A 140,247-nucleotide genomic window follows, 5' to 3' on the forward strand; every position below is an offset into this window, starting at 1 on the left:
AATATTATAGAGAAAATTATCATTTTACCCTTACCACCGTTATTTTTAACTGACTATGGGTAGGTATTTAGTGTTTCCATAGTTAAAAGATGGAAACTTGAGATTACAACATACCTTGGGTGGGAAATAGTCGTTTGGCCAAATAAAAATATTAAAAAAATGAAAGTTTATCATATTTATCTTTTTAATTTAAAAATATAATAATTTTTCTCTATCCAATATTTAAAAAATAATTATTTTTTATAGAATTTTTTTTTCATTCTCTTGAATTGTCAGTATTATCTTTCTTATTATCTTGATCTTAATTTTTTACAAAGACGGCATGGGAAAGGGACAAAAAAGACCAAAAAAAGAGAGAACACCGATAACTAAAACAAAGATGGTCATTAAAAATGAACAATAAAAAAAAAATCATTTTTTAAATTTTAAATAAAGAATAATTGTTATATTTTTAAAATAAAAGAAAAAATATGATTATTTTTTTAATATTTTTAATTAAATGATATTTTTACTTTTAATTTAAACAGTAAATTTTGATAGAAGGGTAAGATTTTAGATTTTTTAAACTTAATGATAGAATTTTGATAATTCAACAAACCTTGGGTGTGTGGTGTGCGGCCCGTAGGTAGGTGTGATGTTTGGGAAGTGGGGGATATGTCCTCTGGGCCTAGTGGAATTGGTCAAAAAGTAGCCAAGCAAGACTCATATCATATCTAAAAACTCAAAATGGTTTGTTTTAAATAAATAATCTTTTATTTAAAAATAAATTATTTAAAATATTATTAAATCTAAATAATTATTGACAAACTATAATAAATTTTAATTTATAAAAATAATTGTTGTGTTTTGTTAAAATTAATAATTATTTTATTTAAATAATTGTTGAATATAATTATTTTAAAATAATTTTTATGTTATTTATTATATTTATTAAAAATAAAATTATTTTTAAAAAAATTAATAAATAAAAATATAATCATATTTAAATTAAAATTATCTTAATAATATTTTAACGTCTATTATGGTAATCTTGGTAATAAAAATATCTTTTATTTTATTAATCATATCATGATTGATAATTGAATATTACTAAAATATTTTATTACTTACAATTTAAACAAAATAATGTAAGTAATAAAATATAGATTATCAGAATAATTTTTATCTACCCTCTCATAAGAGTAGTCGTATACGTATCTATTGTGAATATACAAATTCGTATTTATATATGATATATGTCATCATATGATTGAATATTATTTTATTTTTAATTCAAAATCATCAGTCACTTAATAACACACATAAAATATATACTCATTTATATACTTATAATAGATTTGTATAATTTTATTGTATATGTAATTTTATCCCCATTACTTTTTTTGCCAAAATTTTAAACATGTGCACATTAGTAACACAATCTTGTTTGCAACAGATTCTAGGTATTTCTGTTTCAATAAAATTATATGTATTTATTTTAAATACATAAATAAATATATATTATTAAATAATGAAAAAATTTTAAATTAAAGATAAATTAATATTTAATTATATAATAATATATTTTATATATATATAAAATAGATATACATTTTTTTTTTGTCTCAGCGGATTTTCCGGCTTTGTTCTTGTTCATTTCTGCTCTGAAGACGGGCCTATCTTAGCCCATAGTTATACAGGCTATCTTCTTGGGGCTGCGACTATTTGATCTCCGATTCTGGGCCGACCTGCTGTTTCTCCTCATTCAATGCCAACAAATTTACCAAATTTGAAAAAAGAAAAGAAAAAAGGTCAGTGAGAAAAGGGACAAATCAGAAAATGACCTTAATCTTTTTATTTTTCTGGGCTGGATGAACTTTCATTGTAGCAGTTGCACATTTTGCGTCTTAAATTGTCATGTTGACTGTTAAGAGTCGAGGAGATAAGGATTATTAATTTGGCCAACCCAAACCCATACTTTTAAAATTTCAAAAATTTAAACACCTATTTTTTTATTAAATTTAATGGTTATTATCAGGGATAAAATAGTTAATTACAAAAAATTTGAAAAAAACTAAAATTTATCTCATTCTCTCTCCCTTAATTTAAAAAAATAATAATTTTACTTTACTAAAACTTTGAAAAGTTCTATTTTTCCTTTTAGGATTTGATTTTTTTCAAGCCACCACTTTTAGGAGACGTCTTGAGGAGGGTGGTCGGCCGGCCTTTCTACTATTTTCCTTTGGAAAACCACTAAAAATCTAATTGAAAGACATTACACAGATCTATGCGTGCGTCGAACAATGCACAAGCATGAGCGTCATTTCTATTAAATTTTCGATGGTTTCCACATTGGTAAACCGTCGAGGAAGGAGATAGTTGGAAGGTGCCAAAGACATCACTGAAAGTGGTGGCTTGGAAAAAATCAAATCAAAAAGAGGGAGAATACAACTTTTCAAAGTTTGGGTGGGGTGAGGAGAAAAAAAGATAAATTTTAGTTTTTTCAAAATTTTGTATAAATAACAATTTTACTCTTGATAATAATTATCAAATTTAACATAATAGTGAATATTTAAGTTTTTGAGACTTCACAGATATAAGTTTGAGTATACACTAAACCTTGGGTGGAAATAAGTCTTTTGACCTATTAATTTTCAAATTCCTTTCCCCATTGCTATCAACACGGTTTGTAATTGTTTTCAACAAAACAACACATGACAATAATTTGTACATAATTTATGTACATAAATAATATATTATTATATTATTAGATATTATTTTATTTTTAATTTAAATTTATTTAATCATATAATAATAAATTATTTATATTTTTACATTATATATAAAAAATATGTATATATACATTTATTTTTATATATATTTATTTAATTATTTATATTTTGCTCTATTAAGTGTTAAATGTCACTAATTATTGAGTGGTGGATTATGTTTTTTTTATATATAAAATCTTATTTTTTATCCCTTAAATTACTATGTGAGAGTTTATTATTTGTTATATTAATTAAAAAATTTATATTTTTATTATAAAAAATTAATAAATAAAAATAAAATTATAACAAAATTAATATTAATATAAACAAGTTTTAATACCGAAAGTGAAAGGATAATCTTATTAGCCCTAAATTATTTTCTATATTGATAATAAAAATATTATCAAAATCTTTGTATTGGAGTAATATTATCAAAATATTATTTGCCCAATTGATAATAATAGTATTATTCAAAATATTATTATATTAGCCCAAAATCTTTGTATTGGAAAAGTTCTAAAAATAAAAAAACCAAATAAGGTAATTTTTGTAATAAAAAATAGATTATCATGGGCCGTTTGATTTCAGGGATTTAAAAATTACTTTGATAATCTATCTTTTTTTACTTATATTACATTGTTTAGTTTATTAGTAATAAAAGATTGCAATATTATCAATGCTGACATGATAAGTAATATAAACGATAATTTAATTACCATATTCACTTTAAGTATTAAAAAATTATATAGGTAATCTTGATTTTATTATAATTATATTATTATTTATTAATTTTTGTTACAAAAATAAATTTATTTTTAATTAATATAACAAATAATATAAAAATATTTAAAAATAATTATATTTAAGGGTATTTAAGTAAAATAATTTACAAGTATTCTTTCATTACCTTTAACCAAACTAATAATTATTTATACTTATCAAAATTTATCAAATATAATAATCATTTATACTCAGTAATTTTCTAAATAATCTATCTTCAAGATAATCTCTTTATTTTAGTAATAAAACATTACTCAAACCAAACACCCATTTAGAGTAATTTTTTATGAGCTTCAACCAAACACCCTCTTGGTATTATTGCTATTCATAATATTTAAAATAATAAAATTATATGTACTTATTTTGAGTATATAAATGAATATATACTTATATGTATTATCATATAATTATATATTATTTTATTTTTAATATAAAATTATCAAATCATATAATAATATATAAAATATATATCTATTTATGTACGTAAAATATGTATATTATTAGTTTAGAAAATATTTTATCTCAAATGAAATGATAACTCATTCTAAACTTAAAATCCGACAATATTCTAATTCCATATAAAATTGTCACAGAACAAAGAGATTTTAACACGTACTATACGGTCGACAAAAGAGGAGGATTGGATTAGAAAGAGATTGAAGAGTAATTACGTTTCGCACCCAATGTTTGGCTTTAAAACCCTTTTTTACGCAAAGTAATATAAATAACACTTTTTTTAATCTAAAATCAAGTATAAATAATATTTTCTCACTTAAAATTAAATTCGGTTAAGAAATAAAATTATTATTTTCTTTCATTAATTCACTTTTTAAATTTATTATATAATCATAAATTAATAAAAATTAAAAATAATATTTTAAATATTTAAATGATATAGAGAATCGCTTATTTATCTTTCTTTTTGCCATCACACAAACATTTTCTCTTCCTAACATTTTAAAAAAATAGGATCTTATTTAAAAATTTTAAAGGGTTATTAGAAGATAAAAAAAAATTGAGGGTTTTTTGGAAAAATTTAAGGTATTAATCTATCCCAATAGTCTCAAAATTGACAGTTACACCCAAACAATTAAACAAAATACAATAAATTATAAGTATAAATATTATATTATAACTGTTGAAATTATATAATAGTTAAATAATATATAGGGTTTGAATAGATCTCAGAGATTGATTTATGAACTTGTAAATATTTTTAAGAATTAAATTGTCATATTTAAAATGTTTGAATTTGTTAGAAAATTGTTGTTTGACATAATTTGATTTTGGGTGGAAAATGCTATTTTTGCTAACTAGAGGTGGAAAAGTGTTTAGCCGAACCTTGGGTGGGAAAATCATTTGTTCAAATAAATATGGAAAGGGAATAGGTCAGATGGTAAAATTGAAATAATTTTTAAACGTAAGTGACGCTGAGTTTGCCCTAAACTCGTAAAACCTCTTATATAAAAGGCCGTCTCCGCTCAATGTATCTTACAATATCTCTTCACCTCAGAACAAAGCTCCACCTTCAACATCCGTCTCTCGTTTTCTCTTTCTCTTATCATCTCAAGGTATAATCTCCACCTCTTTCGATTTCTTTGGCTTAGTTTTGTACTGATCCTTTTATTTTTATTCAACGATTGAATTCTGTAATCAGCTTTTTTCTGGTTCGATATTGTTGATGCGAGGTAGTTTTCTATGATCGGAGGTGGATTTCGTTTTTTTGGAGATGAATCTCGTGTGCTTATTCTAGAAATATTTAGATCCGTGTTTTTTTTTTTAAATTCTATGTAAAAAAAAATTGAATGTTTGTATTGGATAGGAATCTGATTGATTTATGTTATGCAGTTTTGCTTTTTTAATATTCTGATTTGGATGATCATGTTCAGATTATTTTGCGTCTGCGATAGTTAATTATTTCGATTACTTAAGATGCATAGATTTCACTTTTTGACAGGTTGGTCGGCTAGACTAGGTTATTTATGATGTGTTGATACATTAAAATTATTTTATATTTTGTTAAGATCAAACAAATTAGAAACTATCGATGATTAGTTTTTGTTCTTTGCCGAATTTGATTACTTGATGGAAAGGGGACTGATGCTTAGATCCATATCTGTTCTAGTTTAGAGTTGTATTTGATAATTAAACTATATGATTTAAGTTTTTTTTGCTACTCATAATGATTGGAGGACAGAGTACTCAACATGTATTGTTGAATAATAATGTTTATATTGTCTATGTTGTTTGACATTTTGAATCCCAGTTATCTTAATCTCAAGATTTTAGCTTTTCATGATTTAATTTTTCATTCCATAGAACAATGAAAATTTATGTTTGAAAGCTATTCGGTTTCAAAATTTAAACGGATTAAGTGTTGTGAACAGCTTTGTAATTCTCTCTCTCTTTTTTTTTCCCTGTTTCCTAATAGAAGAGTTTTTTGGTCCAAATCTATTGCTTTTTGACCTGGTGGTATAAGTTGCTTGGGTTGGGGAAGAAGTTTAATCTGTATTTTTTCTGCTACATGTAAAATATCAATCTGTCATGCAACATTAATTGCATATCACTTACTTTCAAGTTGTTATTGTTTTCCCATAAGAACATTACTAAATTTATCATGATGCAACTTTAACGTTTGTACATGAAATTAGATATTTGTTATTTTTTTATTTCCAAACTCTGGTTGAATATTGATATTAATTTACATGCTTCATTAACTGTGTGCGATGCCTAGTACTGTCATTTCGGCTATTATTACTAATGAAACTTATTATCTATATTGCTTGCTTTCAGGAAGTTGGCAGTGTAGTCTGCTGAGTTGAAGCTCCGACAAAGTGGAGGGTGTCAAGTTTGAAACTTATTTTATGTCTGAACGGGCCTCTCTCTTTTTGACATCAATTGGGTTGCTTGGTGAATATTGTCCTTCATCTAGAAAAAAGAACAGATATCCATCTTTCGAAGTTGGCTGCATGCATCTTGAGTTAGCTGAGGCAAATAATACACACCGTTCTGGTTGCCAATTTATGCGACCTTTTCCAATTGCTGGGAGCTTGCTTGGTAAAGGAGGATTTCACACCAAAAGAGGAGCTGCTGCGATCTTTTGCCCTTTCTGATTAATTTGACTCATTTCACTTAAACAATTGAATTAAAATGGCTTTGCAAAACATTGGTGCTTCGAACAGTGATGATGCCTTTTATAGGTATAAGATGCCAAAAATGATCACCAAGATTGAAGGAAGAGGTAATGGCATCAAGACCAATGTGGTTAACATGGTTGAGATTGCTAAGGCCTTGGCCAGACCTGCATCGTACACTACTAAATATTTTGGGAATGAGCTTGGGGCGCAGTCCAAATTTGATGAGAAGACTGGAATTTCACTTGTTAATGGAGCCCATGATACTGCTAAGCTTGCTGGGCTTCTTGAGAATTTTATTAAGAAATATGTGCAGTGTTATGGATGTGGTAACCCAGAGACTGAGATAGTTATTACTAAGACGCAGATGGTCCAACTGAAATGTGCTGCTTGTGGGTTTGTCTCAGATGTGGATATGAGGGACAAGCTTACAACATTTATTATCAAGAACCCCCCGGAGCAAAAGAAATCTTCGAAGGACAAGAAAGCAATGAGGAGAGCTGAGAAGGAACGGCTCAAGGAGGGTGAGGCTGCAGATGAGGAGATGAAGAAGCTTAAAAAGGAAACAGGAAAGAAAAAGGGTTCTTCTGCTGGTTCAAAGGATTTTGCTGCCAAAGGTGCCTCAACCAAGAAGAAATCCCAAGCATCTGATGAGGATCACTCCCCCCCTCGCAGCCAGGATGATGAGAATGAGCAAGCAGCTACTGATGACGATGATGACGATGTTCAGTGGCAAACAGATACTTCATTGGAGGCAGCTAAGCAGCGTATCCAGGAGCAGTTGAGTGCTGTTACTGCAGATATGGTTATGCTTTCTACCAGTGAAGACAAGAATAAGTCAGTTAAGAAGTCACCAGAGCGTGAGAAGAAGGGGCATGAGAATGGAACTAATGGTACTAATACCCATGAAAGCCTTGTCAATGAGATAAAGGAATGGCTGAAGAAGGGCTCTTCTAATAGCCAACTTAAAACATTTCTGAGTACACTCACTGGAACTCCACAAGAAGTCATGGATGCTTTATTTGCAGCTCTCTTTGACGGTGTTGAAAAAGGATTTGCCAAGGAGGCATTGAGAAAGAAGAACTACCTGGCTGTTGCAACCCAAGAGGAGGGATCCCAGACAGTTCTCCTGAACTCCATTGAGTGTTTCTTTGGAAAGGCAGGCCCTGATGTGGTGAAGGATGTAGCATTGGTTCTCAAAGTGCTGTATGATAATGATGTGTTGGAAGAGGAGTTTATCCTAGAGTGGTACCAGCAGGGTGTGAGTGGTGGGAATAAAAATTCTTTGGTTTGGAAGAATTTGAAGCCATTTATCGAGTGGCTTCAGAGTGCGGAGTCAGAATCCGAAGAGGATTGATTATGTAAGTGAAACTTCCTTGCTGCTGTGTAAATGTGCTTTGTCATGGTGTGAAAATAACAATTGGGGGCATGGATCAGAGTCTTGTTCCTACTGGTTATTATATATTGCTATGTTTTCATTATCATTGTATGTTGTCTAGTTTATTGAGTTCAGTCGGAGTCTGTTTCTGTTTGAGTGGGATTATCTGTTTGGATCGAGGTGAATTGTTTTTGTTATTTTGGTTTCTTTCTTTTCGTATGAAGTGTCGTTTCGAACGTTCTTTGCCATGGAAACTATAATGATGTGGTGGCGTCTTTATTCCTTCGAAAACCAACTTCTGAATTTACTGAATCTAAATACAATTGCCAATAGCGTCTAGTGTTTTGACTTCTGAGAGAGTGCCGCGCCTTCACCACTACCAATATAGTGCCATCATTACGAGCTTTGGTTCCCAGAACCTTTTTCTCCTTGTGAACTAAGTTGTCATTGATGACAACTCTGGTTGCGACAAAGAAATGGTGACTTAATCAAATGAAGCAGTTGTTGATGACTACTGAATTTGTGACGAAGAAATGATGAGTCAATCAGGTGAAAGAGTTGTTAATGACTATTCAATTCGTAATGGACAAAGGGTGGTGCGGTCGAAGCTTGTGAAGACAGAGAGGGAAAATATGGTAATATAGGATAGAAATGAATTGAGCATTGGATCGGTGGGTTGGATTATTAAAGAAAGGGAGGTGGTGGGACAAGAGGAAGAAGAGAATACAGCTGAAAGTAAAGAAAAATAATAGAGTTTTTATATAAGTTAGATATTTAAAGTTTTTTTTTTATAATTAATTTTGTTAATTTGGGTGATTATATAATAATTTAACTTTAAACAAGTGTGATTTAAGATTTAAAAAAAGTATTTCTATAATAAATTTGGATTTAAATTGAAAAAGTGTCTTTGATGTAATGATATGGTGAAAAAGTGTTGATTCTTATGAAAAATATAATTTGGTCTCAAATAGATACGGCCACAGGACTTATTACCACTCAAAAATATTGAAAACCCAAACTCGTATCTTTATAAACTTTTAAAAAATTTAAATATTTATTTATAAATAAATTTTTATTAAAAATTTTAATTATAGTTAAGATAAAATTATTATTTATTAAAAAAATTAAAAAATCGAAGTTTTATTATTTTTTTTAAGTTTAAAAGATTCACAATTTTTTTTTTATCCAAAGTTTAAAAAGTGACAAATATCTTTTAGGGTTTTTTTCACTTTCCTTCAGCACCGATTTACTATTTTTGGTTGTCGGCCATCTTCCCTCTCTCTCCGATCTCTCTCCTTTCTCTTTTCAACTGTTTTAGGAAAGGTGGACAGAGAGGGATAAGGCAAGATAGAGAACAACTGATTGGTGGAGACAATGAATCAATGCCAAAGAGAAGTAGAAAAATTATAAATTTTTTTTAAATTTGAAAAAAAAAAATTATAAATTTTTTAATTTTGTTAAAATTTTAATTTTTTAATAAATAATAATTTTATTTTTAACTATAATTAAAATTTTTAACAAGAACTTATTTCTAAATAAATATTTAAAATTTTGAAAATTTAAAAAATTTAAAATTTAAAAATTAAAAAAATATGAGTTTGAATTTTTCACCTGATCAACTTGGGTGGGCAGAAATCTTTTGACCAATAGATAAATAAAAGCATCGGCGTAGGCATAAAAGATGTGGGCAAAGAATGGGACACTGCAGACTTGGTAAAATAGTAGAGCCCCTGCATTTTGACATTTGTCAGCAATAATGGACTTTGACCTAATAATTTGAAGACAAAGACTGATGTTGTCTCACACATACATACCCTTTACGTTACCTGCACATTTTCCTGCTTCATTAATTATCCTTTTTCTTTTTCTTTCTCCCTTCCGTCCTCCTGGCCTCTTCCTTAAAACCATCTTTAAATATTAAAAAATTTCATCCAAATAAGATTATTCTTTTTCTTAAATCAAATAAATTATATTAAATAAATAAAATTTAAATTTAATAATTAATTTAATAATTATTATACTAAATAATTTAAAATTTTTATCTTAATCCGAAAACCTCTTTAATCTTTTTAAAGATTCTATCGTTAAACTAATTTATGAGGTTTTCACCTGAAATTTATTAATATTTTGCCCTTTGATCTTTGTTCCTTGCACCCAATGACGTCACCCCTTCAAAATTATCATTTATTTATAAATAATATTATATACCTGAATAAAAAGAATATATTTATAAATAAATATTGATATATTATTATATAATTAAATAATTTTAAATTAATAATAAAATAATATTTTAATATGTTATTATTTATATACAAATTTATATTTATTAGTCAAAATAAAAATTAATTATAAAACTAATAATAAGATTATGTGTATAATTTTTGTATCAATAATAACATATTATCATGTAATTAAATAATTTAAAATTAAAGATAAAATAATATATAATCATATGATAATCTATCGTTATTTATAAAAGTTATATATATTATTTTATTATAAAACTAATTTATTTGAAGGTTGTGATAATAATTATCAATAAATATATCATTAATAAATCTTAATATTCTGTTATTTACAGTTAGGAATCCTGTCCAGTTTCTTATCGAGGCTGAAAAATCTTCATTAAAAAAAAAACTGTAATTAATTTTTTAAAATAAAATAAAATTTTACAACAGGTGGTGTGGTGTTGAACTTTGATATGGTAGTTTCACAAAGTCGTGGTGGGTAAAACCGTAATTTGAGGACTTCATTGCCGGTTCTCCGACCCTAACACGTCTCACTGCTTTCCTCAGACACTCCGCTCACTCTCGTACTCACAGTCACACTCATTCCGTAACCAACCGTATTCTCTAGACTTCCCCACCAAGAGAGAAAAAGACATAGACATCCACTCACAGACTCACTCACACAACACAATGTCATGTTAAAAACCTAATTAACCATTTAATTACACACACTCTCTCTAAAAAAAATAGTAATAATTTCTGTTAACAAATGCCGTCTCAGCAACCGTCGTCCACCTCTCAATCCCGGGCTTGCCCCGTCGACCCGCGAATCTGGCGCGCTTGTGCTGGCTCCTCCGTTCAAATCCCCTCCCCAAACTCTAGGGTTTACTACTTCCCCCAAGGCCACGTGGAGCAAACGTGTCCTTCCGTCACTGTCCCTCTCGCCAAGCCTGTCATTCCTTGTACCGTCTCTCACGTCGAGTTTCTCGGCGATCCTCTCACCGACCAGGTCTTTGCTAAAGTTCTTCTCAAACCTGTGGATTCGTTCGATTCTTCATCTTCTGGAAAATTCTTTTACCAGCAGCAACAGCACAATGAGAATGCGATTTTTCCGTTCGCCAAGGTTTTAACGCCGTCAGATGCGAATAACGGCGGTGGTTTTTCCGTCCCGAGGTTTTGTGCTGACTCGATTTTCCCGCCACTTAACTACCAAGCAGATCCTCCCGTGCAGACGTTGTCTATTACGGATATTCAAGGAACCGTTTGGGAGTTTCGCCACATTTATCGTGGGACGCCGAGACGGCATTTGTTAACGACTGGATGGAGCAAGTTCGTGAACCGGAAGAAACTAATTGCTGGAGATTCTGTTGTTTTTATGAGAGAAACGAGAGGGAAAATGTATGTAGGGATCAGGCGATCGATGAGGCACGGGAACAATGGAGAAGTGGCCAGGTGGAGGGAGCATATTGGAATGAAGCCAGAGGCGGTGGTGGAGGCAGTGGAGAGGGCGGCGATGGGGTTTCCGTTTGAGGTGATGTATTATCCGAGGGCCGGATGGGCAGATTTTATAGTGAGGGTGGAGATGGTAGATGTGGCAATGAGGGTGTTTTGGACGGCAGGGATGAGAGTTAAGATGGCGGTGGAGACTGAGGATTTGTCTCGATTGACGTGGGTTCAGGGCACGGTTATGGCGATTTCTGTGCCCGATAATGGCCAGTGGTGTGGCTCACCGTGGCGAATGCTTGAGGTACGAAAGATTGTTTATGGTTTGGACTTTGGAGTATATCTAGTTGTTTTATTGAGGTTACAGTATTGTGATCCTTGAAATGAAAAGAGGTGTTTTCTTATATGCGGTTAGCTCTTTTTCCGAAGTGGATTTTTCTTTTACATTCTCTATGAGGCTTATATTATGTCTTTCCTTGGTCTCTTTATTAATATGTGTACAGTTCTTTCACTTTCCTGAAAAATAAAATTAATATCCCTGTAGGTTTCAATCTTCTCTAAATTTCTGTTGCTATGAGAAAAGGGGAATGAATTTGTTTTGGTTGTTATATATCATGTGGCAGTCTATATTGTTTATAATGAGTTTTGGTTAGGCACGAGGCAGTATAGGGTAACAGTTTGGCTGGTCTTACTTTTTTAACCTTTCTTTTAGTTGCTTCCTTGTTCTTCTGGCTATTGATTGGATTTTGATCTTTGGATGACTTTTTAGAAGGCAATTTCCAAATTTAAGTAAGATATAATACCATTTATACTGTCATTTTGCTAAGCACACGCAGAATCATATCAGACATTTTGCACATGCAAAATCCTAAATAGGTAATCAGTAGTTCTGCTCTTCTTCAACATCACAACTAAATCAAAAGTAGTGCTGTTAATGGTTGAAATGAAAATATTATTAAGTTTGCAAAGTTTTCCTTTCTCATCTATTTAATATTATTAATCTTTAAGTGTAGAAATGCTTTCTGTTTGTGTGAAGGCATAAGTATTGACTTAATGTGTGAGTATCATTTGACTTGAACTTGCCCTACAAGTGTTGTTGCTTGTAAGTTGTATCATGGTTTATATAAATGCTTATATTTTGCCTACTAACTTTCCTCTAAAGACTTCATTCTGCAGCTATACCGGCTTGAGTTTTTATCACATTGATCTGGGGAAAATTGGATCTGTTTATCCGTATATGTTGGGTTTCATAGTTGCATTGGCATTATGGGATATTGATTAATATAGAGTTCTGAGATGATTGAGATAATATCTTTTTTTCTTTAAGCTTTGAAATGTTTTTACCCCATAATTATGTTGTAGGTTACATGGGATGAACCTGAAATTCTGCATTGCTCAAAGAGAGTAAGTCCTTGGCAAATCGAATTTGTTTCACCCACTCGACCACTTCATGCAACAATTCCTCCAGCAAAGAGATCAAAATTTCCTCAGAATTCTGTGTCAGTGACTGATGGAGAGGAAGAAATTTTCTTTCCACTGACAGGATTAACTAATTCAGCAATGGAGCACACAAATCCTTCATTGGTGAATTATAACACTTTTCCTGTTGGCATGCAGGGAGCCAGGCAAAATCCTTTTAGTGCTTTTAGTTTATCTAACTTCATAAGTGAGAATACTCCTCAAGTTTGCATTGATAGTATGCCAAAGTTGCAACGTGTTTCTACTGAATTGAACATTGGAAGTTCACAGTCTGACAACCTATCACCAGATAGCCATGGTAGTGTGCATTCCTATGGTACTGAACTTCTTGGAAACCAGGGCTGTAACTTGACAAAAGTTGGTATTGGCTCATTTCAGTTGTTTGGTAAGATCATACATATGAATCAGCCTGTTGGAAGTGGTTTGGATGATGTTGCTTGCTTGGAGGATGATGGCAGTAAAGGGTCCAATGTAACTGAAGGTCTGGATAAGCAAATGAATCTTCCCTTGACTTACACAGAACTGCTCAACAGGTCTTTGACTTTGGAGCGACTCAGCAGTTGAAGCTGAAGCTTGCTCTTTGTGAAATAATAGTTGTGTTGCATTTTGACAAGTAGCTGTACAGGTATGCTCTTATCTGAATACTGTGTACTATGCTGAACCACGAAACCAATCATCAGATGTTAGTTACTGACTAATGGTACACGAAGTTTCAATGTTTACCAAAATTTGATCATGCTTTTTTATGCATAGTGGATTACTATCACTTAATTTATCATGCTTGTTGTATATGTTCTTTTCATCATGCAATTTCTCTATTATTTGAATGTGTGTTTGAAACAGACAATTAATCTGATATGTGTGCTGGTGGTACTGGTAAAATTACTTGAAAGAGATTGAGATTGTTGTGTGTGTGTGTGTGTGTTTTTTTTTTTTTTTTGGGTGAAATGATGATTACAAAAACTTAAGTTCACATTATTATCGTGCAGTAGGCTAATATTAATCATATATGAGACTAACTGATGGCACAATTTATGGTATTTGGACTTATGGAAATTTCTTGAGATTCGGTGATACTAAACCTTCTGCCTTCTTGGGAGGAGACCTTAAATTGACTTTTCTATGCATGCCTACTCAGAGCTGTAGTACATGTGGGGCTTTTGTGAAATTTTAGTTAAGTCAGTTCATGATCTTGTCATCCATGAATCTGAATGAGTGACAATAAATGGTGGAGCAGAAAATTTGAATGGGCTAAGGATTTATAGGGTATTGTTTTCTGAACCGATTTTCTGTTTAGAAATCAAAAACAGTTGAATAACATATTAGAAGATATATTTGAGAATCAGGATATGAAAAGTACCAAATACATTCCCCAAAAGCTAGTATTAAAATCCAAAACATTAGAAAGAGGTTTTTGGTGTTTCTGAAAAGGAGGATCTAGGAACCATAGAAATCATTCTCCATAAATTAGTGTTGACATTTCTTGAATAACAAAATTCAAGTTTTTGTTTCTATTCAAAAGAAAAAACTTAACCAACCAAAGATACATTTATTCTCTTTTTCACTAGTTTACTGCAATTAGGAGAGTGGTATAATTTGAACTATCATCTGAATGACATTCTCTGTTGAATTCCATGCAGGTACTTCAGCAGGGAGGGAAGACGATATCTTAGACCTTGGTAGATATTAGTTAGTGTAATGTAGTTGTCAGATGTGTCAAAAACTTGGTAACTGATTTAGACTTTTAGTTTGTGTAATGTTGGAACCAGAAGTTGGTAAATAACGTTTAGTTCAATGTTTTGAATGCATTTATTTGATTCTGGATTAATCAGTTTTGGTTTTACACTAAAACGCGATGGAGATTGGAGTGAGCTGCTGCATTTGGGCAGCTTGTGCAGTTGTGCTCCAAAGAAAAAATAAATAAAACAAAGAATTGCCTCGTCTTGACATTGGTATGTATTCCCCAGTCACCATCCTTGCTTAAATAGACTTTGCCAAACTGTTGACTAAGTGAATGCCATATTGGCCGGCTCATAATAAAGATCTTGCACATTTTTAGTACTTTTGTAATTTGATTTATAGTGAGGTACTGTAGAAAGCCTAGAAGAAACACTTTGAATTTGAATTGAAGGTGTTCATGGGACAATAGTAATAAAAGTATGTGCATATTTTTTAAGTATATAATTGGATACAATAGATATATTATTATGTGATTGAGTGATAATCTTTTAACATTTGTTTAGCTAAAAATTACCACCTCGGTTCCTTTGTGTTACACATACTTGGTTTTTATCATTCGCGATTGAAAATTCGCGATTGAAAATACACATCGTACTTATAAATTATAAATTCAACAATTCAACATATTCAACAACAATGCGCAATCATTATATAAATAAAATTTAAAGTTAATGTTCATATAAATATGTTGATGTAAGAGACTTTCTTAATTTCAAATTCTAAACTCGAAATTTGAGTAAAAGACGGAAAAATAAACTGTTTTCTAAGTTTTAAAGGTTGATTATAATGTTAGTTGATGAAAAACATTAGAATTTTTTTTATAAAGAATAAAATTATGTGTACTTAGTTGTGAGTATCTAATTAAATATTTAGATGATACATTATCATTTGATTAAATGTTAATTACATGATGATATATTATTTAAATATCTAATTAAATACTAATATGTGATGATATATTATCCGAGTTCTTATAGTTTTATTGTTTTACAAAATGGGTAATGGTTGTTGTAATTAAATTTAGATTTTAGTTATCATATGACCTTATAAATTTGGAAAATAATGTACACCCCACTTAATTGGGCATTTTAATTAATTACCCTTTCGGAAATCCAGTCCAGGGAACAATAGGGTATGATTGAAGTTGGTAATCTGAGTGAGAGAAGTCTCTGACTCTGTAGAGAGCCATCAAATCAATCCAATGGCTATCTTTTTCTCTAACTACTCCTCCTTGGCTTCTCTTCCTCCTCGCCTTTCTACTTTCTTCTCTCCGTCTTCTTCAAAACCCTTCAAAACCACGCTAGCTTTTCAGTCTCCTCATCACAAACCTCTCTTCAAACCCATTGTAGGGTTTCCTCCTATCGCCAACGCTAGACCTTCCTTCAACACTTTCTTCACGGTGAGATTTTCTTTTTCCCTTTTATTAATTTCCTAGTTCTTGTATTATGTGTTCTCATAATTGAAATGATATTATTTTATTTTACCTTGTTAATTTTGTTAGCTTTGGGCACTTAGAGATTTGATAAGAATCAAACGAACCTTTCTCAATAACAGATTTATTAATGTTTGAGGTGTTAGAAACTTTCTGTTTCCCAACAAATTATTTGAGATCATTGACTAGACTCAATCGCGGTTCTGCATAGATAAATGGCAAGGAGGGTTTTCAAAATGAAGCAGAAGTATCTGGAAATGAAGCGGGCCAGAGACATCTATCCGATGTGAAGAAGCTTATCGAGGCCTACAAGGGGGCCATTTTTAACGGGGATGAGAAGATTATGTCTGATGTTGAAGCTAGAATATGTATGATAGAAAGTGCCAAGAATGAATTGTTACAAAAAGTTTCATTTCTATTGGCTGAGATAACCTCAGGGAAGGAGAAATATGTCCGGCTGCAAGCTGATTTTGATAATTTTAGGAAAAGAAGTGAGAAGAGAGGTCGACAGTAAGGTCCGATGCTCAAGGAGAAGTGATCGAGAGCCTTTTACTTATGGTGGACAGTTTTGAGAGTGCCAAGCAAAAAATAAAGCCAGAAACAGAAAAAGAAAAAAGGATAGACACTAGTTATCAGGGTATATACAAACAATTTGTTGAGATCATGAGAAGCATGCAAGTGGCTGCAGTACCAACAGTAGGAAAGCCTTTTGATCCCTCGGTAAGTGGAACTTATATACTGCTTTACTTTCTTCTTCTGTTATTATTTTTAGGGGTTGTTTGCATGCTCCTTGTTCATGTTGGCAAGATGATGAAAACATTTTTATTAAGTAATTTAGATAATATGAAGAACAATTCTCATTTCTGCCATATTTTTGTATAATGTTGTCAAATTTTGTGGAAAGATACGATGCTGTATATTCCAGAGTGAGGAATTGAAGTTAATAGAGAGATAGTTCTAGTTCTTGAATTACAAATTTAAAGAAGGTTACATTTGACTACTTTCCAAACCTTTGTATCATTAAAATTTTGCTTCTGAGTAAGACAGACTGATTGATGGTAGCCATCATATGGCATCAGAAATTTTGCTTGCATTCGTAGTGACATTCCCCTTGCTTTTGCTGGTCATACATTGTCATCAACTCTGTGATGGAGGTTCTAATTTTTCCTTATGGAAAAATGTTAATAAGGGAAACAGTTCATGTTACTGACATTGAAGATCTCATTTAATTGAAAAAGAAGATTCATTCAAGTTATCTAGAACTGGGTTCAGTCTGACAGAATTCATTAAGTTATGGGTCTTGCTGTCTGCAGTTTTAGTCATTAACTTATGAATTTTTATGCTTCTTGTTCCTCCCGTTCCATCTCTTAATTTTTCTCTCAAACCACTTGGTTTTATAATTTAGCTGCACGAAGCAATTGCAAGGGTGGAATCTAAGGAGTTCAAGGAAGGGATTATAGTTCAAGAAGTCCACCGTGGGTTTCTTATTGGGAATCGACTTCTCAGGCCAGCAACAGTTAAAGTTTCTGCTGGACCTGGTCGAAAGAAAGCCTCTGTGCCTTCTCAGAAATCTGCTGGGCAACCTGCTGCAGCTGCCAGCAGAGATGAAAAATAGTTTTTGTTTCACAAGATTTAGTTTTCTAAGGGAGATTTCTTCGCAGCCAAGAATTGAAGCTTTTGTTGGTTCAATATTTTTTCTTCTATATATGCTGTCTGCAGATGAAGATGTAATTTCTTAGTCCTAAACAAAGTTGTATAACATCTTACTATACTGAATTTACCTATGAACATTCCACACTAATCGATATTTCAAATGCTCAAAATTTTGATTGTCAACCATCGTCTGTATTCAATTACACCTTTTATTGTGGATGAAAATAAAAAAAATTTACTGTACTGATTAAAATTTCATCGTATTTAATTAAAAATACAAAATTCATAATTAAAAGATCAACAGGGGATAATGCCCCATAAATATAAATTTACCACAGAAAGTTCCCATGTAATTTTAATGACAGACTGCCTGTTTGCCATTACTAGCTAGACAAACTAATATTACATTAAGCATATTTAAAATATATATATAACTTTATTATAATTTCCAAATGTTTAATTCATATGTACATCTCCTACCTCAGCAAAGCATAAATCTTGCCAGAGGTGAGAAGTACCACACATCCCATTTCTGTGTGGCCTCTAAAAGGCTAGTGCAGGCAACAGCTGCGAATTGCCACAACATCAACGCTGAAACCAACACTCAGATATTGAACCAGGGTGATCATGGAACTACCACCGCCCCGCTTCTTTCATAACTACTACCAACACTGTCAAAGAAAATCACAAATCTGTACAAGTGAATGATCTCTCATCTTTAAACCTCTTGAATACTCTGAAGTTGATTGCACTGTTGTTATCACACATTTGCTAACAATGGTGCTTCCTTATCCCTCGAAACATACAAGATTCAAGAAAGCTGATCTCCTGCTGATCCTGGGACAGTCTTTCCTGCATCAACGATCAATAACATCATTGGATTCCATCATTAAGAAACATAATGTAACATACTCACTACACTTTCTGATTTCTGATGAATTGTGAAAAGCCACACTGTAATTCGTAAATCATTTCTGTACATTATTCAAAAGAAAGATGCTGAAATAAAATTTGGGAGAGCCTCCAAGAAATTTTTAGTGAAAGAAACCATAGGTGATTCAACACTCTCACTTATGGTGATGGTGACCATCACTCTTATCACTAATGAAGTCATTTGGACGGAAAAATTGGCTTCATCTTTATGATTGCTACATTTTCAGCCTTTTCAAATATTGCAAGACACCCAAAACTCCCAAAACAAACATGTCAGAGTATGAACATGAAAGAAGATTCAACAGTTGCCCCCATACAAACTATAAACACATCCAATCCACATCAAAGAAAACACAAAAGAAGAATTAACAAAACTGCAATCCACTTGGAAATATAGATTAACTATATAAGTATTTTTTAATATGTTCTTCCGTCAACTTGGTCTTCCAAGATTACACAACCATGAATACAAGTGCAAGATTATCAGGGCAAGTTCACTGCAAATAACCTAAACATATATTTCAAGTAATATCTTCACATATTCAGATCCTGAATAGATATGCAGGGATGAATCAGTTAATTTCTAAGCCACTGGACTAATTAGGAAACCTTTAGTTTGCAATCTGTAATTTCTTCTTTTCATATTCCTTCCTTTACCTTATAGAATCCTAACCATTCTAACCACAAAAACGCTTTGCCTAACAACTATCACGGTTGAAAAGTTTTGAGCATTTCATATATATCTTCATCAGTTTCATCAATGCCAATAAAATATATAGCCCTCGTATGCAAAGGTTCTATCACTAGAAAGGCTACAGCTTCATATCATGGGTATCAATCCAAAAATTAAAGATTTGTTGTGTGATGGCGTAAATTGATAATGCAATCTTAGTCACAATTTTCAACTAAATGAAATTGACCAATGCTAGTACTTTTTTCCAATGATAAAAAAAAAGAAAAGTAACCATAAAAATTAAAACCCTGATCCTGCATATAAGAGCCCAGAATTCCCCGCAAAAATTTCAAATTAGACAAAAAATTAAGAATCTATATTGATAAGTGAAACCACTCAGTTCAGCCCTTAAAAGGTAGAATCTATGGGTAGCGTTTATTTTTCTTAAATAAGTAAAAAAAGCATGAAGATTAAGAATAGAAGAATAAACATTACCGGAATTTATGTCATCGATGGTGTTATAGAATTTAGAGAATCTTCTACGGCTCGTGGGCTTGGGTTCGATACGTTTCTGTCGCAAACCAAATATATCTTGAATCAGAGGCACGTGAACCAGAATTAACTTCCATGCCAAAAACCACCCTGAAATCAATCAAAATTTTCAAAAGCATAAACAAAAGAAAGAACACCCGGATAAATCGCATGAGAAGAAGAAAATTAATTTACCGAGAAGAATGAAGGATAAAACGAAAGAAATAGCGAGAATCGGACGTAGAAGAAATAAATTTAGGCGACTCCACAGCTCAGCGGAGTTGGGTAAAGAAGAAGACGATGACTCCATTGACAAGCTTGCTACCCCAACTCAACTAACCCAAACCGAGAGCCAATTTACTCGGGGGCAGTCTGCGTCTATTCGTAAAATTGGCCAAGTTGGGCTTGGGTAGTTCTTGGGCTTTTATCAAACCAAGTGTTGGGCCTTGGACTGACGGGAAATCTTTTGGAAACATTATCTTTGGAATAAAATTATAAGCGTAAATAAACAAACAAACTAATCAGTTGTAAATAAGTTTTAGGGGTAAATTTGGTAAATGCACTATTTTTAAAATGTATAATAATGTCAAAACAGTTTTTTCTCTCTCTCTCTCTCTCTCCCTTTCTTCTTGTCTTCAAATAAGTTTTTGATTGGTTTATAGCGAATTTCTTTTGTGAAGGCGAAAATTTTAAGGAAGCAAATAAGTTTGGATGGATTTGTACAATGAGATTTGATTGATTGAATTGGATGTGGTTGAGTAGATTCCGGAAGCTCAAATCAAGTTAGCTTCTGTTTGATCTAACAGGGGAGGGGAATGTGGCCGGTCAAGTTGGCTAAGTTAATTACTATTTGCACTTAAACTTTTGAAAAGTGTGTTTGCCCCCTATACCTTTGAGAAAAATGACAATTTGATCCATTTTTAGTATTATAGGAAGATCCGAAATTTAAGATATTATGACATTTTGGTTCATGATCTAAACACCTAATTCCAAATAGGTTAAATGATCGAAAACAAATTTTTTAGAGAGTTTTTACGTGTATAAAATTTTACTTTTGTCTTTTTCTACTTTGATCCTTTTTTAAATGCAATGGGTAATTTGTTGTAATTTAAGCTCACATAAAAGTAAAAACATTAGTAAATATGTTTAGAGACATATTAATTTGTTATCATAAAAATAAGAGTATAACAATTTTTTGTATAAATAAATTTAAATTGAATTAAGTCTAAACAAAGGTATGTTCAAGCTTAATTTAAACCATAAAGTCCTGCTCAAATTGATAGTGAGTCACTCGAAAAATTGCTAAAAAACTTCAAAGAAAAAGAAGAAACACCATAAAAAAAAAGGATTAAAACTATAGTAAAAAGTGAAAAACCGATAAAAAAGATAAATCAATAAAAAATTTTCTGTTTAACTAGAGGTGTCAAAGGGGTTGGGTCGACCTATGACACGACCCAAGTCCTTTCATTTTAGCTTGGGTCGAGCAAGCATGACCTAACCATGTCACAGGTCTGACCTTTTTTAGGACCACAGGCTAGCCAAGGTGACACAATACTATGCCTAAAATATTAAAAAAATTAATAATAATTATAATATTAAAAAATTATAAATTTTTATAAGAAATGAAAATTTTATACTTATAAAAATTAGTTGAGTTCTTTTAATTAATTTCACATATGTAAGATAACTAAAATTTAAGTTTGATTAAAACATGACAGTGATCATTTATTTATAGTGAGTGAAAAAAGTGAGTATCTGTAATCTTTTATATGTGAAACACTTTTGTAAGAGTGTAAACTGTAAAAGTGTCTCACATCTAAAAGAATACAATCTTTCACTTTCTTTATCCACTATAAATAAAGGTTAAACAAATAGTAAGTTTTAACTAAACTCAAGTTTTTAATCCTATATTATTAAGATTGATTATGAGAATTTAACTCATCTATTATAAATAAGTTTATTTTCTTTTTAATCATAATTCAATTTTCATATGGAGCACGAACACGAAAAAGAGGAAATTCAGATGAAAATGCTACTAAGGCTCCTCATTAAAGTAGACAGAGAGTGATTGTGGCTAGGGTTTTATGTATGTGTTATCTCTTTAATCACAAACACACGCTTTAATTTATGTGTAGATATCCAAGCACGACTAGAAGTCCAATCATGCACGACGCTCCTCAACATGCATGATTGATGTATGGCATGCACAACCGGTATACATTGGAGCACTTGCATAACTGACACCGCATGTGTGTGCCAGCTAGCAAGACATTTTATTCATGGTGCCTATTTAGTAAAGGTTCCAAAGCCTGCCTATTAAGGGTCTGACCCTATATATAAGATTGTGTCATGGGCCTAATAATTTTTATGAGTTAGTCTAGTCTAAAGGCCTACTGCTATATGGGTCTTGGCCTGGCACGACCCTGTCTATGTGCAACTATCCCAATTCAAATGTGGCTCATTCAAACAAAACACTAAGTCAAACACAAACTCGGTCAGCAATACAAGAAGAATTGGGCTCTTTCTCTGGCCAGAAACTACGGCCAATCTTTTACGGGCCCTCGACCCATGAAACATAAACTACAAAATAGAAGAAAAGTGGTTACGCTGAACCTAGCTGCTTTTGTAGTCCAGATAAACTTAACATTCCTTCCTCCTCTATACCTCCTATCTCATCCACCACGTTTACTTGACCAGGAACAATCCAAGAGTGACCGGCACTTTCCAGTCATCACATCTACCACGCAGCCAAATTCTCATCCAGGTTCATCCTCCCATCTACCCTTGCCTGTAAAACCTTCACTCCCGCACCTAAAATTCTAATTTAACTATTTTTTAACTATTTCTTCTTTCATAAAAAGAAATTAACATTTGCGAAGGGTTTCGAATTTCACTTTGGCAATTTTCATGGAAGCTTCTGCTTCTGTTTCTCCATCATCTGTTCACCGACCATCAATTCGTTACTTCCGCTGTAGCTGTAGACGCTATTGTCGTTGTCTCTGTTGCTTCTACACTTACCCTTGAAATTCTCGTATTTTGTTTCAAATTCATCGAGTTTTAGATTCATTTTAGGGTTTATTATGGATTTATCACAGCATACACAATCGAGCCTCTCTTTAAGCTTTCATTCACACGCATCATGTCCATCGCCACCGCAACGGCCTTCCTCGCAGACGCCTATCATCGATGACTCAATTTCTCTGCAACTTGATTCAAGTTACAGGAATTCATCGAATACGATTCCTTCAAAACCGTTGCAACTACTCGAGGATAAACCGGACAAATTAAACTTAGAAAATAATGGAGAAGATTACGAGAAAGAAGATGAGCAAGTAGAAGAGTTCAGCATCTTAGGTCACCCGATGTGCCTAAAACGACAAAGAGATGGCCACTCTTTGGCATTTGCGAAGCGACTGGAAGTTGAGCCCGGGCTCGAATCGCGTCGAGCCTGGGTTCGGAGCTGGGGAAATCAGACGCTGGCCGTGGCGGATCCCGAGATTCACGAAATCATGGAAAAGGAGAAAAAGCGACAATTTAAGGGAATTGAGTTAATAGCTTCCGAGAATTTTGTGTGCCGTGCTGTGATGGAAGCGCTTGGAAGCCATTTAACTAATAAGTACTCGGAAGGATTGCCTGGAGCTAGGTACTACACAGGTAATCAACACATTGATCAGATAGAAAGTCTTTGTATTGAACGCGCTTTAAAAGCGTTTAATCTTGATGGTGAAAAATGGGGAGTTAATGTTCAGCCATATTCATGTACCTCTGCTAATTTCGCCGTTTATACCGGTCTCCTTTTACCAGGAGAAAGAATTATGGGTCTAGATTCACCATCAGGAGGCCATTTGAGTCATGGTTATTATACTCCGGGAGGGAAAAAGGTTTCGGCTGCTTCTATATTTTTTGAGAGTTTTCCATATAAAGTGAATCCACAAACTGGTTTGATTGATTATGATAAACTGGAGGAGAAGGCCATGGATTATAGGCCCAAGATTTTGATTTGTGGTGGGAGTTCATATCCAAGAGAGTGGGACTATGGGAGGTTTAGGCAGATTGCGGATAAGTGTGGCGCTGTTCTGATGTGTGATATGGCTCATATAAGTGGGCTCGTGGCAGCTAAGGTGTGGATTAATTTCTATTGTCAAATTCTTTTATTTCTTGTGAGAGGAACTTTGGAATTGTATGGTTTATCAGATACACCTACAAAAAATATATTACAAACAGCATATAATTTCAATCTATGGTCACTGTAGAAATAAATTTGTTTAGAGTATTTCCATTATTTTCTGTCATTGTTGTTCATGCTGCTGTTAGGTAGTTGTACATGCATAGAATTAATGATATTGATTGTTTATGTATTAGAGTTATATTTAAGAAGATTGAAAGAAGTTTCTTTCATGGATTGGTTGCTACTGACATCAATTGAACAGATATACCTCCAACATGCTTCTTGTGAAAAAACTGCTAATAATGTGAACATTTGTCCGCTGCTATCATCTGTTTTATCCACATTAACTTGAACTTTCAATGCGGTGTATTTTAAATGAGTCGCATCACTATATAAAGAGGGCTCATCATTTGATTCATTTTTTATTTTAAACATCTTTTCAACATTTTCCAAGATAGAATATGATGCTGCTTGCAAGAGATAAGGATACACATCCTCCCGTGTCTAGTTGCATTTTTTGGGGGATGAAAATTGTCTAAGTTTGCTGTTATGATCTTATGATCTCCTAGAAGTGAAATTTTCATGGATAATGGGATTTCATATCACAAAATGTTTGAAGTTTTGGGTCCTTAGATACACTACAAGTCATGCTTAAATCTGGAATGAGTTTTTCATCAGTTTTTCTCAAAAGCCATGTTGCTCAAATTTCTTTTGAGTGGTTATTGTAGATAACAGGTGAATAAGTTCTATCATAATTTCCAATTTTGATATTTTTGTTTGTAATGCTTTGATATATTTAGTACTTAGGTTTTGTTGCATCCCTTGGAGAATTGGTTATATCCTTAACTATCTTTTTGGAACATATGATAGCTGCACTTTAATAACAATAACCATTCATATTGAAACATACTCTGGCCATGATAATTTTGTGTTATGTGACCCATCTCTTTAATTAGAAAATAAAAACCTCTTATAAACTTTCCAAAAGTAGATTTCAATTATGACCTTAGAAATTTACTACTTTAGCTTGTGAATGTTGATTGTGCTTTAAAATACTACAATGGTGTTTACTATGGGTGATGTGCCTTTTCCATTGCATGTGTCCTTTTCTGTTTTTTTTTTTTTTTTCCATCTCATCCTTTGAAATTCATAAAAGAATAGGCATTCTAGTGTAAAAAAAAATCCTTTGTTCCGGTTAAATTGGGAAAAATATTTGTGTACTTACTATGTTCTGCTGTTCTATTCTACAGGAATTGGCTAGTCCATTTGACTATTGTGATATAGTTACCTCAACAACTCACAAAAGTCTCCGGGGTCCCCGGGGAGGCATCATTTTCTATAGGAGAGGCAAAAAATCCAGGAAGCAAGGCATGCCTCTTGGTCACGGTGATAGTAATAACCATTATGATTTTGAGGAGAGGATAAACTTTGCTGTCCATCCATCATTGCAAGGGGGTCCTCACAATAATCACATTGCTGCTCTTGCCATAGCCTTGAAACAAGTGGCAACTCCAGAGTATAAAGCATATATGCAGCAGGTGAGGAAAAATGCCCAGGCCCTAGCATCTGCTTTATTGAGAAGAAAATGCAAATTGGTGACTGGGGGCACCGACAACCATTTGTTGCTTTGGGATCTGACTACTCGAGGCTTAAGAGGTATTCTAATTTGAATCTTTTGTCTGTTCTGAAAATACTTTTTAAGTTAATTTGCCTTTTGCAAGAAAATTGATGTTTGTATCTCAAAACTTTGTTACAGCATGTTTATGTATGGATCTATTTATATTGGTTTAATAATTAGAGCATTGTGTTAGTTCCTCGTCGCTGATGATTAATACTTAACTAACACTACTTTCAATGAGAGTTTCTCATATTTTCTCTGCTAATCAGTTTCAGTTGTTAAAGCAACTATCGTTGCTGCTCAATTTTTTCGGAAGTTAGAAAATTCTTGTTTAAATAAACCAATTAAGTGATTAATTTGTAAATATGCTATGATCTTTTTTGAAAATTTTGGCCAGATACTTTAATCTAAAGTACAGGACATGCCAGCTATTTCCACGAGTCCTTAACTAATGTCTAGTACTCTGATAAAAACACATGAGCTTTAATAGTGTCCTTTTCTCAGGTTTTGTTTTGTGTAATACAAACTTTCATGATTGTGTGAGGAAACTCTTTTTCCAGAGTATTAAGGGTGAAAGCACTATATTATTTTTATGTTATGCAACATGTACCTGTGGGTTATTTCAGAATTACAAGACCCCAGTTGCTCAGGATAGTCTGACTTGTCTAGTTAGTGTTTTAGTTGTATGCATACAACTTTGTTCAAGAAATTTGACATGATTGACCGAATCTTCTAGAATGGAGGAGAGCATTTTCTAACTGGAAGATCGCACTGCTGATTAACTTTTTTTGCTTTTTTTTTTTTTTTAAATTTGATGGGATTTGTTAAAATTCTGTGGCAGTTGAATTATAAAAGGGCATATGGGGTTTCATGTATTATATGAAATTAACCTGGATGCTCGTCAACATTTTAATTAGATAGTAGTTTGATAGTCAGAGACATTTATGTTTAATTTCAGTGATGGATTGGAATTTGGCTCAAGTGTATATGTCTGTCTCCAGTTTGAGCCAAATTTGGCTTAATGTGTTGGAACTTCAGAATTTGTTGTTATTAATTGTTTTGCTGCAATTGCATTTTAGAAAATTGAGAAATTTAGGGTTGAGCTGCTCTCAAGAAAAAAAAATGGTTGAAGTTGTATTCTTTTGGTGTACCATTGCAATAGTTTTCCTTTTTGATTTTGTATCTGACTCTACGACACTTTTAAAGTTGTAGGCACGTTAGTGTAGCTTTTTGCTTTATAGTACAAATCAAACTGTTAGAAATGGAAACCTTTGAAGCAACGGGCTTTAAAGTGTTTTACCATAATGAATAATGATTGTTAAGAACATTCTCTGAAGTACATCTCTTTAAAAGTGTAGGTCATTTATATGGTTAACGATGTTTGAAGTTGTTCATTCATACGTTCATTTTCATATTTTTATCAATATCAATAAGAAAAATTCCCTTTTTTTCACTAACTGAAATTTGTGTGATCATTACTTTTTTTTTCTTTAGGCAAGAACTATGAGAAAGTCTGTGAGATGTGCCACATTACACTTAATAAAAGTGCTATATTTGGTGAGAATGGCGCTGTATGTCCTGGAGGAGTTAGAATTGGTAAGTTGAATCATTTCATGCATTTGCAATTCTAATATCTTCTTTCTGCCAGCTTCATGAAAGGTCAGTATTATTTTCAATGTCTGGTATCTTTTATTATGATTTATTGGTGGGCTGTGGGCAAGTCAGCCTTAGAAACCCTGTACATGCATGCATACGTACATACATACAGAGAGAGAGAGAGAGAGAGAGAGAGAGAGCAATACATATACAATACTCCAGTGATTATATACTTTGTTATTTTCTCTGTTATAATTTAATTTAAAAGTGACTGATTCTGATATCTTGACATGCCCAAATGTTACCTGACAGTTTCTCATCATTTCTTGTCTAAATTTTCCTTTCTTTGTGCTTTTCCAGGTACACCTGCCATGACTTCAAGAGGTTGTGTCGAATCTGATTTTGAGACAATTGCCTACTTCCTTCTCCGGGCAGTTGAAATAACCAGTTCTGTGCAGAGGGAACATGGAAAATTGCAGAAAGGATTCATTGAGGGTCTTCACAACAATAAGGATATTGTTGAGCTGCGAAATCGAGTTGAGGCATTTGCTTCCCAGTTTGCAATGCCAGGATTTGATATCATTTGAATGTGTAAATTATGCAGCCTGCATGCATTAAATACATCTTTCGTGATGCTAGTGTGGCTTACCCCCACATCTCACGCATTTTGTGTCCTGCTGCATGGTAACTTTCTCACTTAGCATCTTCCATGTCTTTCCATTAATTACCTGTAAATTATATAGAGAGGTCATCATGTTTTTGCACATGTTCCCAAAAGTTTACAAGTATTACTTCCCAAAGTGCTGAATAGATTGTTTTTTCGCATTCCTTTTCTAATGTGGTCTTGTAGGTACAACCTAAGTAGTTGTAAATGTAAAACATGCGAATTCCTTTCCCTGCCACTTCTCTCTGATAAACTGTTTTTGTTACATGGCCTACTGAATTTGTAGTCTTCTGGGATCCATTTTGTATCTTGTTAATGACCATAATACCGTAGTTAGTTGACGACCACATAGAAATAAGTAATATTAACAAACTTATTTATATAATTTAATGTGATAATATTTAATTAAGTAATTTTAAAATAAGAGAAAAAGTAAATAATCATATTATTTAATTGAGTTGTCATTCAGTTTGTACAATTTATATGTATGGTTTTATTCATTAAAATTGTTAGAAAGCGTGATTTATGTTGACAATGTCTATGCTTGGCGTGTGGTTGAACAGGTCATAATTTTGAAACATTGTTTTGTTACCAAATCCTAATACCTGCACAGCTAGCTTTTAAAAAATTATGTACTAGTTGTTATGTGTTGCTGTTTTTCTGTGTTCCTTGTTATTTTATCGTTTAGTTTATTTGAGCATTCTCGTCTGGCGCCCTTGAAGGAAGGCAAGTCATGAATTTCCGGCCAGGGACAAAAAATATGAGATTTGGTTAGAAATGAGAAAGTGACCTCCCTTGATTTTCTCTCTCTTTATCTCTGTATTTTTTAATATTTTCAGAGACTCCAAAAGTGGGGCGATGAAGAAATTGGCAACAGAGAAATTATAATGAAAAGGAGAAAGAGGGACACTGAAGGGACATGTCAGGTAGCGTTATTTTGTTAGAAGCTTTCATCATCGACTCCATTGCTTTCATTTTAAACCGAATCAGACAAAAGCTTCCTAAGCCTCCCTTTTCCATCATTTTTTCACAACATGAATCATTAGTTATTTACTATTAACAACTAGAAAGCACACACCCTCCCTCCCTCCCTCCCTGTCTAAATAGATTTAGAGGGATACCCAAATCCATAACCCACTACTAAGCCAGCTTCAAAAATTAAATTACATAAAATTATGCTAAAAAATATGTTTGCCCGCATGAAAATTAGTCTAAACTTGTGTTCATAGTTTTCCTCTGCTTCATATTTCATGATATTTCCGTGGAAGTTATGGGGTTTTAGAGAAAAACTATTCTTTAACGCTTCAACATAGAAAGAAACCATGAGAAATTTAAAAAATAAAAATAAAAAAGATGAAGAGATGGGTTAAAGGTACAACCACCCCAACAACCGATTTCTCTACCTAGTAATAATATATAATTTTTCTTCAGTTTTTTTTTTTCTTTTTCGGCTCAAGTATTCTAGTCTCTAGCTCTACCTATGACTGCAAAAGTCCAAAAGCTTCTTCCTGCCTTCAACAATCTCATCAAAGAAATCATCAAGCTGTCCAACAATATTCTCAGCACCAGATCTCAATACCCCAAAACATCCCTTCAAATTCTCCATTTTTTCCCTTATCCCCACCTCTGTTTCCCAATCCACCGCCACTCCTCCTCCATGTCCATGCCCATGCCCTCCACTCCTCTCTAATTCTGCTCGCAGGTCTTCCAACGCTGTCTTTGACCTTCTAAATTCATACAATAACACCCCCGGCCTTCCATCCATTTGGCTTATCTCTGCCGCCACTCTTTGCTGCAATCTTGTCGTCGAGATCATAAACGCCGACCCAAAAAACAAACACCCTTCATATCCTCCTCCTCCGCCAACACCTCCGCTTGACTCCGGCCAACAATACACAAATCCGTACACCAAGATCATCAGCAGCAATGAACTCACGTTTCTCATTGCGTATAATACTCCTCTAAAACCATTGAATCCATTAAGTTTTGATTCGATTGACACCTTCTCATCAAACCTTAACGAAAGTGGTTGGATTCTCGTTTCCATTAAAGCTCTGTTCTCTTCTTCCAACCCCACTGCCTCTCTTCTACACCCTGAAATAGCCCGGATCACCTGCTCCATGTTTACTTATTTCAATTCCCGTTAGTTTCATTTATATGAAAAAAGAAAATTAGTAAAGTAGTTTAAGTATGGTGAACCTGTCTGGAGAGTTGTGGGCTAAGGTGACGATGATTGTCGAGAGATGAAGTGATGTTTAAGCCAGCGGAGTAATAATTTTCCATTCCTGAAATTCCCGATTTGAGAACGTGACAAGCCTCCCAAAGCTTGGAGCTTTCATCCATGTATTCATCTAGCCATTTTTCACCAACGGGTAACTGCAGTTTCTGCACGAGGAGAGTCAGTTGAGAATGAAATGATCTGAGAAGAGAAAGAGCTCGTTGAAGGAACTGGATGGACATGAAGTTGTTCGCGAGATAAATACGTTCAAGATCATCTATCCCACGAGTTAGAGAAGAGTAGAAACCGTTCACAGAGGAAGGATCCATGATAGTAAAAGAATAAGAAAAAAAAAGTGGAAAAATGAAAGAAAGTAGGAGGGAGGGAGAGAGGGGAGATCGAGAAAGCAGAGAAGAGGTGTTATATATATATAAATATATATATATATATATATATTATTAATATGAAAAAAAAATAGGGGGATATTAAAAAAATAAGAAAAGAAACATAATAAATAGAATGAAGTAGAAGAAGAGAGGGAATATCTTAGAAGCTCAGGTTTCTAAGGTTGAAAAAGATTGTTGGGGCAATGATGGGTGTTTCCTATAGAGGGGAAAGGATTATTAGTAATATGCCATTTTCATTGTTCAATGGGCAGAAAGGAAAAAACAAAACTGTTTATAGTTTAATCATCCTTACTTAATCTTATTTAATTTTCTAATTAATCATTTTTTAACTTTTTATCAAGGGGGAAATATTTGATGACCATGCATGAGGTTGCTTCTTTTTTTTTTTAAATTAAAATCTATACTCTTTTTTTAAAGTGTTTATTGTATAGTGAGACAAATAGAGCAAATGGGTTTGTTAAAGAGTAATAATAGAGTTGGGTATTTGATTATGAAGAAAAAAAAAATAGAAGTTTGACTGGGATTCTGATTCTTAAAAACTTGCAATTCTTGTATCGAGTGGCTTCTCTCTTCTTGCTTCTTCCCCTTTTTTCTTCCTCGAGCAACTGACTTTGCTTCCTCTTTGAATTTATATTATTATTGAAGAATGTGGTATACTTGTTTTGATTTTTTCAAGAAGGGCAATAGGAATAATGAGGTTCCTTGTATTATGTATTCATGTCCTTCTTCTATGCAAAACCAGTCTTTTGAGGCAATACAGAAATACAGTGCTATGGTTTAAGGACCCATTAAACGGCGGTGGATTAATGTATTATTGATGATAAAATTGAACAATTGGGTTTCTAATGATTGATCAAGGGCAAAGGCATGGGTTGGTGTCTTTATTGAGAATTAATTTTGATTAAAATTTGTGGATGGGGAAGGGGGACCATGAAATCTTGTTTATTGGGTTTAATTGATAAAATTTGTTAAGAGTTGCTCGTGGGTTTTTGGAGAATGGGACATCTTATCTTAGAGTATTTTGGTCTTTTAAGATTTCATTGTAAAGTGAACAAGAAAGAAGACCTAAGCTAAGCTCCCACCCATCTTCAATCTCGTTTATAAATACTATAATATATGATAGTCCCATCTATTTCTTTTTTAATTTTTATTTTTAATTAAATTATGCATATATATATTTTTATACATATATATATATATATAGATAATTTGTTATCATATAATTAAAAATTTTTAAATTAAAAATAAATTAACACTCAATCATATAATAACATATCAACTATGTATTTAAATTGTATATAAAAAACGAATATACATAATATTACACTTTTTATTTTATTTCAAATAATAAAAAAACAATTGAAGCCCAAATATTTCACTTGTTTTGTAAAATCCCAATTGAAGTAAAACTTGTCAAATATTCATTTCTTGGTGTAAAAATTCCCTAAGAAAGGGGTCCATAATAAAATAGATGGCTAGATTTAAGAGGTTACATCCCTATCATAATCCCATCATGAAATTAATTTTACCCTTAAAAGGAGAATGTTTCATTTTCTTCTTAATGGTCTTAGATGGATACAACTAGAAGGTCCATAGCCTCTAAGAAATGAAAATGATACAATAAAAAAGAACATTTTTTTTCATTTATAAATTTCTCCCAAAATCTAAAATAAAATAAGAAATTTGATCAAGTCATGGTTGATACTTGGCATTGGCAAGTTGGCTATGAAATTTGTTCCAAATTTAATTAGGGATTTAAAGGGACCACTAACACTTGTTTTCAATCTATTAAGGAATTCCTAAAAAGCCTACTTTGTTTTTAAGACCAACTGATTTGCCAAATCTCCCATGAATTTATTCAATGTCACTATAAAATAATTGAAGTTGGTCCACTCTCATTAATTTTTTCAATTACAAATGAACCAAAATGTAAGCAAGAACCCATATCTAGAAATAAGAATCAAATCTTTTTTGAAGTAGTATTCTTTTTCTCTGAGATTTTGTAAATGGGTATAACGATAACTATGGTAGATTCGAATTGAACTAAATTAAACTTGTCTAAACTTAAGTTCAACTTGTTTTAATAGCGCTAAACTCAAGCTCGTCAAACACGTTTCAAAGGTATTTGAGTTTGACTCGTTTGAGAGGAGTTAAACTTAAATTCGAGCTTTAAATTTGGTTTGATAAGAAAACAACATTATTTTGATATATATTGATCAAAATGATATTGTTTTAGTTTATTCGTACTAAATTTTTTTAGGTTGAGAGTTTTATTCATCGAACACTTCTAAAATTCAAACTCAAACTCATTTTAGACACATTAGAGTCAAAATCGAACTCAAATAAGTTTGGTTGAAATCCAACCCCAATGATAATACTTTAAACAATGAGAAAATTGTAACGGCATGGAGCCTTCTTTGGTTGAATGAGATACAGAAACAAAGAGTACTTAAAATGAACAATTAGTTGGAGAGGGCATCATTGTTTTTCTGCAAATGCAATTTGAATTTGTTCTGCTTCTTCTTCTTAAAAGGGGAAACAGAAAAAAGAAGCAACGAACGTCAGGTAAAAGTGTCAAATACCTGCAAATTTTAGGACAACTGGCAGCTGGGAAGCCAAACAACTGGATCATAATCATATATGCTCAGCCTTATAGAGTTCAAATTTTCTTTTCTTCTGGCCATCTAATTACGCCAATATTTGCTCTAAGTCACTGATTTGGAGAACAATAAACACAAAATTAGAGTGTTGGGTATCCGAGTAATGATTTAAACTTGAATTGTGAGTGAATGAGATGGTTTAATTGAAAAAAAAACTCACTCATAATGTGTTAACTTTCTTGTAAGAAGCACCCAAAAAAAATTTGAGTAGTTTTTTTCTCTTTTATCAGTTAACTATCATTTGGAGGCGTTTAACAATAATTGTGTTGTTAATCACTAGATTTGAGATTTTACCATCAATCTTGGGATTTTAGTTTGACCTTAAAGGAACGATTGAACTTAAGTAAGGTTTCTTCTCTTACGAATCATGATCAAGAGCCTTGAAATTCAATGGGTTTATTCAAGCCAGTGCTTGAGAAATGGCAGGAGTAGGCTGTAGTTTATGATATGATGCCAAAGACTGAACCATTTTCAAATATTTGAACAAAACTTCATTACCACATTACAAATTGATAAGGAAAGGCGGTCAACCAATAAGCACAGTTTCTTTATATAAAGAAACAAGGGAGGGCAACTTTAAATGATGATCTGAAAAGAAACGAGTATCATATTTAAGGCCATATATACCTTATTCTTTGGGTCTACTGATAACCCATTTCTTATTTTTTGACTAGCACTGATTGATGATGGATGGAAGAAGAACAAGGGTCCTTTCTTTTTTGCCTCAACAAGGCAAAACCCACTTCAGGATTCCTTCCCACTATAGGTCCCTTTAAATCCTTTTCTAATTTCTCCGCCCCTAAAAGAGGGAGCCTTCTAATTCAACCCAACCCTTTCAACTAAACATTTATAGTAATGTATGTAACTACTAGTACTAAGTGGCTTTGAAATTTTGTATTGCGTCACTTTTTCATGATTATGATTTTGATTTTATAAAGTTTTTTCTTCAAACCCAATTGGGCTAAGTCCTTACTTCACTCACCATGTGCCCAAGTGGGACATGCCACATGTTGTAAATTTAATGGTGGCCTTAAGGGGTTTGAAGATGATGGGATCTTGGCTAGGCAAAATAAATGTTGACAGCTGACATGTTTGTGGATTGCGACCTAGAGTGCTATGCCGTAACAACTTTACATTGGTTCTCTTTGAAGAACCACTTTCGTCTTCAAACAAATTTCCATGTAAAACGTTTGTCCTTTGAGAACAGAAGACAAATCCCATCAAAATTTTCAATTAAATTAGAGACCTAAACAACTTCTTCTAAGTGGTCCAACAACCCCCCATCATGGAACAACTTTTCAACGTGTAAAGTGTTAATTTAACTTAAGAGGAAACTCGTGTTAAGTTGTCCTCTTCTACTTTAATGTTTAAACAAAGGAAAAAAATGCCTTTTACTTTAGATTTGGTTATCCTTTGAAAAAATAAAAATCTGAATTGGAATCAAAACCGAAATCGTTTAAAAAATTCAAGACCTAAAATTTGTATGGACAAGTTTTCATTCAAATCTTATCTGATTATGTTTAATTTCAATTTCGAGATTTTACTAATTAGATATCCATTTTTAAAACGAACACAAACTCAAATCAAATTTGGTTTAGGAAATGATCAATGAACATCAACATCAACTCTCTGTTTAATCATTTCTAAATTCAAACTTCCATGATTTTTTTTTTTACCCCGTCAAATATGAACCAGAAACTTTGAGCCTCTTCAAAAATTATTAAATGCTTCCAACATTGAAGATTCTGTTCTGGCCAGAAAATACTGTATCTGTACATCTCTCAACTTTGGATGATTTTTCAAGACCAACTTTAAATTTTCCTCAATCAAATGGAGGTAAGGGTGGTGAATTTGTAATGTTGTGATCAGCTCCATGCATTTTCCTAGGCAAAAAAAAAAAAGGGTATTTGGCTGGGTACCCAATTAAATACCTTTGGTATGGTTCTGGATTTTATAGTTGGGTTAGTTTTGGTTTTTTACCATGATTGAATCGAAATCGACCGGTTCCACATTTTCAAATTTGAAACTGATTTAAATATTGATTCTAAATAGTAAATGAAATATTAAATACTCAACAATTTCGATTCCTCCCAATTTCTTTGCTCAACCCTTGAGTTCAATTGACGTAACTTTATATATGATTAAATGGTATTTTGATTCAAACTCATAACTTTATATACGAAGACAAGTAACAAAGTTTTAAAATTGATAAGATTTTTAATATTGAACAAAAAAAATTTATAAATTATAAAATGCAAAAATATTTTTTAAATTTGATATAAAATTAGGATTGTGGCAAAGACAAATTAATCATCAAGACAAATAAAAAATTATATTCACAATACTATATGAACGGAATATAACCTCGTTTCAGATAAAAATGTACCATAAGAATTTCAAAGAATGCTAAATGAAACTTTTACTCAACAAATTTAATAATATACATAAATGATATTTTAATATATTTATCCGACATAGATCAACATTTCAACCACTTTAGAATATTCATTAATAATATTATTAAACATAATAGATTGGTTGTCTCAAAATCTAAAATTTGTCTTTTCCAGGCAAAAAAAGGTTTTAAGAACTTTCCTATGATGTAACCACGATACCTATCAAAATATTTTGAAAATAAATTTTTATATAAAAAAAGAAAAAACCCAATTATAGATATTTTTAGAAAGTCTTAATTATGTCATAAATTTATCTTAAATTAAACCAATTATGTAAAGTATCCTATGATAGGTTAAAGAAAATTCCAAAGTATTGGACAAAAACCCTTAATACTCTTTGGTATTCCTTTTGAAGGTTTTGGAAAACAAACATAAGTGTTCAAGTTTTCAATATTTGCAATTCAAATTTCAATATTCAAACAATATTTTCAATGTTATTCATTTGTTTTTCTCCATACTCACATCTATCATGCTAACATGATATTAGGTAATTATGAACAATATTATTTACACCCAATTTTAAATATTTAATTGAATATTTAAAATTAGAAAAACTCAAAATTGGGTATATATAATTTAAAAAAAAGAACACCTTTATGACTTCAAAAAGAATAGCTATTATTGACCGTAAAAGTTAACAAAACTTGTAAAGTATTAAAACTTTCAAAATAAAATCTGGGTTCAAGCTTTTACTTCGCTTATGAAACTTTGAATTATTTAATGTAGTGATTGTAGATCCAATCATTATATCTTGAATTTATCTATCCAACAAATAATAAATACGAACGAAGTCTCTAATTATCAAAAAAAAAAAAAAAAATTGACATTGGGCTACTAGCTATAAATTCTTTGCAGGCCAATCCATCATCTCTAGCCCATTTGAAATATTTGTAACATTTACGATCAAGTATTTTTGCTGAATGACAAGATGTGAAGATCCTACATGATTAAATAAAATTAGTATACTTTATGTACTTGAGGATGATTTGTACAATTGTACATATTAGTTTTGTAGAGATGGGATGGGATGGGATGTGCCAATTTCATATTATTGATTGGTACGGATAATTATGATGAATTGCGATCAAAAGAAGTAGAGAATTATATTGTGTTGGATTAGGCCCAACATAAAAGCTTCAAAGAAAAGAAAAGCGATTGAAAAGCCTGACTAGGATTCGACAGCTAATGAGTCTGATTCAAAGCTCATGCAAAAAAGTTCAGGGTATTTTTATATAATTATAAATTACAAAATATATAAATAAAAATATTTATATGTATTATTATACAATTAATTATTATTTTATTTTTAATTTAAAATAACTTAATTACGTAATAATTTATCGGGGTAATACTTTTTTTCCCTAAGAAATACTAACGAAGTTAAACCTCTTTGAGTTAACTTAGAGAAGACTGACGTTAATGTTGAAGTTGGACCGTTTAGCATAGATGTAGAGGGTAACACTAAGGTAGAGGTTAAGTCTCTAAATGTCATAGGTGTACTTGGTTTAGACACAACAAGAAATGTTGAAGATTGTGTAAATTGCAAGTTAAAGGCACCAAATTGTGATTGTTTGTTTCAAGCGTGGTGATAAATGAAGGATGTTTCTATAGATGAAACGGAATGTGAAGAGACAGTGTCCATTAATTTGAGTGTTGATGATATCAAATGTCCTTCCCAGCTAGCTATGGTGTAATTTGATCAATATATAAAAGGACAATATTATATGCACAAAATTTGTACATTGAAATATTATATAAATTGAGACGACAGTTATTTAATGGTGATAATGTGACAATATTGATATATGATAAATGAAAAAAATATCATCGTATCACTGTTACATCAGTCTGTATAATTTTTTTGTGCAAATAATATTACGATATATAAATCTATAAACATTGAACGCCATAGTAGTGTCAAGAAGATGATTAATGAACCATCCAACACAACACTTTCACAAAATAACTTTTTACCTTGCCTGTATTCCAAGGCAAAAATTTTAGTCTGATTTCTAATAATGAAACTACCACTCCTGCTTGCTCTTCTCATTTTCTCTTACCTTCTTGGAGAATGGTAACTTCTACCCCCCAAAAAAAAAAACTCATATAATTAGTCATTAAAAGTTTTTCTTTTTTAGTAAAAAATATAAGTTGGTGTAAACAATAATGTCGGCAAAAAAAAATGTATATATATATACATCAACTAAAAATGATAAAATAAGATATCTAATTGGTGTAAAACCTTAGTCAAATTAGGTTATTGGTGTAAAGTTTGTCGATTGATATTAAAAATTATATCAACTAGAAAATTTATGTCAACAACAATAAAATTAGCGTAATCTTCGTATTTTTGCATCAAAACACAACCAAAATACTTTAAAATACAACTTATTCCACAAATCTTGAACACATGATCTTCAACGAATAAACGTAAAAATTGAAAATGCAACCCAAATGTAAACATTTTCCATAAACGACACAACCTTACATTTTACAAATTAAAAACAATATTTACACATTACTTTGCATAATCTACTTATGAAAACGTAAGAAACAAAGAAGAAAAATAAACAAACCTTCTTGTCCATTTTATTGCTGTTGATTCTCTTCAATAACATGACATAGATGATTTTGACTAGAATTTATTTCCAAGACACAATGCTGCTAAAAGAAAAACCTCAAAATGGAGATGATTTTTACACTTTTGTAACGGATTAATATTGTTTTTTATTATTATTAATTTTTTAAAACCCCAAAAAGGATTCACAACCCCGTTTAGTAAGAAAAATCACGCCCCGTAGGGCTCGAACCCACAATCGCCTTATTCATTAGAAGTTGAACGCCTTATCCATTAGGCCTTGGGTGCTTCCCGTCACGTTTCAACAGTTGAAAAAATAAATGGTTTTATTAATTAAAGAATTAAGAATATTCACTTCCAACGAGTACCGAAAGTATCAAGGCTTCTTCTTTCACTCGTAAATATTTTGGTATTGCCGTAGAATTTAATCCAGTTCCGTAGAAAATTTTGTTCTGAATTTTAAAAGGGAAAAATTGAGCCACAAGCTTGCCCAATGAATGAAATTATATCAAATTTAGAGGTGCAATGCAATAAATAACAGGGACAACTGTTGTACGAATATTTCTAAACGCTTAAGTAGAAGAACAAACATTTGCTTCGAAGTTCGGAACCCCTGTAAGGCCTGCTTATAACACCATATTAACTTGACAGTGGAGATTCAGAGAAACAAAATGAGTTCGAGGGCACACAACACAAAAGACCCAGCATCAAACTCAAACTTGCCTCACAGTGTTCTTGAGAGGCTTTCCATTATACTGTTTCCAAAGTGGCCAAATCATTATGCTACAAACAGTCTATCATACATTAATTCAATAAATTATTGCTATCTCCCGGCCAGTCCCCACCGTAAGACTCCATCTTTTACTAGTAAAAGTTATAAAGGGGAAATCATCGTGAAAAGTGAGAACATCCTAAAGGAATTTTCATTAGTAGACGACATACATAGGACAGCAGCTTCATAAAGCTTTTTACTTCAACTATTTCAAAATGATATGGTCCAATGGTAAAGTGAAAAAAAGGAACAAAATCCTAAGAACTTTAAACCCAATGACCATCTGCAAAGTATTACATATTCAGGTAACTATTGATTTCCCTGATTCATTACAAATTATTACATGTTCCCATCAGCATGGCACAGTGCAAAAGTTCTTCATCCTTGTGAAATGTTGGCATAAGGGAAAACCGTGATGTTGGCAGTACCTATACATGTTAAAAGTCAATTATGAGTTGCTCGCCATAATCTGTGATTTTCATTGTCTAATATTAGCATGCCTACAGTCTCATGGCATTAAGAGCTTTTTATTTACATAAGGTGGTCTACTCCTGACGATATTCTAATATATTATTACGTAATATATGAAAAGCTCTAGTTCGTGCAGAGAGTATCAATTAAAAATCCTCTTTGATACAAAGTATCAAATGCAGCTATCTACAAATACTTATAAAGAAGTTTCTATGAATAGAACATTCATGACACATATAAGGCAGGGACCTGGTTGACAATGTGATGCAGTAATTTATTTTAGGCCAAAGGACTTGTTCCCACCCTAAGGTATAATGAAATCTCAAAGTATTATTTTTAAATTTTTAAAAATTCAAACACCTACCCATAAACAAATTTTTGTTAAAATTTTCAGTTAGGGTTAAGAGTAAAATTGTCATTTTAATAATAATATTAAAAATATATATACTTCATTATTATTTCCCTCTAGATTTTAAAAACTAACCATTTCATCCCTATCCAAAGTTTCCTAACTTTAAAAAATCATATTCCCCCCCCCTCCAAATCTAGGATTTCCATATTTTTTCAATTTTAACCGACTTTTAAAAATTGCAGTTTCCCCCCTTTTGAACTTTAGTTTCTAACGTCCTCTTCGTCCATTTCCGACATCCTCTTTCACCCAAGCCAAACCGACGTCATCCTTGTCTTGCTTGAGCTATCCACCAACGATGGGAAAATACCGTGCAACGAAGAGACATTGTTGCATCGAAGTTGTCTGTGCAACAAAGAGATTTTCGTCTCTTCATTACATAGTATCTTCTCATCGTCAATATCGTTGGTGGATAGAGCATTAAAGCAAAGTTGATGTTGGCTTAACTTGACTCAAACGAAAGAGGACACCAAAGATAGATGGAGAGCACATCGAAAACTAAAGTTCAAGAAGAGGGTGAAATTGTAGTTTTAAAAGTTACGAGGGGCAACTAAATTTGAAAACATATAAAAACCCTACGTTTGGGGGGAAATGTGATTTTTTTAAAATTGGTAAAGTTTGGACAGGAGTGAAATGATTAGTTTTTAAAACCTAGGAGAGAAATATAATAAATTATATATATTTTTAATATTATTATTAAAATATCAATTTTACCCTTAACTCTAATTAAAATTTTAATAAAAATTTACTCATGAGTAGACATTTAGGTTTTCGAAAGTTAAAGAGAGTCATTTTGGGGTTTCACTATACCTTGGGTGGGAACAAGTCTTTTGGCCTTTATTTTATCATGAAGACATTTTTTACACTCACAGAGCCACAGTCCAATATTTTATACACACTCCAATATATTATACACTCTTAAGTTGATAATATTTGAGGTGGATCCAAACCAAACCCAAGACCAACTCAAGTTCAACTTGGATCCATAATATCCAATTCAAACTCTAACTCATTTGAGTTAGAGTTTCAGTATTGTCAGAATGTTTCAAATAATTATCGACAGGGTGCATAATATCATCAACAAAGTGAATAATATCATTGAAAAAACAAATGAGTTAAATTTGAACTAAACTGAACTAAAGCCCCAGCTCACATTCAACTTGTTAGAGCAGAACAATGGCCGGATAAGCTTAAATTATCCCCTAGATTATAGTAATAAATTTTTTTCCTATAATTGCTCAATAATTCATACTTATTCTTAAAATGGCTTTTTGTGAGAAGACTTACTTTTCTTGGGTCAAACTAATAATACAGGGCAGCTCATGCATGGGCTTTTTTCCTTTTCCCTTCCAAATCTAGTTAGTTTACCTTCAATGTGTCCACTTTGAATATCATTTAATTTGACAGGGTTAATTCAAAACAGTACCTAATTAGCCATCATGTCATTGCAACTCTACCTTTTAGAAGAAATGCAGTCAACATATTTGCACCAATTGCAATATTCCTCCAAGTACCGCTGCAAGGGATCCATGAGCCCTGCATGCAAACAAAAGCTCTTCTTACAATGTCACGCTGAGAAAAATACAGCACAGAAGCATGAAACCAAGTAGACATTATAAGACCTTCAGGAGGGATCAATGCACCAATTAGTAAGATTAATTAAGAATACATGATTTGGGTGGTGGCGGAGGAAGAGAAGGCAAGGATCTTTTCAGTGTAAACATTTCAGTCCTGTATGAGCCCAGAAAGCATAGCTCCAAGTAATCCAAATAATGTGTCAAAGGAACCAACTTCTGGGCTATTTTTCATGAAGAGTGTGGCGGCCAAGCTTCCAAAAGAAGCAGAGAGTATATAGATGATGCCTGTCCCCACTGTGGACCAGAACAAGAAAAAAATGCAGGCACAAATAGCTTTCAGAATCTAATCGTAACCCTATAACATCATGCAATAATTAAGCTTAATTAAAATTATAGCTCATAAAATAGCAAAGTAGTTACATAGTCCAAACACTTGCTCTAAAGGAATTCCCACAAAGATGACACTACTGAGATTGATGATTAGATGAATGACCCCAGCATGCAACTCTGTGCATGTGAACAGACGCCAAGTATGGCAATACTCTTCCAAACAATTCTACAAGAGAGCTCCCATCTCATCAAGCCTGTGAGAACATATTAATAATTTTATCAATGATTATAATACATCACACTATTTCATTTTCAGAGTGCTTAACAAACACTAGACGTTCAAACTAATACATCAGACTACGAAATCTCAAAAGCTTCGTAGCAGAACTCTGTTCTGTGCCCAGAAGATAGATGAAGCTTTTCGTCTGTTTAATGGCACAATAACAACTCAAGCCATTGCTCAAAAGCTCAAATATAAAAAATAAATAAACAAGTTAGATTTAGTTCTCAGAAATATATCAACTTGGCCGAGTCCGTAAGATTGGGACTAAAGCTAGAAATGCGGAAAGCATCAGAAAGTCAACTCTGGTATATACTCGCATTAAAAAATAAATAAGGCCTAAGGCAAAAATTTTGGTAATGGGCTACAGAACTAGAGAAAATTGATGAATGATTGGAAATAGACAGGTTCAATGCACAAATGAAGAATTTACCATTCTTTCCCTCAAAATTCCTCAACAAAATGAAGGGATTGACAGTCTAAACACAAATTTGAGGAATCACCGACGATGATCACAAAATAGGATTCTGAAAACCCAAAAAAACCCAGGAATCTAGCCAAATCGTTAACTGAGCCAGCAGGTTATTTCATTTCGCTTTTACTATCATTACCTATCTCACTAATAGTAATTCAATTAAAGATAAATTCAACAATAAATTTTCAAGAATTGGCATCCCAACTAGGCAAAACCTCATCTAGACTAGAGCACTAAGGAAAACTAATTCAAATATTTCGCATGCAATAAAAACTATAACTAAGAGCCAACACACCACCTCTCGAATTCTGTTGTTATAAAAGCCAAATCACAAGAAACTTAAATTTAACCGAACGAAGCACAACAAGGTTCTCATTACACACAAAACAAACTCGCATGAAGAGAGAAAAAATTACAGACACAGAGAAGCAGGGGACTGAGTAAAGGATTCTCAGAGAGTGGCTGAAACAACAGGCTTCCTGGCGCTTCGTGTGCGCAGTCACCGTGAGAGTTTCACCGGAAATCATTAGCAACCATGGTAGCATTGCCAATGAAGGAACGGACATGGAGGATGACGAAGACGGAGATGATCCACGTGCCGCGTCCTAGCTTTTTGATAGGGAGAAGAGGTGAAGTGGAGATGAGGGTGGGTATGGCGTCTTGATGTCGAGGTGGCTTTGGAATTTTGCAGCCAGACCAGAGTGTCTCTCATTGTTGGGATTGCTTGTGAGAGACGTTTTTCATCTTCTTTGGATTTTATAGCCGTTGTTGACAGTGGTCGTCTTCGTGGGTAAAATAACCCGCGAGTGGCAAGCAGAATTGGCGGGAAATTTTAGTTTTATTATTTATAATAGGTTTGTATGGGCACATTTAACAAAGTGGATCCGTGGCGCAATGGTAGCGCGTCTGACTCCAGATCAGAAGGTTGCGTGTTCGATTCACGTCGGGTTCAATCCCCCTTTTTCAAACCAACAAAATTTGACAATTACCAACATTAATTTGAAAAATATAAGCTAATCTCTCTAAGTCTGGAAGCAATTGCTAGGTACAGTTTTTTCTTTTCTTTCTTTCTTTTTTTTTTTTTTAATTTGGTTATAATAAATGTGTATAAGAATGTTTCTGAAATGTTTTGTACAATAGAAAGTGGTGAATTAGTATCTGCGGCGTCATCTACTTTGCTTCATCGTCGTCTGTATCAATCTCAAGGCCCTCTGCAGCTAAAAGCTGACGGATGACCCTTTTCTTTTCCTCCTCTGCTTTCTTTCTCATCAAATCCCTTTTCTTCAACACAAGTGTATGCCGCTTCAATGTATTGGTAAAATACTCCCTAGATGCCTTTTGCTCTTTAGCCAAAATTCTTCTTTCTTCGTCAGGGTCAATCTGAAATTTCATCAAAACATACAAATTTCTGACGTATTAGCACAGAAATGCAGAGATAACAAGGGGCTAGATAGCTTCATTTGTTTTGGGAATAACTGATATGACTAGAAGAACTTGATTGCGTTCATAATTGTAACAGCAATAACCATTGAAATAAGTTGAGGTAATAGTAACAACAATGGATATAAATGTAGTAATGTTGAGGTAGAGGATTAGTAATGGGATAGTAGATATTACAGTTCAAAATTAACACTTAACTAAGAACACATGAACCCCTAAGAGCTAAGGCATTCATGATCCTCAGATTCTTAAGAGAGGAAGTATGTATGGGAAAATAGATATTATGGTTCAGATAGATGTTATCCACTAGAAATAAATAACTCAAAAAAATTATATAAACAGATAACAGTGGACATAAGAAACGAAAAAAGAACAAGATTTACTCTAGGTATAACATTTTATAATAAAAGGCAAAAATAATTAGAGTCAAACAGCTGGAAGATAATTAGGGAGCTCTTGATATCATAAAACCATTTGAGAATATTCATATTACTTCATACCTTTGAACGAGAAAGACGGCGTGCACGTAGATTTAGCTGGAGCTGCTGCTGCTCAGCCCAAGCTGAAATTGCCATGTCACCCCGCTGATCAAAAGCTTTTCGCTTTTTTATAAGCCATTCCATCCATGCTTGGGATGCCTAGCAGCAAAGAAACATGAAAATGCCATTGACTAAAGGATAAAGTTAAAAAGTACATAATTACTAGCAAGAAGAAAAGACTTAAATAAGTAAAGAAAACCCATACATTCTTTAGCACAGCCAGAATGTAACCAGAAACTGTTCATTCATTTGAACTCTAACAGAAACCAATTCTCTTAAACTTGTAAAATGGAAAATTTACATAGAGAAAGTATTAATTGTAAGCTATCTAATACAGAAAATTAATATGTACGTAAGAATGTTACCTTCATAGGATTGACCCGGTTATCCAAATCATATTGCCTCCGTTTTTCCTCATCTATGAGCAACTCATAAGCTGCTTGAATCTTAATGAATCTAGCTTCAGCTGTTTCTCCTTCCTCAAGGGTCCCTCTACCATCATATACTTTAAAAAAGGAAAAACATAGAGTAAATTAGTTCAAAGTCGAGAAACAGACGCAAAATACGAAGCAGGTGCCTCACCCACCTAAATTATGATTTCCTCATTTGTCTATCATAAAGGTTTGACATGAAAATTTACATTTGTGAAGTGTATAGGTCAAAAGGAAGGAACAAACCATCTGGATGATAGTATTTCGCCAAGCGCCTGTATGCAACCTTTATCTGCTCTTCATCAGCATCCCTTTGTAACTCTGCACTTAAAATTTTAAAAAAAGAATGCTACAATAACATTAACCACTCATTAACAAATAAATAAAACAACTAAAATTACAGAGTCAAATCAAGGATAAAACATCTCACTCAATCCCTCAATGTTTAAAAAAATGCTATTTCTTCCATCAAATGCTATGTAAAATAAAAAAATAGTAAAGCTGCCTCGACTATAAGCAACTAAATAGCAGAAGATAAGCATCCTGTGTTTCAATTTAACTAAAGAAAATTACTACCGAGGGTCTCGTAGGGAGATTTTTGGTCCGCCCAATTGGAGGCACTAACAACAGTTTTTCTCTGAGTTACGCGAATCCACGACTCGGTTCGATTCAAATCTCTGAAGCCAAACCAAGGTGAAAGTCTAGGTTTACAGCTAGGGTTCTGAAATGAAACCCTAATTACCGAGCGAGCCTGGTCCCTAAAACTCATAAGGGAAGTGAACACCGTATAAGGCCTACATATTATTCTCAAATTGCCGCTCATCTTTGTTTTTCAGCTCAACCGAGTCAAATCCAAGAACAAAATTAGGGTTTTTGTTTTAATTTTTTTTGGAAATTAAGGTGGAAGACGTGAAAGAAGTGAAAAGCTTATGATAATGAGTCTTTTGAATCCGATGACTGAATCTCAGTTTTTTTGGTATTTTTGTTTTTTTAATAAAATAAATTTCATTTTCAGCTTCTCTTGTTTGTTGTATTGAAATTGAATAAATGTATTTTTTCGTAATTTTAAGGGAGAAGGACTATTTCCCACCCAACTTTTGATGCATTCTCAAAATATCACACACGCAGATGAAAATTCAGTTTTCCCACCCATGAGCCGTTAATGTGGATGGTTTCTGTTTGCATAAGGGTAAAATGTACATTTTACCCTTGTTAGATGAAATGACAAAAATACCCCTCTATAAAATTCATCCCAAAATTGATGTGAGGGTTTTCATTCAACCCCCTTAGGTTTTAGAAACTAACATTTCACCTTACCTAAAGTTTTTAAACTTTGAAAACTAACATTTTCACCCCCAAACCTAGGGTTTCCAAATTTTTCAAAAAAACAGCCGCCCTCCATAACTTTCAAAACTAGCAGTTTCACCCCTATTCTTCAACTTCATCTCCCGACGTCGTCTCCGGCGTAGTCACCTGCCTCCTCCTTCTCCTGGTGCGACGGCTGTGGTGGTCGAAGAAGGAAGAGACGGAGATCTCCTTCTCCTGGTGCACGGTGCGACGAAGAGACGGAGATCTCTTCGTCGCACAATGCGACGAAGAGACAGAGATCTCTTCGTCGCACCACCATGCGACGAAGAGGTCTCTCTTCGTCGCTCCACCCAGACGACTCTTCGTCGTCCTTCGTCGCTCGTCGCGTCATCCATACGCTACGACGAAGGACGACGAAGTGTCGTCCTTCGTCTGTTCTTCCAGATCTGGACGACGCTTCGTCGTCCAGATCTGGGCGACGAAGGGTCGTCCTTTGTAGTCGAAGATCTCCCATCGATCAATTGCAGCGGCCGTCGGTGGTGGCCGGAGAAGGAAGCAAACCCTAGGGGGTGAAATTAAACTTTTCAAACTTTGAGGATGGGTTAATTACTTTTTAAAACTGAAGGGGGAAACGGTAAAATTTTAAAGTTTTAATGTTTTAAATAGTAAATAACGATTTTGCCCCTGTTCCTAACTGAAAAAATGGACGGCAGTTTGGTCATGGGTGGGAAAACTGGATTTTCATCTGACATGGGTGACATTTTGAAAACGCATCAAAAGTTGGGTGGGAAATAGTCCTTCTCCCTAATTTTAACCCGCGAAATTTGTGGACATTTAAGCTTGCCGCGATCACATATGGATGTGTGATATTACCATTCTGCCCATCTTTTATGAATTAATGACCCCTGAAACTTCTAATTGAAGATAGTGAGATTCAATTTCATTGTATTTTTTATTTTTTTTTGCAAAAAGATTATTTTTCACACAAGGTTTAATGTAAACTCAATTTTTTATTTACTAACTATTAAAAATCTAAATATTTATTCGTTTGTTAAATTTTGTTATTATTGTGAAAAATAAAATTGTTATTTATTAAAATATTTAAAAAAAAACTAAAAATTTAGTATATTTTTCTTTCTAGATTTAAAAATCAACATTTTCTCCTAGGGTATTTCAACCACCACTGTAATGATAAGAGACAACGATCGTTGCATTCTTTCTCCCTTTTGACTTCTCTCTCCATCCTAGTCCATCCCTAGATATTACTAACCAACGAATCTCTCTATCTCAAGCAAAGAAGAGGTTTCTCTTCTCCATCCCAACGAAAACAATGATTCATCTTTATTAGAGATGAAAACCAAACTTCTTCATCGATCGACTAAACCAATTGGTGATGGTCTAGGATAGACCAGAATGAAGGGAAAAGTTTGGAGGCAAAGAGAATGCAACAGTTATCAATAGTGGTAGTTAGGAAAACCCTAGAGAAAAATATTAATTTTTCTAACTTTGGATGAAGAGAAATTTGTTAGATTTTTTGAATTTGGGGGGAATGTGATAAACTTTTAGTCTTTTAAAGATATTTTGATAAATGAAAATTTTACTCTTGACAGTAATAACAAAATTTAACAAACAGATAGATATTTAGGTTTTCCATAATTGGCGGGTAAGAGGTTGGGTTTCCATAATTTGACCTTTTTTTTTTCTAAAATAATTTGCATAAACAATATTATACTACCCATTTTGAGTATATAAATAAATATATATTTGATATGTGTCATCATACGATTAAATGTTATTATATTTTTAATTCAAAATCACTCAATCTCTTAATAACACACATCCAATATATATTTATTAATATATTTAAAATAAATATATATAATTTTATTAATATATTTTCCACCTACTTTAGCAACCCTTGTACCCAACTAATGGAAATTAATTAAAGAGCGAATTACTATTCTTGAATATTTATATAAATAGACGAAAATGTGGTATATCATTACTCTGATTAAATAACAATTTATCAAAAAAATTATAAATTTTTTATCCATTCAAAAAATATAATTATCCCTCTTTTACTACTATTATTTTTGTATTGTTGTCAACCGGTTGTTCAAGTTTTTATAATTATATAATTGAACCCACTCATTGTTGTCACGCTTTTCAAACTTGTTCGTAACTTTTTGACACTACCACTTTGCTCATCTTTCTTCACTGGAAAATTATCATTTGAATGACTGTAAAAATAGGCTTTTCAAACTGTAATGTTGGAAAATTTATATCATCAAAGTTTGGGTGAAAAATAGTCACTCAGCGTTACCCAAATAACCAAATTTTTAGAGGATTATACAAAAGTAATTTTCAAATCCATTGTTATACCTTCCAAGCCAACATATTAAAGTTAGACAAAATTAACCGTTTATATTATATACTGACTTTTGATTCTCATTTGATCTGTTTCAAAACTTGTGTGTTGTGCATATACAGTATTGTTATCACACATAGAGCTGAATTTGAATCGAGCCAGTTCGAACTCGAGCTTGAGCTGGAAACGAGCCAACCTTAGCCGAGCTCGATCGAGTTCAAGTTACTCGTCAAATTTTCTAATTAAAATTTTTGATACAAAACGATATCGTTTTGATCAATATGTATTAAAACGACGTCGTTTTGATAACGAAAAATGAACCAAATTGAATTCGAGTTGAACTTGAGCTGGCCTTAGTCGAGCTTGAGTTCAAGCTTGACTCGGCTAGAATCCATCCCTAGTCGCACATACCAATCAACTTGTCATATATCTTGATGATTTGAAGAGATTTTTATGCACAAAATAGTCATTTAACGTTAATCAAATAACCAATTTTTAAAAGATTATACAAAAATAATTCTCAAATCAATTGTTATATTAAAGCCAACATATTAAAGTTAGACAAAATTAACTTGTTATATTATAGACTGACTTTTGATTCAATTCGATTTGTTTCAAAACTTGTATACTGTTCACATACGTCCACACATTCCAATCACCTTGTTGTAGATCTCCATGATTTGAAGATATTTTTATGCGCAAAAATGGGAAAAAGGTATTCATCTTTTTATTGCTTACGAGTATAGATATTTATTCAATAAAACTAGGTATATCCATTACAAATACATAAATATGTATACACTTATATATGTTATTATATGATTAGATAATTTTGAATTAATAATAAAATAATATACAATCATGTAATGAGATATATAAATGTACACATATTTATTTGTGTATCTAAAATGGGTATGTATAATATAACTCATATTTATTTGTGTTTGTAATTATACTTAACAGAGATATGAGCAAACAAGGAAGGTTGCAAGCCCTTGAAGTAGTAGAGAATTAGATTATCTTGGTTTAGGGTAAAATGGTTGAATTTTATGTATGAATGCCTCTTTGGTAATTATTCAAATAAAAAGGCTATTATTTTAGTAAATTTATGTAAGGATTATTTCAAACTAAGACTAGGTGGGAGGGGATAGCGAAAAATCTATCATCTACTTGCGTCACCCTGGCTTCTTATAGAGATTTTTTTAAATCTCCGATCCTACTTATTTTGGAAAATCCCCTCTATGTGCCAGACACAGACCGAAAATTAAAGGGACAATTGCCCTGTCCAATATGATGCATCATGTATATGAGAGATGTACATAGCGTAATATCTCATATAAGTAACAAAACCACACGCCAGCCAATTAGCTCAGTTGGTCAGAGCATAGTGCTAATAACTTAATGCACACTTGTCGCAGGTTCGAGACCTGCATGGGCCAGCTTAATGTTTTTTATTTTTAAATTTCATGAAAAAGAGTAACTTAATGCACTCTAGAAATGATTGGAATTACATAAACTAAACCATTTTTATACAGTACCACCAATCCTCATAAACATTATTACAAGTCTCCAATTCAAATCAAACTTTTTAATGATATATACTACACATGCCCATCAACTTCATTACCTAATTTTCTACTTGATGTGCGCAGCAGTAAAATTCATACATATTTACACCTGTTCATATATTTGAGGCAGCTGCTATGAGAAAGAAAATACAGACAGATCATATTGTAGTCATGAAACAAAAGTTGCTGGCATCTACTTCTTTTTCAGCTGACACTGAAACTTCTGATAAAGAATACATTCTAGACATATATGATCCTTTTCCAGGTCATACACTTGTAGACTAGGCAGGTTCACGAGGACGAGCTGCCCAAAGTGAACTCAGAGCACGAAGACGGTGAAAATATTCTCCCAATGCAAGCAAAGCTCGAGCTGCTTGGCGGGTTGTTAGGATCCGGGACATTTGCTGCATAGTCTGTTGTCGAAGATGATCTGCCTGTTCCAAGGAAGTGTAAAACATGACAGAAAATGAGAGATATATTTGCCTTAGTTAAATAGTAAATTTAACAGCTAAGGATCTATGATGGACTTCTAGACCTCGTAGAGCATTTGGTAGCTGATAGTATCTTGGTCAAACAAGAGGGTCTGAAAGTTTCATGGCAATAATACTGTACCTGGTTAACAAAGCTCTCTAGAGCTTCCAAATTCTCCACTGCATCAGCCATCTGAGACTGGTAGCCCCCCATACTCATTTGGTCGGCTGCTATGGTCTGGGCCAGAGTTTGTTGGAGTTTATCTATTCCTTGCGAAAGAGCATCTTCAGCTTGCTGAGAAGATTGAAGAAGGTTACTCACACATTGCACCTGCTGTTCAGTCAAGGGCTCAAGTTGTACCAGGAGAATCTGTAAAATCAAAATCTGCAGTTTCACAATTCATGCGCTGATAGTTGCAATATCACTTCACAAAATCATGATGAATGAAGTGGTCAATAGTTGATGCCTGAAGGCAGCACTATGTGTATTATGCATAAAGTGAATGGTCTCAGCCGGAAACAGAGCAACTAGTACATTTTTGAACAGAGAATTGAATGTAAAAATTGAATGAACAAGTCTAATGCTCAATGGGTTGAAGATGTGGGCTCATATAAAACTGGATCAAACAATTCCCTAAAAGCCACAACAAGCTGCATATTGAAAAAATGTGCTTAATCAAATAAAACCATTCATCAAACTAAAGTTAAACTACATCTTACATTTAGAAGCTCTGATGGGCGGAATCCTCCGATCCATTGGAAAAAGCGTTCCGTTGATGTTCTCCACATACCAGAAATCAAATAGAAGACGTCAGCCTTGGCAGCATCAACTTTCATGCGGAAAAGATTATAATAATGGTTCAAGCTACAATCTACAAGAATTCGGAGTTCAACGTCAGTTATATGAGCTTGCATTGCATTCCTGAGTTCACAGATCTGTCTATTTTGCTCTTCAACCCAGTGTCCATACTCCATCTCAAATGCAGCAATCCCTGCCACATGCACAAATACAGTATTTAAAAGAGAAGAAGATATGTATAGGCAGATGATGTTTAACTTAAAATAGCTCAGAGAGAAACACTCTATGCTAAATAGGTAATTCTAATCATGCAACTAGAAAATCAAAGGTTATGTGGTTTGCAGGAAAAACACAAGAGAAAGGTTTTGTGAATACAGACAAAGGGAGATTTTTCTCCTTATTATAAGAGCAACTTGATTCAAAGGATTCACAAAAACACTAGAATCTGGATAGAACCAAACCAAACAAATTAGACACAGGGTACTTCAGTATCAGCAAGTGATGTTCACATCTTTAAAAATTTTAACTTATGGACTGTGTATTAAAAGATGTCAAACAGAAATGTTCAAGAAAAAGAAGCGATACAGATATCTAAGATAAAACATTCAGTATTTTAGTTTTGATATATTATTGGAATATCCTTCATTTCTTTGATGCTTTTATGTTGTCTTGACGATGCTGCACGAATGTAAGTCTAGACTCAGATACAGACAATGAAGTTCAAGGACTAAATCAATTGAATGATGGCGATTGTCAGCATATAAATGCACAAACCTGGATTTACACTTTGAGACAACCCTAAGTGACTGCCATCTGATCCAGCACCTATGAACACACCCTGCAAGGAAGCATTCATTGATCCATTAAGTAGATAATAAATATAGTATTCCATCACTACAGATTTGTTTTGACAAAAAGGAAAATTAATTTTAAAAAGGGAATTTTTTTTCCCAGACCTGGTGTCTAGTTTTCTCCAGTTCCTGCTCCAACTGTGCCAATTTCAAACGGCTTGATTCTAGTTGTTGTACATAGGCCTATCAAATGAAAATCATATATTACCTTTCATATAGTAGTTTATAACCTCCATCAGTATAGATTTATATGGAAATGTATTTTCTTCTACCTTTTTCCGCAAACGACTTTTCCGGGCAGCTTCACGATTTTGTGCCAATCGTCTCAGTACCTGTAAGTAGGAATATGTTTTAACATCATTGGCATTACCGTTGTAAAAAAGTTAAGCAAAGGTATAGTTGTCTTCACCAGAAACCAAATCATAGGGTAGTACACCAACAATAATATATGTTCTTGATTCAGATAGAGGGGAAGAGAAGAGAGAAAGCGTATCATGGAATTTATAATCACCTTTTCAGAAGGTTTATTAGCTTCTTGATCACTTCTGGAAGGCTCCATTGAGTCATGTGAAACATATTCAGACTACAGAAGTTAAACCGGAATTATGAGCCCAGTGAGGCGAAAGAAATGTAAGATCCAGTAACTTAGGAAGAAAATTTCATGAATGTTTACCTTGTTGTCTAGCCTCACATCCACCTCCGCAATTGTGGATGAACCAGTATTTGGGCTGGCATCACCTTGGAAGGTGTCTCCCCACATGTTGATCTGGTGGAATGGTTCATAAACGCTCATCCTTCTCAAGGTGGCAAGCTGAGCTGATGGAGAACTCATACTCTAATAAACAACAGAAACAAAATGAGATGTCAAACAACAAAACTAAACAAATTTATTGACTGAGATTCAATAACCCTGAAACAGAGTTTATTTTCGTTCCATGCCAATTATTGACTATCATAGATTATTTCCAATCAACGTTTATGTGCAATGCAAGATCTAAAGAAAATATTCTATGCACAACGTGGCTAAGCACCAAGAGGTGATCTTCTTGCTACTTATGCATGATTTTACCAAAATGGTGAATTTCCCAAATGTATTGTGATATTTGTCAAGCACACAGAAAGGTCAGTTAGCATGCTTCTGAACTTCTAGCCACTAAACCCATATTATAAGCTCTCCATGTATTTTCCCTAAATCTTCTATACCATCTGAAGAAATACTGCCAAAGCTGGGGAAACAAACAACTACCAAAGTGTCCTTTATCTTTACAAAATTAGTGAAACTCAGTAATCTGCTCCCCTTAGGAATTGAAGATCAATATCCAATATGAGTGGTCCTCTACCAGTTGAAAGTCTGCTGCTTTTATCTGCAAACTCCTAAAGTTTTGCCTATGTTTCCCAGTTCCCACCACAGGTCATGAAGATCAGAGCTCATAAGCAAGGTGGAACAAGATTATATACTAACTAATCATGTAAATTTGCAACTTCAAACACTTCAACCAAACCAAATATCTCCAGTTAAGCTTGCGTGTATGAGTATACAGTCAGTGACAGTGAAAAATTTTTAAAAAAAAAAAGCCAAATTGAATCAGAAAATCCAATTATTGCAATCAAGATATGTTCAAACTTCAGTAGCTTACCAGACTTAGACTGGGGTTGCCTCTTACCACATGCTTTAAGACTAAAATGGCGCCAAAAACCACAGGTTCACTGAACCACAGGAGCAACTAATTAGTAAGAACTTCCTCCATAATTAAAAGATTCAAGCAAATGAAAGGAATCTATTAGAAGAACTCAATAAACTATGAAAGCACAAATAAAAAGTAAATGAACATGAAGAAACCAGCAGACTCACTATCAAACCATCTTCAAAATCTCAATCTCTCTTCAGTCAAGAAACCCAACCATAACACTTGAAGCCCTATTTATAATACCAATCAGGAATAAAAATAAATTAAATAATATTATATAATAAAAAATTAATTAACTTAACCTGTCTTTCATCATTTTATTGAACGCTACAGTCAAATGTTAACGTCCTAGTGTTCCACTTAAAAGTAAACACAACTTTGAAATTATGCGCACTCATCCACCTCATCTCCACTTTAACCTACGCACTCCATATCCCCCTTAAACTACGCCCACCTTACGTCCTCACCTTACGTCATTTCCCGGCAAAATTGTTCTTCTGGTTTTGCTTCAGAATCTCGTAGTCCTACGTGGGAGCATCTCATTGGTTGATGTCTCAGTTGCATGGTTAGTGAGTGGGCCAATTGCGTGCTAAATCATTATTATAAAAATTTTAAAAATAAATAAATCCATTGATTGTTACAATCAAATCCTAATAAATTAACCTGTGATAGATTGAATTATTTGGTTCTTAATTGAATTAAAAATAATACTTAAATATTTAATTAAATATCCATGTAATATTTTATTATATTTTTAAATATTATTAGTTAAAATATTACAAAACATAATTTATAGCATTCTATAATATATAATGAATATATTATGATATAATATTATAAAATATAAAATAATATGTATCATAAAATATATTAAATTAATATAATATGATAAATATATTATACAATATGATATATATTATTCATAAAATTTATATATATTTTTTAAAAAAATATGATATAACAAAAATATATATAATAATTTTAAATTTTTATAATATTTTTTAAAATAATAATATATTAATTAAATAGTTTTATTATTTATTTTTAAAATTATATAATATAATATTAAATATATAATATTAAAAATCAAATTTTTAATATATGATATATCTATATTGCAAAGTAGATATACATGTAACAATTTTTTTAAAACTCCTTTAAAGAAATTAAATTTTGGGAAGATAAATCGGGACACAAGTGGGCCACTGTGAAAATAATTACACGTAAGCGTTTTTGTCAGAATCTGAGAAGAAGTTGAACATGGGCGCGTGTGATGTGTCTCCCTCATTGGTGGAGAATAGAATCAATCCATTTGCTTTTCTCTCGCGTGAACAAAAAACTACCTTCACACGCGTGTAAAGAGATGTCATATCCAAGAATTAATTTTAACCACAAATATCGGAATTTTATATTTTATTTTCGGGAATTGAGTATTTAAAATTAAATAAAAAATAAATTATACGAATTTATTTATTAAATACATACATATATATATATATAAATATATATATATATATATATATATATAAATATATATATAATAATTAAAATATTATATGTGTGGAGTGAAAATATGTTGCATACCAAAATGACAAACAAATTGACGTGAGAAGCTCTTGATATAACCCTGGCCCTTCCAGATTTAGATGGACAGGGAGAAAGATTGGCAACTTTGCTCGTAAAAGAGGAAGCGGTATTGCTGGAGATCATAGAAGGAAGGAGAGTGTCCAACGTAAAAGAAAATAGCAACAAAATAATGAAAAAAAAAAATTAAGTAGATAAGGTTCAAATCCTTTAGCCAAAAGGGGACTGATAATGTCAATTAAATCTCCATTATTCATGCAATTGCGTGTCCTCTTGCCCTTTTGCATAAAGTTATAACTTTTAATCAATATATAAATATGCATATAAAGTTATATATATTTTATAAATTTGTAAGTATCTAATATTAGAGATGAAAATTTGGCATATGAAATCGGATCTTCGACCCGCTTCTCTTTGAATGAGGAAGGAATTCTTGAATAAAAATGAGAATATGAACATGAATGATTAAATTTTTTGTAATATGAAACGGGAAGAGATAAAAACGAATATAAATATATTTCTAACATGTTTTTTCTTTCTCGTATATATTGAATTATCCTTAAAAGTTTTAAATTATTATAAATATATATTTATATTTAATAAATATTCAATTGTTTTTCTCGTAAAAATAAGAGAGAGAAAAATGTAGGAAATTTTTTCCATAAAGATAGAGATTTTCCGTTGTTCTCGTATCGGAGGCAGAAAAAATTTTCTCTACAAAGATAGAGACAAATATTAGAATTAAAATATTCGATCTCTATCCAATCTATTATCATCTTTATCTAGTATGATCTGCCTTATTGAATAACCTTTTAAGATCATATCAAGATAATCACTCACTCGGTTAAGTAATTTGTGGGATAAGTTTTTGTACATATGAAAATGGGTCTCGGATTGTAATGGCTTTATACTTGGTAATCAAGAAATAACAAGGAAATGGTGTGTCACCGGGCATGATGAGGATAAAGAAAGTTAAAGAAGAAAAGGGCATGCGTGAAGCACTGGTTGGTTGATTAATTTGTGAGCCCTTTTTCAGTGTACATGGCGTGGTCTCCCACCGAGAAGAGATGGGTGGTGGTGGTTGGTTGGTGTCATTATCTTAATTAATTGTATTCTAATCATCATTATCACCTACACTAATTTAGTACAAATTGATCTCTTCCATTAATCAATATCCTAATCAGGATGTGAGAAGTAGAGCTAATCTCTTCTTTTTCTTCTGGAATCCCATGGGGTATATTTCCTAATATCCCAACCAAGATGTAAAAACCAAATCAAATGATAGCTGAAGAATGAATAAATTTCCGAATGGGGTGAAGAAGGCGAAGACGCCTTAACTAATTAATAAATAATAAAATTATATATATACAATAATATATTATTATATGATTGAATATTATTTTATTTTTAATCTAAAATAATTTAATCATTTATACATATTATCTGTACACATAATATTTTTATTAATAAAAAGAGGGGGGGTTCAAGTAGGCAAGGCTATCTCATTCTTTTTGGTTTTGTCTCTTGCTATATCTAAGACATAATATTATTTAATACTTAGCGGCTCAATTGGATCTTCTCTTAGCTTTTACATTTCCTTTTTTCTATATATATATATATATATATATATATATATATATATATATATATATATATATATATATGTCAAGCAAAAGATTAAAGGATCTACACCCAGTTCATGTAAATAAAAAGTGCCCCTCAAAGTGTTGCACCTCATGCATCAACCTTAGGATACCTTCCTTATTATGTTCTCTTGTTTACTTTAATATAAACGCATTAATCCTTTATCTTCCTAGTATAATAAAAGTGTATGAAAATTTCAAATTAAGGGATGATCTATAAATAAAATTTTATATATATATATATATATATATATATAATTCAGATATACAGATAGTATAGTATCATATGATTAGATAATTTTACTTAAAAATAAAATAATATTTAATTATATGATATCGTATCATCTATATATATAAATTATGTATAAAATATTTATATAATATTATTTATATATATATGTGTGTGTACGTGCGCGCGCACTTTAAAAGGGTTGTACACACGGAGGACTGTAATCTAATTCTATGCTAAAATTGGTGGGTTGAGAGAAGGGAGGAGCGTGCGCCATTGTAATTGCTTGAGTTCCTTGATTTTTAGAAAAAGTAGCTTGATATTTTAAAATTAAAGTGGGAAAAGCCACTTCGGAATTGGATGACCATTTTGACACAAATGGAAGGATTCCATTTTGACATAATTAAAATTATTAAATTAAATTGATCAAGTAAAAAGTAATTAAAATAACGTTATTTTAATTAATTCATATTAAAAAATTTTAAATTCATATGTTAAAAAATTTAATTTTAAAATATCGTTGAAAAAGATATAAAGTATTTCACTTTTATGTTAGAATCTTTTATTATCACCCAAACTATCCTAAAGACTGATTTTTATTTCTTATTTCTTAATTATGTTATGGAGATGTTTATATTTAACCATAATGTTTGTTCTTTTTATGCGTAATACTATGTATATATTATATATATATATTTTAATATATAATTTAGATACACAAATAATATGTCATCATTTAATTAGATGTTACTTTATTTTTAATTCAAAATTATTTAATTATATGATGACACATAATTTATGTACCCTAATTGTGTATAAAAAATGTGTATTATAGTTTAATTGTTTATTATTATTATTATTATTATTATTATAAGCTTATGGAAATATTGTAAAATTAATTTGAAAGTTGCAGGTCTAGTGCTCCATTTTCATTCTATAAATCCCGCCAAAGTAGCCAGGAAAGTCGGTTAGGTAGTTAAACAGGGCAACTGAAACTCTTTTAGCTCTAAAAATAGGATCCTTTTCGACCAATCAAACCCAGCCACGTCATCTCTAACGAGTTCTTCGATCTTTCTGGCGGCTCACATTTCGCACTTGAAATTTCTTTCATCAATTTTTAGCTACTCTTTTTCACTCTCTACTCACTCGCCCTCCTTCATTAATCCAGACTTCACCACACTTCAATGTGAAATCTGGTTGCCTATCATGGCTTTTTCTTCCATTTTCCTCTTGAATGCCACTCCATGAATCTTGGTAAAGTTAGTTTATTAATTGTTTATGATTGATCCCTAATCAAATTCTTAGAAATCTACAGAATTTATTCATGAATTTAGTGTTTGGTGAGTGGATATATGATCATACAGCTATGGTGTCTCCAAAGGGGTCTCAGTTTCCACCGCTGGCTACACAGGGTTCTGTTTATAATCTCTCATTTGATGAGGTTCAGAGCCAGCTGGGAAACATAGGCAAGCCTTTCAACTCCATGAATTTGAATGAGTTAGTAAGAAATGTGGTTTCTGTTGATGAAGGTAATCATCATCCCCATCATCATCTGCTCTCGCAAAACCCTCCTTCTTCTTCTTCTTCATCATCATCTCCGCCCGCCTCATACTTGCTTGGAAATTTTAAATTCAATGGAAAATTGAGCAAGAAAATCATTGACGAAGTGAATGATAACAGTAATAACCAAGGGGTGATGCATCTCGAAGAAACAACACTAGAAGATTTCCTATTTCGCGCTGGTGTTATTAATAATCACCATCAGCAGCCACCAATGGCGATTGATCCGATGGTTGTGATGTCGCCACAGCAGGCTGATTGGATGCAATTTCAATTGCATCAGCAGCAGCAGCAGCAACAACAACAACAACAACAGATGAGTGTAATGGACGCAAATTTTAATGTCTCTGAATCGGGGTACGAGAATCCTTCAGTTGTGGATATGGGATACTCAGAGAATCATCATCAAATGGCCATGAGTATGACAATGCCAGTGGCTGCAATACCTGCAACGCCGTCGGATTCAAAGACGGCGGGTGAGAAGAAGCGAGAAGAAATGATGGAGAAGAGTATTGAGAGGAGACAGAAGAGAATGATCAAGAACCGTGAGTCTGCGGCAAGGTCCAGGGCACGGAAACAGGTAACATGTTGACAGGGTAATTTGTGTTTCCATCTCTTATTTTTTAATTCAAAATTACTCAATCACCAGATACATCACTACCCTGTCGCTTAGTTAATATGTGTTTTGGGTTGTTGACTAAAGGCTTATACCAATCAATTGGAGCTTGAAGTGTTTCGGTTGAGAAAGACAAATAGCTGGCTTAAAAGGCAAAAGGTAAAATATTTGACCACTAACTGTATATATCCAACTTTGAGTACCCAATTAGGTTTTTTAAAGGATTCTCCTGTTCTATGTTGATTTTGCAGGATGTGGAAATGTTGCTGTCGTCCCCTCCAACCCCCAAGCCCAAGTATCAATTGCGACGGACCAGCTCAATTTAATTCCTGAATCTGTTTATATTTGCACTTAGATATTTTCTCGTTAGAAGTTATTTTGTTTATTCATTCAGTAGATGAAAAAAATTGTCATAAATTTGAGCTTCCATTTTGTTTTGGACAGAATTCATTTGTAGATGAGTGAAAAGTTTTGGTATGAATTTGAGCTTCTTGACTTTGAAAGGTCAAAAGACTTATGCCCAACCAAGGTTTGTTGAAATCTGAAAGTGGTGTGCAGTAAATATAGTATTACCAGTTATTAAAATTAATAGAATTAATTAATTTTAAGATTAAAACTATTATTTAACCCTCGTATATTATAAATAATAAAGTTTTACCTTATTTTCTTACTTAATTTACAAAATTAATAATTTTTTTGATTAAAATTTGAAAAGTTATATTTTTTTTATAAAGTTTTATTTTTAATTAATTTTCTTTGACGGTTTGATTGTGATTTTTCATTCTTTGCCATCGGTGTTACATCCCTCCCCACCTCTCCACCCTTTCGATCCAACACCTGTTTTCGTCTTTGACGGATGATTTTGAAACCCTGGGTGGAAGTAAATCTTTTTGCCATTTTGAAACCTTTTTGGATGCTGAATGTCAGACTTAATCAGCCGTTTTTTGCTAGACTTCTTAACTGTACAAATTAAGGTTAGTGACTGCAAAACAAATTTAACATTGCTAATAATTCTAGTTTTATCAGAACTAAGCTTTTGAAAAACAATGGTATTTCTTTCTTTCCACAGGAAGTAAGCTGCAACTGATAAACTTAAGACGTTTTTGCTAGGTGCAGAATTAGAGGGTGAAGTAATGGTGCTTTTCTTGGTCTGAGAAGAAAGACGAAGATTGCTTACTGAAAACTCTTAAATTGTTTTTAAAAATAATATATGAATTGTTTCAAAGCAAATTATATTTTAGTTTTGAAAAAAATATTTATTAATAAAAAAATTTTCATATCTCCGAACCATGAATCGCTTTGTTTTTAAGTGTAGAACGATGGTGGAAATTCTCTTTGTACTGCTAGTGGGCATTGTCAAAGCTAGAAAGCCGATCATAAAGAGCCATTTATTGAAATTAGTGTTAGACCTGCTCTTAGCTAACTCGGGTTTAAAATCCAACTAAATTTGGTTTAATTTAATTTAAATTTATTTAATTTTAACATAAATTAAGTTTAAATTAAAATATTTAAATTATTTTAAAATCAAACCGGATATAAATTAAAAAGAAATAAACTCAATTTGAATTATGAGTTAAATAAATAATTTAATTCAATTTAAATATGACTCGTAACTTAATTCAAATTTTATTAAATAATTTTTAAATAACAATATTTTATCAATAAATCAAAAATTTAAACTATAAATTTAAACAATATATATAAACCATAAATTTAAATCATAAATTTCAATTAAATTTAAATTAAATTCAAATCAAATTATTTTTATTTAAACTAAATTCAAATAACCTATAATATTAATTCAATAAATTTAAATCAAATTATTTTTTATTTAAATTAAATTTAAATTACTTATCATTTAAACTTAACTCGGTCGTAATAACCCTTATTAAAAGTGATATATCTTATTAAAAGATGCCAATTAACATGTCTTTTCTTTCTCCTTTTTTTCTAAATATCAAGTCACGATAAAAGTATCCTAAAGGATGAAGCATCCTAAAGAATAATGGATTTTTTATTATTATATATAAAACGAAAATTCTATACCTATATATTGTTATATATATCTACTCCAGTAAAAGTATAAGTATAATTTTTACTCATAAATTTATATACAAATAATAATATATTATTACGTAATTAGATATTAATTTATTTTTAATTTTTAAGTATACGATTTTGTGATGATACGTAATTATTTATACGTAAAATTATATACAAAAGTTATGTATGCAGCATTACTCTATCTACATATATATTCACATATACACACTTATTGCTCAGATATATACATGAGGCTACATGTTAATTCTAAAAGGTTCCGACTGGCCTCTGCTCTGGTAAGTGCATCTTCTGCAAGCCTGGTGTGACCTAAACCACAAATGAGCTTTTCATCAGTCAAGGGATACACAGAGAGACCCCAAAAGAAAAAACCGAAAAAAAAAAGGATTAACAAATCACTAGAACCCTATATGCGGAAAAAATCCGTTAAAAACAACAAAACTGGCATGATAACACATTTAACACCTACTATTCATATGGACATGACGACATTTATCAGCCACATAGCTTGAGGCAATACACATAGACATTGAGTTACAAGACACTGTTTGAGGCTGCAACTACATATTGATTCTACATAGCCAACTAGATTCAATGGCATGAGTGAGTCTGCATGTAGATTCCAACCACACGAAAATGAAAGGTCGCAGAAACCAATGAGACTGATTTTCTAGGACAACTTTGAAATAAATCAAGGTTGATTCATACATTATCCAATTAAAATAGCAGGTGATAGTCCTCTACTGCCCCCAAGTTGGCAAAAAGGAAAAGTTTTCATGTGATTACTTACAAAATGTTGGACAACTGATGGGGCACCAGATCATTTCTTTTTGGCATCAATAAACATGGCTCGAGTCCAATGCTCAACATCCTCAGTCTGTGATGGTGGAGGAGGAAACGTAGGACGCTCGACAAAATCCCATCCATCAATAAGGCTTTCGTTTTTTCCAATATCTGACATCTCAGTTGAAAAAAGAAAACTTGCCGCCAAACTTGGGAGATTGTTATCACTAAAGTTTTTCTGTTAGACAAAACAAGCACACAAAAATCAAGAAGTCTTCCAGGAATGCAATGCTTTTAAAACTAATGTCATATTATCCCCCTTATTAAAAAGAAAAATCTTATTATCCTACCCATCCTAGTTATACAAAAGATTGGTGAAACAAAAATAGCATTGAAAAGAAATGAACTTCTGCACCAAATCCAAAACACAGACTGATTTAGCCATGCCACTAAATATACTGGCACAATAAGAGACACTATAATGCAAAGTTGATTTCTTTCAAAAAATTTCATCTAGTTGCCACCAAATAATAATAAAAAATACAAAGCAGAAGGCAAAAAATACAAAAAGAAAAGAAATAAAAAAGAAAGGGGGATTTGGGTTCACACACAAAAGAGTTCTATCCTTGACCTAACAAAGCACTTAAGTAAATTAGCTCAAATTTCAAATTTAGTTAAAAACCAAACTCATACAGTTATGGGCAACATATGTGCACTCTCCAGTGAAGTGGTCGATGAAGCAGCAGAATTCATATTCCACACAGACTTGTTTAGTTGTTGAACTGGTTTACATGACCTGAAAATCAAAAGATAGTGTCATGCACAAAAGCATCACAAATCACATGAATCAGTACTATTTTACAAAATAGAAAAAACTAATATAATTATCTATTATCCATGACATTGTCATAAAGTTCTGATGGACCCTAATACAGATGCAGGCCAAAAGATAAGAGTCCCCAACATATTAACCATTCTGAAGATGGTAACGAAGACCTTGGATGAGTTCTGAAGCAAAGGCACTTTCAGATTGGCTTGAGAAACAAGAAGAAACCAGTGCAAACAGTGAAAGAAGCACACCATATTTGACTGTTCAATCTCAACTGTTTTTAACAGATTGAGCACAAGGTAGAGTCATGCTTAGGCAAACATATTCAAGCTCTAGTTTGCCATAAGTAAGAAGGTGGCATCTTCTTAGAACATTTCTTTAAACAAAAGTCCATTTCTGTAAAAGAACTCACTGGAAAAACTAACAGCTCACTGCAAAACCGTTAGGTCAAGGATTTATATTTCACGGAAGAAGAAAAATCATGTGCAAAATGGAGGCACGAATGGCAGCATGAGAGACAAGACACTTGGCAGTCTCAAGCTGAAGCAAGTGGTGCAACCTCAGTGGGTGGATCTCCCAGTAACTGAAAGGAATTGTAGCAGCATGGGAGAGGCAGGGATGGCTGGAAACAACAAAAAGAATGTGGAGTGCATGGAAGCAGCAGACAAGTTTTCAGAAAAGAAAAAAGAGGAAGTAGGGAGAGTCTAGGCCTCTCGAATAGCCTAGGGGAATTGCTGTTATTTTCATTTTTTAATTTGTATTTCCATTGGATTGATGTTGGCTTTGTAAGGGAATAGATAGAAGATATTTGTAACCAGTCTTGTTGCTCTTTTATTCCAGAAATGAAGGAGATAACTTTACTTGTCTTTGTTATCCGTTGATTACTATTTCATTGCTTATTTTGGTTAGCTGCGAATTATTTGTTGATTGGAGAACTGATTGGAATTTGAGACAGTAGAGTAGTGATAGAAACTTGCTATTTTATCGTGGTGTTTGGATTACAAACACTGTTACACCAGTGACTATTCAAGGAAGCCGATTGTTTAGGGGAGGTGTTGCCGGATTTGCCCCAGGTACCTAACAAAAACTTTCCAGCTTGGGAATTGAAAGACTGAAAATGCAAATGAAACTGTTGAGTAAAACTATAAATTCATTGCAGCAAGATGCACGGCCCAAGGCAATAAAAAAACTAGCATTAGCCTTGTTCCAGTGGCTAATTCTGTAATAAAATACCCAACAGAACTTCAAAGTAGCATCCAAAGAATACTAAATTAACTTTCGTCTTCATTTTGTCCAAATGTTAAAACTAGCTTGCTGTTGTTCTTAAAATTTGCACAAGGTAGAATTCAGACATGGCACTGGATCATAAATCACATATACTAAGGGAAAGACAAAATAAGAAAGAAAGTGGAAAGTGTACCTTGAACAAGCCATTTTCAATGAAGAAACAGATTGAATTTCCTTAGATGAAGATAGTGTTGCCAATAACTTCGCAAATGCTCCAAAAGTAGATGCTTCAGGGGGAGCATCTATACATAGTGAGTTATAACAGTAAACTGTTATACATGCTACACTTTTCTTAAGAAGAGAAATCCCTTTCTGTAAGTCCTTGTGTGTTTCAACAGAATGTGGAAATGCAGCAGACAAATTGAAGCTACTATTTCTAGAACAATCCAGGCTGGGCCTTTTCTCAGATTCCATTGAGGCAACACCAAAATTACTTGAGCTTTTATCCCATACTTCTCCACTAGTAGAACAGTAATTTTGGCGTGGAATAAAAAGGGGATATTCATTGCTGCACAGAACAAAATATATTCAGTCCTACAATCTAATAAAACAATGCAACCTCATCAAATTAAATTCCCAGCCAATATACCTTCGAGAGGATGGGCGTGCATTCCAATAGGAATCCCTTTGCCATATTCTTGAGCAAGAACCCTGAGGAGAATTTACAATATAAATATAAAAGACACTAAACAGAGAAAGATACATCGAATCCAGCACATCTTTTTTTTTATTGAGTTTGTAGAAGTGTTTCAATAAGAACATGGTTTCTAGTAACAATGGCAAAAAATTCAAACATCTAACAATTTTCCTGAAAAAAAATCTTGCAAATTACTTATAAGATGCTCTCATGAAATTCTTATAGCATGCTCTAGAGAAGCTCATGAGTTATTGCCTTCAACAAAACTATCAAAAAAGAATATTTCTTGGTAAAGTCACTATGTAATCATACTGCACTTCTACTTGCACTGAACAATTAGTCAGTTCAAACGAGGTGCATAAGTACTCACCGCAAAACCTGAGTTATGAAGGGCAGGAACAGCCAAATTCTGAACAACAAGATTTAGAAGTTGCACCATATATCTGTTCTCCAGTGACAAAGACTATTGGTTAGTAATCAAACAGAAGAACATCCAAGCTAATTAACCAATAAATACATAACTATAGTTTAACAATTTAAATAATACACTGCCAAGAAGCTATATATGATTGAATCTCAGCAGGACAATCTAATTACCAGTACTCCATAAACACTGATTATTTTGCTTATTCAATTTGAAATGAAGGTTCAAGCACAAAATTGTATGCATGCATCAGCAGGAGAGTCTAATTACAAATTTTCCAGTTACACCAAACTTGTTTTTCTTATTTATATGGATATGAAGGGACAAGCACGACATTTAGATGTATGCATGTACTTGTGCATCTACATACATTGTCCTAACAGAAGTGATAAGAGGTTACCCCAAAGAGATAGCTAGCTCTTCAGATGGAACAGAGTGTGGATCAACTCCTCTTGGTAATCGAGCACAGCAAATCTGATCATATTGAACACTGTAACCATCTCTTACTTCTGAATCTTTAGTCACCTGAAGAGAAAAAAACTAATTTATCTTATTTGGAAGCACCAAAAAAATCACCTAGAAGGCCATTTAGATGTAACAACTAATCTTATCTTAACAGTCACTAGAAGGTATCACAACTCAGTCACATATTTAAAGCCCTTACCCGACGTTGTGGGAACAATTTGCATATCTGTTTTATAACCACAGACTGTTTATGCAGAAGTTCAGAGAGGATTGCCACCTGCAAATCTGATAAGAGTTAGGCAATAAATGTGCATTTGAGTGAAAAAATAGCATTCTATATGATCTACAAGAGGAAGAGAACAATGGCGATACAAACATATGGCTATAGTAGTAGAACTTGCCAGACAAACAAAAGCTCCAACAAACATGCAATTAAAAGTTAGAGCACAAAATAAATATCAGCATATCAATGAAACTAGGATGATAGCCTTACATGCCCCAAACTCTGAGCTAAAATAAGGTCAGGATACAACTTCTGTAGTTGCTCTGCACGATTCTTATCCAGCTGCAGAGTCAGAATGATACATAAATCATCTGAAAACCTGATAATTAATGAAACTAAAATGAAATCAAGGACAAAACTGATACCATAGAATAGGTCGATTCAAGGACATCATATTTAGCCTTCAAATCATACGATCTCTTCTCAATCTTTGACTTCACTGCAAGAAATTAAAGTAAATCAATTTTTGAATCGAATGTCAATGGAGCATAATAAATTAGGAGTTGCCAAACAATCAACCAACCTTGAGCGAGTTGCTCCTTACTGCGTCGTAGCTTCTCTCTCAAATTCACAAGCTTCTCATTCTGACGCAGTCTCCAATTCATTTGATCATCCACTTTCCCCTGATGAAAAATAGAAAAAAAAAAAAAAAAGCCGCTAAGGCCATAACCATGCTGTCTTAATAAAAACCATATGAAAACTGCACGCAAAGCACGAACCAAACCTTTGCCACAAGAACCTCAGTCAATCTCGAATACAATGCATCCCGACGACTCTTCAGTGATTTGAACAAAGTGTTGCACTCGTTCAATCTACACATTACATAATATGCATTGTTTTACACCAGCAGCAAGCAAACCAAAATCAATTAAAACATGTAAAATAAGCTTAAACATTAAGGAATTAACAGAAATACTTGTAATTGACACAAACTGCACAAATAGAAGCACGGTTAGAATTCTCGCATATGGCGCAATTACTACTTCTCTTGCTCATCCTCGAATTTCCTCTTCAGGAAATCAACGGGCAATTTATGTGTTTAATTGAAGGAACTGAATCTCCTAAAGAGAGAAAATTGGCCAGAAATTGAAATCGACGAGGGATGATTATCGAAGATTCCTTGGATGTATATACAATTAGATCCGGTTTACGTGAAACTTTTCTGCTCTCGTAATACAAGGAATAGATTATGTGGTTTTTTTATTTGTTCTTTTAACTCTTTATCGTCAATGAATTTGAATTTACGGATTGCCAAAACTGAATCACTTCTAAATTTTGATAAAATTGTTGGGTAGCCGGAAAATTTTCAATTCGCACTTTTGCAGTACCGCACGTTGTTTATCTTTATTTTTGTTTCCTTAAACGACATGTCTTAGCCATAATATATAATAGGACTTGTCGTCGTTCAGTAACTCTCATCGACTTTACATTTCCGTTTCCCGACTCAATTCTTAAAACCAACGACTTGTCATCTTCTTTAAAAGCCCGTATATGACTTGTCAGACTTATATCATTGAACTGATCTAGTTCCTCTCCAAATTTATGCCTTCGTAAAGAAAATATATGTTCTGATCTTGCAAATCACCTTCGTATTATTGGGTAATATTTTATTTTTAAAATGGATAGATTAATAGATTATTTAAAAAATAATTAGATATAAATTATTATATTTGATAAAATTTAATAAAAAAAGATAAATACAAATAATTATTATATTCGATTAGAAATAATAAAATAATACTAGTATATTATTTTACTTAAATACCTTTACATATAATTATATTAATTAAAAATAAAATTATTTTTATTCTAAAAAATTAATAAATAAAGATATAATTATAATAAGGTCAGAGGACTATTTCCCACCCAAGTTTGATGTTTTCTCAAGTTTTCACCCTTTAACTATGAAAACACTAAACACCCACCCATGACCGGTTAGATTTAACAAAACCCTAACGGTGGTAAGGGTAAAATCGTCATTTTTGTTATAATATTAAAAATAAACTAAAATAAAATCTAATTTTGCCCCTCTAAACTTTAAAAACTAAAATTTTCCCTCAGCTAAGTTTTAAAAAATGGCAGTTTCACCCTAAGGTTTGGTTTTGAAATCTCTAGCGATCGTTCCGGCTCCATTGCCGACGACCTCTCCCTCCCGAAGCAGTCTCTCCTTCCGGTGAATGCTTTCCTCCCATGATCGAGCCTCCAAATGGGTACTCGCGAGTCGTCCGTGATTTCTTTTCTACTCAACATCAAACTTATAAAACACGTAATACAAATTTTACATGTTGTTTCTTGATATGAAATGAACTCAAAATCATCCTAAAATTAAAAAAAATTTTGTGTTGAAAAAAATTTAAAGAATTTGTGCACTAGGCATTTTATTATAGATATTAATGTCATATTCAATGTTAAAATTCTTCAATATATATATATATATATATAAAAAAAGCATTTTTATATTTTAAGATAGATTTTTGTTTCTCCACGAACAGAGTACTTAAACAAAAAAATATTGAAAATTACAAAATAAATAAACAAAAGAAAAATAATAAGAAAGCAATATTAGCGGGTAACTTGTACATGGATCAATATAAAAATTTGATTTTTTTTTTAAAAACATTCATTATAAAAATTTGAACTAAAACCTTATTTATTATATTTGAATATATATAATTAAATTTAACATATTTTAATATTAAATAAATTAAATTATATATTAAATAATATAAAAATTTAACTTTATTTTTAAATAATTAAATGTCTGACCATCAATCAAAATTGAATTAGATTGTCCCCTCCAGTGGATGGATATTCACCGGAGTTATAAAAACATTACCATCTACATAAATTCGTTGACTCTGGAATTAATTAATATTTTTTAAGAAAATGATATAATAGGGGGGTCACTGATATTGAAAGTTGCTTTGTTCATCTTAAAAAAGAAGTGGGAGATAAACTATGTCATCAAAAGTGAAATTTGGAATATAAACATAGAATTATTAGCAATATTTTTAAAAATATATTAAATATTAGTTTGAAAACAAATAGTGAATCTATTAAAAGAGACATGTTATATATATTGCTGAATTAAATTATATAATGCATAAAATATTTCAAGGTATGATGAACTGAAGAATGAGTTATGTGTTATGTGTGACATTTATCCAAAGTGTACATTGAGACTAAGTGTCATGGGTCTCATAATATTTCAAGGTAAAACTCTTATTTTACTATGATAGTGGTAAAAATCAAATATATCTACACTTTTATGTTTTGTATTAGTTGGGTGCTCATTCTTTTTCATGTAGGCCAAAAGACTTATTCCCCCCTACCCCACCCCCACCCCCCCCCCCCCCCCCCCCCCCCCCCAAAGTTTGGTGAAATCTTAAATTTATACAATCAACTTTAAAAAATTCACATTTATGTTACAATTCATTATTAAAGTTAAGGATAAATCGACCAAATGCATAAATCTACACAAATCAGTTAATGCACAGATCTGTGTAATGCATAAATTTGTGCGTCATATAGCTTTTTATTAACAAATTGTCTGTATTGGTTGACGATTCATCTCTGTTCGGGTGATTAAAGGGTACACCGGTATGAGAGATTAACCAGAGAATGGTCATTAAAGAAAGAAGAGAAAAAAAATGAAACTCTAGGGGGGAATTTGTCACTTTTTAAATTTTGGATAGGAAAAATTATTAGATTTTTAAACATAGAGGGGAAATGTAAGAAATTTTTAGTTTTTTAAAATATTTTTACTTTCAATCCTGATAATGAATTTTAATGTAAGACTGAGTGTTTGAATTTTTAAAAGCTAATTGATATAAGTTTGAGATTTCACCAAACTTTGGGTGTGAGCTATTGGCCTTTCATATAATGGACTTTTTTTTTGAATTCAGCATCACCATGAGTCAACTGTTCAATCAATTTGATGTTTAGTTCAAATCCAAATCCCCCACGACTCCACTGAATCGACACAGGTTTTCTCTATTTCTTTCTGTAGCAGCCAACGGTCATGGTCCATATGGAATTTGGCTTGGCAGATTGCCATGCGACTGAACAACTTAATTTTCAAAATTTTTTTCAATTGGTTGGCCCGTCGGCCCTGATCTTTTGGAAGTACTGAGGAAGACATGCTCTTCTCTATTTGACAGTAGAAAATTGATATAGATAAGAGAAAGAAAAATATGTATAGAAGAGAACTTTCTTTTCAAATATTTTATTCATTCCATTCTACAAACTAAAGCCATATATATGGGTTGTTTGTACAAAAAGTAACTTTAACAAATCTTACCAAACGTGAGACAAGAATTGCTTAATCTTAGGACAGCCACACATATAGTTTCTAGAGACTTCCAACCCACCTAATCTTTAATATAATATTATAAAAAAGTAAACATATAGCAGCCAAAAAGTATCTAGAAAAATCTTCAATAACTTAACACTATTTTAGGAATGATCAAATGATGAAGTCGTCTTTACTTTATGTGTGCACGATCGAAAACATTGGTAGGTTCAAGGAATGATCAAATGATGAATTTTTCCATTGGAAAAATGTGCTGCATTGAAATTTAGGTGTGTTCGGCTAATGGAATTTTAACATCTTTGAACGTCACAGTCCAAGGGGCTGTATATGTGAAACTAAGAAAGGAACTTGTATGCTGATGGAATGGCTATCGCAAGCTTTGTTTCTGGAAAACTCCATAGAATGTCCTGATGGACTTTTTGCCACTTTCCCAATGCTATATTTCTTATATAAATACTAACACTGTCGTACCCAGTTATCGCAGACTCATAAAAGACAGTTCATTCATTATACATACTGCATACATATATCCCCATTGCGAAAAATCAGCAGGAAAGCAAAAGCTTGAAACGATTTATATATTACTCTACAATGTCATCTTCACGCATTTGCATACCACATGCAAATATTTTACAGCCTAAAAAAAATTGGAACAGGTTGATATATATAGACCCTACATTATATTGTTATTCTATTAGTTCACCAATGTTTGTATAATATTTCTTATTCAAGGTATGCTGATGATTTCTGTGTCTTCATTTTATTGGGTGATTTGCAGTTCAAAGTCCAACAATGGATGGAAACCTGGTAGGTTAATTGCTGTGACAATGCAGTCAACAGAATATGAATTTTATATTATCTTTAACAAACTTGATATGGATCAAAGAGTAATCTTTGCTATGCACTGCAATGGCAGGTCATTTCACAGAAGTCCCACGTAATGCCAATATGGAGAGCCTACGCACTAGATATCTGTTTCCTGAGGTATCACACTTCTGATTTAGTCTGTTCTTAACATATAATTAAGTTGTTAATTGTTTTTCTTGACCAGCTATTAATACATGAGACTGAACACGCCCGGAAGTATCCCAATGCAAGACTTATAAGGCTCGGTATTGGTGACACTACGGAGCCTATACCTGAAATCATAACATCTTCAATGGCTGAGGTAACTCAGTATAATTTTTCATGCTTTCAGATTACTTTTTTACTCTATAGATCCTCTAATGTCGAAAGTATTTCCTACATAAATCTCTTTACCTGAATAATCAGAGCAATCGTGAATAATTTCTGACAAAGGTGTTTTTTTTTTTTGGCAGCATGCACTTGCTCTATCAACAGTTCAGGGCTACAAAGGGAATGGAGCTGAGCAAGGCAACATGGTATATTAATACGCTTCTAAATATTCGTGAACTTGTCATCATTATCATCAGAAAATCAGATCAAATAGAAAGGGATATGTAAATGAATCCCTATACAAAAATAGCAACAACAGCAATATTTGATAGGAAAATCAGGCGTAAGAATGTTATGGACAACATATTTTAAGGGCAATTATAATGCAAATGCATCACCTTGATGATTTTTCCTGGTTTAACCATTGTAGTAGGTAAAAATAAGATGACTTCCTGGCCAAGAAAATAACAATTTGTTTTCGCTCGGTAACGTTTTCACTGTTACATATTTCATAATAGCCTGCCAAGTGTGCTTACCAGAGTCTTGAATCTTTTAAGCCTAATATTTCATCAAAAGATTTAATATATTTTTGTTTTTCAGAAGCAGTTTTCATAACAGATCAATAAATGGGAAAGAATAATGGGTTGGGCTCTTTCTGCATATACATTTTATATAGTTTCCCATTGGCTCTGTCCCGTCCATTCAAGAAACTGAAACTTTTTTGCCCCATCTTTCAGCCATTAAGAATGGCAATTGCTGAAATACTTTATAAAGACATGGGCATAAAAGCTGAAGAAATATTTGTCTCAGATGGTGCACAGTGTGACATTTCTCGCCTACAGGTATGACAACTAATTAAGCTCTGCAGCAGACGTTTAACTTCATTTTTTTTTCTTTTCTTTCTTTATAGCTCGGTTTGTGTTAAACAAAGTTACAAATCCTGACAACTTATATTTTTGCTCTCAACAGATGCTTCTGGGATCCAATGTAACAGTGGCTGTTCAGGACCCAATTTTTCCAGTTAATATTTCAGGAGCTTGTTAGTTTTTCCGGTTTTTCTGCTAAACTTCTTTTGAAAAAATCACATTTTTTCTTAATGGACTATGTGTTTGGAACAGGCATATATAGATTCTAGCGTTATTGTTGGTCAGGCTGGCAAGTTCCAACAAGAAACTGGGAAATACAGGAAAATTACCTACATGAAATGTGGGCCTGAGAACAATTTTTTTCCGGATTTATCAACAAATCCACGGACAGATATAATTTTCTTCTGTTCTCCAAACAATCCAACGGGCCATGCTGCATCTTGGCAGCAACTAAAACAACTAGTGGAGTTTGCAAAGGCAAATGGATCAATAATAATTTATGACTCCGCATATTCTGCTTATATAACAGACTCAAGCCCCAGATCAATCTTTGAAATTCCTGGAGCAAGAGAGGTCGGCTTTCAAGAAATCAATTGTTCTGATTTTAATGTGAAAACTGTTTTTTTTTTTTTTTGTATGATAAAGTTTGCCTATATTGTGTGAATAGGTAGCCATTGAAATTTCGTCCTTCTCCAAATTCGCCGGTTTCACAGGTGTCCGCCTTGGTTGGACAGTGGTCCCTGAAGAGCTTTGTTACTCTAATGGATATCCAGTCATAAAGGACTTCGACCGCATTGTGTGCACTTGCTTCAATGGTGCTTCAAATATTTCACAGGCGGGAGGGCTAGCCTGCCTTTCTCCAGACGGTTACCAGGTACCTCAATTTCCTTTCCAATTCATGTTTTATCTTGTGTAGAATTAACTTCTTCCCTTCTGCGAAATTGGTTTCAGGCTTTGATCAGTGTAGTTGACTACTACAAGGACAACGCCAGGATAATCGTTGATGCATTTGAATCACTTGGGTTGAAGGTTTACGGCGGGAAGAACGCACCTTACGTATGGGTGCATTTTCCAGGCATGAGTTCTTGGGATGTATTTGCAGAAATTCTTGAGAAAACCCACATTGTCACTGTTCCGGGAAGCGGATTCGGCCCTGGCGGCGAAGAATACATCAGAGTCAGTTCATTTGGACATAAACAAAGCATACTAGAAGCTTCCACCAGGCTCAAAATTTTGTTGTAGATGCTGATGTATGAGTCTGAATAACTGCGCACCATACAAGGATAAAGACAATAAATGAAGACTTCATGATACATTTCAGAATAGACAAATATTGGCTTCGTTTCAGGATATAATAGAATTTAAATCCAATCCCATGTAGCAATCCAACAAGAAGGACCACTTTCAGTGCCGCCCAAACAGAAGCGTCAACAAATAAGCCCTCGTGGCTCTTGGCGCTAGTAAAAAGAAGCCAATGGCTTGCAAACTCATCACATTAACAAATTCCATTTCACATCAACCTCACTAGTAAAAATGCGAATTATTCGTATTTAATTCACGTTCTTATTTAATTCATGTTTCTATTTAATTCCCATTTTAAATAGGCCATGTCTTCTCCTGGGGACTGTGTGGCCGAGACATATGTGGTAAGTAAGATATTGCAAAAGGGAAAGATGAAGAAAGAAGGAAGAGGAAAGATTGAAGGCGTTGATTCACAAGAGAAGATATGATTCAAAAGTCACTTTGCTTTTGCTTTGCAAATATGCTTTTGATGTGAGGGTTATATGACTTGAGATGCTTCATAAATAAGATTCAAAAGTCGCTTTGCTTGAATTCTTTTACCAAGTAAAACCCATAACAGTTAAATGACTACAACGATTTAAAAATAGCAGAGACTCGGTTAGCTTTCATAGTTTGACTTTGACACCTTCGACTTCGAAATTGGATTTTTTTTTTTTTCATTTTCATTCATAATTAATAGCCTGCTAAACTCTTAATCACATTCTGGCCGGGTCAAACAAGCGTTAAGTACAATTCTGGTAGATGATGTATTATTAGGGTCAAATGACTATTTTCCAAAGTTTTATGGTTAATCTCGGAATTACACTTATTACAGATTAAAATTCTAAACTTTTATTTATAAATTATCTTTTGTTAAAATTTTTAGTTATAAATAAGAGTTATTATTTTATTATTAAACTTTAAAATTCTAATAATTAATATCATTCCCCCTCCCAAATTTATAAAACTAATATTTCACATTTATTTTCAAAATTTAAAAAGTTAATATTTTATTCATAAGGTTTCATTTCTTTCTCTTCATTCTTTAGCCAACCTTCCAGCTACCGACACACCATCTCCAATCCTAGATGATGACAAAAATTAATAGTTAACGTGATGACAATGCTTCAATTTAGAGCCACGACATGACGACAATGCCATAAACATGATGGAGATGCTCGGGAGATATTTTGATTCAGCCAAGAACTCGATGAAGATGCTTGGGAGACATTATTGTTGGCCAAAATCAGTTGTGTGACACGTCACGCTATTGATTTTAATGAACAACCATGATTCGTTGTGTTCATGGTAGCTTCGTCATTTCGTCATTGTCCGAGATGCAAGAGGGTGCATCGGCAAATGTGAGATTAGTTGGAGAATGGTCATCGAAGAATGGTTGTTGGAGAATGGAGGGGAAGAAATGAAACCCCAAAAGTGAAATGTTAACTTTTTAAATTTTAAGAATAAAAATAAAGTGTTAGTTTTTAAAATTTGAAGAGAAAAATAATATTTTTTATGATTTAGTTGTAAAATAATTATTTTACCTTTTTTTATAAAAAAATTAATAAAAATTAATTCATGAATGAATATTTAAAATTTTAAATTATCACAAATATATTTTTGAAATTGAATTAAAGCTTTCGTGGCACATAGTCCTTTGCCCAATATTATTACAACTAATGATTTTAAAATCGAATAGAATTGGCCGGTTCAACTAAGAATCGGCTTTAAGTCTGGTTCGATTAATATTAAAAACTGGTTTTTCTATTGGCTCGATCAAACTTAGTCAAAAATTGGGTTTGATTGGATGAACAGGTCAAAAACTGGGTTTGACCGAATTTTTGAATTTTTTTAAAATTTTAATTATTTTTAATGATTTAATTATTTTTTTATTAAATTTGATGAATTTTTAAAGGTTTGTAAGAAAAATAAAAGAAAAAATAAAAAAAGTATCATATATTTATCGAAATGTCTTATTTACAGAATTATGTTTTTTCTGTATCATAAGATTGAGACTTTTTTTATTTTAATTATTTTATTGAAATCAAATGAATAATTATTACTCTTTAAAAATAATAATCTTCGTAGATACGAATATCTTGATTGATTTTATTTTTTATAAATTTTTAAATAAAATATATTTATTATAATTTAATAATAATTTAAATAAATCAATTTTTTAATTGAATCTATCAAATCGATCCAACAATAAATTAATAAAATAATTAATTTAATAATTAATCCGACTTTTAAAACCATGATTACGATGACAATTTAGATTTCAGACGCCTCTACTCCGGGAGGTCATGGATTATTTATTTGAAAAAATAAAATAAGATTCTGTTAGTTTTATACTCTACGGGAGCTTTCGTTACATCAAATCTGAGGGACTAGCAAACCGTATTTAACTGTGCCACGTCATTGATTGCGTAGGCCATGGCCCACCCCCAACCTTTGACACGTATTGGCTGACGTACGTACTTGCTTGATACGTTTGCGTAGGCGGGAAACGCGACTTCTCCGCCACATGACCGATCCAATTTATTACTTGGCCAACAAGGCAGCCAAAAGAGAATTCTCTCCCGAACCCACTTTGTTCCTCCGACTTTATAAGCACACAGAAGCCTATAAATTGGCACCCTCCTCCTCATCCTTTTACCTCATCTAATCAAGTTAAATCTTCTTCTACACGTTCTGCGGATATTCAAGTGTAGTTCCAAGTTAAGAGAGTTATACTTTCTCTGGTTGATAGCCATGTCTGCAGCTGGTCTAGCGGAAGCATACGCCATGCGAGCTTTGCACAAGGAGAAAATGAAGAAAATGGAGCAACAGAAGGCTGCGATCAATGTTGTCGCGGATGAGAACGGATCCCTAAGTGGATGTTTTTTCTTTGTATCGAAGAAGAAGAACCATTCCTCCAAAGTTTCATCAGCAGAGTTTGAACAAAATCTGCAAGTCGATGAGAAATCGGGATTATAAAAGCCGATTGGGTTGTCAAATCAATTGTATGGAGTACTCGCTAATTCTAGGTCGTCATCGATCATACACAGAGGAAGATTCAATTATGCAGTTGTTGTGTAAGAAACAAGAAAGAAAAAATATAGACTGAAAAAGAAAAAAGAAAGTGTGAAATTGCTTTGTTTGTTCAAAGTCGAAAAAGAATAGGAATATGTGTGGTGGTTGTGTAAGAAACAAGAAAGAAAAAAGAAAGTGTGAAATTGTTTTGTTTTGTTTGTTCAAAGTGGAAAAAGAAAAAGGAATATGTGCACACTTATTCATCTTTTTCCCAGTATCTTTCACTAAAATTCTAGCTGTTGCGACATAAGCAATACAATAAAATTATAAACATATATATTTAATATATAATTTAAATATATAGATAATATATTATTATCGAATAATAATATATTATTTATATATATAACATATCCTTATGTAATAAACCAAATTTTATAATATGAAAATTTCTCGTTATTAAAAATATTTCATTTCCACCCTAGGTTTTTAGGTTTTGTTACGTTTTAATATTTAAATTTCAAATACTCACTAATATAAAACTCTATTAATAGTAAAGAATCTTAAAACTGTGTCCATTAAGTCATTTAATCACATTTTAATCTGAATTACATCAGTTAAAGTATGGTTTTATCAGATTTATATGATTCTAACGGAATTATATAATTTTAAGTGTAACTTAGGGTAAACCACCCAGCACCAAGGTGTGATTTGACTTTAATTGCACCACCAACATGTGCCCTGTATCGGGTAGAATCACGCTTTGCCTTGAACAAATTTCAACCAGGGTGACATCTTATTAAATCACACTTTGACTTGTTGCGATTTTGAGTAGATCAGGTTTTTTGGGATGCGATCAAGCCATTTTGCGCTGACCAACAATCTTTTTCAATCTTTTTTGTTTATTTTAAATATCTTTTTTTTTTTTTCTACTAGAATAACACTTGGATGAATTTTGTTATTTAACCGTTTGAAGGGTGAGAAGTGGTTTCCTGCACTTTGAGTGGAAAATAGTAATTTACGCACCATCGTAATTGTACACCAATAACATAAATTGCTCTATCAGGTATACCGAAATTATATAGTAAAATTATATATACAAATAATAATAAATTATTATATGATTAAATATTATTTTATCTTTAATTTAAAATTATTTAATTATATATTGATATATTATTATTTATGTATAAAATTATATATATAATATAATTCAAAATTATATAAAAATTGTGTTAATAAATAAACTTTTAAAAGTGATTTACCAATGGGGCATTTTGTTAAAGAGAATTAAAAATTACTTTAATAATTTATCTTTTATTATTTATATTATTTTGTTTAGTTTATAAATAATAAAATATTATAGTTCTATTATCAATAGTGATATGATAGGTAATATAAGAGGTAATTTGATTATTATCTCTACTTTAGGTATTAAAAGATTATTAAAATGATTTTGATTTTTTTATAACTATATTATTATTTATCATAATTATATTATGATTTATCAATTTTTCAAGATAAAAATAATCTCATTTTTAATTAATTTAATAGATAACATAAAAAACATTTTCAAATATTTATATTCAAAGATATTTAAGTAAAATAATATACTAATATTTTTTATTACCTCTAACTAAACATAATAATTATTTATATCTATCAATTTTTATCAAACATAAAAATAATTTATACTTAATAATCTTTAAAATAACTTATTTTTAAAATAATATTTTAATTTTAATAATAAAATATTTTCTAAACCAAATAGCCTGAGTAAATTTCAAAATTGACAAAAGAGAGTATGGTACAATTATAACTTGTTCACAATTGCAATGGATCTAAATCGAGATGATCCTTAAGTGGGCTTAAAGTGATAGGCTCATTCTCATCACGCCCACATTGCTTGTCAGGTGAAACGGGGACCCATAACATCAGACACAATTTCTCGAATTTGATATTTCTCCATGATCATAGGAATTCTATAAATTCATAGGTCATATTAATAGGTGATATTATATATATATTTATATATATTATTATATAATTAAATATTATTTGATTTTTAACTTAAAATCAGAATTAAATTTAAACCAAATTGAATACAATCTCAATCAAACTCAAGTTTAGTTCGACTGATGAATAGAGGAAATCGAGTCCAAACTCAAGCCCGACAAGCTAAGAGAATAGTCGCTTAAGCTGGAGCTTGCGAGCTAACGAGCTGTTTGCAGTTCCTTCAAGTAGAGAACAGATAAATCAAAAATTCTTTGTTAATCAAAACAACTAACTTTTCTCTAATGTAAGATACTGCTAATGAGGAAAATAGAAGCTTACTAAGTACAGTGATTTAGAACAGATTAAGATCAAGTTAACAAAATAGCACACCAGTATACCCATGGCCGCAACATTGCTTAAGTTCATGGTATGCCTTTGTCTCAAAATAACCATACCCATGACTGAAACAAAATAACCTTAAGGTTCAAGGTTTTCAAAAGCAAAACTTGATATGCCTTTGTCTCAAACCTCAACACAGCAACATAGAAAAACAATAATGGACAAAACCCCTAAATTAAAAACCCTAATTAATTAGGGTGAAACAAGAAGATTGAAGAAGAGAAGGCCAAAAGCAAGAAGACTGAAGAAGAGAAGACCAGAATTATGGTGAGAATGATGGAGTCGACTGGAATAAGCGCCGTCTGACGGAGATGAAAAGACTGAAGGGAAGATGCGTGTGTAAAGGCCTAAAGGGTGAAGCAAGGGAAAAAGGAAATTTTCGCTTTCACTCTAATTTTTCACTGAAACGATGTCGTCCACTTAATGAGTCTAATGACACTTGGGTGGCTCAACCGGCTCGCAAGCCTTATAAACCGCTTGGTTATACTGTTTAGATTTCGGCTTGAGCTCATTTCTAGAATAAATTTGATTTAAATTTAATTTTATTTAAAATTATCTAATTATATAATAATATTCATTAAATATATGTATTTATATATTTAAAACAAAAACATATATTAATTCAGCTTTCTGCATTCGCGTTCCTCTCCTTTCTAACCCCCATTAATAACTAAACAACATTTGGAATACGAAAAAGACAGCCATATAAATCTTTGATCACGCATATCCCGTATGCTGTCACTTGTAAAGTGCACGTGATGATGGAGGAGTAACGTAGTGGGGTGAGCTGTGAGGCAGAGGGTGAGGCGGTTAGTGACCATCAGTTTCTCCATTGATTTTCATTTGAAAACCAAAGCGAGTCCACGTGCAAAAAGGCCCATTCAGGCCAATCAAGCTGACCCCACCATCTTAATTTGGTTATGACAAAGGCCAAACGACTATTTCCCACCCAAGGTATGCTGTAATGACAAGTTTCCCCCCTTTAACTATAGAAATACCAAACACCCACTCATGGCCAGTTAAATTTAACAGAACCCTAACGCCTGAGAATTTTATCTCCTTTTGCCCCCCTAAAGTTTGAAAACAAAAATTTTCCCCCAGCCTAAGTTTAAGAAAATGGCAGTTTCACCCTAGGGTTTGGTTTTGAAATCTCCGGCGACCTCTCTGGCTCCGTTGCCGACGGCTTCTCCCTCCCGAAGAATCCTCTCCTTCCGGTGATCGGTTTCCTCCCATTTGGAGGCCCGATCGTCGCCGGAAAAGCGGTGGGAGACGAAGAACTTCGTCGGGGAAGACGAAGTTCTTCGTCTTCCCAGACGAAGACGAAGCCGTCGTCTTCGTCTGGGAAGACGATCGTCTTCCCAGAAGAAGACGGTTGTCTTCCCTGGGAAGCCGATCGTCTTCCCAAACGAAGAAGACGGTTGTCTTCCCTGGGAAGCCGATCGTCTTCCCAAACGAAGACGACGGCTTCGTCTTCGTCTGGGAAGACGAAGAACTTCGTCTTCCCCGACGAAGTTCTTCGTCTCCCACCGCTTTTCCGGCGACGATCGGGCCTCCAAATGGGAGGAAACCGATCACCGGAAGGAGAGGATTCTTCGGGAGGGAGAAGCCGTCGGCAACGGAGCCGGAGAGGTCGCCGGAGATTTCAAAACCAAACCCTGGGGTGAAACTGCCATTTTCTTAAACTTAGGCTGGGGGAAAATTTTTGTTTTCAAACTTTAGGGGGGCAAAAGGAAATTATATTTTAGTTTATTTTTTAATATTATAGAGAAAATGACAATTTTACCCTTAACCCCGTTACTTTTAACTGGCCATGGGTAGGTGTTTGGTATTTCCATATTTAAAGGGGGGAAACTTGTCATTACAGCATACCTTGGGTGGGAAATAGTCGTTTGGCCTATGACAAATCAAATAGCTACACCTGTTATATAATCTTGCCCACCTCTTTTTGTCCTAAATCTACTTCACCTTTGGTATTTCCAAACATTTTTATTATTTTTATTAGGCCGAAGGATATACCTCCACCCAAGTTTTCACCTGTTTTTAAAATCTTATTTATAGTGTTTTAAAATTTTCAATATTTGTTTATAAATTATTAATTTTAAGTAAAATAAAAAATAAAATTATCATTTTATTATTTAATTTTAAAATCAAATAGTTTATATCATTTTATTTTTATAATTTAAAAAATTAATAATTTTTTTAATTCAAAAGTTTGAAAATTTATTTTTTCTTTTTATAGTTTTTATTTTATTTTTTGATGATGGAAATTAGTTGTTGCTATTAGGGCTGGATTCGAGCCGAGCCAGCTCGAGTTGACTCGGGTTGGCTCGGTAAATTTTTTTAAAATTTTTTTATACAAAACGACGTCGTTTTGATCCATATATATATATATAAAACGGTGCTGTTTTGATATGAAAAACAAGCTGAACCGAACCGTAAATGAGTCGAACCAAAAACGAGCTGAACTCGAACCGAGCTGAGTTTAACTCGAGCCGAACTCAAGCTAGTCATAAAAAAACCGAACCGAGCTTGAGCTGGCTGTAAACCAAGCTCGATTCGGTTTGAATCTAACCCTAGTTGCTATCACTCGAGTATCTCAACATTTTCTTCTTTGGCCATTGATTTTTTTATCAAAATAAATGCACCTTTATTCAATCATTATTTTATAAATTTTAATATTTTATTGATTTTATTCATTTTTTAAGGCATTTTTATGTTGGCTTTATAAAAGTGAAAGCAAAATTAAATCCATAATAACATATATTATCTTGTAACAATGACGGACTTTTACCGGTGCATTATTAATGAACGAATATAATTACTTCTTACTGTTCTTCAAAATCAATGTAAGCAATCATAGTTTAATCAACTACCCATATTTATATATTCTAAATTAAAGTAAAATATTTCTGTAACCTGTATTATTGAAGGCCAGTTTCTTCTTAGGGTACTAGAACTTATTATGTTTGGCTTGATAATATTTTATTATTATTAACAAATTATTATATATAAATTATTATTATATTTAATTAAAAATAATAAAAATATTAATATATTATTTTACTTAAATATATTTTTAAATATAATTATTATAAAATACATTTTTGTTATTTACTATATTAATTAAAAATAAAAATATTTTTACCTTAAAAAATTAATAAATAAAGATATGATAGTAACAAAATCAATATTAATTTAGTAAATGATAATTTTTAAAAATTTAATGTGAGAGTTTATATTACCTATCATATCATTTTTTATAATAAAAAATTATTAAAATCTTTTATAATTGATAAACTTAAATAATATAATATTAATAATAAAAAATAGATTATTAAAATAATATTTTATTACTTATAATCAAACGTCCATAAAGAGTAACTAAAGTTTATTTACTTTTACCGAATATATAAATTATTATAATTTTTGTGAACACAATAAAAATAAAAGGTATAGAATTCCCAGATATAAGAGGATGAGATTAATATTTATAAATGATATATCAAAATCAAATTTTTAACGAATTTGATATAATAATTATAAAATTAATTACTAAATTTGAGATTTTATTTATTTAGTGTAAATAATTAAATCTTATTTGGCTTAAAGAAAAATTCTTTATTTAAAAAAAAAAACACCAATGTAAAGACAAAAATTTCCTAAATTCTTGTACCCTTTTGCAGAATTTGTGGGTGCTAATTTAGACCAGAACCCAATTAGCCCTAAATCTGGAGGCTTATTGAGGAGAAGCTTTAGAATGAAAATTTACACCATTGTAATTCTATGATGTTTGTAAAAAGTAACTATATAAAAATATATGATACAATTAAAAATTAGTTTTCTTTTTTTATTTTTCTAATTGTTTAATCGAATTTCAAAATTTAATATGATAATTTATTTATTTATTTATTTTATATAGGAGAAAAGATAAAATAACAATATATTAATTATAATATCAAGATTCCATATCCAAAAAGCCTTTTTGGGTTAATTATAAAAATGTAAATATTTAATTCTGAATTCTGTCTTTTTCTCTCAATCTGATCCTCAGCTGAGGGGTGTCAACTAACTCTTGAAATCTCATGAAGGGCCCTTTTTTTAATTCTGAATGAGACCCAAAATTTCATATGAATCTGAAAAACAAACCAGAGTGGCTTTTCAAGAAAATCCAAACGACCCACATAAGTAAAAATTATTATCTTTAAACTTTCTGGATTAATCAATTTAATTAAGGTGATAATAAATTGATTTTCAGGGGCTTTGGCGGGATGTCTCTATTCTTTAATGCTAATTTTTCTGATAGCTGATGCTTCACCTTCGATCACACCTCCATTTCACCTTGTAATTAAAGCTTAATCCCCTTATTAATTAATCTAATTTTAATTAGTACCTTAATTATCTGATTAATTACGCCAACTCACCACTTTGCCCCAAAGAACAAGGCACATAAACATTAACACAAACAAAAGCTTGGACTTCGAACAACATAGAATCAAGGACACACTTGAAACATAAACTCTCTCTTACACAACCCTTCAGACTGAAGATTCTCTGTGCTTCCTTCCAAATTAAGCAGCCATTAGATCCACAATACAACTGGGTACCTACCCATTATTATTTTATTATCATATTTATTAATAATTCTTTCAAGATCTTAGTGGTTGTAGTAATTCTCAAGTGTCAACTTTTACTGCATTTCGCTCTTCTTTTCTTGTTTTGACGTTTTGTTGCGTTTTTTCATCTTCTTCTGTCAAATCTGGTGAATTTCTCTTTGTGGGGTTTGGCGTTTTACTGAAGAAATATCGACATCAATACGTTTTTAACTTTTTTTAATTGGTAAAGCTATTGCTTTGTTATGAGCTCTTTCGGTGTGCATATTTCCGTATTTGGCTAGTCACTTGGTTTTGGATTGTCTTTAACTCCTTCGCTTGTTCTATTTAGCTCTGTGTCAGTCTTTTGCCTCTTTTAAGATTACGCTGTAAAGAATAGTGGCATTGATTTTCGTTCTTGTTTGTCTTTTTTCGAAGTGAAAATTTGAATTTGAATTTGTTTTTTCTTATAAATTTCCTTTTTTTGGGTGTTTAGGATTTGGATCGAAGAGTTTTCAACGGGGCATTTTAATTTTTTTCTGGGATTTTTATTTGCAGAAGCTCTGGTGAAGGTATGTTTTTCTATTATTTTCGGAGTCGGAGTCGGAGTTCAAAGTTCAATTTTTTTTTTTTTTTTTGCATCGCTCTCTGTTTGGTTACTGAGAAAATGGGTGATAAAAAGTTTGTGGATCTTGCGTTAGTTTTTGTAGAAATGTTAAGTAAAAAAGAATTGACTAATTTAGTTGAACTGAGCTTAGTTTGAGATTCAAAGTTATAATTTGTTGCGATTCATGCATCTTTTGAGCGGACATATAATCAGGTATTTGGTAGTGCTACTGAGAATCTGAGTTTCCTAAATCTGCATTTTGATTTCAATTTTTTGTTTTCATTTTAGGGTCAATTTATTTTTGTTTTTGGTTCTCATTTTTGTTGCTAATTTTGCCAAATTGTTTTACTTTGTGTGATCTTTTGCATTGAAATGTTCGTGCATAATGTGACTGCTATAGCAGAATTCTGAAACGAATGTGTATGACAATTTCTTTGATCCAACATGATAGTGTTCCCATTTGTTTGACATAAGTGGTGCTGTAAATCAAACTGGATCAATTATACTATGCAGCTTATGATTTATTGATCTTTCAGGAATGTCGAGGATTACGAAGTGGAAGCTTGAGAAGACAAAAGTAAAAGTGGTCTTCAGGTTACAGTTTCATGCCACACACGTAAGTTATGGTGTAGATAGAAAATTTGCATTGCTATTAGTACCAGTGGCTCATGTATTTATTTATTTGTTATTAAATTTGTATGAATTTTATAAGTTCTTTTTTGGTTGCTCAATTTGTTTAGAAGCACATGTTTATTCACCTACTGTGTTGCTCTCTCTCTTTTTAGTCATTTTTAGGTAGTATTGTTGATGCATCTTGTTTATTTGTTTTTTTAAATATGAAATGACGGTATGTCATTTTTTTTCTGCATAAACCAGATTCCGCAAAGTGGATGGGATAAACTATTTATATCCTTCGTTCCTGCTGATTCTGGAAAGGCAACAGCAAAGACCACCAAAGCAATTGTGAGGAATGGGACATGCAAATGGGCTGATCCAATCTATGAGACTACGCGACTTCTCCAAGATGTTAGAAATAAACAATATGATGACAAGCTCTATAAGCTTGTTGTGGCAATGGTAGTTTCTTAATTTTTTCATTTCTGTTCTTACACTTAATTACATCTGTGAACTGCGATGTATATATGGATTTTAACATCCATGTGATTTGTGGACAATTCGTTCATTTTGACTAGTTTCTTAACGTTTTTTTCACACTATCATCTTGTTATAACTGACATCTGAATCTGATCACACCAGGGTTCTTCTCGGTCTAGCATCCTTGGTGAGGCTACCATCAACCTTGCTGACCATGCTGATGCATTAAAGCCTTCTGTTGTTGCACTGCCTCTTCTTGGTTGTGATTCTGGAACTACTTTACACGTGAGAATTGTTGAATTCTTTATTTTCTCTGACATAATAATGTTGGCTTGTTAATTTATCAATTCAGGTATTCTGCATTGATAATTTATGTTGCTTAAGAAATGCATTCCTCCATGCTTGTTTTCAATAATTTTGCATTCTTGTTAGAGGTTTATATGTTATCAAATATATTGATTTTCATATATGTATTTCATTTTCAATTCCAGGTCACCGTGCAGCTGCTAACTTCTAAAACTGGTTTCAGGTACCTCATTAAAAATTATAATTTCATTCTTTGGCCATTTTGACCATTTTATATAAAATGTCTTTCTTGCAGAGAATTTGAACAGCAGAGGGAACTTAGTGAGAGGGGATTACAGACAGGGAATGACCAAATTAGTCCTGACGAATCTTGTGGTGGAATGAATAATCAGATGGAGAAGGTGCGTGCTGTTCTGAATAGTCCATGTATTCAATATTTGAAAATTTTCTAATTGCTTCTCAGTCTTGTTGGTTTGTGCTGGACTTGCTTTTCAATGACAGTTTCATTACAAAAAATATTATAGAATTCATGAAACTGTGTTTGGATAAGCACATTCTCTTAATAGGTTATATATCCTTTCATTACAAGTTGTTTTGTAAACATAGATATCCTCATCTGTCAACGTGTTACATTGGGTGTTTGCTTGCCATTAGAAATTTCTATTGTTCAAACACTAAAAAAGAATTGTCTTTTCTATCAAGAGATAATATTTTCTTCATTTTTTTCTGAAAGTATAGGTCAGTGCCAGAGTTAGGTTAAAAGAAAAATCCAAAGAGCTGCCATCGCTTGAAGAAAAGGTGGGTATGAATGAAGACTATGCAGACTCAGCTGCTGGATTTGACGGTTCTTCTAATACTTCAGAAAGTTTATATGCTGAGAAGCAAGATACATCCAGCACACATGAAATTGACAGCCTTAAGAGTATGGTCTCTGGTGATTTAGCTGGACTTAGTCAAAGTCCTCAACAAGAGAAAGGAGACTCCTCAGATCATCGGTTTCTGGTGCAGGGAACCAATGATTGGGTTCCTGGATGGGGTTCAGACTATTCTGTAGATAATGACTTGGCAACTGCTTATGAAGAGAATTGTAGACTGAGAGGCTGCTTGGAAGTGGCTGAGTTATCCATTAATGAGCTGAAGCTAGAAGTAACGTCCTTGCAAAGTTATGCTGCTGATATAGGCACTGATGCACAAAAACTAGCTCAGAAGCTTGTTGCAGAGATTGCATCTGGGGAACAGCTGGCAAAACAGGTTCTTTTACTGAAATCAGAGTGTTCAAATTTGAAAGATGATGTTGGACGGCTGACAAAATTGAAAACAAGCTTTCCATTTACCCACAGAGAAGCTATTGCTAAGGACCAGGATCATTTATTTGAAAGTTTGCAATTTGGATGGGTGAAGGCACTTTTGATTTTGGAGGATAAGATACGAGAACTGCAGAAAAAGGCATCCCTCGGATTACATGAGACGGAATTTAGGTCCCTTCAAGCAGACATAGAGGCATTACTCAGTCTTTTGCAGGATCTCAAACAAGGAAATGGAAAGGCAAATTCTTTTCCTAACATAGTAATGTGTGAGCAATTCGTACCGGGAACTGGGTTTGGCACAGAATTGTATCAACCAGAGTTAGACATGCTTCAATGTGTTAGCATACCTGGTCTGATGTCGCATGAACCTAATTCTATAAATGCTTCTAAGGCTGTGGAAAGCAAAATTTTTGAACTCCTGAGGGAGTTAGATGAGTCAAAAGCTGGACGGGAAAACCTAGAAAAGAAAATGGACCAGATGGAATGCTACTATGAAGCTCTTGTGCAGGAGCTTGAAGAAAACCAGAGGCAGATGCTGGGAGAGTTGCAGAATCTCAGAAATGAGCATTCTACTTGTCTGTATACGATTTCGTCTGCTAAGGCTGAGATGGAGGCAATGCACCATAACCTAGATGAGCAAATTTTGAGATTTTCTCAAGAAAAGCGTGATTTGGAGTCTCTCAACACGGATCTGGAAAGAAGGGCTTTCAGTGCTGAAGCAGCACTCAAGAGGGCACGCTTGAATTACTCCATCGCTGTGGACCAGTTGCAGAAGGATCTTCAATTACTATCTTCCCAAGTTTTGTCCATGTTTGAGACTAATGAGAATCTTATCAGGCGAGCTTTTGTAGATTTGTCACAACCAAGCAGTCAAGAACACCCTCATATAGTCCAAAACCAGAAACTGAATTCAGAGGAATCTTATGTCACCAGACTTTTGGAGTGCCAGAATCAGTATTTTGGTCAAAAGAAACAACAATTGGGTGGAGATACTCTTTTAGAGGACTTGAAGAGATCACTCCACTTGCAGGAAGGGCTTTATCAGAAGGTAGAAGAGGAGGCTTGTGAAATGCATTTTGTGAATATTTATTTGGATGTCTTTTCAAGGACACTACAAGAATCTTTGCTTGAAGCAAGTGCTGGCATTAGACTGTTGACTGAGAAAATGGATGAACTTGCACGGCAGCTTGAGCTGTCAACCGAGTCAAAGGAATTATTGGAAGGAAGACTGCAAAGTGCTATGAATGATATCCATTTCCTAAATGAGAGCAAGGCCACTTGCATTGCCAAGTGCAGTGACATGGCTCTTCAGAACCAAATTTTAGAAGCTAATTTACAAGATATCACCTGTGAAAATCATCATCTTACACAGAAGATAGCTGAATGGGAATCCCTTCTGGTGGAGTTTAAGAGTTCTGAGAGCAAATATGAGGCTTGTGCTGCTGAGAAAACTGAGCTGGCAAAGTTATTGGAGAAGAAATCTCTGGAAAATAGCAATCTTCAGCAGGAAAATTCCTCTTTGCAGGAAGAGTTTAAAACTATGAAAACTCAGTTTGATGAGCTGGCTTCTGCAAACAAAAACATGCAGAACACTGTCAATTTTCTGCAAAACAAAATGCTGAACTTGTTGTCATCTTATGGAGAAAGTTTTAGTGAATTGTCTCTCTGTAGAGAGTCTGTTGCTCATGATTTGGGTTCCAAAGACTTACAAGGTGTTGTGTTGCAATTAGAAGAGCTCCAGAAAAATGCGTGTCAGAAGATTTGCCAAATCATGGAAGAGAAGAAATCTCTGATAGATGAAAAAGATAAAGCTCAAGTCTCCTTAAGCAAAGCAGAATCAGATATTGTGCTGATAAAGAAGAAGTTTGAACATGATATAAGAGATCTGCTAAATAAACTTGACGAGTCTAATGCCCTGGTGCAAAATCTTCAGTTAAAAGTTGAAACTATTGCAGACAAACTAAAGGTAAGTTCAGAAGTTGAAGAGAGCCATGCACAACAGGAAAGAGATCTTCTTTCTGATCTTGACCATCTCGAAGTTGAGCTTGAGCAACTTAGTTCTAAGAACAGTGACCTTGTTCAAGAAATCTTGGCATTAGAGATCGTGACTGAGGAACTCAGAAGGAGTGAACAGATGACAGCAGAACTAACTGAGAAAAATCAGGCTTTAATGGTGTCTTTACAGAAACAGTCTGAGGAATCTGCTAAGTTTACACTGGATGCCTACACGTACAAAGAAAGACTCCAATCTCTCCATGTTGAGCTGCAAGGTGAAAGAAGTGTGAGAGAAGAATTAGAGAGTGCAATTCAAATGAATAATCAGACAATAGCTGAACTAACTAAGGAAAACCAGACTTTAATGGTGTCTTTACAGAATAAATCTGGGGAATTTACTAAGCTTGCATTGGATGCCAATGATTTGAAAGAAAGTCTGAAATCTCTTCAAGATGAACTGCATTGTGAGAGACGCTTGAGAGAAGACTTAGAGAGCACAGTTGGACGAAGTAAGCTGACAATTGCAGAATTGATTGAGGAAAACCAAGCTTTAATGCTCTCTTCACACAATAAATCTGAGGAATCTGCTAAGCTTGCACTGGATGTCAACACTTCCAAAGAAACTTTGCAGTCTCTTCAGAATGAGCTGCATGGTGAAAGGAGCTTGAGAGATGAATTAGAGAATAAAGTTCTGGATCTTACTTCACAATTAAATGAGAAGGACTACCAGCTGCAAGTTTTTGAGCAGTATGAGTCTGAACTGGTCCATCTCAAGCAACTTGTATCAGATCTAGAATCGGAGAAATCAAGGCTTTGCGATCTTTTGTTGCACTCTGAGAGATGCCTTCAAACTGCTAGTGAAGAATCTTCTTCTGTCACCGTTCTGGAATCTCAGTTGTCTGAAATGCATGAACTATTACTAGCTTCCAATGTCAGATTCATTTTCATTAGAACTCAGTACCTGGTGTGGGTTGAAGAGTTTGTTCAACAATCATATTCCAAAGGCATGCTTCTCTCTGAGCTTCAGATCAAGAATCTTGATTTAGAGGATGCACTTGGTAATTGCCTTGCTCGTGAAGTACAGTGCAATGAAGAGAATGCCAGATTGTTGACACGTCTTGACACACTAAAATCTGAGATGCATGCCTCTATTGCTGAAAACAGGGTACTTCTCGATACAACAGCTCAGCTTGAAGAGTACAAAAACAGGGCTGTAAATATGGAGGCTAATTATCATGAGAAAAATAAGCTTGCTATTGAAGTTGGAAGGCTGAAGCACTTGTTGGTGAGTTCCGAAGAAGAGATTGATGATCTGATAGTCTCCAGAGAAGAACTACATATCAAAGTTTTAGTACTTGAAGCTAAACTGGATGAACTTTATGCTCAAGTAATCTTGTTGGAGGGACATAATGGTGAACGTTTGACATTGCAGAATCAGTGCAGGGAGCTTACTAACAAGCTCTCTGAGCAGCTTTTGAAGACCGAGGAGTTCAAAAACTTGTCCATCCATCTTAAGGAGCTTAAAGACAAGGCTGAAGCTGAATGTATCCAGCTTCGTGAAAAAAAAGAGTCAGAAGGACTACCAACTCCTATGCAGGAGTCTCTGAGGATTGCTTTTATTAAAGAACAATATGAAACAAAGGTGCAAGAACTAAAACATCAGCTGTCTGTTTCAAGAAAGCATAGCGAGGAAATGCTATGGAAATTACAAGATGCTATTGATGAAATTGAGAATAGAAAGAAATCTGAAGCTTCTCACTTGAAGAAAAATGAAGAGTTGGGAGTGAAAATCTTGGAATTAGAGGTTGAGTTACAATCTCTAATGTCTGAGAAGCGTGAAAAAGCAAATGCTTATGACCAGTTGAAGTCTGAACTGGAATGTTCATTAATAAGCCTTGAATGCTGTAAACAGGAACAACAAAAGCTTGAAGCTTTTTTGAAAGAATGCAATGAGGAAAAGACTCAGATGTCTGTTGATCTCACCATGATGAGAGAATTGCTTGACAGTTCCTCCTTGGCTGTTCAAAAGCAAGGTAATGATGGGTTGCACAATGAAAATTGCATGTCAAATGAGCAAGTTGGCAGAAATGTTTACCAAGAAAATGTAAGTACGGGCCCTTCTAGCCCTGGAAGAGTGAATATAGACAAAGGTTGTAGTAATGGTTCAACCGTGGACATGAATCTCAAGTATTTGGAACGAGATAGTGCAGTGAATTGTGAATATTCAGAAAACACATTCTTGGTTCCTATGTCTGAAGTTAACTGTTCAAGTGCAGTCACTGATGCGCAAGCAGAGCAGGTAATCCTCAAACTAATCTTTTGTCTTAACATCATTGTATTGTTTTGGGATACAGGCAGTAAATATTTATGTAGCATATGTATTAGTGAGGGATTGACCCTCAATATATAATAAGCTAAGACTGGCTGCAGTTCTCTCACTCTTAAGGTGCAATAGCAAGTTCACAACGTTGATGCCCAGAAGAAATATTCAATAATAAAGCATGTTAAATTTGTCATTGATATTTCCTTGTTCTGTGAAAGTCTCAGATTTAATTGTTTGTATAACTAAGGCAGTGGGCTCTTTTTTCTCTTTCTTTTGCGCTTCCATCATAAAAAGTTTAATAACCATTTAAAAGTTCTCTTGGTGCTCAAAATTAATTTTCCTTATAGTGATGCTTTAGCGTATGCATATTCTAACAATTTGCATATTCATTTATCAGAATGTGCTCATATCCAGTGGTGTAAATGGACTTTCAAATCTTGCACTTGGAAATCAAGAGAACCTACAACCGAATGACATGAATCATCTAGCTTTTGTCAACGATCATTTCAGAGTCCAAAGTTTGAAGTCTAGCATGGATCACTTAAATGAGGAGGTATGTGTTCTGTGCAATGAGAAGACAAATTATGCCAAGTAGTTAGTGCTATATCATCAGTTGTTGGGCATAAGAAGAGATGTGACACAACTAAAATTTCTTTTGACACAAATTTTTTGTTTCCCTGTGCAGTTGGAAAGGATGAAAAATGAGAATTCACTTGTTTTGCTGGATGATAAGCATTTTGACCCCAAATATCCGGGATTACAGAGAGAGATGATGCAGTTACATAAGGTGAATTCAGATGTTAATAGCCACAAATTATCCTAGTACATTTCTTCTGGTTTCTTATTCTGCTGGTTCTTCAGGTAAATGAAGAACTGGGAAGCATATACCCTCTGTTCAATGAAAGACCAGGCAATGGAAATGCAATAGAAAGGGTACTTGCATTGGAAATTGAGCTTGCTGAAGCATTGCAAGCAAAGAAAAAATCAAGCTTCCAGTTTCAGAGGTATGCTATCTCTCTCAATACAGTACTTCACTGTTCTCTTTAAAATGTAGCCAAATAGAGGATCATCAAAACAAACCTAATTCTTGTGTGGTTCAGCTCTTTCTTGAAACAACACAATGATGAGGAAGCAATTTTCCAAAGCTTTAGAGACATCAATGCGCTAATTAAAGACATGTTGGATATAAAGGGAAGGCATGCAGCCATGGAGACTGAACTAAAAGAGATGCATGATCGGTACTCTCAGTTAAGTCTTCAATTTGCAGAAGTTGAAGGAGAGAGGCAAAAACTTATGATGACTCTCAAGAATGTTCGGGCATCCAAGCGATTTCGAGCCTAAAGAGCCTCTCTTGGCAAGTAACAACCACAATAGCAAACCTGAAATGATGTTTTTTGCTAAGTTCTGGAAAACACACCCAAGAATAGAAGCTGGCCTCTCCACCTTGCTTGCCCGCAATGTTAATTATTATATTTACAGTGATCAATTATCCTAGGCCATTGAACACAGCACGTTGAAATTTTCAAGCTTGGTGGGGATGCTTATGTCTAAAGCAGCTGTAATTTGTGTAAATAAAAAGATCAGTGCCTAATATTTAAAACCATTTATTCAAAGTGTAATCCTGTAACATTTTGACCCAAAGCTTTCAATGTCTCAGTGGTGCAATTCCTTCTGCTGTAAGTATAGTTAATCAAATTCTATTAAATTAGTTCACTTCCTAATTAAAGAAGCAAAAATACGTCATTGAAGTTGCCACCTATCTGTTTGCTTGTTTGTTTTTCCATTATACATTGCCTGAAGAATTGTATGTTGAATCTTTTAGGTGTAATAGGGCAGCTCTTAACAGTCTTTCAGCACTGTGTAAATAAACCCAGTTATGTATGTGAACAGTAGTTCTACCATTTCAGAGAAAAAAAAAAAACATTCAAATTACAATCAACACCCCAATAAAACAGAACTGATCAATTCTTTTTATCCCTATGATTTACCTTTTTTTTCTCTTTTTGTTTCATTCACAACCAATGAAGGAATGCAAGGTATTTTAGTTGAGTAAACCACAAGGTTAAGCAGTAAATAAACATCTTGACCAAAGACCTCCAAGCTTTTCCTTTTGGAAGCCCCTTGAAATCCTGCAACTCCCCCAACAATCAGAATTTTCTCAGCTGTACTTGGGTAAACATCTAATGGGAACAAACAGAAGCTCTAAAGACAGTACAGAAGCTTTAACATGCAGTCACAAGATTGTGCATGAACACCTGGACTTGTTTGGATGATCATTCTGCAGTTTATCTGAAAAAGTACATCAGGTGTTAGTTCCAAGATACAGATCCATAATTTATTTCAGTGTTTCTAAACCAGCTGTTCGCAAATCTATGAACTACTGCTATTAAAATAAAGGGAAAATGTCTCATATAGTCAGTCTCTAGAGTTTCTCCTAAAAAGGCTTAAGCTTACTTCAGGCTGTATTTGTAACTTCAGACATGACAAATTTACCAGAATGATAAAATCCTCTCCAATTACTTAGGGATCTAAACACAATCCTGAAGGCGAGCTGGGTAGGTGTACTCATGAAAATATGAAGCAAAAGAAAAAGTTGTGGTACGAAATTAAAAAAGAGGAATCTATTTTTGTTCACAGGGAAATCAGGTTCCATCGTAGTTATACGTTGTTAAAACATGGTATTCAGTATTAACTTCTACTAACATATGCAATACCATGAATACTTAGGTAAGAACAAGCATACAAAGCAGATGACTTGCAGGTAAAATACTAGCTAGGAAAGATGGTCTGAGGATACATCTAGATGCAAAATTGCAAGCCCGTAAAGATGTTCGTTCGTTCATACAATCAAAGAAAATAAATGAAATCCCAAGACAGGGCATATCACAGATTACCACTGTTTTTGTCGGGTAAATGAGGGCGTAGAACAACATGCATAGTGATGACACCTCCTGGAAGTTCAACAACTGGGAGTCTGGAGTCGGCAATCGTCCTGTTATTCTCCAGTATCTTTCCAGCATGAATGAGCTGCAAATTGTTCACCACCTTCGGACCGTTTTCTTTATCTACCAAGATGAAAGCAGCAATTTCTCAGGAATTTAAGTCAATCCCATTGCCAACAAAGGAACAAATTTGGGGTCAAGAGCACAACATGCAGAAGGGCAAGAACACACTAAAACTAAAAGAGGTAGAAATCAATAGTCATAAATCATTAAAAGCTTACAAATTTGAGCCTAAATTCATTGCACAATCATTCAAAATCTGTCATTGTATGAGAATAAACGTGCTGCCACAATGATAGACTTTACAATCATCAATGTAAATAGCCATAATAGCATTTCTAAAGAACAGTTTTTGTTCTTTTTTTTACTATCAGTGATACAATGCCATAAAAAAACAATCTTTATTTAACAAACAGAGCAAGAATTCAATCGATCAGTAAACGCAAGAAGAAAGAGTCAAACAGGAAAAAAAAAAAAGTTAATTTTGTAAAATAACAGGTAAAAATGCAACACCAGATTAAAAGAACGAAAAGTTGGGGGAAAAATGAAGAAAGGTAATGAAGGATTAGAAAGCCTTCATTTCTCTAATGAAGGATTAGAAAGCCTAAGGTCAAAGATTCAAAGAGTATTGCAATAGTCATCTAAAAGCTGAGGATTGAATTAAGTAATATAGAAGAAGTATAACCTTTAGGCCATTGTGCAATTATTTTCTCTTTCAGAGAGGCAACAGTGGTTGCTGGACTATACTTGTTTGGACCTATGTCAGTGCCATCTGCAAGCCTGAACTTGAGTTCTATCAGATCTTCTTCTGCCATTGATGAATCAATATTCTTACCAAGAACCCACCTCAACCTATCATAATACTCTCCTCACACCACCTGAAATTGAAAAAAAAAAGGAAAAAAAAAAGAGCCTTTTCTTGGGACAGAAAGAAAGGATCTTTACCAGAAAAAACTGAGCATTCTCATGAATTAGATCAGATACCACTGATATTTACCAAAGATTTACTGAAAATAGATCGAAGACAAAAAAAAACCATGAAGCAGACAGTATTTTCAATCAAGAATAAGGTAATGTTGGAGTCAGAAATGATTAGGATTGGTTAAGCTTAACAGAGAGAAGGAAGAGGCAGACAAACAAGTTCAACTGTTGAATTACTTGAAGTAGAAAGAAAGAAATAAACTAGAGTAACCAAATGGCAGCTTTTCAACTTAGATTTTTACATATAACTAACAGAAGAATCCAATCATATGGAAACATTAACTGACATTACCCATTTTATTTTATTTTATTTTAATTATGTCACACCTACCAGGTTTTATAAATTAATTTCACATATTGTTTAGGATTAGGTGGTCTTGTTCCTGCCATTCAATTTCTTCTGAAAATAAACAACATAATTAAAAAAAAAGAGAGAGAGAGAGAGAGATGGTGAGTGGAAATCACGTTTAATTTAATAATTATTAATTACCAAGTGATTAGATTATTAATTTGTTTTGTTGATTGATTCTAATTAGTGCAAGTTGAGGTTAGTGACATAAGCACTTTCCGAGAAAATAATTGCGGATCCATCCATCCATCCTCTTCATCACCTGCTATTGTATGGACTAAAAAATGTGTTTCGTTTAAACAAATTTGAGTTTAAAGGGTATTTGATTTACCAAATTCATGAATCTAAAAAAATTTGATACAAATCAATTAAAATAATATTGTTTTAATTAATACATATTAAAATAATATTGTTTTAATTATTTTTTCTTGATACAGTATCAACTCGAGCTCACGACTTAGCTCGGCTCAACATTATAACTAAATTCAAGTTTAATTCTTTTCAAACAAACTGAATTTGAATAACTTTGAAAAGAGTTTATTAAATTTAAATTTGGTTTGATTTGAATCTAACTGTAGCTGTTATTGTTGCTTTACCCAATACATCATTTGCTTCTTCAATCGGAAGTTCTGATAAACATCTTTCAGATTTAATTATGTTTTCATTGCAAATGGTAACAAAAACTGATGTAAACTGCTCAAAGAGACGTACTAAATGTATAATAGCAATTACCAACCAAGCATGAATCTTTTGTGTTGTAGAAAGAATCAATGCGCTGTGTGATGGAGACAATCGAACCTTTGCCATTATTCTTGACCAAGCCATACAGGACCAAAGCACAGTATATGGACTGAAGGAGAAGAAACAACAGAATTTAAGCTTTTTTAAATTGATTCTCTTATGACTTTACGATTGCTTTAATGGGTAATGTTCATGTTTGAGACTAACAGAAATAGTAAAAGTAATCATGAAATAAGATAAGGCTTGGTTGACACTTTGTTTGGAAGAAGTTCACCTTGGCCGCCTTTACCCATTACCTACCAAGATGTCTTTCTTTCTATATATTAAAATCATGAAAGGCCAACCACTGCTTCAGGAACAATGACATGGGAACAAAATTGAGAGAGCATTCTCAATGGCGGCCTAAGTTTTGAACAATTCAACCTCAACAATAAATGATAAGAAATTGAAATATTTAGCAGCCTGAGAAAGTTATTTAATAGCCATGGACAGGTTCATTGACCTTTTACATTTAGGTGAAAACCAAGAAAGGTTTCAAGTTCCTTGGCATTTATTTTTCAATTAAGAACACTTCATCTTAAAGATCAGCTTAATACAATTCATTTTAATCACTAATTTTTGATAAAGAATGGAAAAATTACCATCTTCACGCTGAGAATGCTGACCACTGATGGCCCGCCACTGAGAAAAGAGGCAGCTCAATGGCACAAAGGAATAAGAACATCAACAAATATGGTGATAATGTTTCACGAGCATAAATGAGGGAATCTAACTTAGACGTATCAGGTCTGAGATTTATGTAAAAATAAAATAAAATAAAATAAAAAGAAAAGCAAAAAGATATTAAGTAATATAGGGAGCTAAGTGGGTTCTACTGTTCTAGTCCTTCCTGTGAAACAGCATAAGATAATCCAACACATGGTCCATGCTACTGGCAATAACAGGGAAAATATTAAAAGCTTATCTTCTATTTACTCCCATTTTAATCTTCAGCACATTATTGTGTCATATACAATGTCCATATCTTCTACCTAGTTCTTCATTTAAGGTGAAAACTAATGTGTCCATGTAAGGTTAAGATTGGTAAAGGGAAAGGAAATTACTGCTGGATATCTCAGACCAGGAGACACAAGTTGCAGAACTGTGATGCAGCCATTCTCAAGTTCTAGTATTTGGCACATCTCGTTTATTTATTAATACCTGTTGATTCATTTGCCCATTGACAAATTCCTTCGAGGAAAATTCAAGTAGTAAATAGATGAAAATTTTATTTGAACAGCTCTAAGGATAAAATTTCTGAAGGCAGAAATTTACTGCAGAGTTGCTGCAGCCGTTATGGCAATAAGTAAGAAATCTTTTCTGTATAGGTACACCACTAAAAAGAAACTTGTCATAAAACAAAATGCTAATATTTTGAATCCATACTTTAAAAGAAAAAGACCAAGAGCTTAAAGATATCAAACAAAGAACAAGATAATGAAAGCTAGTGCTTCACAATAACTAGAAATCTTCAGCTACAGCAGAGTGGATATGAGGCAACATTTCTATTAGAATTCAGAGTATCTGCTCAAAAGTACAATGCCAATTAGACAACTATTACATAATATTTGTTCATAATGTTAATTGTCCATGCAAGGCTGATGAATGCTTCAAAAGAAATATGATTTTGAGGACCTTTTGTTACTATCTTATACTATGCTTGCTTTCCACATAATAGTTCATGAAGAGATTCTAAAAACACTTAAATCTTGGTAATTCAATGAAGCAGAAAAAATTCATCTATGCTCTTAGACCGCAATAGATAAGAAATTAAAGTGGAGGTTTCACCAGGCATTTGGGAGGTCAAATATATTCATAGTCTTGCAACTTCCAATGCAATAAACTCCCCTATAACTATATATTCCATCTTTGTAGTAAGTACTTTGTGAATCTATTCAAACAGCAGAGATGAAATATTCCCAGATACATCATTAAACTTTCCCTATCATGTAGCTTGAGCCTTTATTTGCACCCTGTTAAGAGGGAGAAAGCAGTTTTCCACTGACTCCACAATTTTCTATTTATGTCCTAAATCAGATCTTAGAAAATAGCTGAGCACCAGAAACAATAGTTTGCAAACAATACAGTATAAAATATTTAAAGGACAAGCTTTTAATTCGCCCAACATATTTCCACCTCAGGCAGGAAAAGGCTAAATTAGAAGTCTAAACCAAAAGGTTACATAATCAGGCGGCTTCAACAAAGGATCAGATTAATGTCATAGAAAACGATGAAATCTGCAAGCTAAGTTGATATATAAGTAACACACAGAAAAGATCTCCATAAAACAATGTAACGATGCAAGTAAAACAGAATGTCCCATTTTATTTGGTTTGCACTTTCCGTATAGTTCTTTATACATTACACACAAGCTTTCAATAGAAAACAAATAATTCACTCGACAAACCTCCAATTAGAAATCAAGTTTTACATCTGTTCAAATTTCGACCAATATTAAGGCCACAGTATTCATTTTTAAACTGCTAACTAACCGACTTGCCAGATCTGAAAATCAACAGCATGTGTAATTTGAATATGAAAATCACCAAATCTAAAGGTGATGAGGCAAGGTGATCCACAAGAATATTGGAGGCGCTCTCTGATAGTCTCTGGACATAATTACTTTAATTTGCAATCTTGTTGGCAGATTTCCCATCATGATAAATTTGAATGTATAAGAAAAAAGCATACATTAAATACTTGAATGTGCCAGTACTCAACTTGAAAAAATTTCAGCAGTTTTTCCACCTATAGAGCTTGTAGAGAATCCTGAAGACCCATACTACAACAAGACTCTCTGCCAGAATGCTTGGCATGCTGCTATATATCGAGAACTTGACAACTGACAAGTTCAGCAGACCCGAAATCCCTAGTGGAAATGACCTTCCAAACAACAGTATCTGATACTGCAAGTGAATCAGAATGATCTTGTAACAAACCATCTGGAAGAGAAGCTGAGCTCGATGGCATAGAACCCAAATTAGAACGCAGATCAGCCTGCAAAACAGAAATCTCATGATTGGCTTCTTTTGTTATAACTTGAAGCTTTCCATGAAAACCCGCAAGTAAATATGGAGATTCAGAATCTGTGAAATCAGATTTTGGGACTTCTCCTATTACAACCTTCCAAGCATCTTCTTTTTGATCATATACCTTAATCTTACCACTCTCCAAAGAACTAGAAGGATCAAATGCATATAATTCACCATCAACTACGACACTCAATTTTGTACCTGCCTGTCGTGCAGGCCAACCCTCTCCCATGCCAATTGGCATTTCTGCCCATGAATTTGTATCAGGATCATAAATCTCTCCTCCAACATCTACAAAAAAGGGCCATGAATATAAGCTTTGAGGCACACATAATCTTCCCATGTATGAAGTCATCCCAGTGGCAATAGGCTTCAGCATTTCAGCAAAGAACGCATTGGGTAGCAGTTGAACTTTTGAGAATGGCATGCTTGGAACTTGAGACCACGTATCAGTGCAGGGATCAAAAACTTCAGCAGACTGAAGAGGAGTCAATCCTGCCCGGCCACGACTAACCCCCCCAACAACATAGAGCTTATTATTTAAAATGCCTGTCTTACAGTAGGCCCTACCTATAGACATGGAAGTCACTTCACTCCATGAATTTAAAATTGGATCAAACCGCCACACGGATTTCACGGTTGAGGTTCTAGAGAATCCTCCTAGCACATAGAGGCATCCATCAACAGCACCAATGGCACAACCACAAAATGGAATTTGATCCAACTTATCCTTCAAACCAAGCCATCCCTTCACCATTTCAGCAAATTTAACACTTGGTCCAACCACATTGCACATCCAAAGTCCAGAAGAACCCTTCCTGGATTCTTCTTCATGAACAACATGCGGAAGTAGAGGCAATCTCTGCCATTTTCTCGACAGAGGATCCAAAGCATGCCACAAAAGTCTATCATCTTCTGCTTTTGTCAAAATATACAACCATTCTTCTCTCATTCCCAGTTCTTTTCTCACTTTAAACAATTCAGGGTTCATAACTGTTTCCTTCCACTTTCGGCACACCAACTTCATGTTGAAATAGCAAATTCTAGGGACCCGAGCTAGAATTTGGATTGACAACTCATCAGGAAGATTGGGAATTAGTCGTGGGCCATCATCAGTAAAGCCAAGTGACATTTTTTGCTTCTTGCAGCTTTCATTCTTTGAGGTCTCACTGCAATCACTTATCCTACACTTGGCACTACCAAGGCTGAGGACAGCTCCCATCAAGAAACTCTCAGATTATGCAATCTCACTAACCCCTGGATTAGACCAACATTTTTTTATAGTAGAAATTTGATCAAAACGCTGGGAAAGCTAATACATCAATGGAATACATAAACAAAACAAACATCTGAAAGAGAATATTGCAGGAAGAATCTTATTGAACTCCAGAATTCCACATATAAATAATAACATCTTTAAATCACGACAGAGAAGAGAAAAACCAAAATTTTTGAAATTATTACTCCACCTATTTAAAAAGGATAAAAGAAAACGAAACAGACAATTGAAAACAACTCCTTCAGACAATAAAAAATAAACCCCAGAAACTCAAAGAACAGTTAAGCACAGAGCACCATATAACATCATTCTGACACAAAATTCCTCAACACTGATCAAGATCAACTCTAATATTCGCTAAATCACGCAAACTCGAATTGCACAACCCACCAAATATCTAATAATAGCCATCAAATAAAAAAAAAAAACCATCATACAGGATCAAGAGTTATAAATTACAGATGATTGCATATCTGAGGAAAAAACAAAAAGGGACATACACATTGTTTAGATCATGGAATTAAAGAAAAAATAGGGAGAAATGGGTACCTGGAAATCAGAAGAGAACAAAAAATCTACAAAAGTTAGGTGAGTAGACTAAAGATACCCGACTCTCTGTCCGTGCGTATATATGAATCGGTAATTTCAGTGTGCGTGTATCTGATCTCTCATCGTCATCATTTTTATTAGAGGAATATTATGTGTACTCACTTTGAGTACATAAATGTATATATATTCATATGTGTCATCATATAATTGATTATTGTTTTATTCAATTCAAAATCATCTAATCATATGATGACACATATAAATATGTATACATTTATGTATCCAAAGTAGGTACACATAATTTTATTGTTTTTGTTATAGCTAGAGGTTGACGAGTTGACGCAAAGTCAGCGTTTTTAATCAGTGAAGTCAATGAGATGATGACACGTGGACGGATAATGATCATTCTGATGGGAAGGAAAGTGTCAGTAGACACGTAGATCACAAGTATTCTTGTGCTATGTAAATGGTATTGGAATCGGAATCGGCAAGAAGAGCATTAATTAAAAAAGGGGCTTCATATATTTTAGGACAAAACGCTTTTTCCCACCCAAGGTTTAATGTAAATTTAATTGACACTTCTCATCTTTTACAAATTTAATATTTACTAATTAGTTAAATTTTATTATTATTATAAGAGATAAAATTATTATTAAAAAAATTTATTTAAACTCATATTTTAATATTATCTTTAAATTTTAAAATTTTTATTTATGCCTTTTAATCTCATAGTTTTTAAATTAAAAAACGGTCTTTTTTCCCTTCAAATTTGTTTGCAAACTTAATCTTTTTTTTATATATGCCATTCCCCCAACTTTTTAAGTTATTTTAGTTTCTTCCCTTCACTCTCCCTTGGCTTCCAGATCTCATCTCTGAAGACTATTCATTGTCTTCGATTGTCAGCTCTCTATCTCCTGATCACTCTCCCTTCCCTCTCCAACCACTTTCACTGAAAATAAAAACGAAATCATTTTTGTCTCAAAACAAGACACATTGTTTTCGTCTAATAAACACTAGGGTCGAGTCGTAGTTAGACGAAGGCTAGTCTAAGACAAAGACGATTTTCAATTTCGACTCCAAAAAAGGTGATTGAAGAGGGAAGAGAGAGTGATTGAAGAGAGAGTGATTGAAGGGAGAGCACCAATGGCTAGAGATGACAAATGGTCGTCGAATGTGAGATCTAGAAACTGAGGGAGAGTAAAGGGGTGAAACTAAAGTTTTTCAGAAAGTTGGGAGGATGACATAGGGGAAAAATGTGAGAGTTTGCAATCTTAGATTTAAGGGGCAAAAGCCAATTTTAAACCCAAAAAATGTGAGGTTATGAGATATAAATAAAAATTTTAAAACTAAAATATTAATTTTAAATAATGAGTTTAAATAAAATTTTAAATAATAATTTTATTCTTAATAATAATAATAAAATTTAATAAATGAATGAATATAATTAAGGTTTATACTAAACCTTGGTGGAAATAAGTCTTTTGGCCTATGTTTTATTTTTCTAATCCCTAATGCAATTTTTGAACTTTGACAATTGAAAGCAAAGCCATTAAGTATTCCCTTCTTATTGTCACCCTGATCCTTTTGCCGGCTGGCTAAGTGACTTCACAAAGCAGTCTTTTTTGGTTTTGGGGGACAGAGATAACTTCTCTTTGGGATAATACCCAAGATTCTTGCTCACGTTCTGGTTAATCCTCGTCAGCATGTCGGCAGATAAAAATTACCTCAACTCTATGAAAAGGAGTTTACTGGCTGATTAAGAAAGCTCGTAATCGCAATTTTACCAAAGGCATTTAGTACAGAGAAAATTTTCATCGTCTATCGTTTCATTTAAGAAAAGGGGAGGGGTTGTTGAATGCTATGCAGTATGCACCCAGCCCATTCATGAAGAACTTGTTCAAGCATAACCCCAAACCAGTCTCTACTGGGGCGGGGAGAGATTTGATTCGTATTGGTGTTTGGTTTGATTTATATTTAAACAATAAATTTACCTAGACATAAAATAAATACACATATAATATATCATATAATTAAATATTATTAAAATGATACTTAATTATATAATAATACATTATTCTTATACTTATTTAAGGTAATCAAAGTGTGTTAGTTTCATCAAATGCCTCACAAAAGACCTTTATGTCACATTGGAAACAGCCTGCACAAACCCCTCTTTGCCTCAAAGTATAATTATTAACCGATAATCAGGCCAAGATAGGCTACATAACAGCCATCAACGGAAGAAATGTTAAAGTTTAAGGGTGTGTATAATTTGGTTTAAACCATTTAAAAATTGTGATTTAGTTTAGTTCGGTTTATAAAATAATTTAGATTGGTTTCATAAATTTTAGAAACAGTTTATGGATTGGTTGCAGTTTGGAGGATCCCACTGAAATATATATATATATATATATGGGAATTTGGGTGCTTCATTTGTTTTTAATTTATTTTTTGTCATTTTTTTATATTATTATTTTTAAGTTAGGGCTGAAATTAAAGTAATTTAGTTTGGTTGGATTTAAACCTTAAAATAATTTAGTTTGTTTGGAAGTTAAATAAGTTTTTAAATCCCACCAAATCGGATTAGAGACACCCTCCAATGCTTAAGGAGCTAAATTAACGTGATTCGGGCTCTTACGAAAGAAATTATAATTTGAATCTGGTATCTCCCTACTCGTGTACGCGAAGCACGTACGTAAAACTTCGTATCTCTTGACCTCATTTTCCGAAATAGTTTTAGTCATCTGCGAGTTCATTATCATTGTTGATCCACCTTCATCTGTTGTCTCCTCCACGCCTCTAATCTTGTTTATATTATTCGAGTCAGTTTGAGCACTTTCTTCATGTTCTTCTGGTTTCCCTTCCCCAATGTCAGTGTAGCCATCTGCTTCTTCTTCTTCTTAGATGAATTCAAGGCCTTCTAGCTCTGGCTCTTTGTTGTTAAATGCTATGGTGTCGTTCAACAACACAGGATTTAAGATAAGACGAGTGTTCTCCCTGTAGGCTTCGAAGTACTGGTGGTGATGCTTCACTCTCATGTGTCCAGGAAAGTTTCTGGTACTTGCCAGTAAAGGGACTGGTGGTGGATAACTGGATATTCCCTTGACATGAACACCGTTGGCGCCGCTTACCAATGTCAGTGTAGCCATCTGTTTCTTCTTCTTCTTAGATGAATTCAAGGCCTTCTAGCTCTGGCTCTTTGTTGTTAAATGCTCTGGTGTCGTTCAACAACACAGGATTTGAGATAAGACGAGTGTTCTCCCTGTAGGCTTCGAAGTACTGGTGGTGATATTTCACTCTCATGTGTCCAGGAAAGTTTCTGGTACTTGCCAGTAAAGGGACTGGTGGTGGATAACTGGATATTCCCTTGACACTGAACACCGTTGGCGCCGCTTACCGAGATTATGATTTTGATCAAGCGCTTCTGATTTAGTCTCCTGTAGAATTAATAGTGGTGGGATTCACACCAAAATAGATGAAATAAAAGAAGCGGGGAACTTTTAGTTAAACATTGAGAAGAAGAAAAGAGGCCGTGATCTTAGTGCAACTTACTATAAACAAAAATATTTACAACTATGTGACCTAAAAAAACCAAAAAAAAAAAAAAAAGCACAAAACGAAAAATCAAACTGAGAAGAGAGAAAAAGGAAAAAAAAATGTAGTAAGAGTTTCTGCGAGTGTATATGTCATGTATCCGTTTTAAGTTGTGACAGGGCACGGCAAATCTATTATGTGAGTTTCTTCTATACGTTAGGCAGTGGACATACTCCTAGCTCGAGGGTTGCCTATCGTCGTCTCTTGGGGAGACATGAAGTTTGTGTATGTGAAGCATGAGACGTCACACCGATTGTTGGTAGGGGAACTAGCGCCCCAATAGGTGCTATCAGAGAGTATCATTGAGTCATTCAATAAGTGCATGAACTGTGCTTCCCAGGCTAGCGGATTGTGTTGCCACCTTGGGAGGCATATGTGGTCACTCAGTTTTGATCGAGTTTTGGAAGTGGGGAATTGTGACTAGAACTACCTTTATCGATGCAATTGGTGGCATTCATAGATCTATTGTCTGTTCTTCTTCCCCCATCAAAAAGGGTTTGGTTGGGATAAGGCAAGATAAGATGTACTATTGTTGGAATATAGGAGAGATTGTTGTGGGATGAGATGTTTCTTTCGAACCTTTCAACTTGTTAAGAATTCATACAAGTAGATGTTAAGGTTATACAAATAATTGTCTTTATTAAGTGTTATATGATGTGATAGATGACATTTTTATCCTAAAATAACAAAAAAAATAATTACACTTTAATTACGATTGTTGAGACGGTAAGAAATGATTTCAAGATAATAAAAAATTATTATTTAATATTAAGCAAATTGATTATATCTCATTTGAGGCCTCTCTTGAACTATGGGTTGTTGTAACATTTGTTCGTTAATAATTGATTATCTTAATGAACATCATGTCCGCAAGTTTAACCGAAGAGTTTTTATAATATAACATAAAAAGTGTTTGATTTAGGGTAATATTTTGACGTTACCTTATTTAACTTGCCTAGTAATAAAATGTTTTGGTAATTATCTATAAAAAATACTAATATATTATTAAAATGAAAAAAATTTTAAAAAATACACAAACCAAATATATTTAACATAAAACATATTAGATTAATCAAACACAACAATAATTTAAATTTAATAATCTTTCAAGTTAATAAAATTATATTTTAATAGTTATTCATAAATACTAAATTTTATTAAATATAATATTAATTTATATTAAATAAATTTCAAAGTAATCAATCTTTTGTTAATTTTTTTATTTTTTAATAAAAAAATGTTGAATCAAATATATCATGATGAATTCGAGTTTTAAAAAAAATTATGAAATCATGTTTAATTATGATAAATTTTTGTGTTTTTTGTTGAGTTTTTTTCCAAGCAAGAACCTTCACTCTATATATATCCAATCATCTCAATTATATATGGCATATATTAACCTGGATTCTTCCTGGAAGCGAATTATTCTAATTTGCAAACTAAAAAAATTGAAATGGAATTAAAAATAGTGCGTTGGACAGTAGTACTGTTAATTTAATACGGAGCATCAAACAGATGCCAGATTGAGACCCTGGGGCAGCCGATATGAACAGTAAAAATGCAGAATCATTGACAGACCAATCATCAGATCTGACGATAATGGATATTGGGAGGTGGCTGTACTCTACACATTTTTATATAAGGCCAAAAGACTTTTTCCCCACCAAGGTACAGTGAAATGCCATTCCCACCCACTAACTTTCAAAAACCCACCCACAATCAATTTTCCATTAAAAATTTCAATTAACTTTAGGGGTAAAATCGTTATTTAGTAAAAAATTAAAGTTTCATCATAATTTCCTCCCCTATATTTAAAAACTTATATTTTACCCCCAACCAAAGGTTTGAAAAGTGACAAAACCCCCCTAGGGTTTGTTCCTCTTCCTTTGACATCGATTTCTCCTTCCCCGACCGTTGGCCGTCCTCCTTTCCCCCTTGTCTCTCCTCCGGTCTCTCTCCCTAGCCTCTTTGACCATCTTCAATCAGAGATAACTCAGACGAAGATGAGTAGTCTTCGTTTGAGACGAACATACGTCGTCTTCGTCTCTTTGATGAAGACCGATCGTCTTCGTCTAAGAGATGAAGACGACGCGTCTTCATCCAGACGAAGACAATTTAGTCTTCATCTTTGGCTGAAGATGACATGAGAGGCTAGGGAGAGAGACGGAAGGAGAGATAAGAGGGGAAGGGAGGACGATCGACTACTGGGGAAGGAAAAATTGACACTGGAGGAAGAAGAACAAACCCTAGGGGGGTTTTTGCCACTTTTCAAACTTTGGGTTGAGGGTAAAATATAAGTTTTTAAATATAGGGGAGGAAATTATGATGAAACTTTAATTTTTTTACTAAATGATGATTTTACCCTTAACGTTAATTGAAATTTTTAACGGACAATTAATTGTGGGTGGGTGTTTGAGTTTTTGAAAGTTAGTGGGTGGGAGTTGGTAATTCACTATACCTTGGGTGGGTGGGATAAGTCCTTTGGCCTTTATATAATATATATCATGAGTCATGCATGAATATCGATCATATCCCAACAACTTATGAATAGTTCCCTCGGAACTTGCTCCTTACATCTTCCTGCATGTTGTGGGATGCTTGTAATTGACCTGTTTGAAGCATCTGCCAGCGCCACTGCATTCTGATTCTGCCAGTGCACCACTGATTCATCATCTCTTGTTTTCTTCAGTGAACATGAGATATTACCACAACTACTGTTTCATATTTCACATCATCATTCTCTCTCAAATTTCAAAATCCACATGGGTAATGGATTCCATATCATTTAATATACATAAAGCCTGAAACAAACTTACACTGTTAATTTTACTCCCGTCCCAGTTCATCTTGTTAAACTTTGTTTCATCCTGGCATTTATTTGGGAGGAAAATGAGAAAGGATTTCAAAGAGATAAATGGGCAAATATAGACACAAAAATGAATTAAACTCTGCCAAAACGCCATTTCATGAGCACAACCCTAAAACAATCCCGAAAGAACAACTAAACTCTTCAACGACAAAGACTAATGGTTTTCAAGTGAATTAAAAGACTAAGACAAGGCTACCAATAAATCAAAGATGTCCTAAACTTAACCTTTAACAACTCCTTAAGGCCAAAGATATTTAGTTTTCTGGGATTGAGCTAAGTATGAACTGGCTTGATAGCTGGAACTGGCATCCCTAGAAAACAAGATGAGTTTATTATCACACTGTTGTAATTCAAACACTTGCCGCCGCCTCCATTTCCACCCATTGAAACAGCGGCATTCTCAACAGATGACTCGGCTATTTTACATTCATATTCAGCCCTTGTTTGTTCCGTATCCTTACATACAATCTCCTTCTCAACGTCATAGACAAAATCAGCAGTTGAATTCGAATCTTCAGTCTCTATCTTTACTGCAGCTGTTTCTTCTTCTTCTTCTCCCTCATTGCCATGTTGTTCGTCGATTTCATTGTCATCAGCAAAAGGAGGGGCCAAAACATCGTCATCTAGAGGAACAAGCTGCAACCTGAGATGACCATTGGACCTATAGGCCTTGAAATACTCGTGATGCCTCACCCTCTCTTCCCTGAGGATCAGCCGGCCATCATTCGTATAGTATCTTCTCAACACAAATGGCATATGCGAAGGCAGGTTTTCTGTACGTGCAAGCAATGAAATTGGAGGAGGAAATTCTTTCTTCTTCGTTGACCACCTTTGACATCTCATACCATGAACATAATTTTGCACACGTCTTCCCGCATTCTCATCTTCTCTACTCTCCGTACGCAAATATTCATAATTCTTCAAGTCAAGACAGCTCTCCATACCAATGTAATCACCCAACTGAGAACAAAACGATGGTGATAGCTGTTGAGTCAATAGCTTAGATTTCATAACAGAAGAATTGTTATGGTGGTTATGGCTATTCTCGGGACAAATGTTTACAGTCTTGAGACCAAGTTCTATACCTGATGTTTCTGGGGTCTGCATCAGAAAAAGAAAGCTAGAAAGTGAAAATGAAATGTGGGGTTTTTAATGACTCTATCAATCTAGCTATCTAGGACTAGAAGTACATGGAGTGAGCAGTAAGGTACTTTTTGGCTGGTTTTAAATAGAAAGTTTTAGGATTCCGAGGAAGTTATCGAGAAGAAAAGTATTGAGAAAAGAGAAAATTGTAGCAGAGACAGCTAATATCTGTGACGTCAAGATTGGGGAAGTATGTGGCTTGGACATATTCAAAATCTCATTCATAAGCAACCTTCCTGAAATAAACAAATATATAAAAACAATGAGACCATATGCAAATTACAAGTTAAAATTCTATTAGTTTTATTGTATGAATCCCATTGTTCTTTATTCATCCAAAGGTCCACCAGACGAAAATCTCGGATTAAAAAAAAATAATAATTTTTTACGCGTCCAGAAAGCTTGGCAATGATCTGTGAAGCAGACATCTATGGCATGCAAACATGGATGCCAGCTCAAACAAACAATTAATATTATTTTCATTCCTTTACTCTCTGGACGAACTAAACCTTCATTATAGATGCATAATGAGATAGTCTCTACTCTAATTTTTTTTGCAACCATCTCTGATGATTTAAGGAATAACATAATAGCAGTACTGGAATTTAATCAAACACGAGAGGAACGCCATAATTCCAAGGAGCGTATTGTTTTATTCAGTTTTATATAATAGACGGCTAAACGATTGAATTAAGCATATGCAAATGTCAGCAGAACAGACATTTCAATTCATAGACAAACATAAAGAAAAAGAAAATCAACTTACCGGATTGCGATGGAGAAATAGGAGTCGACATCATGACCCAGGGTTTGAGATGTCTTAAAAAAGAGGGGTGAAGAAGAAGAACAAGAGAATCAGACGAGGATGACAACTAAGAAGACAAAGAGACAGATAGGCATCAGGTAACGCTCTTGAGATTCTAGCTTGGCTTCGATTTCACCCCTTCAATTTCTTGTTTTTCTTGTTTACAAATACATTATCTCTCCTAATATCAATAACAAAATCTTCTTTTCTTTAAAACTGCCGATTTATAGGCGGGGCTTTAGGGTTTAGTGTTCACCGAGTCGTGACTCAGTAGACATTTAAACCTTAGCCACTTTGTGGTTCCTTATGGTTTTCCATTTTTGGTATGTCAACTCATATTCTGATATAATATTTATTATTTATTTTGCTATAATAAATAATATATCATTTAAAATAAATAAAAGATAAATCAGTTGAAATAATCAAAAACTGCTTCCACCATTTACGTATAAAATTTAATTTAAAAAAATTAGAATTTTTACTATTATTATCATTTATTTTAATTAAATAATAATAGGTCACTATATCATTAAATAAATTTAAATAACTAAAAGTATACGTAGTGATGGGGGAAAGTAAGACGAATTTATGTGGTGATTTGTGATGCTTGAACGGGCGTGACGGGGACGATAGTAACTGCCAGAAGCTGGATCCACATCAATAGTATTATCTGAAACGACAATAAGCAAAAGCCAGAAAGGATATTTATTGCAAGTTTAAGGTGGACATTATAGAACCAGATTGGTCTTGTAGATGCATAAATGCAAATACCCGTAGAATAACTAACATTGTCCTACCCAAGGTTTGGGTAAAAGACGCTTTGATACCCCTTAATGGAAAATCATACTATTCTATCCAAAATCAAATTCAGTTGCCGGAGAAATTTTTTTTTGGTAAGTATATATTAATAAAAAAGCAACGAGTCTTCTAACAGGAGTACTCGAGAATAACCAACACTCATCCTTCTCAATGGGAAGGACAGTCCAAGACGAAACCAAAGTAAGTTAAGACCTCCACGATAAAAGTTAGATAGACTAATATCATTTTATCTAACTTTACAAGTATATGTAAAGACTTAGTCAATTTGACATCTAAAATTAAATTATCTTATTATCTTTAACTATTAACTTCTTAAAATTACCATATTACTAAAAATAAATATAAAATTAAAAAAATCTTTTAGATTTCAAATTTGTGTTTAAAACATTAAAGAAAGATTGTAAAAAAAGTTATTTTTTTTATTTGTTGGGTGATCAAATTACTATTTGTTCTTATAGCATTAGTTTCTTTCTTAAACAAAGTTTGATTCTAAGTTATCAATATGACTTGTGCCGTCAAAACGTGAAAAAGTGTTTTTGGCAAAGCTTGTGGGAAATATATAATTTACTCATACCCAAATAGAATTGAACTGCAGTTACAAAGTATGTTGATGAATATGGTAGTCAAATTATGTATCATATCGGGTATTAAAAATATAATTTTTTATATCGTGCATTGTATCGTGAAATACGTATTTAAAAAAAATTAATAAAAATAATAAAAAAATTTAATTAACATTTCATTATTTTAGAAAATATCATAAACATTTATAAAAATTTAAAATTTCTCATATACACTCTTACTATATCATCATTTTCTTTAAGAAAGTATATTAATTCGTATTTGTAATATGTATCAATTATACAATATATTTACTATATTATATTAATTTGATATACCTTATAATATGTATCGTTTTCTATCTGTATTATATTATATAATAAAATACGTATTATGTATAATCAGATAACGATAACCATATTAATGAATGCTTTTAAAATATGTATGGTTTAAAAAAAAAAATTCTACAAGGGCAAGGCAAACGCTTTTAAGGCACGTTTGGTCTAGAAAATGTTTTTTTATTACTAAAATTAGAGGATTATTTTGAAAATAAATTACTTTGAGGATTACTGGATATAAATTATTATAATATTTGATAAATTTTGATAAACTAGGTAGGTATAAATAATTATTGTGTTTAATTAGGGACAATAAAAAAATACTAGTATATTATTTTACTTAAATATCCTTGGATATAATTATTCTAAAGTATTTTTTATGTTATTTATTATATTAATTGAAAATGAGATTATTTTTTCTAAAAAATTAATAAATAAAAATATAATTATAATAAAATGAAGATTACCTTGATAATATTTTAATACCTAAGATGGAGGTGGTAGTCAGATTACTTCTTATATTATCTGTCACATCATCATTGATAATAAACTATTATAGAAATTTCTTATTACTTATAAACTAAATAAAATAATTAAAAAAATATCAGAGTAATCTTTAATACCCTCTAACCAAAAGCACCCTTAAGTTATAACCTTTCTTCAACTCTTATTCTTTTTAGCAGGCCCAAATGAAAAAAAAGTCTCAGGCCCAGCCAATAGAAACTTACATGATGTTTGTTTACCCAACAACTTTATATTTTCACACAAATTTATGGTTTTTTATCATTATCAATTAAATTTGTTCATAAATCAATATATCAAAATTTGAAATTTGACAAAGGCCAAAGGACGTATTCCTATCCAAAGAATGCTGTTTTTCAAAATTTTCACTTTTTAACTTTGAAAATCTCATTTACTCATCTATAAACTGTTAAATTTGTTAATTTTAAGATTTCATCTCTTTTTCATCCCTAAACCTTAAATAATAATAATTTGTTCTTAAGACTAAGTTTTCAAAAATTACATTCTCCTATAGGGTTTATACTTCAATATTTGACCACTTCCTCAAGCAATTTCTCATTTCTAACCGTTCCTTCTTCCTCCAACGGTCTATCTTAATGTCTCTTTTCCCTCTGACAGCCATGCATCTCTCGTTTGGGAAGACGAGTTATCTTCTTCTCAAACGACTCATCGTTTTCTTCGTTTTTCTGATGAAACTATTCGCCTATCAGACTTAAATAGTTGCTCAAAGTAGAGAGAGATATCATGAAAGAAAGAAAAAACGTTGGAGGGAAGGCTACTGAAATTGTCGTTAGAAATTAAAAACTAACCTATAAAAAAATATTGTTTTTTAAAATTTGATTTTGAAAAAAATTATTAGTTTTTAGGATTTAAAGATGAGACGAAGATAAAATTATAAAATATTAGAATTTTATTAATTTTAATAATTTATAAATAACTAAATAAAACGTTTATAATTAGAAGGTAAAAACTTAAAAGAATAATCATCTTTTGGTGGAAATAAGTCCTTTGCCTTTGGCAAAAGATAGATTCCCGACTAGAATCTCTTTCATTCCTCAACCGGAAAGTAAATCCACCTGGAGGATTCCGCCATTCAAAAGAGCTTGCCGCCACGTGTCAAAGCTCCGTCATTAATTCTTGATTAAACTTCTAACCACCTCATTATCATTTTTCAAAATTTAAAATATTGAATCCTCATTGGTCTACTGGCCATCTCGCAGGAGCAAACCTCGCGCTAGCGGTAGCATGCCCATGTACTAGGTTTTCACGTGACCTACTTATTGGCTTTAGCTAGTGCGCAATACGCATCCCCCTCTGCGCATTTTAGCACGTGAGATCAATAAAGCTCCCACGCTAGACTTTACCATGCCTTTTACTTTCACTCTCTTTACCTGAAATGGCGAGTTGTCTGATTATGTTGCTGTTGTCGTTGTTTAGTTACTTGTTGTTTGATGGATCGGCTGCTGTCACGTTTTCTTCGAAGTTGATACACCGATTTTCCGACGAAGCGAAGGAGACATGGATTTCGAGAGGTGGTGACGCGTCTGTTGCTGATTTGTGGCCGACGAAGAACAGTGTGGAGTCTATTGAGTTGCTTTGGGTAACGACGTGAAACGGCAGAGAATGAGTGTGGATTTACAAAGTATTAACAAGTCGCAGTATCAATTGTTGTTTCCCTGTCAGGGAAGCGAGACTCTTTACTTCGGAAATCAGTTTTATTGGTGAGTGTAACTCGTTACTCTTTGTTTGGTTGCTGGGAAAACGAAAGAATTTTTGTCAACTTTTAGGAAATAAAACGTTTAATTGATGGATTGCCTTATTAATTATGTTTTTTTTGTGCGTATATTTTGATAATTCAGGTTGCATTACACGTGGATTGATATAGGGACACCAAACGTTTCGTTTCTGGTTGTACTGGATGCTGAAAGTAATCTGTTATGGGTCCCATTACAATGTATACATTGCGCTCCTTTGTCTGCCAGTTACCATACTTTTTTGGTAGGCCATTTTTTTTTCTTTTTGTTTTGAAGTATTTATTCTTTTTGTAATGGTTTCATTTTCACACACTAGGTCAATGGAAAATTTTACATTGATACAAATTATATTGAGGGTTCCTGACATAAAAAAATTGCGGTTTGATTATGAATTGAAATTGTCATGGAATGAATTTTTATCCTTGTGAAAGTGATATCAGTTGAATCTTTAATTGCTACTAGTAACGTTCATTGTTTAAATTATGAGAAAATCTGAAGGTAAATGTTAATCTTCCTAGTGATGTTAACGGGCATTCCTTTTGGTGCTTTGCCGCAATTAGAAAGTAATTTTTGGTTTTCCCTTTTATTTTAAATTTTGGTATAGTTGAAGCATGTTGATAGGACTCTGAATGTGGAAGCATTAAAGGGTTTGTGGAGTGCTTTGGCTGGGAATTGGTAACAGATTTAGCATTTTAATTCCAATGATTGATTGGCCGGTGCTCCCTTGTATTTGGGGCATCCATTGTGCAGGAAAAAGATTTGAGTGAGTATGATCTCACAACGTCAAGCAGCTGCAAAAACCTATCTTGCAGTAATCAGTTATGCAAGTCTCGCACAAACTGCCAAAGCTTGGAGGATCTCTGCCCCTACATTGCTGAATATGCTTCAGAAGATACCTCAAGTTTGGGATACCTAGTTGAAGACATATTACATTTAGCTTCCGACAGCAAATATGCATCCCAAAGTTTGGTGCAAGCATCAGTCATTTTAGGGTGTGTTTATGTGGTTTTCCCTTACATGTTCATCAACCAGATATTTATGTGCTTAAACTTTTGATTCCTTCTGCTACATGTTTCATTTCATCAGCTGTGGTAGAAAGCAAACTGGTAGTTACTTGGATGGAGCGGCTCCAAATGGATTGATGGGATTCGGACTTGAAGACATTTCGGAACCAACTTTGCTTGCAAAAGCAGGATTAATTCTGAATTCTTTCTCAATTTGTTTTGATGAGAATGATTCAGGGAGAATTTTTTTTGGAGATCAGGGGCCCCTGTCTCAACAGTCTACTCCATTCTTCCCCATAGGAGAAAAATAGTATGCCATCTATATATATTTTTACTGGACGTATTTCTCTTACCGTGTCTAGGGAGCTAGAAGTAAAAACTGTGGCACTTCTTTTAGCTTTTTGTAGTCCTTTGTGTGCTTTAATATATTTTTTGACTGATCATGTAATTTGTCTGTTAATTTTTTCAATGACACCTATTTTGTTATGGTGGAGTCTTACTGTGTTGGAAGTTCTTGTCTTCAGCACTCTGGATTCCAAGCATTGGTTGATAGTGGTTCATCATTCACATTTCTTCCAACTGACTTATACGATTAAGTTGTTTTGAAGGTGCTTCAATTGTCTTGGTTTCTCTTTATAAATGTATTACAATGTTAAATGGCCCAAAGATGATTATGTCTTTATCACAGTTTGACAAACTTGTGACTGCTAAAAGAATTGACCTTCAAGGAAATTCCTGGAAGAACTGCTACAATGCCAGGCTGGAATGTAAATATGGAGAGTTTAGGTAAGCCTTTTTTCTTATTTATTGAGAACTCATTGTTAGTTGTTTTATGTGAAATAGTTCAGAGGAGCTTCATAGCATTCCCAAAATGAGGCTCATATTTACTACAAACCAAAGCTTTGTAGTCCATAATCACATATATTCCTTTCCTCAAAATCAGGTAGCTGATCCCGCTGGCTTAAATTTACTACATTTGAGTGTAAACTTATGGTTTATTAATTTCAAAGAAATATGGTCTAAAACAGATGTAGATTTAATTATTAATTTCTTTTTCTAGTTCCCAACATGTATTTTTGCATCAGTGTGAAGTTGATTTCTACAATCTTTAAGGTTATTATATACAATTCTAAGTCTGTTCATTTGATATCACCTATATATATTTATATATATAAATATGTTGAATATAGAAGTCCCACATTGGGAAGAATAAAAAAAATGAAAGGGTACCTAAGTTAGATTGACTTAATTAGTTAATTTGTTTTAGTAACAGGAAACTTGGAATCCAAAACATGTTAAAGCCCTTAATTAATAAAGGTGTTGAACCACACTCCAAGTTTAAAGTGCCCAAGATTTCTAACAATATACACGTGTGTGTTGGTGGTTGGGTGGATATGGATATAGATATCTTCCAGGTTTTTCTGTTGCAAGTTTTCTCTTGATTGTTCATCTTTAAATTGATTTTGAAAACTGTTCATGTTGGATAATTATTAATCTGGATATTGTGCAGGGATTTACAGTATTCTGTTTAACTGTAATGCCTGCAGATGGAGACTTTGGTATTATTGGACGCGAGGCATTATACCAATCTTGAATTTTCCTTTGACTTTTCTATCTACGTTCTCTCTGCCTCTGTTCATGTTTTCTGACACTAGATTAAATCCATATCTTGCAGAAAACTTTATGATGGGCCATCACATAGTCTTTGATAGGGAAAATTTGAAGTTGGGCTGGCCAGTTTCCAATTGTTAGTGCTTGAGGGTGCCTTTTTAAAAAAAAAAAAAAATTGAATATTGTCCTTTGTTGTTAGGCATCATTAAAAGAAACTAGCTTTGAAAGCTTTGACACCAAAACATGAAAAGAAAATTTAAGGGTCTTGAAGTAAGATTCTAGCAAATATTTTGTCATTCATTATTAGAGGTCTTGTTTTATTATTTTCATTTTTTGAAATGGTTGAAAGGTCACATGAGGAATTGATATGCCAAAGAACTGATCAAATTTTTTATGGTCTTTGTAAGATGGTGAACTTTTCCCTTTTTTCCTTCCAAATATGTATTACTCTACCATTGCTGTGGATATTATCGGCTTTCTGTGTTACTGAGGTGGCCATGTAAAGTTCATGTTAAAATCAGGTGGCATCCTTGCTTTAATAAATGAAATGTATCTATTTTTAACAGTTAGTGCTTAGTACCATAAAAGTTAAAATAAAGTTAATGTTAAAATCAGCTATGCTTTTGTACCAATCTAGTTGTCACTAGTATTTTTAAAATACTGTAGAAAAAGAAATCCTTTTGAGGAAGAGTTACCTTGGCTTGCGATACTATGTAGCTCTTTTATTCTTAGCATTTAATCTTCTTTTAACTATGTTCAGTGATTAAATTGTTAACTTGGCTGCGCAATGCCATGTAGCCCTTTTGTCAAATTTATGCAGTTATAACGATGGTATTGTTTCTCTACAATTTATTTGTCGCTAATTTTCCTTCTCGTGTTTGTGGGTTAAAACCATTTTCTATTTTTCTACTACAATATTGATACCCAGTTTGTGTTTGTTGTATGTGGGTTAGAATTTAATGCCATTTTTTATTTCAACAGGTGAAGATTTGAATAACAGAACAGATTTGCCTCTTTTGCCACCACCGGATGGTGGATCTTCGAACCCATTGCCTACCAATGAACAACAGAGCACCAATAACGCAAGCACAGTTTCACCTGCCACTGCCAAAAGGGCTTTGTCAAAGTCCCATGCCCCGTCAGTCCTGCAACTTCATTCTCTTCTCCATCTGATAAATTCATTGATACTGTTAATGTGTTTGTTCTTAAAGTTGTAAATCTTGTCTATTCTTGTGATTATTCTCTCTGCTTACGGAGTGCACTTCTTTTATTAGGTTCCTGTATTGATTGAGATGGGTAGTGGGTAGGCTGGATTCGAATCAAATCGAGCCAAAGGGTCCAACTTGAAGGAGTCGAACTCTCTTCAAACCAAGTTCAAGTTTGGCTTGGTTTGAGGTGAGTCAAGCGAAAGTTTGATTTAATTTAGTTCATATAACAACGTTGTTTTGGTGTTTATTGGTCAAAATAAAATCGTTTTAATTGTTTCAAATCAAGTTTATTTAAACTCATGAGATTGATGAGTCAAATAGTATCAAACTCGAACTTGATAAATTTGAGATCAAATTCACCTAAAAACAACTCATTTTGAACTCAATCAAGTTGGCAATCTCGAACCCAACCCTAATAGTCTTTGCGAGCGTAAATTATGTTTTGTCTAAATCACTGCAATAATTTGACAGGCATGTAGGATTAAGAAAGCATTGCATTACCTAGTCCAAGAAACTAATAATTAACTTCACTGATGGGCCATTATTTAGTTTTAGTTCGATGAAATTAGATTTTATATATATTGAAAAAGAAAATTTTCAGCTTCGATTTTGATTGCCGATATTAAGGGAGAAAAAAAGTTATTATGATGAGGCCCACCTCCTTTGGTTGTTTACCAACTGTTATTATTAATAGAAAGAAATCATCCTACGCCACCGCTTAATCTTCATTTTGTTGGTCGTTTGAAAATAAATGAATTAGAGGATTAAAAGCCACCAAAAAGTAACAATAAACAAACAATGGTTGCATCGTAGGTAAGAATTAGGATATGTATGAGCCTCTTTTTCCCTCTCAAAATAAAAATAAAAATAAAATAAATCCTTTAGCACCAGATCATTAGATCACACTAAACTTGGTGTGATATTATTTGATTGCACCTTCATGATGCAATTCTGACAATTTTGATAATAAGAATCGTACATTTTTAAATGTGATTCAAGTCAAATCTCATGCGAAAAGGTGTGATTGGTTCATAATTGCATTAGAAAAGGTGTAAACTGAGAAGATTGATTTTGGTTGATGTGATTTTGATCCGATTTAGCTAAATAGTTGGTAAGTGAAATAGTTATGAATGATACGATAATTTACTTATTTTTGTTAATGGAATTGAGTTTAGAGATATAATTTATAGTTTTTAGAATACAAGGTATGTGAATTATTGTTGCCCGAGATCTTTGAGTGAGAAAAGTGGAATAGATGGTAGAAGGCCAAACTAATGAGTGGTGCATTTTTGCTTCGTGGCTTCATTCATGGGGTCCTCGTCCCTCCCATCTCAAATCTAGAAGCATTCTTTTCACAAATTAGTGGAAACATATACCTCCCTTTCTCCTCGATTGATGGCCATGGAAGATATAAAAAGGATAGGGACAAGTGTTACAGTCATGTAGCTCTTTGGCTCATCTGCAGGTCTAGAACGAAGAAATTTTAGTTGAAGGTAGAGTTTGAGTTGAAGTTTTTCGGTGACATACCAAGAGATCAATTACTAAGTCTGAAATTTTTTTTGTTTGATGTGGTTAATTTGATCCTACAGTTTGGCTCGAATGAGGTAATCTAAAAAATCCTATATATATATATATATATATATATATAATGGATTTGGTAATGAAAAGTAGTGATAACCCTTATTTGGTGGCAATGGTGAAAACGACAGAGATGATGAGATCAAATTCTTTATGATTGTATGGTTTCGGATTATCCCATTCACGGTGTGATGTATATCCATCCTGGGAAACAATACATATACTTGCTGGTAACCTCCACACGAGAATAGTTAATTCAGCAAGCAAAGAGCCCAGAAATTCTGCTTTAACGGTCAAGATCCGCCATGGAACATCATTAAAAACTTCATTCAATTCTCAAAGTTAGCTCAGTAAATCCGTCGAATCATCCAGATTGTCCAGGTGAAGATTCGTTTTTTCTAGTATAGATAAGTTTGGAAGAACGGGGAGACAGGGCTGAAAGATTAGGAGAGAATTTGTTTAAAAATAAAAACTCTAAAAGAAAAAAATAACTTTTTTAAAGTTTAATATAAAAAAATTATTAATTTTTAAATTCTACATATAAATTTTTTTTTTTATTATTTTAGTAGTATTAATAAAATCACAATCTTATAATTAAAATTAATGAATTCGGTTAATGTTTGGGAACACTCCATTTCTTCTACGGTCACAGTGTCGCACCGCCCAATCATCCATAAACCCAACCAACTAAGCAATTCATTATTCACGAACTCTTGATTTTCGCCACGTGGATTCCATCTCATTCGTCAGAATCTTCCGTGTCCACGTTTCACCTTGATCTTCCGATACGTGGCGCCTGCTCATGCCATCAAATCCAAGTTATTAAACAAATAAAACATCAATAATAATAAATTTTCTCTCGACAAGGGTCTCTTTCCGCGAGCACTACCAGGGATATTGCTTTCTTTCACCTTTCGTGTACCTAAAGAATAGAACTCTGTCTGATATAATGAAACGTAAAAATCATATTTTTCGGAGGCTTAGAATTTGCTCATGCATGCACCAGCTTTGCTTATTAAAATTCAATCAAATTAACGTCTCCATAACAAGGTTTTTACCGTCAAGAGATAAAGCAGACGCAGCCTTTAAAGTCTTCTACTTTTCTGTCTCTTCTTTTAACAAGAGAATCCATAAACGTGTCCTGGAAGTTTCTAGGACAACCCCACTTCCATTTTTCTGTAGTGTCTCTTTAGATTTCCCCCTAATTTTTAAATCAATTAATAATTCAAGACTTGTCTGTTTACATTATAAATAATCCATAATACGAGCCATCAACAACACCATCATTCAGTATCCATCTTCTGATCTCCTTCACTGGTCGACGTCAGTTGCTCTCTGCTCTTTTAGCTCTCTCTTGTGTTTCTTTGATACCCATTTGTAACAAAAACAAGTTGAAACTAGTCCTTTTATTCAGGCCCTCTAGAGGAGCTTCTCTGGGTTTTGTTTCTAAAAGTTAATTTTAGCACTCAAGCTTAAAAATATGGGAGTTGAAGGCACTTTGGAATATCTTTCTGATTTACTAAGCAGTGTTAAAAAGAAGAAGAAGAAGCAAACACAAACAGTGGCACTTAAAATCAGGATGGACTGTGAAGGCTGTGCCCGGAAGGTCAAGAGTGTTCTCTCGGGGGTAAAAGGTAAAACACATGTTTTCCTTCATTTCCATTATTTATATATGAATTTTCTTTTTAAGGGAAAGTCCTTATTTAAGGTGACAGTAGTGACAAAATTCATAATTACTGTATGGTAATATTGTCAAATCTCAAACTTAATTCATTCACTTAGAAATTCCATAGCTTATCCGCTCAAGCCAACCTCTAGGATCTTATTTATGTATCCTTCGTGCAATCAGTCATTAATTTTTTTGAAATTTGACAATTTTCTGAATTGCAGGAGCAAAATCGGTGGACGTGGACTTGAAGCAACAGAAGGCGACTGTAACTGGATATGTTGAGCCAAAGAAGGTGTTGCAAGCGGCCAAGTCGACGAAGAAGAAGGTGGAGCTGTGGCCTTACGTACCCTATACTCTTGTGGCAAATCCTTACGTTTCTCAGGCTTATGACAAGAAGGCACCTGCTAATCTCGTGAGGGCCGTTCCAGCCGCAGCAACCGTTTCTGAGACGACGCTGGATGACAATTACACCACCATGTTCAGCGATGAAAATCCTAATGCTTGTTCAATCATGTGAATATATATATAAAATACATGTACGCCTGTATTTGCACCCAAGAATAAATGAAATCGCTAGTAATTGTGAGAAAATAGTTTGAAATAGTGAGCAAACATATTTAAGCTTTGGCTATGAGGTAGTTTCTATTTTTCAATTCAGTTGAGGACGCCTAATAATTTGTAAGATTTGATTTTTTGTCATGAATTGATGCACCTAATTTTAACAATAAAATTATATATAATATCTGGCTACTGTTTATTATGATTACGAGAAACCATGTTGCATGGCTTCAAATTGAAGAGAAAAGTCCCATATCTGGCTACTGTTGGTTAGATTTAATATGGCTGTGAGATTTGGATAGCTACCATCTTGTCTTGCAAGGTGGGTATCTCTTCTTGAAAATCCTGAATGTACAAATGGATGTAAGCAGGGAACGAACAAACACTAATCAATTTTTCAAATCGAAATCTTCAAGACTAGTGACAACAACCAATGACTAGACAATTTTAAATTTGTTTAGGGTTCTTTGTATCAAAGAATGTCTCAGATTGGATTTCAAACTACAACATCTGTGTAACAATTATCCAATAAAAAAGTTAACTCCTACATAAATATAATGTTATCAATATATATATATAAAGGTGAAAAAGAAGAAGAAAGAGAAAGTGGGCAGTATTATCATTCTTATATTACACATAAAATTAGTAAGAGCACCATAAATATAAATATTCTAATCATTGAGCTAAATTACGAAAACTTTAGTGTCACATCAATTTCTGTAGTCTATCTTCATTCATTTTTCACACTAACTTCTCACACATCTATTGTAGATTTATCCGAATCTTTTTAGAATATAAAAACTCTAGTATTACATATATTTCTCTATTCTATCAGTATTCATTCCATATCAAATTCTCACACACATGCAATAGACTTTTCCGAGCCTTCACAGACTCTAATCCATGTTATTGTAACCCATCTTACATACTAAATTGCATATATCAATTGATGACAAGAAATCACATTTATAAAAGACATAAGGTTCAAAACTAATTGTATAATAAATCAATAATTTCGAAGCTCAGTAAAAGTAAAAAAAAAAAAAAATCGCATGTTCAGTAGTTTGATTGGATTCAATAGATCACATAATGTTAAGTTAAAGAAAGGAACATCTTTTCTTAATTTCCAATATATATATGTTTCATTTTGTTATAAAGTTTACGGTATTTTGTGTGGTTGGGAGGAGATCTTCATTATTTTGTTATATTTGTTTCCTTTGGGGATTCCAAAGGCAAAGATGCACACATATAATGGAACCAGATGTAAAATGGTTCACCAACAGACAACCCGTAATTGTGAACCATTGAATCGAATGCCAGCGAACCCTTCTCTTCAAAACCTTTCAATCTCTTCACACTCCTCCATTTCCAACCATATTTCTCTCTATCTCTAATCCTTAACAGCCCTACTTTTCAGGGCCATGCACTGTTTAAACACACACACACATATGTATAACAACGCCATAGGTTTTCTTTCTAAAAATAAATCCAAAAAAAGCCAAACTCTTTGATTCCAATTCATAAAGTTTCTATCAACATTTTTATCTTTTTCTCTCTTTTTTTTTTGGGTGTAATAGATCATATATATATATAGACGAAAGCTTACTGAATATCAAGATGGGTCGTGTTAAATTGGAGATTAAGAGAATAGAAAACAACACAAATAGGCAAGTTACGTTCTCAAAGCGTAGAAATGGACTCATCAAGAAGGCTTATGAACTTTCTATCCTTTGTGATATTGATATTGCTCTCATCATGTTCTCCCCTTCTGGTCGTCTCAGTCACTTTTCTGGGAAAAAAAGGTGCCATTTTCATTTCATCTTCATCATTTTGTTTTTACATTTCTGTATAGCAATATTTTCCAATACCATGCATGCGATATAAATATATATCAAATTTGTTTGAATTTTTACTATTCTTATCTTCATAGAACCGATGAAAAGATGAACTCTGAAGCTAGGGATTAGGATCTTTTGACCGGACTTTAAACAAATTTCCGACGTACCCTCCATTTTAGAAGGAAAATGAATAGCTTATTTTGATGACATGCCACGTTTTTTGATTGCTAGATTTATGATTAATTATTGGGAAATTGAAATTTTTACTATAAAATAGGACTGTTTATACAAATTTATTACACTTTTTAGATATTAAATATTTATACAATAAAAATAGCATAACACTTAGGGGACGTTTGGTTTGAGTAATGTTTTATTACCAAAATAGAAAGATTACTTTGAAAATAGATTACTTTGAAGATTATTGGGTATAAATGATTATTATGTTTGATAAAATTTGATAGGTATAAATAATTATTGTGTTTGGTTAAAGGTAATAAAATATTACTAGTAAATTATTTTACTTAAATTCCCTTAAATATAATTATTTTTAAATATTTTTTATATTATTTGTCATATTAATTAAAAATAAATTTATTTTTATCTCAAAAAATTAATAAATAATAATATAATTATAATAAACTCAAGATTATTTTAGTAATCTTTAAATACCTAAGGTGAAGGTGGTAATCAGATTACCATCTATATTACCTGTCACGTTAGTATTGATAATAGAAGATTACTGTAATATTTTATTACTGATAAACCAAACAAAGGAATAAAAGATAGATTATCAAGATAATCTTAAAAGACGCCAACCAAACGCCCCCTTAAACTATTCTTATCTTCAACCATGAATAAAGATATAATTGACGATCTGACCAATCTATTCTTTTATAAATATATAATTCAGAATTTGAGATCATTTATAATTTTTTTTGACTAAAAATCTCACCAAGCCCTATATCTAATCAAAAAATCTGGCCGTCAGTAATCAACAATCAACAATCCAAAAATACAAAAGAAAAATGATGATATAACAAAAACATAGGAGTTTTTGTGTGATTGAACAATAGTCTTGTATGAATTTTATATTTTTGTCAAATGTAACGGTATTTTATAATGTTCAAATTTTATGGTACAAATATTTAGTATGTAAAAAATGTGATAAATTTATAAAAACGGACCTAAAAAGTGGCAAAATTTTGAATTTCCCTGGATCACTAGCAAATTTTTTTTAGTCATATAATCATAATTAATCAACTTAATTACTACGTAATAATGCATTAAGTGTTATTCTCCTGCCGTATTTTACTTATTTTTCCGAATTTCAGGATTGAGGATGTGTTTTCTCGTTTTGTTAATCTCCCCGATCAAGAAAGAGAACAGTATGCTCTTTAAATATTTTTCTAAATTAATTATTAAATTTTCTTGAATTCTCAATTATTCATTTAATAAAAGGATTTGTTGCAGTGCTTTGAATTTTCCTGACCAACGCAGACACCCGTAAGCCTTTAAACCCTTTATTTTCTTCATAATCATTTAATTATTTTAGATGAAGTTGTAATAATTTCATTTTTTTTTTTCCATTTTTGTTGCAGTGATATTCAAAACAAAGATGTAAGATAGACAGCTCTTCATTAGTTTTTTAATCATTAAAAAAAAAAAGAATTATTTCGTTAAAACTTGAAACCCATCTTGGTGAAAATTTTGTTGGGTTGAATTCATGCAGTATCTGCTAAGGGCTCTGCAGGAATTAAGGAGTGAAAATGACATTGCTCTTCAACTAGCCAAGTTTGTTTCTGTCTCTAAACCCTATTTAAGAAGTTTTTTCAATTCAAGTTGAATGATTTAATGAACTGGTTTTGATTATTTTCTTCCTTTTGTGTTCTTTTTTCTTGATCCTCTCTGATGCTATAAAACAGTCCTGCGGCCATCAACAATGACATTGAGGTAAAATAAAAAAATAATAGTGATAATATCATAAAAAACCAACTATTTTAATGATAGTCTCTTTCTCTTCTTTATTTCTAGAGATAGCATCAAGCCGGATAGGGGTTAAATACCATTTCCTCAGGAAAATTTTCTCTCAATTTCGTCTCCCCATCCCAGCAAGAAATTTTCCCATACTTCCCTCTCTATCCTCGTTAAAAAAATAATAAAATATTTACTAAGTGTTAAAATATATTTATAATAATTAAATTTTTTAAAGTTAATCCAATAGATAATAGTTTAGAAATATGTGGTAGAAGAAATGAATTAGAGAGGGAATTGATCAAAGATATATATCTGTATCACCAACTGTAGCAATTTTAGCCGTCCTCATCCCTGTCTTTACTAGAAAATCTCCATCTCATTCGAGAGGGGCAGGTTGAAGACCTGATCTCACTATATGAATTATCATCTCTATTTATTCCCAAAACGTTTCGGTAATCGTTTTTCCTTATAGGAACTCCAACATGAGGTTGGCAGGTTGCAACACCAACTTCAAATGGCTGAGGACCAGATAAGGTTTAATTAGAATTAATAAACATATATATATTCATTTTATTTATGGTTATTCAATGATTTTACTGATTTTTCCGCGTGAAAGCAGGACATATGAACCTGACCCTTTAAGGCTAACATCTATGAAAGATATAGAATCCTGTGAGAAAAATCTTGTTGATACTTTGACACGAGTAGTGCAAAGAAAGGTATAATTGCATTAATTTTTCTTCCCCGTAGAGTTCTATTATTTCTCTAATTCTTACTTACTTGAGGTTGCAGGATTATCTATTGAGTAACCATCTATCTTCTTACGACCCATCTAGCATGCAGGTAATTAATTAGTATGCTAAAAACAACTTGTAATATGAAAATGGGATTTCCCAAATTGAGTAATAGTTTGTTATAAATTATAATATTGCATCTCAACAACAGCAATGTCAACAAGCAATGCCAACCTCTTTTGAGAATGAAGTTGTTGGCTGGCTGCCTGATGGCGACCATAACCAAACCCAAATGTTCGATGCATCAGCCTCTCTAAATCAACTCAGGTAACACTACACTACCACATCTCTTCTATTCTCGTTTGTCCCACATACATATAATAAAGAGCAATGTTATATGTACATATTTTTTAGTATATAAATAAGCGTTATTATATGATTAGTTGTTATTTATTATTAATTGAAAATTTAAACTTTCACACTTTGTGTTAGAACTCCTCGTTGAAGCACTTGATTATGTTTTCAGGGATTTATCAACTGCAACATATGAGCCATTGTTGGCAGGAACCAGCTCGAACACAGGTCCACATGGCATGGGAGAATGCCAAATGACAAATCCGGGTGGCGAAAATTATCCGACATGGCATCAGGCTTATGTGCCAACAGGGCTCGGTTCCTCTTCCATGTCATCTACCTTATACCCTCACATTCAGGTTGATAATTATGATTATTTTAACCTTGTAAGCCATGTCTAGGTTTGTGATTTGTAAATTAAAAAGAAGTATGATATGAGCTGAGCTGGTTGGGGCATAATATGGTGTGTGCAGCAGCATGGGTTGATGGGTACAGAGGCAACAGAGATTATGCAAGGTGAGCAGGTTGATATCCCAATCAATAGCCACAATATACAATCGGACAATGAACAAAATCCCACAAGTTGATACGCCAACCCAGTTCAAGTTTTGATACAAACTTTCATTGTACCGTATTGAGAATATTTGCGTTATTTCTAATGTAATTTCAATACAAATATATATAATGTAATCATAAATATGTAACAGCTTAATGTGCTAGGAATTAATTCATTTTTGTCATCGATAATTAGGTTTCTTCTTCCATTACACAATGTCCACCCCACCAAATTAATGACAAGCTATTCTCAACTCTGATATTGCACATATAAAATTCAGCTTCTAGTTCTACATATATTTTACGTTTCTTCATAAAATTAAGACTTGATATATATATATATATATATATATATATATATATATATATATATATATATATATATGTTTTTCTCTTGTTTTATGGTAGATAGTTTGAGGATAATGGTGGATGGCTTCATGAATTAGTGTTGATGGCGAAGTGAAATGCTGTGGGGGTGAAAGTGTTCGTGGTGGCTTATGACTGAGGACAGCTGGGGAAAGAGAAGAATCTTTATGAATTTCCGAATACCCAAGACTGGAACTGGAATCGATCGGATAAGTTTTTTTCCAGCGGGATACTTGGACCTGCTCACCCCTAGGTTTGGTTGTTAGATTTGAGAATCAATAGTAAAGGCTCATTCCAGTTTAAATTGCTCATACCATCAAAAACTTGAAAGAATTTCATTGACAAATATACAAACCAAGGGAAGAGAAGACACTCGTTTATGATCTAATAACAACACAACTGCCACGGAAATCAGCACACAATTGTTCAAATCATAGCAATACAAGCATTTCTTTTCTCAACTGATTGCTGACAAACAACTATGAATGTTTCTGCTTGATTTAATATTGTTCTTCCTTTTTGTCATCATGCTTTCAAATACACCACCTGCAAGGAGCATATATAAAGATAAATTTTCCAAGAAAAACCAACAGTTTCGCAGAGACTCAACAATTCATTTTTTTCAAGAGCAAGCCGTTGTATTATGCATATGGCAATCAAGAAGCAAAAGATGTATTTTAACAAACCAACCTTAATGGTTATCAAAAACCCAAGGTTCATGCAAGAAAAGCTCCCTGCCATTCATTTGAACTGTTCCTGCAGCTATATCCTCTGCACGTTTCCTAGCTGCCTCAGCTTTTCGAGCTGATGTATCAGCATCCTACAAAAGGTAAAGATATATTATCCAAACAGACAAAGTAAACAAATATCCATGCATGACATATGATAGGGAGATGGATGCACATTCACCATAAAATGCAGAAAATGATATCAGTCCTAAACACAGATAACAAACAAAGGAAGCTCCTTTCTCAAACCTGCCCCACTTCAGAATCGCCTCCTATCCACGGGGAGAAGCTTAATTTCACTTGCAAGAAGGTATACTCCATTTATAATAAATGCATTGAGATAGCTACAGAGAATGGCTACATATGATTTAGGACCACAATTCAATTTGTTACTTTTCTTTACCATTAACAATAAATAGCTCATTGTTGCTTTGAGAAAAATATGAAAAGAATTGTGATATACACTTTATCGTTTCACTTAAAGAATCATTTGATTCTCAAACATGCGTTAAACAATGTCAACATAGATTCTGAAGACAGTTGGGTTAGAAAAAAGAAACAGCGGTCATGATCCAAATGACAACACTGATAATCATCACTGGAAAACACATTTACACTGCCAACAGTAAGGTACCGACATCTCATTCAATAAAATGGGCGCAGCTTACCTTCTTCAATCTTGGACTACCACCATCAATCTGTGTTTAACGAAAATCTATAAAGCTTTTCAGGGTATACTCTTGCCAATCAGACGTACTAATCTCAGCATTTTGGTTTCAGTGCTGATGCATTAACAATACCTTATATAGCAGATTAATTTATCAGTGGTACGTATGAAGGAGACATTTTAAATGAACATAAGAAGTGCCCCCTAATTCTTAAAAATACTGGCCAACATATTGCGCGTACGAAATACCAAACCAATTTTCCAAATGAACAATATTAATTTTCCATAGCCCTGCTCTATCCCTAGTTTGATTATTTAATTCCATCAAACCATGCACAGTAAAAATTGATAAATCCCTAAATTTCAACTTCTAGGACATCAAGTAGGAGACAAAAGATCATACTCTACATACTAACTTAGCCAACAATTTTCTCCTCTAAAACTGAAAACGAACAGCTATAAATGCGTAAACTAACTTCAAGACAAGCGTCAACAGATCCTAACAATCTCGGTCAGTTTCGGTTTTTAAATCAGATAATCCAAAAAAGAAAAAGAAAAAAGTGTAACTGTTCCATGATGTCAAGCGAAGGAAAAAAGCAAGACCTTCTGGCGCTTCCAGGAGAGAAATTGGGCCGGGGTGATGGGATTGGCGGTAGAGGGTGATTTCTCGTTTAGTTGCTCCTCTTCTGCACCCATGATTTTTCGTTCGTCTTCCTCTCTTTTCATTCGGAGTTGGAACCTAAAGCCGATTCTTCTGACTTATGAGGGCATGATCTGCTAGCGAAGGGATTTTGGGGAACTAAACGGCGTAGTTTGATGTCTGACTTTCAACCTCGGTTTAGTTCCAAACGGTTGGCATTTACTGTTTTTTAATTATGAATAAATAATTAATTAATTAATTACAACAATTAAAACCCAAGTGTTTTTTTAAAATTTTTTTAACATAACCACCTTCTTTGTTTTTCTCAGGGGAGTATAAATAATTAGCTGTTAAAATAATAAAAATAATATTGATAATGATCGAATATTTATCTTTCTGTTAGTTTTTTTCATCTAATATTAATTTTTAATAGAATTTAATTATTTTAATTGGATATAAAACACAATGGATGAGTATGTAATATGTATAATACAATAGGTTATATTGGAGACAAATTGAAAATAAAGAAAATTCAATCGAACAGAACTTAAATAAAGATTTGTTGGGTTATTGAGTATACGCCTATTTATTACCCATAAATGTAACCTTATCCACATAATCATGTGACTAGAAAATGCTATCAACGATATATATTATGATATCAAGGATAACGATGATGTTAATTGTTTTATATATGTGACTATTAACGTGAGACTGAGAAGTACATTTTCTTTAGAGACCAATATTAATCTTTAATAGTCATAGAATAACGTAATAAAGAGTGATGATTTATAAGAGATTCAATATGAAAGAGGTAATACCCATCATAAAATTGATGAAGATAATTTTATAAATATGTCTAATATTAAGTTATTGTTAATTACAGAGGTCAAGGGACATATAAAGATAATTGAAACCGTTTGGATGATCATGTATAAAGGTTGCAAGCCCGTAAAATATGTTTTTGATTTGACAAAAAAAGAAAAACCATATAAGGATAAGACCCTTTAACTAAGAGAAAGATTTCAAAAAATTCATACACACAAGAAAGAGAGTAAATTTAGAGAGCTCTTTGGCCGCTTGAAGAGAAAGAAAAGACGCTCAAAAATTAAAATGATTTAGTCATCAAAATTTCACCTATCATTTAAAAATTTAGCTTTCAATCGAAAACAAGTAGGGCTTTGATGTTCAAAATTTTAATTTTTATTATTGTTCTAGCATGTGAGATCAATTTTAACATCTAATCACATGATAAAGTATTATTATTTATATACAATTTTATTATTAGGATATATATTTAATTTCAAGCATTAAGGTATAGAGATGGTCAGTGGATCGTAAGAAAATTTACTCTTCAAATAGAGAACATTAATACAAATATGAACGACATAATTCCAAAGAAATCCCATATTAATGCTAACATTCCCCTTATCCATAGTTGATGGGCAAAAGGCACAGAGCATTTTTCTTATTCATGGTGATACCTGGTACAACATCAAAATCTAAGTCCTCATTCTTCATCCCCAGCGGCATTTCCCAATCAAATTTGTAAAGAAGATTAGCAAGTGCAAGCTCCACAGTGGCTACGCCCATCTGTAATCCTGGACAAATTCTTCTTCCACCACCAAATGGTATGAACTCAAAGTGTCCTTTAAAGTCTATAGAACTGCTGATAAATCTCTCCGGGCAGAATTCATCAGGGTTCGGCCAAGCTTCAGGGTCTCTTCCTATAGCCCATGAATTCACAAAAACAAGTGTTTTAGGCCGTATTTCAAACCCCTCTATGATGCACTTTTCAGTTGTTTCTCTTGGGATTAGAAATGGAACTGTTGGCTGCAATCTCATTGACTCTTTCACTACAGCTTTCAGATAACTCAACTTCTGAACGCCATCTTCATTTACAAAAGCTTTGCTTCCTATTTCAGATCTGATTTCTTCTTGTACTTTATTCATTACTCTAGGATTTGCCATCAGATGGATCATCGCCCAAATTACGGTAGCTGCACTTGGGTCTGAGCCACCAGCAAACACATTCTGCGGAGTAAAAGAAACAAATTACATATTTGTGATTTGAAGCTAAATGTTTTGCACTAGAACAATATTTTCTATATAAATAGGTATGTATTTAATTATTGAATATTATTTTATTTTTAATATATAAATAGATATATATTTAATTATTAAATATTATTTTATTTTTAATTTAAAATCATCGATCACTTGATGAGATATGTAAAAAATATATCTAAAATAAATACAAATAATTTTATTATTTGGATTAACGAGGATATATATATCACCATAAGAATTGCTTTGATGTGATCCGAAGTGATATCAACTTTAAGTCCTCCAACTTTTTGTATTCGAAGTAAAACATCAATTATATCCTCTTGCGCATTTCTGGGCATCTGGGAGTCTGAATGTTCTTGGAAAATTTCATTGAAGAATACATCAAGTTCCTTGAAGTTGTTTTCAAGGCGTTGTATCATTCCTCTAAGTTTGTCAACCCAGCCCATGAAAGGAAAATAATCTGAAACAAAGAAGCTTCCTAACATAACGTCAGTTTCATGAAGCACAGCATAAAATCTACTTCCTTCGCTTTCATCATCCTCATACCTCTTGCCAAAAGCAAGTCTGCAAATAACGCTACTCGTCATAGAAATCAGTAACTCACTTAAGTTAACTGGTTTAGAAGCAGCAGCTGATTTTGCTATCTTTTGAATCATACGGGAAACTTCATCTTCTCGAGTGGGACGAAATTGTTGCACTCTATTCTGGTTGAAGAGATGCATTACACATAATTTCCTCTTCTCCCTCCAAGACTCACTGTATGGTGCAAAAGCTAAATCTAAGCCATTGTAAGACAACTTTCGCTAACCATGCAAGGTGGGTCTACTGCAAAATGCAAGATCATGAGTCTTCAACACCTCTTTAGCCATTTTTGCTGATGAAACTACTAGGGTTTGCACAGAGCCAATACGTAAGGACATAAGAGGGCCATACTTTTGAGAGAGCTTCCGCACATTTTCTGGGTTTGAGGCATCAAACTGGTGTAAATTACCGATCAAGGGAAGCCCCCTAGGGCCAGGCGGCAATCGAACATTTATGGGGGCTTTGTATCTTTGGAGAAGAAACAAAAGCAGGATTGGTAGAAAGAAAAGAACTAGAAGCATGAATGCCATTATTTTCATATCTATACAACAGATCATAAGGATACCTCAATAAATAAGCATCAGAGATTCAACTATTTAATATTTTTTTCAAATCTTTTTACGTAATTATTGATAGTGAACAACAGTTTCTGATTTGATGGTGTCGTGTGAATCGCTAGAATCATGTGAAGTGGTGTAGGTAATCCAATAAATAAAGAAATCATTTGATAATGCCGAATCTGTAGAAACACTGAAGAAACCTAAAACAGAAGTTACCCAAGGGAACTGGAGTGGAGCAGGCCACATATGGTGAAAGATCTTTGTAATGGCATACCAGAAGAACAATAATATGCCCAAGGTGCTATATAAAATATATTCTAAGTCTTCTTTAAACGAGTCGGGTGAAATAGTAACAACTCGATGCACTTTTTTTTTAATACAATATTTCAAAAACCCAATAACTCAATCGTATGGATATATAAAATACATATTTTAAAGTGAGTAAACAACTTCATAATCAATCTAATTTACATATACTGAATTGAATCATGTGAAAAGTTGTTTTCAATGAAGGCGTACGCCTTGGGAGGGGGATCTCTTCGTATCTTTTGTTGAAGTCCACGTTTCACCCCAGATCAATTCAATATGCATGGGCCAAAGATTTGTTGAATTTTCAAACCGTTACTTACCAAGCATTAAAAACCTAAACTTTGGTTAGAGTATTAAAATTAATAAAATTAGTTAGTTTTAAAAATAAAATTATTATTTAATCAATAATATATTAAAAATAATAAAACTTTATCTCATTTTTCTTTTTAGTTTAAAAAACTAATAATTTCACTTTAAAATTAAACTTTGAAATGTTACATTTTTCTTTAAGAGTTCAATTTTTCAAGGACAATTTTCTAATAAACATTTAGCTTCTCTCGTGCAGCTTCCAATGATTGTCTCCGACGTCAATTTGTCTAGGTGTCTTCGTTATCAACAAAAGTGAAACTATGATCTCTAACAAAGATGCCTAGATGAATCAACAGTAAAGACGAGTGTTGAATGCAACGTTAGAGAGGGAGAGACATTGTCAGGATGGAGAGAGAATGCTGGAAAGGCCAGCCGTTCGTCAAAAAATTGTTCATAAAAAACTGAAACCCAAAAAAGGAAAATGTAAGTTATCAGTCATTAATTATGAGGAAAAACTATTAGTTTTCTACACTAATAAGAGAAATGAGATAAAATTCTATTATTTTTAATATATTATTGATTAAATAATGATTTTCTCTTTAAAACTAATTGCTCTGTTAATTTTAACCACTCACAAATGAGAATTTAAATTTTTAATATTTAACATATATCAATTTGAACATTCAACAAACCTTGGGTGGAATAAGGCTTTTGGCCATATGTATGTGATAAATTTGTAAGTTATCATCTGAAACTCATTAGAAATATTTAAGTCTAACAAATCTCACTTATATACTGTATAAACAAATATAATATATCAATCACTGAGGCATAGAATATTTATAATTAAAACTGTAACTTATTCAGTTAATTTTTTAAAAAATTTTAGAGCAATAAAATTATGTGTATAATTTTATACACAAAAAATATATATGATTATATGAGTAAATATTATTTTACTTTTAATTTTCAACTATCGAAATCATATGATGACACGTCGTTATTTATACATATAATATTACTCAATTACGAATTATTATCATATTTAAATAAAAAATTAGTGGTATTAATTTTTTTCAATTATTTAATTATTTGATTTCATTTTTTTACATTTGTAATCCGAAAACAAACATTTTAGATTATTTACCAAACACTCACAACTAGATTATGATTTTTCATAAGTCATTAATGATAATTTATATCAAAGATTAAATAATTAATTATTATAAAATCAATTTTTCCTATATTCGTATACATAAATAGGTACATATTTATACGCGTCATCATATAATTAGGTATTATATTATTTTTAATTTAAAATTATTTAATCATATGATAACACATATAAATGTGTACCATTTGTATACTTAAAATTGGGACGTATAATTTTATTGATTCATAAATTATTATCATAATACAATAATCACAAACTATGTCAAACAATATTTCGTGCAAGAAAATTGGAGCTGGATTGGATTTCATAGGTCACCTTCACCATTTGGCTAAGCAACCTCTAGCAAATGAAAAATATTCAAGTCTATCTCTTCTCTAATTAGAAGATCAAGGAACGGACACTCAATCATAATTGAGCCATACTCAATCTTATATTAATATATAAAAGTTATAATAAACTATGTGTACATATTTTTTATACTCAATTTGGATACATAGATGATGCGTTATCATATAATTAGATAATTTTAAATTAAAGATAAAGTAACACCCAATCATATAATAACACATTATCTATATATTTAAATTATGGCAAAAAATATGTATACATAATATTGCTTTAGAAGTTAACATCCAAAATTTTACAGAAAGTTGTATTGAATAAGGGGGGGTCTGGTTTGGGGTAAAGAAAAATTACCTGCAGCTATACTGCCCAAAATAGATACCATATTTGTTTATGAGAAGGAATAAAGCTAAAAATAAAAAAGCAATGGTAATCTTATCAGCCTATAGTTCTACGTGGCAAACCCAATAAAACAAAGACAAGAATAAATTACAGATTAACAACATTATTTAAAAATTTTTAAATTAAAATTAAGACAGGCAAGATATTCTTACCAGCAAGGATCATGCGAGCTGCATTTAAACTTGCAGCACATTTCTGATGAACTTTACCAGAAATTGCAGTCGGAGGCCCCGAGACTGGAAAGCTTCCATGGAATGGTTCACCTTCTCTTACAGCTGAAGGATCATCAAGATCTAGGCTTGCTATGAGCTCACCAGCCTACAAGAGAATTGAATTCTTAATTTTCATCAATACAGCAGATTTAAACTACTTACTTGGAAATCAATATACCTGCATTGCTTGTCCTTCAGCCGTTTTAAACCGGATAAGTCCAGAAGCAGGTGAAAGAAGAGGCATACACATCTTCATGACCTCAACCTCAGCATAAGGTGTGTCAGCATCAATGTGACTTACATCTGAAACCAGATATCTCAGCAGCTCGCATGGTGTCTCTGCCACTAACTTTGATGGATCATGATCCTTCTGAATACAACAAAGATAAAGAAACAATTTACCCCAGCTAAGCTCATAAAAAAAAGAAAAATAAGAAAGAAAAGAATGTGTGGAACCTGAAGCAAGCAAGTCCTTCCATCAATAAGAAGTCTAGTTCCTGCTGCCTCTTCCTCTGCATATGTGACATGACTATTTCCATTCAACTGCAACAAATTGAAGCAGATAATTACTTTTACGAAATTTCAGATGTACATAATATGCAACTTTCAATTTCTCACCCCCCATGATTGTAGAATTCTCTCTGGTACTAGGAACAGAAATTGATTCTTAATTAGATGAAATAGCATCTGCCTAAAATCCTTGATATTTTTTCAATTTCTATTTAATAACCCAGCTCTTAGGTATCAAACCAGAAGCCTAACCACTCAACTAAACCCCCAAATTCTCTCTTTTCCTGTATAAATTCAACTAGGATGCTTTAACTCTTGAAGATAACAGCAAGTGGAACAGACTCAAAATATTTTGTATGGTAAATTGCCCACACAAGAAGAACCATATTTAGTGTTATGAGCAATACATTGGGCCTCATACATAAGTAGCTTAGAGAAACCTGCACTCTGAATGTACACTATATAATTTATGCATCTGAACAACCAACAGATGAAGGTCCGATGTGAAACCAACAGAATTAATGGTCAGAATTCCTGAATTACCGTATAGACTCATTAATTGTAGGAATATAATCCAGACATTTGGTAATGGTAATGCTGTAACACCGATCAATACAGATCCATTTGTTACAGATCAGTAACACCAATAAGTTTCTAGGACATGCTGTGCATTAAGTGCTGGTTCAGAAGAATTCACGATAAGCATGCTAAGTCCCAAGCATAAGGATCCACACCGATACTATTTGTTTAAGATTTTTGGATAACTTGGACTATAAAACTCGTTATAATTTGGTAAGATCAGTAAAGTTGTTAACATAACTTAGTAGCCTTACCATAGTCTAAAAACAAACATAAAAAGAGTAAAATCTATGAGAATTACGTAATCTACAAGTAAAATAAAATCTTACCTGCATGAGTAAACCCCCTATGAATCTCTGCTTCAATTTCTGATTCATTCATTCTCAATCAATAGCTCCCAGGCGCCCCTCTGATCATGTCAATCTAGCAATAGTTTTCCAGAATATTAAGGGAATACTAACTCCATAACTCCTATAATCATGCAATTTGAAAAAGCCAAATAAAACCTTGCGTCATTACAATTCCAACTGTGCATTTGCTCCCTTCGATGTTCAAAGAAACTTGAGAGTTGACAAGTGATATGTGCTGCAATTGGAATAAATATATATTATTATGATAAAGTTAAGTTTACAAGGGCATGCACAAAGGAATCTCTCAGCACCTTGGGAGGGATTTGTCCCTTTTCAAGATAACCAATGTAAACTGAAATCACAGCAGCACTGCTCACTGATGCTTTCTGAAATACCAAGTACAAATGAGCTGAATACGTGCACATGCCTACACAAACATTTGCACACCAGTATATACTTATTGTGCAGACACTTACATGCAGAGCACCACCAACAACAGACAGATACCACAGAGGCCTTTCTGCTCTAACTCGCATGGCAATTCTACTATCCAGCCAACCTGTATGGATTTTATTTTCCCTGTAACCTAAAGCCTGTTTGACACTTTTAACTTGAGTTTGATTGTATTTGTGGGTCTATATAATTTTCAAGGTGAAATAATGATTATAATATGGATAAGAATGCCAATTAGTGAGAAAGTTTACATGTAAAAGATCAATTGTGTAATCAACATTGGTACAAATTTCTCAACGAATTTGAATTTCTGTCAGCCTAAGAACCGTATTTGCAATAGCTAGAGCTCTAGATTCTCCAAATGCAAAAACATGGCCTGAGGTAAGATGCAACATATTATTTTTGCATCAAAACTACTTCAAAGCATACAACAATAAGCTCCATTTGGAGAAAAGACATTGCTACAAAAAACAAGTTTACTCAAAAGTGAGACCTCCAAAGAACTTAAACCACTTTACTACAGTCTTGGAGTCCACAAAGAGTCAAAAAATTAGTGGGAAACAATTTTTTACAGAAAATTGAAACTGCACCAAAAAACCAATTCTAATTGCATCAAATGTATTTATTTTAATTTGCTCGATCAAACTTAACTTCCAAGCTGCCAGATAAAACTTACCAAATTGAGAATCTGAGTATTCATGAATGCCTCCTCCAGACTGCGATTGACAATTTCAATCACTATTAATATTGAACATCTAAACATTAATTTAGACAAAATTAACAAACATTTACCTTAACAGAGAAGTAAGGCCAAACATTTGGCTTGCTTTTAAAACTCAGCTCCTGCAAAATGTTGGTTAAGCACATTAAGGTTCCTCACAATCAGGAATCTAAGATGCTTCAATTGAGACTCCTTCCAGAACCTTCAGGATCTAACCTGCACTTTGCCGCTAGTAGGCTTAAAACTATCATTGGGATCCTCACTTGTCACACGGACAGCTACACAGTGACCTTTTGGCCTTGTAGACTCAGCCTTGTCAAAATCAAAAGGTGTGGCAGAAACCGAAGTTTTCCTCCAAGCATCATACCCTCCACCATGTTGCATTCCATAAAATTGCCTTATTTCTAATTAATTGAAACATATAAACACCAAAATGAAGACATATACATTGAAAACAATTAAAATTAAATGTATTTCTAATTAACTATTGAAACAATAGCATTGAAAGGTACAGAGATCAGGTAAAAAAATACCAGGAATTTGCCAGAGAGGAATACCCATCCCCACTGAAACTTGGGCTGCTGGAAGATTTATTTCAGCAATCCAATCTGTGACAGGATGTTCCACCTATAATAGTGTAAACTACAACTTTTTAGAAAGATTAAAGAACATATCAAGTAGGACACTACAATCAAGCAATAAACGGTCACTTCAAATTTTAATCAGGTGACAACTGACAACCAATGCAATTTGTCCATGCTCTAAGACATTAGTACAAGTGCCAAGTGATTTCTCTAAATCACTGCACAGCTGGATTGTTCTGTAACAGAATGAAGTAATCCTAAGTGAATTATTTAGCACATAACTTTTTATAATCTGGACTGACAGCAAGCAAGCAATGCCCTTTTATAAAAAGCTAATTCAAAGAGATCATACAAAAACCTACAACCATAAAAACTGAATATCTAGTGAGAGTAAGGCATGGGAAGAATCCAGAGAGAGCCATGTTACATACCTGTCACCAAGGATTTAGCTCTAAGAAATAGTACTCGCTCGTGTCCATACTGTACAGATATTCAACAGTAGCGGCTCCAACATAGTTTACACATTTAGCCAACCTTCTAGCTGCCTGCGCCAACTTCTTCAGAGTCTCTAATGGAGCCATAGTAATTGGGCCCTCCTCAATTATCTACATAACACAATGCATCAATAATCTTCAACAATAAAAAGGGAAAATTATTCCACATAGATAGAGTGATGCACTAGCAATGTTAATCCTCTATATTGCACAAATAAACAAATAAAAAATTAAAATTTAACCACTAGTTACAGACTAAAATAAATTTAGTGATTGCATCTAACAGATGTAAATACCTTCTGGTGCTGCCTCTGAACACTACAATCACGGCTATGCAAAGCTGCAACATTTCCATACTGATCATAGAATAACTAGACTTCTAAATGTCAGCTCTACTTAGAGAAAAACCAAATAGGTTGTCAGAATAAAAACTTAAGTCAAGCAGTTAAGAGTAAGCACTTTCAGAACTAAGGCATATTATCTTACCTGAGAAGCAACCTTCATTATGAATATGGGCGAGCCAGGAACTTTACCTTGAACTTGTTTAAACAGTGCTCTAACTTCATCATCATTATAAACCTATAAAGTTCAAATAGCATCACGAATTAATTCAAATCATCAAGCTAAGCATTTAGACGATCCAAAACCAAACCCAACTTGTCAACCTGACATACAATTTGACAGTCTAACATTTCACCACCTATTCATATATTTTATTGTCAATATAAAGAAAACTGGTTTACGACCATCCGCTACTCTGTGACATA

General features: G+C 33.0%; 17 protein-coding genes, 1 long non-coding RNA gene, 1 other non-coding gene and 5 pseudogenes across 24 annotated transcripts; 11 read left to right on the plus strand and 13 right to left on the minus strand.

The window, feature by feature from the left end:
• Positions 1-4,945: 4,945 nt before the first annotated feature.
• On the plus strand, positions 4,946-8,278 carry LOC123203208 (probable eukaryotic translation initiation factor 5-1). The gene is made up of 2 exons (XM_044619454.1): positions 4,946-5,101; positions 6,324-8,278. The coding sequence occupies exon 2, from the start codon at positions 6,681-6,683 to the stop codon at positions 8,019-8,021; it is 1,341 nt and encodes a 446-aa protein (XP_044475389.1). The 5' UTR covers positions 4,946-5,101; positions 6,324-6,680; the 3' UTR covers positions 8,022-8,278.
• Positions 8,279-10,857: 2,579 nt separating this feature from the next.
• On the plus strand, positions 10,858-15,023 carry LOC123203735 (auxin response factor 17-like). Of its 2 annotated transcripts, none has more exons than XM_044620194.1 (3): positions 10,858-12,020; positions 13,079-13,493; positions 13,574-13,703. In XM_044620194.1, exons 1-3 carry the CDS (start codon positions 11,043-11,045, stop codon positions 13,582-13,584), a joined length of 1,404 nt encoding a protein of 467 aa, XP_044476129.1. In that variant the 5' UTR covers positions 10,858-11,042; the 3' UTR covers positions 13,585-13,703. The 2 variants fall into 2 exon arrangements, with proteins under 2 accessions (XP_044476129.1, XP_044476128.1); XM_044620193.1 differs by adding an exon at positions 14,836-15,023 and having other exon boundaries at positions 10,862-12,020; positions 13,079-13,820.
• A 1,555-nt stretch (positions 15,024-16,578) lies between these two features.
• Positions 16,579-18,168, plus strand: LOC123203426 (annotated as a pseudogene).
• Positions 18,169-18,434: 266 nt separating this feature from the next.
• Positions 18,435-20,513, minus strand: LOC123203425. Its single transcript, XM_044619784.1, has 3 exons — positions 20,353-20,513; positions 20,122-20,268; positions 18,435-18,872 (listed from the first exon to the last, which is right to left on the minus strand). The coding sequence occupies exons 1-3, from the start codon at positions 20,465-20,467 to the stop codon at positions 18,832-18,834; spliced, it is 303 nt and encodes a 100-aa protein (XP_044475719.1). The 5' UTR covers positions 20,468-20,513; the 3' UTR covers positions 18,435-18,831.
• Positions 20,514-22,807: 2,294 nt separating this feature from the next.
• LOC123202711 (serine hydroxymethyltransferase 7-like) lies at positions 22,808-28,441 on the plus strand. The gene is made up of 4 exons (XM_044618754.1): positions 22,808-24,278; positions 25,576-25,981; positions 27,438-27,539; positions 27,900-28,441. The coding sequence occupies exons 1-4, from the start codon at positions 23,238-23,240 to the stop codon at positions 28,124-28,126; spliced, it is 1,776 nt and encodes a 591-aa protein (XP_044474689.1). The 5' UTR covers positions 22,808-23,237; the 3' UTR covers positions 28,127-28,441.
• A 968-nt stretch (positions 28,442-29,409) lies between these two features.
• On the minus strand, positions 29,410-30,834 carry LOC123202712. Its single transcript, XM_044618756.1, has 2 exons — positions 30,403-30,834; positions 29,410-30,316 (listed from the first exon to the last, which is right to left on the minus strand). The coding sequence occupies exons 1-2, from the start codon at positions 30,748-30,750 to the stop codon at positions 29,678-29,680; spliced, it is 987 nt and encodes a 328-aa protein (XP_044474691.1). The 5' UTR covers positions 30,751-30,834; the 3' UTR covers positions 29,410-29,677.
• Positions 30,835-33,148: 2,314 nt separating this feature from the next.
• On the minus strand, positions 33,149-34,391 carry LOC123203666. The gene is made up of 2 exons (XR_006499332.1): positions 33,649-34,391; positions 33,149-33,541 (listed from the first exon to the last, which is right to left on the minus strand). It is a non-coding gene; the product is annotated as an uncharacterized LOC123203666 (long non-coding RNA).
• A 7,209-nt stretch (positions 34,392-41,600) lies between these two features.
• On the minus strand, positions 41,601-43,402 carry LOC123202899 (annotated as a pseudogene).
• A 314-nt stretch (positions 43,403-43,716) lies between these two features.
• TRNAW-CCA lies at positions 43,717-43,788 on the plus strand. The gene has a single exon. It is a non-coding gene; the product is annotated as a tRNA-Trp (tRNA).
• A 77-nt stretch (positions 43,789-43,865) lies between these two features.
• LOC123202667 (chaperone protein dnaJ 20, chloroplastic-like) lies at positions 43,866-46,243 on the minus strand. Its single transcript, XM_044618671.1, has 5 exons — positions 45,823-46,243; positions 45,493-45,567; positions 45,181-45,320; positions 44,777-44,914; positions 43,866-44,216 (listed from the first exon to the last, which is right to left on the minus strand). Exons 1-5 carry the CDS (start codon positions 46,067-46,069, stop codon positions 44,007-44,009), a joined length of 810 nt encoding a protein of 269 aa, XP_044474606.1. The 5' UTR covers positions 46,070-46,243; the 3' UTR covers positions 43,866-44,006.
• Positions 46,244-50,429: 4,186 nt separating this feature from the next.
• Positions 50,430-54,544, minus strand: LOC123203559 (transcription factor TGA7-like). 2 transcript variants are annotated; one of them, XM_044619978.1, is made up of 10 exons: positions 54,463-54,544; positions 54,248-54,317; positions 53,284-53,445; positions 53,122-53,193; positions 52,883-52,942; positions 52,716-52,793; positions 52,534-52,597; positions 51,681-51,952; positions 51,103-51,345; positions 50,430-50,924 (listed from the first exon to the last, which is right to left on the minus strand). In XM_044619978.1, exons 3-10 carry the CDS (start codon positions 53,440-53,442, stop codon positions 50,772-50,774), a joined length of 1,101 nt encoding a protein of 366 aa, XP_044475913.1. In that variant the 5' UTR covers positions 53,443-53,445; positions 54,248-54,317; positions 54,463-54,544; the 3' UTR covers positions 50,430-50,771. The 2 variants fall into 2 exon arrangements, with proteins under 2 accessions (XP_044475913.1, XP_044475914.1); XM_044619979.1 differs by having other exon boundaries at positions 51,103-51,330; positions 54,463-54,528.
• A 4,205-nt stretch (positions 54,545-58,749) lies between these two features.
• On the plus strand, positions 58,750-60,448 carry LOC123203705 (ABSCISIC ACID-INSENSITIVE 5-like protein 3). Its single transcript, XM_044620155.1, has 3 exons — positions 58,750-59,894; positions 60,018-60,089; positions 60,182-60,448. Exons 1-3 carry the CDS (start codon positions 59,079-59,081, stop codon positions 60,254-60,256), a joined length of 963 nt encoding a protein of 320 aa, XP_044476090.1. The 5' UTR covers positions 58,750-59,078; the 3' UTR covers positions 60,257-60,448.
• A 1,658-nt stretch (positions 60,449-62,106) lies between these two features.
• LOC123202664 lies at positions 62,107-68,074 on the minus strand. The gene is made up of 13 exons (XM_044618664.1): positions 67,616-68,074; positions 67,424-67,511; positions 67,223-67,322; positions 67,065-67,138; positions 66,910-66,981; positions 66,616-66,693; positions 66,352-66,476; positions 65,898-65,970; positions 65,480-65,541; positions 65,024-65,398; positions 63,468-63,570; positions 62,782-63,012; positions 62,107-62,300 (listed from the first exon to the last, which is right to left on the minus strand). Exons 1-12 carry the CDS (start codon positions 67,693-67,695, stop codon positions 62,812-62,814), a joined length of 1,431 nt encoding a protein of 476 aa, XP_044474599.1. The 5' UTR covers positions 67,696-68,074; the 3' UTR covers positions 62,107-62,300; positions 62,782-62,811.
• A 3,116-nt stretch (positions 68,075-71,190) lies between these two features.
• LOC123202900 (probable LL-diaminopimelate aminotransferase, chloroplastic) lies at positions 71,191-74,319 on the plus strand. Its single transcript, XM_044619051.1, has 11 exons — positions 71,191-71,214; positions 71,561-71,667; positions 71,790-71,818; positions 71,928-71,995; positions 72,063-72,179; positions 72,331-72,393; positions 72,925-73,029; positions 73,157-73,207; positions 73,306-73,626; positions 73,721-73,927; positions 74,005-74,319. Exons 1-11 carry the CDS (start codon positions 71,191-71,193, stop codon positions 74,293-74,295), a joined length of 1,383 nt encoding a protein of 460 aa, XP_044474986.1. The 3' UTR covers positions 74,296-74,319.
• Positions 74,320-84,228: 9,909 nt separating this feature from the next.
• LOC123202939 (putative leucine-rich repeat-containing protein DDB_G0290503) lies at positions 84,229-93,645 on the plus strand. 3 transcript variants are annotated; one of them, XM_044619084.1, is made up of 12 exons: positions 84,229-84,343; positions 84,829-84,904; positions 85,476-85,555; positions 85,816-86,016; positions 86,197-86,319; positions 86,526-86,563; positions 86,636-86,741; positions 87,079-91,941; positions 92,363-92,518; positions 92,651-92,752; positions 92,827-92,969; positions 93,066-93,645. In XM_044619084.1, the coding sequence occupies exons 3-12, from the start codon at positions 85,478-85,480 to the stop codon at positions 93,304-93,306; spliced, it is 6,051 nt and encodes a 2,016-aa protein (XP_044475019.1). In that variant the 5' UTR covers positions 84,229-84,343; positions 84,829-84,904; positions 85,476-85,477; the 3' UTR covers positions 93,307-93,645. The 3 variants fall into 3 exon arrangements, with proteins under 3 accessions (XP_044475019.1, XP_044475018.1, XP_044475017.1); XM_044619083.1 differs by lacking the exon at positions 84,229-84,343 and adding an exon at positions 84,618-84,690; XM_044619082.1 differs by lacking the exon at positions 84,229-84,343 and adding an exon at positions 84,659-84,721.
• Positions 93,646-93,912: 267 nt separating this feature from the next.
• On the minus strand, positions 93,913-96,202 carry LOC123202940 (membrane-anchored ubiquitin-fold protein 6). 2 transcript variants are annotated; one of them, XM_044619086.1, is made up of 3 exons: positions 95,653-96,202; positions 94,863-95,030; positions 93,913-94,254 (listed from the first exon to the last, which is right to left on the minus strand). In XM_044619086.1, the coding sequence occupies exons 1-3, from the start codon at positions 95,780-95,782 to the stop codon at positions 94,199-94,201; spliced, it is 354 nt and encodes a 117-aa protein (XP_044475021.1). In that variant the 5' UTR covers positions 95,783-96,202; the 3' UTR covers positions 93,913-94,198. The 2 variants fall into 2 exon arrangements, with proteins under 2 accessions (XP_044475021.1, XP_044475020.1); XM_044619085.1 differs by having other exon boundaries at positions 94,860-95,030; positions 95,653-96,195.
• Positions 96,203-99,376: 3,174 nt separating this feature from the next.
• LOC123203469 (F-box/kelch-repeat protein At1g22040) lies at positions 99,377-102,074 on the minus strand. The gene is made up of 2 exons (XM_044619820.1): positions 101,938-102,074; positions 99,377-101,366 (listed from the first exon to the last, which is right to left on the minus strand). The coding sequence occupies exon 2, from the start codon at positions 101,329-101,331 to the stop codon at positions 99,898-99,900; it is 1,434 nt and encodes a 477-aa protein (XP_044475755.1). The 5' UTR covers positions 101,332-101,366; positions 101,938-102,074; the 3' UTR covers positions 99,377-99,897.
• Positions 102,075-108,382: 6,308 nt separating this feature from the next.
• On the minus strand, positions 108,383-109,725 carry LOC123202550. Its single transcript, XM_044618480.1, has one exon. It carries the CDS (start codon positions 109,505-109,507, stop codon positions 108,674-108,676), a length of 834 nt encoding a protein of 277 aa, XP_044474415.1. The 5' UTR covers positions 109,508-109,725; the 3' UTR covers positions 108,383-108,673.
• A 4,222-nt stretch (positions 109,726-113,947) lies between these two features.
• On the plus strand, positions 113,948-118,348 carry LOC123203016 (annotated as a pseudogene).
• A 2,627-nt stretch (positions 118,349-120,975) lies between these two features.
• Positions 120,976-122,091, plus strand: LOC123203650 (heavy metal-associated isoprenylated plant protein 24-like). Its single transcript, XM_044620092.1, has 2 exons — positions 120,976-121,377; positions 121,634-122,091. Exons 1-2 carry the CDS (start codon positions 121,224-121,226, stop codon positions 121,927-121,929), a joined length of 450 nt encoding a protein of 149 aa, XP_044476027.1. The 5' UTR covers positions 120,976-121,223; the 3' UTR covers positions 121,930-122,091.
• A 1,496-nt stretch (positions 122,092-123,587) lies between these two features.
• LOC123202901 (agamous-like MADS-box protein AGL104) lies at positions 123,588-127,460 on the plus strand. The gene is made up of 12 exons (XM_044619052.1): positions 123,588-123,772; positions 125,143-125,196; positions 125,282-125,314; positions 125,410-125,428; positions 125,541-125,602; positions 125,734-125,761; positions 126,258-126,319; positions 126,405-126,504; positions 126,578-126,628; positions 126,731-126,846; positions 127,046-127,232; positions 127,347-127,460. Exons 1-12 carry the CDS (start codon positions 123,588-123,590, stop codon positions 127,458-127,460), a joined length of 1,011 nt encoding a protein of 336 aa, XP_044474987.1.
• Positions 127,461-128,105: 645 nt separating this feature from the next.
• On the minus strand, positions 128,106-129,985 carry LOC123202839 (zinc finger CCCH domain-containing protein 15 homolog). The gene is made up of 3 exons (XM_044618991.1): positions 129,793-129,985; positions 128,485-128,614; positions 128,106-128,340 (listed from the first exon to the last, which is right to left on the minus strand). The coding sequence occupies exons 1-2, from the start codon at positions 129,913-129,915 to the stop codon at positions 128,486-128,488; spliced, it is 252 nt and encodes an 83-aa protein (XP_044474926.1). The 5' UTR covers positions 129,916-129,985; the 3' UTR covers positions 128,106-128,340; position 128,485.
• A 1,175-nt stretch (positions 129,986-131,160) lies between these two features.
• Positions 131,161-133,011, minus strand: LOC123202798 (annotated as a pseudogene).
• Positions 133,012-133,855: 844 nt separating this feature from the next.
• The window catches only part of LOC123202799, a 6,998-nt pseudogene continuing 606 nt past the window's right edge, over positions 133,856-140,247 (minus strand).

Source organism: Mangifera indica, chromosome 19 (assembly GCF_011075055.1).
Source record: "Mangifera indica cultivar Alphonso chromosome 19, CATAS_Mindica_2.1, whole genome shotgun sequence".
NCBI classification, from domain to species: domain Eukaryota; kingdom Viridiplantae; phylum Streptophyta; class Magnoliopsida; order Sapindales; family Anacardiaceae; genus Mangifera; species Mangifera indica.

What these genes read in the sequence shown, in the direction of transcription:
- LOC123202900 (XM_044619051.1), top strand. Translation starts at nt 71,191, where the DNA reads ATGTGTGCACGATCGAAAACATTG. An exon ending in GTGCACGATCGAAAACATTG is followed by an intron (nt 71,215 to 71,560) that starts GTAGGTTCAAGG and finishes GCGAAAAATCAG; the next exon opens with CAGGAAAGCAAAAGCTTGAA. An exon ending in CAACAATGGATGGAAACCTG is followed by an intron (nt 71,819 to 71,927) that starts GTAGGTTAATTG and finishes CTGCAATGGCAG; the next exon opens with GTCATTTCACAGAAGTCCCA.
- LOC123202711 (XM_044618754.1), top strand. Translation starts at nt 23,238, where the DNA reads ATGGATTTATCACAGCATACACAATCGAGCCTCTCTTTAAGCTTTCAT. An exon ending in GTGGGCTCGTGGCAGCTAAG is followed by an intron (nt 24,279 to 25,575) that starts GTGTGGATTAAT and finishes TCTATTCTACAG; the next exon opens with GAATTGGCTAGTCCATTTGA. An exon ending in GACTACTCGAGGCTTAAGAG is followed by an intron (nt 25,982 to 27,437) that starts GTATTCTAATTT and finishes TTTTTTCTTTAG; the next exon opens with GCAAGAACTATGAGAAAGTC.
- LOC123203650 (XM_044620092.1), top strand. Translation starts at nt 121,224, where the DNA reads ATGGGAGTTGAAGGCACTTTGGAATATCTTTCTGATTTACTAAGCAGT. An exon ending in TGTTCTCTCGGGGGTAAAAG is followed by an intron (nt 121,378 to 121,633) that starts GTAAAACACATG and finishes TCTGAATTGCAG; the next exon opens with GAGCAAAATCGGTGGACGTG.
- LOC123202667 (XM_044618671.1), bottom strand. Translation starts at nt 46,069, where the DNA reads ATGAGCGGCAATTTGAGAATAATATGTAGGCCTTATACGGTGTTCACT. An exon ending in ACCGGGTCAATCCTATGAAG is followed by an intron (nt 44,915 to 45,180) that starts GTAACATTCTTA and finishes CTTTGCTGCTAG; the next exon opens with GCATCCCAAGCATGGATGGA. An exon ending in GCCGTCTTTCTCGTTCAAAG is followed by an intron (nt 44,217 to 44,776) that starts GTATGAAGTAAT and finishes ATGAAATTTCAG; the next exon opens with ATTGACCCTGACGAAGAAAG.
- LOC123203208 (XM_044619454.1), top strand. Translation starts at nt 6,681, where the DNA reads ATGGCTTTGCAAAACATTGGTGCTTCGAACAGTGATGATGCCTTTTAT.
- LOC123203705 (XM_044620155.1), top strand. Translation starts at nt 59,079, where the DNA reads ATGAATTTAGTGTTTGGTGAGTGGATATATGATCATACAGCTATGGTG. An exon ending in GGTCCAGGGCACGGAAACAG is followed by an intron (nt 59,895 to 60,017) that starts GTAACATGTTGA and finishes TGTTGACTAAAG; the next exon opens with GCTTATACCAATCAATTGGA. An exon ending in GCTGGCTTAAAAGGCAAAAG is followed by an intron (nt 60,090 to 60,181) that starts GTAAAATATTTG and finishes TTGATTTTGCAG; the next exon opens with GATGTGGAAATGTTGCTGTC.
- LOC123203469 (XM_044619820.1), bottom strand. Translation starts at nt 101,331, where the DNA reads ATGGGAGCTGTCCTCAGCCTTGGTAGTGCCAAGTGTAGGATAAGTGAT.
- LOC123202664 (XM_044618664.1), bottom strand. Translation starts at nt 67,695, where the DNA reads ATGAGCAAGAGAAGTAGTAATTGCGCCATATGCGAGAATTCTAACCGT. An exon ending in GCAGTTTGTGTCAATTACAA is followed by an intron (nt 67,512 to 67,615) that starts GTATTTCTGTTA and finishes TGTAATGTGTAG; the next exon opens with ATTGAACGAGTGCAACACTT. An exon ending in CACATATGTTGCCCATAACT is followed by an intron (nt 63,013 to 63,467) that starts GTATGAGTTTGG and finishes TTTGTCTAACAG; the next exon opens with AAAAACTTTAGTGATAACAA.
- LOC123202550 (XM_044618480.1), bottom strand. Translation starts at nt 109,507, where the DNA reads ATGCAGACCCCAGAAACATCAGGTATAGAACTTGGTCTCAAGACTGTA.
- LOC123203425 (XM_044619784.1), bottom strand. Translation starts at nt 20,467, where the DNA reads ATGGAGTCATCGTCTTCTTCTTTACCCAACTCCGCTGAGCTGTGGAGT. An exon ending in TTTATCCTTCATTCTTCTCG is followed by an intron (nt 20,269 to 20,352) that starts GTAAATTAATTT and finishes GATTGATTTCAG; the next exon opens with GGTGGTTTTTGGCATGGAAG. An exon ending in CATCGATGACATAAATTCCG is followed by an intron (nt 18,873 to 20,121) that starts GTAATGTTTATT and finishes TCGTTGATGCAG; the next exon opens with GAAAGACTGTCCCAGGATCA.
- LOC123202901 (XM_044619052.1), top strand. Translation starts at nt 123,588, where the DNA reads ATGGGTCGTGTTAAATTGGAGATTAAGAGAATAGAAAACAACACAAAT. An exon ending in CCATCAACAATGACATTGAG is followed by an intron (nt 125,762 to 126,257) that starts GTAAAATAAAAA and finishes TTTTCCTTATAG; the next exon opens with GAACTCCAACATGAGGTTGG. An exon ending in CCTTATACCCTCACATTCAG is followed by an intron (nt 127,233 to 127,346) that starts GTTGATAATTAT and finishes TGGTGTGTGCAG; the next exon opens with CAGCATGGGTTGATGGGTAC.
- LOC123203735 (XM_044620193.1), top strand. Translation starts at nt 11,043, where the DNA reads ATGCCGTCTCAGCAACCGTCGTCCACCTCTCAATCCCGGGCTTGCCCC. An exon ending in CACCGTGGCGAATGCTTGAG is followed by an intron (nt 12,021 to 13,078) that starts GTACGAAAGATT and finishes ATTATGTTGTAG; the next exon opens with GTTACATGGGATGAACCTGA.
- LOC123202712 (XM_044618756.1), bottom strand. Translation starts at nt 30,750, where the DNA reads ATGGATCCTTCCTCTGTGAACGGTTTCTACTCTTCTCTAACTCGTGGG. An exon ending in GCCCACAACTCTCCAGACAG is followed by an intron (nt 30,317 to 30,402) that starts GTTCACCATACT and finishes AACATGGAGCAG; the next exon opens with GTGATCCGGGCTATTTCAGG.
- LOC123202940 (XM_044619085.1), bottom strand. Translation starts at nt 95,782, where the DNA reads ATGGCAGAAGAAGATCTGATAGAACTCAAGTTCAGGCTTGCAGATGGC. An exon ending in AATTGCACAATGGCCTAAAG is followed by an intron (nt 95,031 to 95,652) that starts GTTATACTTCTT and finishes TCATCTTGGTAG; the next exon opens with ATAAAGAAAACGGTCCGAAG. An exon ending in TTTACCCGACAAAAACAGTG is followed by an intron (nt 94,255 to 94,859) that starts GTAATCTGTGAT and finishes GTACTTTTTCAG; the next exon opens with ATAAACTGCAGAATGATCAT.
- LOC123203559 (XM_044619978.1), bottom strand. Translation starts at nt 53,442, where the DNA reads ATGAGTTCTCCATCAGCTCAGCTTGCCACCTTGAGAAGGATGAGCGTT. An exon ending in CTAATAAACCTTCTGAAAAG is followed by an intron (nt 52,943 to 53,121) that starts GTGATTATAAAT and finishes TCCTACTTACAG; the next exon opens with GTACTGAGACGATTGGCACA. An exon ending in AAAGTCGTTTGCGGAAAAAG is followed by an intron (nt 52,794 to 52,882) that starts GTAGAAGAAAAT and finishes TTCATTTGATAG; the next exon opens with GCCTATGTACAACAACTAGA.
- LOC123202939 (XM_044619084.1), top strand. Translation starts at nt 85,478, where the DNA reads ATGTCGAGGATTACGAAGTGGAAGCTTGAGAAGACAAAAGTAAAAGTG. An exon ending in ATAAGCTTGTTGTGGCAATG is followed by an intron (nt 86,017 to 86,196) that starts GTAGTTTCTTAA and finishes TGATCACACCAG; the next exon opens with GGTTCTTCTCGGTCTAGCAT. An exon ending in CTGATGCGCAAGCAGAGCAG is followed by an intron (nt 91,942 to 92,362) that starts GTAATCCTCAAA and finishes TTCATTTATCAG; the next exon opens with AATGTGCTCATATCCAGTGG.
- LOC123202839 (XM_044618991.1), bottom strand. Translation starts at nt 129,915, where the DNA reads ATGAAAAGAGAGGAAGACGAACGAAAAATCATGGGTGCAGAAGAGGAG. An exon ending in TCTCCTGGAAGCGCCAGAAG is followed by an intron (nt 128,615 to 129,792) that starts GTCTTGCTTTTT and finishes TACCTTTTGTAG; the next exon opens with GATGCTGATACATCAGCTCG.